The sequence below is a fragment of the Diadema antillarum genome, unplaced genomic scaffold, assembly GCF_040938485.1.
Source record: "Diadema antillarum isolate AM-2024a unplaced genomic scaffold, OU_Dant_1.0 scf00000198, whole genome shotgun sequence".
Classification (NCBI taxonomy): domain Eukaryota; kingdom Metazoa; phylum Echinodermata; class Echinoidea; order Diadematoida; family Diadematidae; genus Diadema; species Diadema antillarum.
Genome location: NW_027271087.1, coordinates 232355 through 341949, shown reverse-complemented (window position 1 = coordinate 341949; position 109595 = coordinate 232355). Strand labels below are relative to the sequence as shown.

Genomic DNA, 109595 nt, shown 5'->3' with positions numbered 1-109595 from the left:
GGTGCCATTGGAGACTCACATATTCCATTACATTGCAACCTGCTCTAGCAAATTCACATACTATATGGAGAATTTCTCCTTCTTGCATTCTTTTGTTCTGCCTCCATGAGCAACCAATCATGCATTCTTTATGTGAAGCTATTTTCCGTCATACTTATTCACTGTGATTTGCTATGTATTTTGAAACATTTCTTATTCATTTTCCCAATAACTATAATAAATGCCGTAACTCTGTAGGCCTACTCAGTAGGATAACAAACATAATATAGATGTTCAAATGTAAAAGTCTAAAGATCATCTGGAGGTCTCCTTTAAACAAACAGCCTGTTATATTCCGCGACATATTTCCGTGCACGTGAACTTGCGTATATTATAATTCTATTCTATAGAATAACATGGTACCTTTCGCGAACCAAAGCCGTAACCCTATAACAACACATTCGCGAAACGAAATACTGCATGACAAATAAATCAACACCACCGCACACAATTCCTGTGGCAGCTTACAGCTGTCGGACCAAAAACAGAGAAAAACAAGTCTTTTGTTGACAAAAAAAAAAAAAACAACCCAACAACAAGAAGTCTTTTGTTAACAAAGTGAAACCAATGCGCAATAAAATTGAACGGTTGAAGGGATAGCACACAAAGTAAAAAACAGACAAAGAGCTTGACAGCATTGTTAAAGCGATCGTATAGTCTTGGTTGAAACCTAATTTCAGGTTTCTAACATTTTTGTTTCTTTTTTGGTGAGATACTGAGAAACCTCTTTCGAAATGTGAAAGAACGTGTAATTCCATCCGGAATTCAACGTTTATTTGATGGAAATTAGTTTTGAAATGGTTGAGATAGCCAAACCGAGCGATCCTAAATCTAGAATGGTGGGGGACCCACCTTTTATTACAATCGCTTTCTTTTACTTTGTTTTTGGGATGCCTCTGCCATTCTAAAACAAATTTTCATCAAATAAACTTTGAATTCCTCTGAGATTGCAGTATATTGCAAAAAAGTTTAAAACCCAACGCTCATCTTCACCAATACTTTATATGCCATTCCTTTAATGATACCAAGCAAATTTTGTTAGGTGTGTGTGTGTGTGTGTGTGTATTTTAGACGTTCTTTGTGGTAATAATGCTTCGCGATCGTAAAGGCTGAGAGTTGGAATATAATTATGAAAAATTCTTTTGTAAACACGTTCTTAAAAACCCTCGGTCGTATGAACATAAAGTTGTTTTTTTCCTATTCAAGAACGGAAAGAATTAAAATGTGTTATGAAAGAAACTAACCATTATTGCAGGGAGATAGGAAGAGACGTCTCTTCCCACCTCTCTGATTATTGTGTGGAAATTGACACGTGGATGTAAAACGTCGAGCCTTTGTTTGTTAGTTGCAGCAGGTTTCTTTGTCGAGTTGATAATACATGGGTTAGTTGCAGTAGATTTCTTTGTCAAAAAGATGCTATAATGTCCTGTACGGCATAACGTTGTGTCTGTCTCCTTAATGTTAACTGTTTCAACATTATCATTTTATAGTCATGGCACGGGATTTAATTCTTTTAATTCCTCTTAGCTTAGTAAATGTGCCTGTGATTTTTACTCGCAAGGGGCAGGTTTCGGCTACATAGAAGATCGTTACTGCAAGATACATGTATATGGAATGATTTTGTAATGATCGAGTGTCTTTCTGTTCGTATGCTACACAATGTATATTCTGGTTAGTGATCCATCAAGCACATGGCGTTTGGTTTTGGAAATTGACACAATGTGCAATGACTGCAATGTGTTATATATAGAATAGAAACGAGGAGGTGTATTTCATCATTTCGATAAACGTGCAAAAGTTCCTTGATAATACACGTTGTACTTCGTCTCCTAATGTGCTTCCATTGAAAGACGTTATATCTGAGGATACATGCATGTGCATATTAATAGCCCCCCGTTTTTTATATGCAGCTTAGTGTACAGCAGGCCTAAATATGTTTTGCTGGTATATCCAGCAAGTGCAGCAGACAAGAAAGGCCCAAAATTTTCAGCCATGTGAAAATAATGTACCCCTCTTTTTCTCAGTTTTGTTTAAAGGGGGAGGGGGCATGTACGCTTGGTAGTGATCCTTTTGCCTTTTTATACGTCTTGTCATCTTAAGTAATCCCTAATTTTTTCCCCATAGATATGTTACCCTGTGACAGCATGTCTACTACTACTAGCCATGACACATAGTGTCTTAATCTTTTCTTATTATTTCGAAAGTGGAACACGTCCCGCCCCCTTCGTTGGGAGTTCCTTGGAATATCGATACAGGTTTATCCTGATGATGATTGCAAATATTTGTCAAACATGCTGATTTCAACCGCACGTGACATAATAATACCCTTTGAACGGGTCTAAGTGTCATTAATGCCGTCATTAATATACCAGTCACGCACCCGGACTGACAGTATGAATGCAGTAATTCCTGCAAATGCATACAAGCTGCGTAATGATACTGAAAGATGCACTCACACAACAAGCAAACGACAGTGGTGTCATAATATTATTACATCACCAGTTCATCACATTCACAGCATTGAATTGTACCATGATACCACTTACCACTTCGCTTCAGAGTCAGCTGCAGTTGCGTGCTGTATTTGTAAATACGAGGGGCCTCGATCTTGGAGCGTAGCAGTGAACTCGCCCTCGCACTCACCAGGGCAGAAGAAGAACACAACGGTTGCAATCAGCTGATCGTTCCCTATATAACCTGAATGGAGCAAACAGCTGAACAATGTACATCACCCGCGCTATTGTGCAGTATGTCGCAACGACAGTGGGCGAGTGTATGCAGCGAAACTGCGCGGCAACGGTTCGTCATACGCAACACTCACGTGCAAAATCGTGCGAAAACATTCTCACTTTCGTCTGCTGTAACAATGGCCGACTTACTCGGCCGCGGGATAATGTACAGTTGGTGGTACAGACATAGGTACGTAGGATATATATCACCTTTCCGTATGATTCACGCACGAAGCGGTAGCGACCGTGAGCTAGAAGAGCTGCAGGAAGGGCGTGCGACAAGTGAAGACAGAGTGATATATTTTCACGGCCAGATAAACTGTACCAGGCGAACTTATCCTCCTCTTATGTTGACAGCACTCGAGTCCGAGCATCAGGTCCATCAAATGCGTTTGAAACCAGGCCGAGATAGCGGGGAGATCGGAGTCATCGCGTGCGCGTGTTCACACCACATAATGAAGTTCAAGGTCTAGTCGCCATCGTTACAATATGAATTCATCAGCTGTCCGCAATAAGGCAGTTTGCACTTACAATCTGAGCATGTGCAAATAGACAAAGGCCATTGCAGATCTTCTCTTGAAAGTGACTCGTAACTGAAACATTAAAACCTATGATAATGAAAACTTTACTACACTTTAATAGCAGGGATCGAGGGGGATAATCTTATACCAGGCCCAATATATAATACTTACAGGTGCATATCGATATGTACAGGTGAACACGTGTTCTTTTCAACCACATTAATAACAGCCATTCATGCAAGAACTTACACATATAGATTACTTCTGTTTGCTTGGCTTCATTTATTTATCTGCCCCTCTTATACAAACCAGTCCATGTTTTGAAAAGTCAGACTTAGATGTCTTTGCAGACCATGCATGACAGCTAACTATGAACTCGGTACCTTCCAATCAGAAGTTCGCGATTGCGCACCTGTAATATAAAGTGGGTTAGGTGACGGGGAAAAAAGATAACTGACAGATCACGAAGATAGCCTAATTGACAAGGCTGAGCGTATCAATGTGTTCAGGCATCAGAACAAGCAAAGAGTGGAACTCCCCCTTTCTTTCTTCACTGTCAGTCTGTTTACCATTCTGTTTCACTTCATGCTAAAATCATGATATATGTTTACCATGCTATAATGAAATACAAACAAAGATTCACGCACAGTCAATCCTGCCTAAGCGGTCACCTAGCTGCCATACACGGCCACAAATATCTATACCGGTCACATGTCGTATACGGCCACTAAAAACAATTTAACCCCACATGTTGAAGACCCTGCCTTTAAAAAAAAACGCCACCTGTCTATAACGGCCACCTACTGTTTCGTCTCCCGTGTGTGGCCGCTATAGACAGGTTTGACTGGATAATGCAACCTCCCGAGTATTCCAAGAATAATACCTCATGAAGAATAGACAAAGGACCCCCAAAGATGCAGCTGTTGTATACGATTAGCGTGTTTATATACGGACGTATATATAGACGGGGGAATTGGGAACGACAGTAATACACGTTTGTAATAATAATGATGATGATGATGATGATAATAATGATAATAATAATAATAATAATAATAGTAATAATAATAATAATGATAATGATAATAATAATAATAATAATAGTAACAATAATAATGATAATGATGATAATAATAATAATGATAATAATAATAATGATAATAATTATAATAATAACAAATGTCAAGATAACACACATTTATAGCCGGGCAGCTTACCGGGGATAAAGGTAAGAAAGGATATGGGGATAGAAACAGTGGAATGAACTTATATCAGGGCAGGTGTAGAAGTCATGAGCCTGCATGAATGATTGCAATAATGGTTTCGTACCAGGGCAGAGCGGGCTCTGAAAAATTCGAAAGAGCCGTTAGTTTGACTCGACGCGGTACCGCGAGAATCAATATACACGTATTGTACGAAACCATTATTGCATGATTACTAAGACATGAGAGCACTTTGGGGCGAGTAAGTCTCACAGTGTTAGTTATATGAAAGGTACTTTAACCTGAGACACAAGCTACGACAAGGAAACTCGGGGAAACTTTTGAGGTACCAAAACTCTATATTATCTTTAACTGTTTTCATGAAGTGGGTTAGTGTATTCTTGCAATCTGATTGTTCAGTATCCATTTAGCCATTTCTCACTGACTGCGTACATGTATATCTTCCTTTCAGTCACCATTTCCCATAACCACGCGTCCGGTAATAAGTGGAAGCACGATTTTTCCTTGCATCCGGTATCGTATAGGCCTCCCGGACGCATGATTTTTAGCTCGCCTGAACCCAAGGCTCAAGTGAGATATTGCAATCGCTCTTCGTCCGGCGTCCGTCGTGTGTCGTGAGTCGTGCGTCGTGCGTAAACTTTTTACATTTTCATCTTCTTCTTGAGAACCCCTCGACCGATTTTCACCAAACTTGGCAGGTAGCATCTCTAGGGGGGTAAGATCTCAATTTGTGCCAAGTGGAAACCATACCCAACCTGGGGGGGGGGGGGGGGGGGGGGGGGTTGCAGAGGGGCCCAAACTCCCCAAAATTAAGGAATCTTTAAAAAAAAAATCTTCTCTAGAACCAGAAGTGATAGAGCTAAGTTAATACTATGAGTTAGTACATTGATTACTGTAGTTTCAAGTTTGTTCATGGCGGAATCAGGGGTGCCCCCCTTGGGACCCAGGGGATGAGGGTGGGGAGGGGTCCCAATGAGCCCCAAATTGTACATTTTCATCTTTTTCTTGAAAAAGCCATGATGGATTTTCACCAAACTTGGCAGGTAGCATCCCTAGGGGAAAAAAAAAAATCTCATTCCCATCAAAATGGGCACCATGCCCCACCAGGGTGTGTGTGTGTGTTGGGGGGGGGGGGGGGTTGGGGGCAGGGGGCCTAAATTGGGACCTATTTATTGTAAATTTTCATATTTTTCTTGAAAACCCCGTGATGAATTTTTCACCAAACTTGGCAGGTAGCATCCCTAGGGGGATAGAATCTCAATTCCATCACTGGGCACCATGCCCCACCTGGGGGGGGGGGGGGGGGCAGGGGTCCCCCCAGTAAGGAATCTTTAAACATTTTCTCTAGAACCAGAAGTAATATAGCTAAGTTAATACAATGAGTTAGTATATTGATGACTGTTGTTTCAAGCTTGTAAATGGCAGAATCGGGGTGCCCCCTCCCCCCTTGGGACCCAATGGAGTGGAGTGGGATGGGTCCAAATTGTGATGTAAATTGTGCATGTTCATATTCTTTGAAAACATAACATATGAGCAGTGTTTTTTTTTTTGTGCCTGTATTCTTTATAGTTTATATTCATCTGTTTGAATATAGCTCGTATAACTCCACTTTCAAACACATATAATTACACTGTGCATTTTATTCACACATGAGCATGCAGAGCTTACATGAATATCTCGAATATGGACAGCATTGTTGAGCGGATGAAACAGGTCTACAGCTGAGCCAAATTTGTCATACATATACAAGGGAATGAAGGAATGTAATCCAACATTTAAATATGGATGTGGAATACGAGAAATTAAGATGCATGGCCATTCCCTGTAAAAAAGCCTACATAAAATACAATTAGATTTAACTGATTAAATGAAACTTTGAAAATTACAATGAAATCATAAGCCAACCAGGGCGGTGAGTTGGCTCAGTCGGTAGCGCGTCTGCCTCACGATCACGCGGCCCGGGTTCGAACCCGAGTCTGGACTGAGCAATGTTGTGTGTAAACATACCGTCCCCTCTAGCAAGAGGCAAAACACTCTGTCCCTCGGATAGGACATAAAATGGAGGTCCCGTGTATGAGAGAGTCACAGCTCATGCACGTAAAAGATCCCGCTTCATTCATTCATCGCAAAGAGCAGGGTGTCTAACCCGGTGAAGTGGTCCCACCCCACATCCAACTGGACCCCATGGAAGACCAGCTTAGTGTAGCTGAATATGGGCTATCCAGCCATCTTCACAGATGGAAAATGGACAACAACAACAACAACAATATATCACAGGGAAATACAGGATTCGTAGAAACGCGTTGAAATTTACTGTATTAATTGAATTCGAACGTTCTAAGTGCGAAGTTATGTTCCTATAAATGAAATTGAAATTGGTACTTGGGACGAAATTGAACGTGTATCTAGCTGGCGTGAAATTTGATACCAGCTTTTAGTCGTTAAATTGAATGAATTCCTCTCTAAATTGAATGAAATAGAATCTAAAAAAGAATGGCATAACACGAAATTGAATGCTCAAAGAATGAAAATGAACCACGGGAGTAGATTAATGACCGAGAGCACTTGAATTTGAACGCCTTTTCCTTCAATTGAATGCAAATCTGATGAAATTGGGCGGGAAAAACCTATATTACCATGATTACTACTTGACGGAGGCATCCAAGATCGAGAACACAATGCATTGTTTAATATCTCTGTCCATCATCGTATGCTGTTTGCATGTCTGCTATTTCATGTCCAATATCTCGATAGTTCAAAGGTCTTCTTTCTCTGCATGCTCAGGGTATGGTCTCGAAGAAATTCAGATAATCAGATATGATTTTTTTATATATATCATATCTTTGATTAACAGTTGTTAAAGCACCAAATTTGACCTAGTTCGTTGTGGGGTTGGCGACTCAAATCAGACAGTGTCTGATCAGTTATCAATATCATTTGTGTCGTTGTGGTCGATTTTTTTTAAATCTCCTCAAGCATGAGAATAGCATCAGAAGAAGGTGAAATGCGTACAACGACTGCATTTGATGCAGTAAAGAGTTTTCATAAGGAGATAATGCCAAGGTTAGTGTTTACACGTGGCAGCACCTGCACCCCAAAGCATATCATTTCTTTTATCACACACACACACACACACATACACACACACACACACACACACACACACACAAGGGCATAGACTTCGAGATAATCGCAGGAGGTAACATACAAATGATAAGGACCCTGTAATGTTCATGGAACCGAAGAGTGTATAGAGTTTGTGCACTCCTGCGGTACATAAGTTGAATGCATGTGTTTACATAGAATTTACGCAAATATCGTCCGTCTGTATGTCGTCTGCAGGCTTGTCTGTGCAGCATCGGAGGAGGAGAGAGTTAGAAGATTGCACCATGGCGACGAAGCCGACCTGCCTACAGCGAGATCGATGTCGCCGTCGTCTGGTGCTGGCCGCCAGGTTCTTGGACGCCTTCATCCGTAAGGGAGTCATCAAGTCCTTCGGCGTGCTGGTGCCCGCCATGATTGTCCAGCTGGCGACGAACTACACGACCCTGGGGCTCGTCATGTCCCTCAACGCAGCATTCACGCAGCTTATGTGTAAGTAGGCTGAGAAAGTACGGCCAGTTGTCGACCCGCAAGGCTATCATGACGAGGGTTGCTTTCCACTCACCAGGCCACGTGAGCTGGGAGCAAGTTCCATGTAACTTGTCACTGCTTCCGTTACTTCCATAGCCGCTTTCACTCCTTCTCGTCTTGTTCCTGCTCCTCACTCTACATACGACAGCTGTTATACTTTAACTATTTAAATGCGCATGATATTACTATCTTCACAACTAATGATACTACTGATTGCCAACTAGTAGTAGTATAGTATAGTAACTATTACTGTCACTATAATCATAATCATTACTTTGTTACCATGATTATTAGGATACTGACTAGTTACCCATGTGCTAATTACTACACATGCGAGTACAGCTACAGCTATCTACTTCGTTTTCGCTTCTGCTCCACTACTTTTGCCTGTACTCGTACTCCTACTAATCCTACTACTACCAGTACTACGAGTATTACTACTCTACTGCACAACTACACTACTACTACTGCTTCTATTACTGCTACTACTACTACTACTGCTATTACTATTACTACGACTACTACACTGCAAAAAGTCCGGTGTGAAATAGTGAACACCGAGCTGGTGTTAAATTTTCGGTGCTCATTTATGGTGTTAAATTAACACCTACGGGTGTCATTTCCAAATTTTAAACTGTTTTTTGAAGAGTTTCTTAGTAACTGCACTTCTTGTTGATTTTTAATATAAACAAGACGATCAAGAATTTTACATTAAAATACTAGATTTTTGAAAAAATGTGAAAATAAATTTACACCGAAGTAACACCAGCTGGTGTGGTCTCTTATTGAAGCTGGACGGGTGTTAAACCATTGATATTAACACCAACAAATATCAAATCAACACCATGTGGTGTCATTTTTGAATTAACACCAGTACAGTGTCAAAATAACACCAGGTACAGTGTCAAATTAACACCACGAAGTGTCAGGTGAACACTTTTCAACACCATCACAGTGCATTTTTAACACCTGTGGGTGTGGTCCTTTATTGAAGTTTGATCGGTGTTAGATTTAACACCCGTGGTGTTAAATCTAACACCAATGTTTTTACAGTGTATTAATACTACTACTACTACTATTACTACTATCACTACTACTAGTACTACTAGTATTATTGCTGCTACTACTACTACTACTACTACTATTACTACTACTACTACTATGCTACTATTACTATTGTACTACTACTACTACTATTACTACTATGCTACTATTACTACTACTACTATGCTACTATTACTATAGTACTACTACTACTACCACTACTCAGACTACCACTACTATACTACTACTGCTACTACTACTACTGCTGCTGCTGCTGCTACTACTACTACTACTTCTACTACTACTACTACTACAACTACTTGCAACATCATAAAGTACTACTTTCAACACTGTTTTTACAACATAACCCTACTACCAGAGAGGTGGGAAGAGGTGTGTTGGGAAGAGAGCCACGTCTATGCTATCTACTCCTACTAGTACTGCAGTCTACTAATACTACTCCTTTTCTCCCCTTGGCTTGTACTGATATCACTGCGGTGATTGCTTCTACCAGCACTTTTACCAATTCTTCCACACTGGATCCTTAATTCCAATGTTGTTTTACTAAGGACTACATTGCCGCTTAACTTCCACTGCCGTTTCATATCATGCTTCTATTGTAACCTTAATGAGTATAACCTATATGTTTTCCCGGCCAATTTCATTGTTTTGTCATGCAGTTTTATATTAGAAGCACTTTCGTCATCAAAATGCCGTCATGCAAAATCGTTTTCCTTCGTTGAAATTGACAAATTCGGCAGTTAAGCACTAAAGATGGATTTTTGTTTCATCTGCAAATGGTAATTAATGCCTTTAAAAAGGTATCGATTAGCATTAGGAGTAGTGATTTAAAAAGTGTTCGAGTTATCACATTTGATGCATTAGGTCAGCTGCATCGCAATACATTCTACCATATTAAAAAAAAATCGCAATAAAGCGTAAAATATAAGAAGATATTACCGTGTTTTTTCAATAAACCATAACTGTAGACGGTTTGTTCTGGAAACAAGTTTACTATAACCATTGCTCTTATTTTTCTATATTTAACAATACTTAACATTGGTTATACTGATTAACATTTTCACATTGGTTGTTTCTATCCCTAACTCATATTTTAAAATTATTCAAACAAAAACGTAACCCTTTCTCCATCTGGTCTAGGTCTGGTGGTGAACCCCTTGGTAAAGAAGATGGAGACACGCCCAATCGCCATGGTAGGCGGCCTGGCGTCGGGTGTCTGCATCGTGTGCACAGCCTTCTGCCGGTCCCTCGCTGCCTCGTCATTCTTCTTCGTCTCAGCAGGTATGTTGATACATCACACATTATTACGTCACTGATAGCTTTCGAATCACGCAAAAAGAAAAGCGCTTTAATACATCAAGTTTAAGAAACCATGCACATAACTGTCGGTTTGTACTGTATATCAGTATTTTAATGCTTTCCTATTCATTGTCGGTGTTTCTTATTAACGAAAAGTGAGAACAGTCTATCATTTGAGTCCTTTGTTGCTCATTTGATTAGAATTGTTTGTTTCTGATGTGTAATTTTCAAAAGACTCTCAAATACTTGATGTATAATCAGTTTTCAAATTGGCAACACACTTCGGGAGATTGAATTCCTGCTTTTCTATATCATCTTTGCAGTATTTCTATATCCATTTATGTGTGATTTTTTTTTCAGATCTACTAGATTAAGCAATTCCATCCAATGAACTGATGAAAGACATGCAGTGATATTCAGAGGTACTTATTCAATGATGGCAAGATCATCATGTTATGTGCAGGACTCGATGGATGAACAGGTGCACCTGGAAATCAGGATCTGTAATTTAAGAACACTGCTGTTTGCAAAAAATTGCAATTATATTACTTCTCCTCAATCGAAAGCAGGAAAAAAAAAATGAGGACAGAACAGTCAAAATTACAGATACAAGGGAAATACTTATGTGTGCGCACAAATCCATAGAAGCAGGTTGCGTCTTCTCCTGCACAGGCTTGGTAGAGGGGAAGGGGGACTGTGGTTTGTTGTTCAGAACAGGAACAGAAAAGAATTTCGTAGGCTCTTAAAGGAGACCTCCGGATGATTTTCATATTTTTACATTTGAACAACAATAAATTAGTTATACTTAGTACAGAGTTTCAGAATGTATAGTGATTAGGATAAGGAAAAATAATGTTTTCAAAATTTATGACAAATTGCAATGAACAAGGATGGTGACATGGCAGCCTCACCATAAGAATGCATGACTTGGGGCTCAAGGAAGCAGAACATAAGAAGAAGGCATGCATACAGATTCTACACAGGCGAACTTAGCAAGCGGTATTGTAATGGAATTACACTGCTACATTTCTGAAATATGTGAGGCTTCTATGTCATCAACACTGTTCAGTGTAATTTGTTTTAGATCTTTTAGAGTATTGGTTTCTCTGCTCAAGGACGACAATAAATTCCACAAATCTATACATGGAGCTGTCTTTTTATGTACTACATGATGTGAATATGAAAATCGTGTGGAATGCCCCTTTAATGTTGCCTGCTAGTGAGCTTCGATATGGGTGTATTGTGTTCAAGTGTCGATGACGCGGGGCTGCACAAGAGGTATATAGTCTGTGCATGGATCTACCATAACATTTGTTCTTGAGGTAAGAGCCTGATCGGATGCTGACGGTGCTGTGTAATGCGTTGTGGTAATAATGTGTGCTGTTCATGTCCTTGCAATAATCGTCCAAGATAGGATCGCTTTAAAGTAAACCCCCTACAATGTTAAACCTATAAAACTGACAATATAAAGAGATAATGATTATCAGGATCACTGCTTTTCTCTCCTATGAAAACAAAAAGAAAAATATTTCAACTGATTGACAAATTGCCCTACATCGACGTAAATAAGCGCTGAATTGATCAGTATTTTGTAGTAGCCATGATAAAAAAATCATGGGCGTACATACTCAAGCAGTATCATGGCTACTACTAAAACACTGATCAATTCAGTGCTTATTTACGTCGATGTAGGGCAATTTGTCAATCAGTTGCAATGAAAACACCTCGACGGAAGAATTTCATGACTTTGAATAAGAAAAATATTGCTTATTCTTTGGCTCGATGGGATATTGCACGATACTCGCCAATGACACAACACAACAATATCAAAGTGAACACGGACTATGTACATGGCTTTGAATAAACTCCGCAATATAAGTTCTGCAATTAAAGTTTGATATATCATATTTCTCTTATACCCGCATTATCTGCTTTAAATATCATAAGAAAGCCTGATTAATTATCTTTAGAATGACACCTCACTTGCTATGAATTTAATTTATGATTTAATTAAGTGGATGAATACCCCTTACATCAGCTTTTACATAATTCTTTCTAGAGGTTTCGTAATGAGTGGAAATTCGATGGCATTGGATATTCCTTATCTCACACTTCCTACGTATTACAAAAGCACACATCATGAGCAGCTCGTCTGTGAGTCATTTATGTGCCCATGAGTGAAATGTGTTCAGATTTCACGCACAAGCCTATGGACTGGAAAGTCATGTGTCACGCGAAGGGTTAAATGTACACAATCTCATCGTCCTATGGGCGCGGTCAGTTGCGATCTCACGATTCAAATTCATGAGATTCCTCCGTCGAGATGTTTTCATTGCAACTGATTGACAAATTGCCCTACATCGACGTATCACCGATCAATTCAGTGCTTATTTACGTCGATGTAGAGCAATTTGTCAATCAGTTGCAACGATCTAACGATTGTTGGCTATTATGCTTCTCAGTGCCCAAACAATTCATGTTGTTACACATTCATTCCTTTGCACAGATATCATTGTCATTTTGAAGGTTATCAGCCACGATTGTGAGCATTGTGTCGAAATCTTCATTCGATGCACAAACTTTGGAAGTTATCAGACACTGAACGTTCGGAATGTTTCTTTTCCTCCCTGGAGGTACCAAGTTAATTCATTACATCTTTTGGTGTTAACATTCCAGCTATCTCTCATTCGAAATGTACCTGTAATTATGCCTGGACAAATCTCCTTGTAGATTTCTCTTCTCCTAATAAGTATAATGGCTAAGAGTAAATATCTACATCTCCGAACTTTGTCAATATAGTAATAAGATGTTTTAGCCACGACGTTAGTCTTGACGAAAGAATAAAGATGGCTACCTGACAACAATAGGAGTGAAAACGATAAAGGAACTGTCGTGGGGGAAATAGCACTATATTGAATTTCGACTTACTCGACAGAATTGATATAAATATCCATCCGGGATAGAATATTTTCTCGACTTAGGCAATTTTTTGACTTGTTCCAAGTCGACTTAGATGAGGTTGACTGAATATTCCTTTTCGGCGTCTTACAATGAAATGATACATGTTCACACCGTTGGTTACTCTGCTTCCATTCTTTTATTCCAGGTCTCTTCGCTGCTACCAGTAACTTGGGAACGGCGATCACGCTGCAGCAGCACTACCTGGAGAAGTTTGGTGCCATGAATTCCCTGGCTTTAATAGGCATCGCAGCCGGGTCCACCTTGCTGCCCTTGGTCACGGCGGAGCTCTACCAACAGTATGGTCTCCACGGAACCCTCCTACTGCTCGGCGGCCTCCTACTCAACGAGCTTCCCATCGGAGCCGTCCTGCGACCCCCACGTGTGGCACACCAAGCCAGAGCTGAGCGGAGGGACGCCAGTCTTGAGCGCACATATGAACTCACTGATGGTTCTGCCGTTACAAACTGCCACAGTCACACGTCAGACGGTTTCGTAAAGCCGGAGCACAATCGTCAAGAAGCGATATCAAAATGTTTGGAGGTGAATGAGACTGATAGTGTGACAGTCTCCCTGAATAATGGCGGGTTTGCAAAAGAGGAAGCGGTGAAGTCATCTTTGTCTGACTTCCTGAGTGTTTTCACCGACCAATTCGACTTAAGGGTTTTCCGCGAAGAGAAACATTTTACCTTTATTTTGCTACCCTTTCTAATTCTGTCTTCCATCACCAACTATGGCTGGGTTCTCTTTGTTACGTCGTACGCTATCTCCGTAGGCGTGGAATCTTTCGCGGCTGCCTACCTCGCTGCTGCAGGGGCCATGGGCGGTATAGTATCCTGCATGATACAGGGTCTCGTCTTTCAAAAGCGCCCTCTGTGGAGCCCCCACCTCATGGCTGCATTTAGTCTTTGTGGGTCTGTGACATTGTTCATTCAGACTCTGCATTCAACACTCCCTTACCTGCTTATATGTTCATTTTTCATTGGAGGGAGTCTCTACGGCACCTCCGTGGTCGTCGATGCGGTGGTAGCGGTCATCGTGTCCCCGGAGAACTTTCAAGGAGCCATTGCTTTCACCTTTGCCCTGGAAGGAATAGGAACACTCATTGCAGGCCCCTTTTCAGGTAATAATTACATTGTGGATCAGTACCGGAAGATATATACATACGTATACTTGGGGAACATTTCCCTTGGGGAACTCTCACCTCGATTGCTTGCCCAGAACGAAGTTATCTTGTAAGCTGTCCAAAATGTTCATTTTTATTGAAAGTACACATTCCCTGTACTTGCTGCTGACATAATTATGTTTGAAGTAATATCATTCCCCCTGCTTTCTGACGTTACATAGTGTCCTAGCCTTCTCATCCAGCGATGGCTGCACCAAAACTTTGAAAATTCATATCTTTTGAACAAATTGTCGGATTTTCCTCAAACTTTGCTGATGTATTCATCTAACTGCTGCATTTTCTCACTGAATTCACATTGTATTTGAGTTTCATTCAGCGTTGAACCCATCAATTTACACGTTAGGCCAAAAAGAGAAAATGTGTAAGTAACCTACTGTTGTCATTGTAGTTGTGCCATACTCGTATACCCAATGAGGTAGACACTGTCGCAACAAATCGTGTATAAATACAAGCGAAATACTAGTTTGACCATGTCTTTTGTGTAGTAGAAATAAGAGAATCCCGCCTTTGTCCGACTACACCTGTGAATAATTTCCGGACCAGCTGTAAAATGTTCTCACCCTCTTCCCCTTGACACACCCACAGGGTTCCTCTTCGACGTCACGCAGAGTTTTGAGACGGTCTTCATGGTTCTCGGTGGCATCATGCTGGTCACCCTCAGCCTGGCGTGTGGCCTCATTCTGGCCAGACGGCTGGACACCGGCAGACAACGGGCGAGTCCGGTCAACGGTGCTGTGGTCATTTCCGATCCAGACGATTCTCCGTGCTCCGTGTCTGCTGCAAAGCTGTGACCTTGCCGTAAAGACCCTGTACAGCGTGTGGATTCATGGGTGTACCAATTCTCTCACTGCGCACCGGGGTACATTCGAAAACCACGGACAACACCGGTCAGCGTATATGTGTATCGATGCCGTACGCTCATCGGTAATAATCGACTCCGGTCGGGATTCTTCGGCTGTGTGTGTACTCACATAGAGATCAGTGATAAAACTACATTGTGTATACACAAGTTGTAACGAGGATTCGATTAAATCCGAGCCGGACCAGCCTTCCCATTCCGAACAAGAAAAAAAAAATAATAGAGAGAAAAAGAAGGAAAGAAAAACAAAATCTCGCCACCTGAAATGATTATTGTATCACTATTCTGCAATGGTTGCAAATATCATTTTGAATCTCTTCCTGTATTGTTATGTTATCTCGTTGAAATCTTGCCTTAGAAGTTCAATTCAGTTCAGTTTTATAGTTTTAGTTTTAAGAAAACCATGATAATCTGTATTACCAACTTTACGGTACCTTTCTCCGTTTTATGGAGCAAAAATCCGACATGTCTCTTAACTGTCTGTCACTTGTGCGAGACATTGGGCCGAATGCATAAAACAAGCAATTGCTTGTAAGCAATTGCTTCAAGCAAAAGCACAAGCTCGTCTAGCAGAAGGTCTAGCTCAAGCAATTGCTTAAATCCATATGCATAAACTTTTGCTTGTGCTTATACCTTTTGCTTGACCCGCACAAGCAATTGCTTGCGTTTCCAACAAAAGGGACGTCACGCCTGTGCGAACACAAGAACGAAGGAGTGTGGCAACATGTATTTGAAAGGGCATGTGTGTGGGAAAACATTTCCTGACATAGCAGAAGAGCTATGAAATGACACTCATAAATGCACACACAGAAGCACACACACAAGAATACACACACATGATTCCCATCACTGTTTTACAGCAGCCCGGATCTTCCAGATCGCACGTGGAGCGGGTCTCTTTGCTCTCCACCGAAGTCAGACGTCTTACATCTTTTTCATCACATTTTGCGTGCTAACCACTAGACATTCCCGTTGTTGAAATAAAAAAGTTTTTTACTCTACTTATGAGTAATTTCTTGTAGATTTATACCACTCCTTCACAAGTGTGGTTTTTCTTTCATGAATATGAAAATGATACTTAAAAGGGAACGTCCCAGCTAAGCAAAAGCTCAAGCTCATTTTACAGAGCTTGGAAAATCGTAAGCAATTGCTAGCAAGAACTAGCAAAAGGTATGTTTTATGCATACGTTTTTAAGCAAATGCCTGGTCTCTAAGCAATTGCTTGAGGGCAGCAAGCAACTGCTTGTGCTTGCTAGCAAAAGCTTCTGCTCGCAAGCAATTGCTCGTTTTTATGCATACGCATTCGAGTAAAAGGCTAGCACAAGCAATTGCTAGCGTTTATGCATTCGGCCCATGGTTGGTGGAAGTATGTGTCTGAATTTGTCAGAGTTGTATATAATACTCCTTCCTGCCCAAACTTTCAAGTAGTGCCCTTCTGGAATTTTATGTTTATTACAAACACAATGAGCATAGTTATATCCTGTGAACTTTTTAACAATGGGTAATCATTCGAAGGGCGGAATTCAATGTTGTTTCTTTCGCTTAAAGTTCCTATATGGGAAGTTGTGCCAAATGCAACATATTCACGACATATTATGTCTCCGAACTCGTCTAGAACGATCGCTGACCGGTAATGCCAATGATAAAATAAGAGGCTTGCAGAACGCAATCATAATGGGGTACTGTATGAACTGTTATTTTCGCGTACAAGTATTTTCGCGAGTGAGGAGGTCAGAGACATTTTCGCGAGATGTTGCTTTCGCGAATTGACACAACGGTATCGTAATGCAGTATTACCTTAGTGTAACCGACATTTTCGCGTGTTGTTAAATTCGCGATCCGACTGTGGTTCGCGAAATGCGTGAAAATTAGACCCTCGCGAAAATAACAGCTTATACAGATGACTTTAAAACAAATAGGAAGCAACTGCAGAGTGCACCGTCTTGCAAAAATGCACATGGCAACTACGTATACAAAGCGCATAATATTGCATAATATATCGGTCAATTACAATGTATATGTATTGATATACTTACGTATATTTTTCCTCATATAATTCGTGTATCTGCGGATATACTTGTCTATTATTGATAGTTTATTTCCATCTGATGCTCGAGTGATAGATGATGCACAAAATGACAGATTATTTTAGAGTGTTTTATGGATTTTAGGTGTTTGAAGTGTTCTAAGGATGAGCAGAAAAAGAAAAGTATATTGTCTACTTGAACATGTCTAATCCTATAGACCAAGTCTGTTGATTTTCAACAACTCATAGAGAATGATTTAGCTTACCTCAGTATCCCGTTATTTTGTTCTTTCGGATTTGCGTCATTATGATCGATTAATTCTACAGCTGCGTCTGAATCTGATGGGAACGTGAAAATGTATATAGATAATTCTTGTTATAATGAAGTCCTCAGGACGCGGTTTTCTTTCATTATATCGAAATTTCTTTATAGCCGAACAAATAAGTTATAGAGCTGAATAAATGATCATTTTGGGACTTGAATTTCACTTTGTTGCATCCGACATGTCCGAGATTTGGCTATACAGAGTAACAGTATTCGATATAACGGGAATTCACAAGAAGTACATTCCTTTATTTCAGAGATTTCTCAAGGCTTGCTTGCAATAAAAAGATGTAGTAAATACCCATTGACTAGGGTTGCCAGACTATATACCAATAGGATGTTTTCTCTTTGACAAGGATTTTTGATGTTGTAAATTCATGTCGAATGTCAGGTGTTATCAATTTGTACTTTCACTTGCCGCAAGAGTACTTTGAGTGCTGTGACAAAAATCTAACATGTTCTTTGCTATAGAAATACAAACTACCTTTTCAGTGTTTAGTGTGCAGACGATGTAAAACACACACACACACACACAAAACAAACAAAGCACCTCGCTGAAAATATTTGTATGAAAGTGTTTGTATGCTGTAAATACTGAAAGAGAGGCTCATATCCTTAATCTAAACATATTATGAAGTATATCTATATCAAAGTTACAAAGGTGTGATGTATATGTGTTATAATTGTATGTGATTTTGATATGCAATTCACAAAATGTTTGCCCTTAAGCTATTTTTGTAGAGTTATCATACCTCGCGTAAGAGAAAATCTATTTTATCAACTTCATAATAAGCGAATGTCGACTTACGACATAGGTCGAAAATTGTTGACCTTTTTGATACAAGGGTTACACCCGCTTTAACAGCTTTCGATATTTTCAGTAACTTTTATTTATTGATGAACACGGTTGTAGGATGATATGGCATTGATTGATGACGTTAGGACCTCTTGAAGTGTAATGATATTTGAGCCTTTTTTCTCTCTTTCTCTCTTTACTGTATCAAAGGAAACCCAAACCCAAAGAGAAATGTGGATTGAGTGAAAGCAGCAACATTAGTAGAACATATCAGTGAAAGTTTGTGGAAAATCAATCGATGCAAAAGATATGAATTTTTAAATTTTGGTGTTGAAACCACTGGATGAGGAGACTACTAGAGGTTATGATGTCATGTGTGGACAACAGTATTTAAGAAAATATAAAGGGAATTCCACAAAAATTTACTTTTCTAGCATAATGAAAGAGGACTTGACTAAACGCTTTCAGAAAGCAGGGGGAATAATTGCTACCCTTAACATAATATCTCAGTACCTACTTGATGGACAGTGCAATTTTCATGAAAAATACATTTTTGTGGAATTTCCTTTATATTTTCTTTATATTGTTGTCCACACATACGTCATAACCTCTAGTAGTCTCCTCTTCCAGCAGATCCAACATCAAAACTTTCAAGATTCATAACTTTGCATCAATTGTCCGATTTTCCTCAAACTTTCACTGATATGTTCTACTAATGTTGCTGCTTTCACTCAATCCACATTTCTCTTTGGGTTTGGGTTTCCTTTAAATACGGATACCTTTGGGAGGGAACAGAGAGGCAAGCTTAGCCACCTGTCTCGTTAATATTGACCGGCTGAAGCGAATGATCAGCTCTGTTAACGTCCTTTTTCAATACCTTGGTCACACACCTAATGTGTGGAACAGATGCGTGTCGATTTTCTACTGAAAACCGGAACGAGATAACATTGATCCGGGAATGCATGAACAACGTGAATGACAGTGGATCCGAAGTGGCGTCGATATTCCCTTCGAAATCACCCCTCCCCTCGCCCAAGCGTTTAAAAGGGAACCGGTTCGTTTCTGTTACGATTTTCTCTAGTAAACCGTATGATTATACATCACCGTATACATAAGTCTAGTATGTGTGTATACATGTATAATGTAATTATAATCACACATCATGCTATTATGTCATTATATGATATATGTATATATAATACACCCAGACTCATATGAACTTTTTTTTTTTTTTTTGCAGGGAAGTTTAACAGGAAAATAGAATTGTGTGTGTGTGTGTGTTACGCGCGCATTTTTGCCAAACGGTATGACATTATTGGGTATTAAGAAAAATAAGATGATCCCTGTTTCTTTTAATGTATTTTGAACCAATGTCAAGAATATGAGAGATTATTTCTTACATTGTTTTAATGTTGATTATTCATGGTCCTCATTATTCTCCTACATATCAGTGAAACTTAAGTTTTGCCACCAGCAACCAAAGAAATTTACGTCTCTTGGATTATCTGTGACATGTGTTGATATAGGGCCCAAATTTATGCTCTATGAATCAAAGGGTGAAATGTACCTCCATTTGCAGTCAGGTGTACTTGAAAAGTTATTTAGAAGCAGATGATTATAAGTCCTGAATTTCGTCATTTGAAGAGAAATTATATGATTCTTCGCCAATCTCCTAAAGTCGTTGCGCGTCATTGAATAATGTATATGTACATGATAGGTATGCGTGATTTCCCAATCAAGTTTTGTGGTTGTGTGAAATGTGTATGCATAATTAATGAGTGCGTCTGCGATGAATGTCCATCATTAGATCATCATTAGATGAAAATCTTTCGGAATTTCAAGAGAGCGTGGTCGGATGTAACACAAATGAGCCAAAGAGAAAATATGAAAAAAAAATGTCCAAATTGGATTTTGCATTTAACTGTAAGGCAAGTTGTAAGATGAACAGCTTTCCTAGATGGGGAAAAAAAACACACTTAAATCCCCAAATAATATCAGTTTGTCTCTACAAAAGTTGGCCTCGATTAACCGAGATTAGCAATGGCATTAAACACGTAAAAGAGCAAAATGGAATGAATACTGAACTCTCCTAAAATCTCGCACGATGCTGTCACGGCCAAGCCGAAAGGTTTTTAGCGTAACAATGGTCACCACGATCTGCACCACAGTATCAATTGTGGCTTCCTAGGCGGTTATCCGACAACTTCCGTCGCACAACAGCTAAATGCAATTTCCATATGCCCTGCTGGGCTCAGTGTATCTCATCAAGCATAGACAATTTGAAACAGCTGACATGCTTTTTTTCATAAAACGACCCCCGCAAAAAAAAGAATAATAATAAAAAGAAGAAAAAAGTGATTGTGCCTTTATGACCATGATGACGTTGTATGAGGATTGATCTGGAACAGCTGACACGCAATTATTATTTGGAGCAGTTTAATGACGGCGTTGCCATGGAAACGGATGTTAGTCGAATTGAGGACACCTCTCTCCACCCCTTCCGTGTTTTCATTGTAAGACAGGTTGAATGTCATTACGTCACTGCCATCTTGGCATTAGATTAAAAGAGCAGCAACAACAACAAAAACACAGACGTATTTACGTTCTTCCAAAAGCACAGCCTGACGGAGGGGCCGATATGAAGTTTTAAAGTTACCGCCACTTCTGTTATACTCCATGCGCCCCTCCTCCACCCCAAACCAAACATTTGCCTCATTCACCTTCGCGAGCTCTTTCACTTGGTTAAACTTCAAGACAGCAGCTACAGTATCACAACAACTGTCAACAGTGATCAAAACGCAGTTTAAGTGTGACGAATGTACACTTATAATCAGTAATGCCGTGTGGTGGGAGAATGAGAATTTGTAGTATCTGTATGTGTTTATATGTGCGAGAGTCACTTATTGGATGTGATGAAGAGATGATTGTGTGTATGTGTTTATGAGTGTACCTGTGTTTGCGCGTGCGTGTGTGTTTGTTAGAGAGAGGGAGGGGAAAGATGTGAATACAATGTAAGAGAAGGAAGTAACCGCATGGGTCCCTTTTAATCAGTTTATGTTTATTCGTCACGTACAGTTTGTTGAATGTATAGTGAATGTAATATATTTTATAATGAATAATGTTGTAAATGATGTTAATTGTTATTCTTTAAATAGTGATGAATGATTTGAAAATTGTAAATACTTTCTTTTTTTAATCAACTATGTATTGTGTGAATAAATGTTTCAATTCAGCCTTTTGGCTGCGAGAACATTTCATTTGATAAACCATACCAAACCATACCAACAATGACTAAGCCCAAAGTCACATTAAAACAAGTATTCCACAACAATGAAAATTGTCACGTCATCGGAAACAGGATGAAATTTGTGAGTTCCTCCTCCCCACCCCCCCCCCCCCTCGTCATTTCCTATAATTATCCTCATCAATCGAATCCCCTTTCTTCCATATCGATGCCAGCTTACTGCAAGCTAATGTCGTCACGCTATCCACCGATCTCACTATCCATGCTCATGCTATAATCCTCACTTCTCATCCTCTTCACCCCTCCTCCCCATGACCTGCTGTTACTGTTGCAACAATGTCGGCAGATGGTAAGGCAGAGGTCACCTTGTTACCGCGGGACTAAAGCATGAGTTAAAGTCCCACAGAACAGCTGGGTGATAGTCCAATATTCCGAAGGTTCGTTAATCCGAAGATGGAATAAGGATCATTATTCCGACGGTTCGTTTTTCGAATTTTCGTTAATCCGGAAATGAAATAGGGATCGTTATTCTAAAGGCTCGGTGAACGGAAAATGAAATAAGGCTTGTAATTCCGTAAATACGACTAAAACGGGGTTTATAAACGCAAATTTAACCTGCTGCTTTTACATTATACACTTCATTCGAAGCAAAATTCCAATATCGCTCAGCTATGTCAGCTGTTCCAAGATAAACAAAATTAAATACCAAGATTAAGCACGTATGAGCGTCAATCACAATGTCATAAATGTTTTCACACTTGATAATAACAATTTAGCATATCCTGCAACTCTTACATTAGAATTTTGTTTGCTGTAGTTCAAAACTTTCAAGACTTTCACCCCCCCCCCCAAAAAAAAAATGCAAACAATCATTACAAGAAAAACCATCCCTTTCCAATCCATTATTCACATTCATTCACGAACACGCAAACAATGGGGATTATCGATACACCATTCTGAACAGGAATAAGAAATAAAAGTCCAACGTCGATTAATTCAGGCAAGTTCGACGTACGCGGAAGGAGAAGTTCGTATAAAATCGGACCCGTTTTATTTCACCTTCTGTATTTCCGTCCCCCCACTCGTTACATGATGATGAAGGCCAGGTTGACTGTACTTTTGATATTATGTGCTATAGTGAGAGGGTGGAGGAGGGTAAATGTTGGTCTAGATGTTTTTGTTTACCACTGTCACCATGACGTTAACGTATTTAATCATGGGTATCAACAAAGTACAGTGACCTATAATCCGGGAAACTTTTGACAAGCTTTCCAGTCATAATAGTTATTGGAAAGATTTTTTTTTTTCATTGTTATCATTGAAACATTTCACTCGTTTGCTGGAAACGTGGACGAATCGGCGACTTTCACAGTAACTGGACTGGAGTATATGGGCTGAACTTATTTTCGTGTTTTTGACGATGTGCTAAATAGCCACTGAACTTTTTCCGCAGCGTTAGTAGGGCTTGACCTTCAAAAAGAGCGGTTGTTTGGACTGATTTGTCAAAAAAAGGAAAAAAAAGAAAGAAATTATATTTGTAATTATCCGTACTGTACTCTTGACCCCCTTTTTGTGTCAGGGACTTTTGGACAATGAATACCGCGCTATGGGATTTTTATTGTCTATACACTCAAAACACCAAAAGGGTTACACAAAGTAGACACTGACTAGGAATGACTTCAGAGGTATTTTTATTACCTTCTCCTTTAACTTTAAAGCAATCGGAAGCTATATCGCCATGAGATTTTTTCTTTCATGTTTCCTTTATCTTCATCCTCATTCATTCATTCTCATACAAAACAATCAGTTCTATATAGATTCAAAGTAAAACATAGAAGTACCGTTGAAGACATAATAAGAATAATTTTTGCAGTAAGCATACACCACTCACACACACACGGACACGCACACATACACACACACACAGACACACATAATTTTATATATATATATATATGATATAATGTAATATAATATAATATAATATAATAAAATCGATAACGATTGGTAGCAATTTTCATTTCATATTTGCACAAAAATATGTTATTCAAATTATGTATCTCATCTGCTTTACACTGTGGGGATTGAAGAGAGAAAGATAGATAGATATCATATAGATGTATAGAGATAGTTCGATAAATACATTAATCTACTTCTAGGCACAGAATGGGCTGGCTCCGTTGGTCTCGATAAAGAAGGCTCCCGTTCCGCGACTCTTTTGGGCGTTGTAACCCATCTCCGGGCAGGAGCCGCAGCGGGCGCAATTCGGGTAGCTCGACCAACTGCTGCATTTGTGCGAGGGGGAGAAACTGCAGCTCGACGTGACGCTCTCGGTGAACAAGACTAGTGTGTCGCCCTCATGTGATCGCAGGCTTCAAGCACGCTCGTCCCCTCGCAGCCAGGCTGGTCCAGGCCCTCGTTGGGGTAGAAATCCTGGTGACCCAGCTGAAACGGTATGGAGCAAATGATGCCATGATAATTACAAGGTAGTTGTAATGATCGTTAGGAATTAAATAGTGATGGTGGTTGTAGATCTAATGATAGCAGCAATCTGAAGTATACTGTCATCAGGATTGTCGGCATCATTTTTAATGTTATCTTTGGCATCTTTACTGAGCATTTTATTTTATTTTTTTTCAACCAAGGTTAGCAGTTGCAGTGTGAGCACATATTTCATCCGGAGTCCATGAAATCGTTGTTTCAACAACAGCGATGGGGGTAAATTTGGATTTTTACATGGGGTTTTGAAAAACAAAGCGAAAGAAAATACAAACAGCAACAAAAATATATAAATCCCCTGAAATCTTATTGCAGTGGCACTATAATACACTCATTTTGATTAAGGAGGGAATTAACACTAATCCTTATGTCCACTTTCTCCAGCGAAAACATTTAATGACCTCTCCAAAACATTCAAAGTCACACAGCTCAACAGGTCACCTATTCATTACTGCAAACATTGTCGTTGGTAAAATATGTATTTCGTTGGCTTGGAGACTAGGTGGCGACCTGGTGGAGACTCGAGTCTCACTGGTCGCGCAGTGTTCGCGGAGTCTCCACGACGTCTCCTGAAGACTAGCCTCTCTTCGGAGACTTTTTCTAGTCTTCAAATGGTCTCGGAGATGTCTCCGCGACCTTGCGGAGACCCATTGGCCACCCAACGGAGACGTCACGGAGACGTCTTCGCGACTAAGAAGAAGATGTTTCTGACACACGGCGTCAACATCTCCGTGATTAAGTTGTCACCTCGTTTGCAGACGTTTCGGTCATCGCACAAGAGTCTCCTTCTTTGTGACCGCGCAATTCACTTCTTGGCCTTAATATATCATGCTTTACAGAGTAGAACTGGTCGCGACGAAGTCTCCCCTTGTGAGATAGGTCCTCAAGTTTAAGAATGTATAACGTTTCTTACAAAGTATAGTCTGCTTTTGATACAGTACCTGCTCCAATAGGCCAGCTCCTGTTGCATCTACGAAATTAGCATCAGAAGAGTCCAGTTTGCACTCATTTTCGTAGCCAGAAAACTCTGGTCCAGCTGGGTCCAGGCCTGTAAATCGAGAGAGCAGCCAGGTAATCGATGAAATAATAGTAATTATTTGATAGGTCTTTCCCGTTAGTCATGCAAACATATTAAAATAAAGTAAAGAAGAAGAAGAGGAGGAGGAAGACGAAGAAGAAGAAGAAGAAGAAGAAGAAGAAGAAGGAGGAGAAGAAGAAGAAATAGACGCCAAATTCTTATCCATTACTTGCTAAGTAATCAATGTAAGTATCTCCCATTTGTTTTTGTGATTCTATACTCTTAGAACCAAAGTTTTGATATTCTTGTGTCAAATGGCAACATCCACAAAACAAGACCCCATGGTCGACGTCCGTGCACTCTTTGGCTATGTCTACCCTAATATCCATGATTTGATGTTTCTATTCACCTTTATTTTTAGATGTGAAATGATCTATCGGTCACCGTGGATAATACTGCAGAGAAGCAAGTGGGATATTTGCAATGTTTTGTTTGAAGGTACTCTTAATGCTAAGTGCCTATCTGTTTCAGTGGCGGATCCAGAGGGGGCGTAACAGGCGCACGCTCCCCCCTTTATTCTTCGTTAAAAACAACAGAAATAAAAAGAAAAAAATGAAATGAAACCTGGAAGTGGCACCAGAAATATTAGTTGCGCCCCTCCCCCCTTTACAGAATTCCTGGATCCGCCCCTGTGTTTTCTTGTGTTTATTGGTGTGTTATGTGTCTATAATTAGCATTTTTTTCTTTTTAGTGCGTGTTTTGTTGTGTGTTTACGTGTGCTTGTATTCGGGTGTGTACGTGTGTTTGTGAGTAACCGGGGTGCAAGTTTACACTCCTGCACTTCTTCTATATATGTTGTCGCGTTCATCACTTACCAGTGAGTCGTCCAATTCCAGAGCGCGCCTCTCCCGCGTAGCCGGCCGTGTGCGCCCCGAGGCTGTGGCCAATGATATGCATGCTGCCGTAGGACGCGCCGATGGTCGACGCCAGGAGCTCGATGAGTTTGGCGATCTCGCGCCCGACTACGCGTGTGTTGGCCCGGCTAGTGGCGTAATTCAAGCGACCAGCGCACAGTGGGCCAGAGAGATACCAAAGTGCGCCAAAAGTCACTTTGGGCACTTGGGATTTTTAAATTTTTGACATGCGCTCCTGAGAGGTAATGCTTTGAAGAATATATCATTAAAATATTTGAATCAAGTATGTACATTAAAGGGGTATATTTCCCACCTGAAGTAGCAAAATACAATATTTTAAGAGTTTCAAAGCAAATTGTAACCTCTTTGATAAATAAGTAATTTCAACATGTAGTTTTTGAGATATCAACCTGTAATTTCTACCACATATTTCTCAGAGTTCATTTTACGTTATGAATGCCATAAAAATGCAAAGAAACTTAATGTTCATGAATATTTTACGCTAAATATCCTGGAAAAGAGACTAATTATTTGTCTTTTTAATATACCCTAATGAAAAGTTTAGATTGCCACGGATTTCCAACTAAATTCTATTACCACCACATTCCCTGATGTCTCAGCTTTAAGCTGATACCAGATTTGGCTGCCACCTTTTGCCACTTTTTGTGTTAGAGCCGATTTTCCGCGACACATTACGCCTATTTTGGACCTTGCAGCCGCTTAGGAATGGTGTTATATCATACGGGGCCGCATGAGGGCGGCATTTTTTTTAATTTATTATTTTTTTTCTCGCACGTTAAAGGCACAGAAACATGAATAACATTGAATAAGAGGCAAACAGAGTTATAAAATACATGTATAGGGCTAGTCCGGCACCTAAAAGACCCCTCCTCCGAAGATAAAAGAGTACATAATTGCACATAGCCAAGGCCATATAGCCATATTGTCTATAATTGTCATAGCCACTACTGTAAACATAGCTATTCCCACTGCGATACATATTGTATGGACACCTAAATACATGTACTTCGATCCCACTCTTGACATATGCAGATAGAACGTTAAACACCAAAGCACAGAGATTTTATTCTCATCGGCTACTCGTTGGAAGCAAAGTCTGTTGCTTTCCGGCCGCTCAGCAAAGTGTATAGGATCGCAGTTTGTGAATCCGATTGCAGGTCAATGTCAGACATTGCTCGCGTGATCCTCATCGGACGATCTTGCCTCATCGGATCATGCCTGACATGTCTGACATTGACCTGATAGGCGACCAATACAAGTCGGATTCATCAGACTGTGATCCCATACACTTTGTGGGTTGTTGGAAGCAAAAAAAAAACTTTGCTTCCGACGACTGATGAGAAAAATAAAATCACTGTGGAACGTGGATGAATTTATAATTTCATATGATAGTGATTTCGATAAATTTTTCATTATAAAAAAAAAGATCTTATTATTTTAGCTTTTCCAAGTAAACTTTCATACACGGCAGACTCATTCTTAGCTGCTAAGTCATAACCTTTCATTTTCCTGATTACTGACTTCACAATTTGTTATCTTTCCATTAAAATTAGACAAAATGGTTTTTGCGCTTGTATGAATTGATATGGCATAGGCCTAAGGTTATATATGAAATAGAGAGATAAGAACTATATCGGAGATTGATTTTATATCGCGCATTTATGTCCTGCTATAGAATAAAGTGAATAAATTCACCCAAACGTACAGCGTACATCATAAACTTATATTCTAACTAGTTTACACGGACAACAGTATCATTTTGCAGTACGTGTGTAACATGGAACTTTCAGCATAAATTCGATTCTTTTAACGAAACCCGAATGTTTATACACTTTCTATGACAATAAGCATCGTGTATTCAATGGTAGTAGATAAGCAGTGTCAGTGAAGGTGAAAAGATAAATTAATCTTTAAAGAAAAAAAAAATAACAGCCTAAGATTTGCATTGCTTTATTCGTCATTTACAGGCAGATTTTTGGTAGCCAATGAAAAAACAGCATCACAGTGACGTCATATGAGCTTGAAATTATGTTCAATCAATTCTACGCCCCCAATTACCCTTAGACACAAAATTTGGGTAAAAAGAAACCACGGAATATAATTTTGGCGCACTTTGAGCTCATTCTGGCCCACCGTGAGCGCCTTCCTGCCAGTCCACCATGATGACGTTTGTGTTCTTTGAGGCCAAATGATATCGGGAAAATGGTCAATAGTATCTTAATAGTCTATCACCGAGGGGCAAAAATTCCCTCACAGTATTGTTGACTAAGTTGAGTGGTAAGGGTACCATTAAAAGAATACAGATTAAAAAAAAAAACACAACCCAGAAAAATCTGAAAGAATCGACAGAAGGAACAGGGTAACCTCCTCTCTCGATCCAGTTTACCTTCAGTGCAAATTTTGTTAGACAATATTATGTGTAATGCTATGAATCATTCTGATTCCATTTTCTTTTCAAAATACTGCTGAAAACGCAGATTTCATCACTTTTTTTACCTTATGCCATTATTATAACTAATAGAAAGGGACAAAATGATGACCGCTTATGAGAAAGAAGGCCTAAGTATATTGTACCAAGGAGCCATCACACAATAGATCCTTGATTGTACCTTGGTCAGTAGAGCGTTCTTCATGTCCATAGCCCAGTCGCTTGTGTACTCGTCCGTGTAGCCGTGAATAATGAACTTGGTGTCTCTGCTTGCCGAGAAGTGCGAGGTCCTGATCGACTTCGACTATTTCCGTTCGAGCTCCTGCCCGGAGTTCGTGTTGCTACGAGTGAAGAGCCAGAAGAGAGTGTGTATGTCCTCGGGGCTCTCCGGCATGGCGTGGTGACAGATCGGGGCGCCGTTCCCGTAGCTGAAGCTGCCCAGGTCGTCGTACGTCACCGTGTCTGCTGCACCGTCTTGTGATTGAAGAGGGTATAGATATTGATCCGGAATGGGCAGTTAAAATCTTTTTCCCCATAACATACCTGTGTGTTTGCTGGCCATCATCCATTTCCATTGTTTTGGATAGTAGACTTGGCATGTAAGTAAGGAGAACCGTAGAGGAGGACAGGCAACAAGACTTGGTCCTAATCAACAGCAGGGTCTAACTCCTTGTGTCAGACGATTTTTTTTTGAATGAAGGTGACGAACTTGTCATTGAATACTCCCAATTCACGTGCATAATACGTTCAATGTAACTTGACGGTATTATTTTATTCTACACACAGTTGTAAACTTGTAAATGGTTGATCTCGTAATGTGTCATATCTGACCTAGGAAATAGAAATAAACGTCAGCAAGAACTCTGGAGACCCAAAACGATAACACAAAGAAGACATCTAGTTACAGCACATAATTGTGATCGCTAGTAAGGCTGATGCATTTCTATTTAAGAACAATCTTTCAGAGGTGACGTCTTGAGAAGAGCCTAACTGTTGCTTTTCCACGGCAATTGAGAAGTTTTTTTTTTTTCAAAGTGGCATTAAGATTACTCTTTCTTTATCAGCACCTTACACAATGTTACAGATTCTGCCAAGAGTCAATTCCGTCAATGACAATGACAAGGGAAGTGGTGAGGTAGAAATTTGAGTTGCAACTGACTGCAAATTGCCATTAATCGACGAAGATAAATACCGATTATTTTTTGCTTGAGTAATAGCCACGATAAAAAAAAATATATGGCCATACGTACTCGTAGGATTCGAATCCATGGCCTCATGATTGCTCTATAGGCGTCATATCCACTAGCGAGCTTTCGATGAAGCCCGTGATGTTTCTGATCCCTAGACGTAGAAGCGGGTACTGCGTATTTAGTCAAACTCCATCATGTCAATAACTTCTTAATCTTTGTCATTACTCAAACATTGAATAATCCAAAATTGACCTAAAGAAATTGTGAAGATGACTTGTGATTATGAACGAAAAAATAACACAAGACAAAACAAAACCCTACGAACTGAATGATAACAACAAGAAGCGTTTAGGTATTTGGTATGTTATGTTTGTGTACCTTGAAAACTGCATGCAGCTAGAACAAGGAAGGTGAGAAAATGAAAGAACCTCATCTTGGTGTCGTCTGACCTGGTAACTGATTTCCACGCGAATCTAAGCTGACGTCCAGCGTCGTCTGCTTTATAAAAACTTTGGCGCGCACGTGGCAGACGATATGATACATATGACTTTGGACCCTGAGTTTACTCATCATGTGTTGTTAGCGTAATCCTATTACAATGGCTCATCTGATCTACCTTGCTTCCGTGAGATGGAAAAAACCTCTTCAAGTATAATGCATGAGAGATAGTGTATCAAGATTATGTTTTTTCCTCTTTCCCCCCATCTTGTCTGCTTGAGAAAATGAAGCCATCAATAATATTGTCGTTCATAGTAACAGCCACGATTCAGGAGATGTGTGTAACTAGATCGAGTGCAAGACCAAGTAGAAGTGAGCTCGTTGCTTTTTCTCTACTGCCAAATTTGTTTATCGAAAAGGAAAGTGATCGGATGAGACATTCCAGTGTAGAAATCGCTTGGGTGTCTAACACGTTAGAGCTATACAAATGTCAGGGGTAAAAGTGATTGGGAATTGAACATAAATGTCGATACAAATATTGCATATTTATGTCATTGCACATGAGTATTGCTGTGCGCATTCGTTAACTTTGCACCCCCCAAAAAGTATAACCTTGTGCATCCATGAATTCAGAAATGTTAACCTCTGACATTTTCACTCTTGACATTTCTACCAATGTTCTTTTCACCTCGCACAGTCATTATCAAATGAAACGTACCATTTGCCTCTCGAAATTTCTCTCTTACTGTGAAGTTGTGTAACAGAGTCATATTTCTTTACAAGATATCTCTTGTGAAATTATGGAAAACCCTTTACAGTTCGTGAGAATTTACCTCAATCTCCTCTGTCAACAATATCTTGGGAGAAACAACATGTGTATATTCTTTATGTGTATCACAATCAAGGTTCATTGAAGAAATCGCATTTACAGTTACGTAATGCTTAATCTGCGTATCTGTCATTTCTTGCGCTTAAAACGTACGAGTCGAAACAAAGCGAATAATGGATGGAAGAGCCAAGAGCCTCAAGGGCATCTAACGAATAGAAAAAGAGATATTTCATGGTCGAATCATGCGTGCGTTATGTCTTGATGTGGTCAAGTATTGTGTACAAGAGTTTTATTCCTCAGAATGAAGGGTAATATCATTCAAAAGCATGAAACAATATTGTTTGAACTAACTGAAGAAATTCTGATGATTTTTCAGTGGAGATACCGACAAGATTATACTTGAACTCGACGTGCGATGCTGACAAGGTTATATTTCAATCAAAGGGAGCGTGATTTTCCATGAAAAACAAAGTACTGTATAACTAAACTTAAAGATAAATATGCACATCTAAACATTTTTTCTTTATCTTTTCTTAGAAACCTAATCCATTCTTCTCTCTTTAAGATAAATCTGTTCTCTAGGTCGACATAAGTGGGAAACGATTCTATAGGATATGGAAAGAGTATAATTAGGGTATTGATAGGCAAGCGTATACAGAATATAAAGGAGGATTGAACAAAACTGACAGAACTGCAAATTTCGCATTACAATGCATTGTATCTTTTCTAAGGATATGAACTGTTAACATATACACTTTTCTATTTTTTTTGCAATTACGTACGCTTAAAGAACGGATTATCCTTGTCACTGAATAAAGCTGAGATGAATGGAGCCCAGTGTCTTTGTCTTGAACAGGTGTGAATATGCAATTATGTCATCTGCATAACATGCTCCAGTCCTTGGTGAGTGAGGCAACTCATTCTATCTCATGGGATAAACTTTGATAATGCTTGTTCCTTGAAACATGCACTGAGACGTAAACGGTAAATAATCCCTTTGAAATTAAAAAAAAAGTATACTTATTTAGCAGCTGATCCTCAGGAAACCGAAAGCTGCGAAGAGGTATAAGCCTGAATACGCACGAAAAACCAAATGACAAAATGACAAATCATTTCATCGTCGTCGTCGTCGTCGCTGTTGTAGTAGTGATATTCTTGTTGGGTAGGGTATTGCTTGCATTAACCTACATGAGTACACCAAACATTGCCTGAGGATCTCATATTGTATAGTATTAAAACTTCTATATTAAAATTCTGGAAAGTGCTTCTTCTGTTATTGATTATTCCTACATTTTACACAGCCATATTACTGTGCAATATCATATTCGTATATAATTTATAATGTTAATGAAATAGCTGAAAACTGATGGAATTGCAAAGCACTATTATCATATGCCATACAGAAAAAATCAAGTCAAATCAAATCAAATCAGATCAAATCGAATCTAATCAATTCAAATCAAATATATCACGCCGTGTATATATTTGTACGTGTGGTTTGCAGTATCAATTCACACAGATTATCGCAGATGATTATAGGTAGATATTTTTTATGCCTCCGCCACGAAGTGGTGCCGGAGGCATTATGTTTTCGGGTTGTCCTTCCGTCCGTCCGCTTTCGTTTACGCGATAACTTGAGTAGTATTTAGTGGAATTTTACCAAATTTGGTCCAAGTATGAAGAATGATGAGGCAATTATTTGATTAGATTTTGGTTGAATTCGGTTAAAGGTCAAAGGTCAAAGGTCAAGGTCAAATCATGCAATTGTATCCGTTACGCGATAACTCAAGACTGGATGGAGCAAATTTCACCAAACCTTGTTGGAGGATGATGTATGATGAGACAATTACTTGATTAGTTTTTCAGTGAAATCGGACAGAGGTCAAAGGTCAAAGGTCAAGGTCAAATCCTAAAATTTATCTGTTTACGTGATACCTCAAAACTGGATGAAGCAGCTTTCACCAAACTTGGTCCAAGGATGATGTATGATGGGACAATTAGTTGAGTAGATTTTAGTGACATTGGCAAGAGGTCAAAGGTCAAAAGGTCAAGGTCAAATGCTACAAATGTTGCAATTTCCCCATATCTATGCAATGCCCGAAGGTATTTTCTTGAAACTTGGTGTGGACATGTACTACTGCGTAAAAATTCTCCAGAGAGAGTTTCATGTCATAAGGTCAAAGGTCAAAAGGTCAAAGGTTAGGTGAAAATGTTGCAATATCACTTTTCTCGCAAATGGTTCAATGTATCTTCGTGGAACTTGGTATATACGCATGTACTGTCTGGCAGGGATTATCTAGGGATTTTAGGGGTCATGGGTCAATAGTCAGGGGTCAAAGGTCAAGGTCAACTCCTCAAAATGTTACTATTTCCCTCATATACTAGATTATGCAATGCTTGCATTTTTAGTTTCAAAACGTAATACATGCATTACCTAATGGAGATTCCCCCCGGAAATTTCCAGCCTGAAGGCCAAAGGTCAAAGGTTAAGGGTCAATGGCCAGGTTTCAATACCCCCCCCCCCTCAAAAAAAAAAGAAAAAAATCTATTTTGTACCGTCATCACACTCTTTCTTCATACCTTGGGAATTAATTTGCTCAATGCATAAACTTCCCCAAAATTCCCCAAATATGTGTACCTGTACTCTTAGAAAATTATAGCAAACCAGGTTCAAGACATTTCTGACAAACCTGTCATTTCAATATTTTGCCAGTTATGTGAAACTGTCATGGATCACACATTGTGAAGACATTGTACTATACGCCTTATTGGGAGAATCATGCATTATGGCGGAGGCATCAGTCACCATAGCGACATTTCTAGTCTAAATTGAATTCACTTATCGTATTTCACAACAAAATATACCATATGTAACTAGTCAAAAACAAAACAAACATTACTAAAATACAGTTCGAGACATAGAAACTGCTTACAAGAGTATGATAACTATGCGATGGTGCATGAGAAGGTATATAACGTATATAACGCAATGCCTAATACCTTGTCTAATGAAATGACGGAAACAAAGCTTAAGTCGATAACGAATAAATCTGATTATCATCAATAACAAGCAACAAAAAGGGGAAATACAAAAAAAAGTTAAAGAGCACCATGGTTACTGGAGTAAGCACCTCTTTAATTCAGGGTTGAGGAACAAGAATATACAGACGTCTCAAACTGAATCTCAATGAGGCTTGAACGTCAAAGGATTATGAGACAATGCTAGTATTATTAACATGTAACAGATGAAATGGTTTCTTTGTCTTACCTTTCTATCGATAAAGATTTACTCTGCGTCAGAAAATGGGGAGGGAAAGGCTAATTGTGACGTCAACAGCGAGGTCATTCTAGACTTTAGGACTGTTACAGTACTTTATATGTCCCTTTCCAATTGCCTGCATCCTAAACCTCTGACACGAGCATAATAAAGTTTGGACCCTAAGATTTCGCTGTTAAAGGAGCATTCAAGACAATTTATACAGTTTCACATCATGAAGTACATTAATATTGATAGTGCCATGTATTTGCGGAATTTATCGTGGTTCTTGAGCTGAGAAACGAATACACTGAAAATCCTAAAACTTATACACTGAACGAGGATGATGACATAGGAGACTCAGATATTGTAGCAATGTAGCAATGTAATTCATTGTAATACCACCTACTTAACGACTTCACCTACGCAATGTGCAGAATTTATGAATGCTTTCTATTTTTTGTGTGCTTTCTTGAACATCCAATCATGCATTCTTATGTGAAGCTGTTGTGTCATCATCCTCGTTCATTGTGATTTGTAATGCATTTGAAAACATTCTTATTCCTCATCAAAACCACTATTTAATACTGAAACTTCGTACCCAGTATAACCAATTTACAGTTGTTCAAATGTAAACGTCTGAAAATAACCCGGAAATCTCTTTTAATCGTCTGCTAAATGCTCTCGAAATAACCAATGAGTGATTATCAGTTACGCTTCCGATAACATATTCTGTTCCAAAACGCTAGAATACAGTGGTTTTTCTCCATCTCCTAAAAGGAGACCACCCAGTAACTTATTTTCCATCCAAGAATTTTAAGGAAAGGACGTAAAGAAAGGCATTTTGCTTGTAATTACTTCCAGGATTTCTGTCTCCCTTCTTTAGTACTTGGACAGTATTAACTTTTGAGGAACATTACCAGCTGCTTTAGAAAGATTGGCTATATGTGAAAAGAGTTTTACAATTCGGGGATTATTTTTGTCATACACAGATTACTTCAACCGTCGTGACCTCTTGCAAGTATTCACTAAACACGGATAGGTAGTAAGCTGAGGGGGGAGGGGAATGTAACGAGTTGGGTAGGTCAGCTGGATATACAATTTGTCAGCTTGTCCACTTTACTACATACGATCTTCAAGATACTATAATAGATATACTACAAGATATACTATATAAAAGATATAATGGAGATTTAATTGTAAGACTGATATTCCGAGATAACTGCCAGACGCATTTAGTATACATATCGTTGTCTTTGGTGATAGACTCGAAAACACTGAACTCGAGTAACTTGAATACCACAAATCATAAGTACAGATTGCTCATAATTGTACATGCTAATTTAAGCCTGGCAGTGTAATTGCATTTGAAACTTAACGTGATGTCTATATCACATGATGCGAAGCTTGCATGGAACTTCTTTCTTTTTTGTTATTTTATACGACGTCGTCAAGCGTAAACCATTATAAAGTGATAAGAAGGTGAATTGTTATCTTAAAATATGTTGTCAATAGTCGCAAGTTGTAGGTTTAGGAGTGCATGGGTGGAAATATCAAACGGAACAGTAATTCTAAAGCCATAGTACGTCAAAGCAAATCTTTGCCTCAGGAAACTTGAGAGGAAAGCACGAAAATAAATGCTCAGATGAACAACAATTCACAATAACACCTCGAGATTCCGGAATACACGTCATTGTCGATTCCGTATTTTGTTCAAGCGAGCTCCCGGACAACGTAAAATATCGCCCCCAACGTTCGTTCTTTTCTCTTTTTTTATATTACTAATATTGTGTTTTTTTTCTTTTTGCAACGTGCAAACCCTCCACGTGCGATGGTACGGAATTGCCCTTTATAGCTAAACCTCGACCCAACTGCTCGATCTCTGTCTTTTCGATGGAATCAATTTACCCATTATGATACGCGCGATGGTTGGTATTATCCAAACTTTCCCCCCATAATGGAGCGTATTCTTTTGTGAGACAGTTATCGAAAACTGAGACTTTCGCGATGTTATTTTCATGAGAGTTCAGGACAGACGATGCGTTATGCCATGAAATATTCACAGCAACCGATGAAGAAGACCACAGTAGGTGGACATTTGTCAGTGTGATGAGAGTCTTAACCTTTGGCTTTTTTCTCACTTCTTTCCACTTTCGTCCTTTTATTTGTAAAACAAAATATGAAGAAAAAGAAAAAGAGAAAAGGTCACTCAGCCCCGCTGGTTCACAAAAACTCAGGCATCGAATTTCAAGATTGATTTGTTAGCCGGTACTCGCTGCCTCGTCGATACCCCTGAATTATGGATGCAATATCATGGCTTTGAGCTGGTAGGATGAGGTGTACATGGGTACTTTATTGGGTAGAAAATACTTTATGGTTTTAAGTATGATCCCTTTCCTCCTCAAAGACCGAAGGCAAAGAGATTTGATCGATCTCGCAGTAACGCCTTGATTGTGCACAGAGGCGTTATCGTGTGCATAAGATGAACGATAGCTGTGTAGCTTTGAGAAATAAGGAAAGACTATTTTCGTCACTTTGGTGTTGTTGTTTTTTCCTTCCATTGTCTACGCGCCTGCGCGAGCGTGTGCGAGTTCTTCATGCCGCGCTCACCACTTGCGGGCGTGCTGATGTACCTTTATAATCATTACATACATGTATTTCGATGTTATGAAATCTTAGATTCAATAGCCTTAAACCAAAAATGTGTTGTGATCGTGTTTTTTTTTCATAGGTTTTGCTTGGTATTTTTCACATCACTACTTTCGAATGCTATTCATCGCATGCATTTTACAGCTAAACCAGATGCACATTTACTATTAATAGTTTGATAACGATATTTTCGGCTCATATGGGACGATTCACATCACTCATTTGCATCTGCACTTTTCATATTGTTGTTGCACCTCAACTGTTTTCATCTTCTTTCATTTTTACAACGTAAATCTTTGGGCATGTTGAGTGATCATTCCGAAATACTGCCACAAGGTGAAAAGGATGGTGAGAACCCTGGAATTCTAAAAATATTGTTTTACTAAACGTGTTTCGTAGCTCCCTGGCGAAATTATGAATCAAGTTACGATTGGGAGAGGCTGTCCGGCTCAATGATGTATCGTGATTATATTTGGGTAGATAGAAAGAACAACATAATTTCCGAATATGCCATTCCCCCCTTTTTTTAAAGCAATTTTTGCTTTTAAAAGTTAAAAAAAACTCAGACATTTGCCATGGCGATGAACAATCATGCTGCCCTCTTCAGGATTCCACCAGTCACATCGTCATTTCCTCCTCCTCTTCCTCCTCCTCCCTCCTCCTTCTACCCCATCATGTTGACTAATCTTGACGTCGTCTACCATCATGCTTCTGGTCTTCATCGGCAGTCATTCATTACTCTCCTCCTTCTCCTCGTTGATGTTGTTTTTGTAATGCATTTTCCAGTTATTTATTCGGAGAATAGACCTTAAACATAGACAGAGAGAGAGAGAGAGAGAGAGAGAGAGAGAAGGGGGGGGGGGGGGGAAGAGAATCCAGTCTCCCTAAGTCCTTAGCAGGTTCAGTGCAGAGCATAACTTTTACTTCAAACTCTTTTTGAACATGTCGCAGCTACTGGATGGATTTCACATCGTGTTGCTCCTGTCAAAACAGATCAAGACAAAACAAAACAAAACGAAGCAAAATAAAACAGTAGAAACAAAATATAGAGAAACAAAAGAAACAAAAAGAGAAAGAAAAATCTTAACAAGTCACTTAAACAAGAGATATTTGAGGAACTCGTTCTGTATCCCTCACTCGGTTTCGCATACTTCGGCAGTGCGTGTTGACATATGCTCTTACATCACAACGTGCGATCTATATGTGAAGGAGCAGGACTGCCGCGCCGAGCTAACAACTCCCCGTGAACACGGTCCAGAACGCCATTACACGGTGCTGACCAGTATACAAAGTGCAACGCACTGTCTCTCATATCTTACATCTCTTCTTAAATTGGACTATTGGTCTTCCAGAGAAGCCCCCTTTTAGTTCTCATCTCGCGTAGCGTTTCCATCTTCCAGTTTGTTTCGTGAGCGATGATGATAGACCTGCTAGGAGATCACGTGAACTATCCACTTGGCGTCTGACGAGGTAGGCATCGTGGTCCCCGCCAATGCCAGCCATTCATAAAGAGAGAAGTGTGCTACCTAATGGTTGATCGTGTTGATCACCCTCTTAGTTGGCGACGCCTTCAATATCGCAACCTTTGCCTAGTCTCGTGTCCAAACCCCCTATTGTCTCTCTCAAACTCCATCCCACGATGTCGTCACCCTGTCACTTCTCTATTGTCTTCTTATCAATATAATCACCATGAGAATTACAATGGATCATCCAATATTAGTACTGACATGATTGTAATCATTGCTGTTGTTGTGTTATGATCAAAATCATAACGATAATTGCTATCGTCTATTCAATAAATTGCTTCTGTACCGGGTGATCTATGACAGTTCCTGGATGTCATACAGTCTTGTAACGAAGTATTTAATTCACCTGTTCCTTCCAATAAACTCCCTTAGACAGAAAATCCACTTAGTCGTTGCTAGGTAGGGCAAGAGCCAAGAAACCGTTATGGTTGATCTTAGATTTGAATACACTACCACTGTCTATAGCGTATTATTTTGTCATGGATCTGTCACCATTATCTATAGTTAGTGATTTTATTGCCAGCAGTAGCATTCCTATTACCTATATCTTTATGACCTTTTATGATTTCATAACCCCCTGTGTTTACTCTCATATATTTCATTTTCTTTTGTCTATTCAGCTACTAACGTGGAAGGCAAGCGGACGATTGAGGATAAGCTTGCTAAGGTGAACTGAATAGGCAAATATTTTTACAGGAAGAGAATGCAGCCAAGAGCCTGAAAGGAAGGTTAACCCTCGGCAGGAGAAGGATCGGAAGAAGACCCTGGCAAGGACAAGGTCGTGAGTAATGAAAGAGACATGACATTGGGGGCGCCCGTGTCTCCAGGATTGGAGGGATACGACATATCCTGTATCAATAACGACCAATGACCTCCCGGGGTGTTGCGATTGTCCCTGTTAACATGATGGAAAGCATCGTGATGACCAATTGTACTCGACGAACTTCGGAGCGGAGGCGGAGGAGGATGAGGATGAGGAAGAGGAAAAGGCGACAAAGGGCGGGAGAGAGATCGAAAGGGAGAGAAAGAGAGAGAGAGGGATTGCGAAGTATGATTGGAGGAAGCAGTGTCTCACAGCATCAGTTTGACTCCTCAGTGGAACTCTTTTGTTTTTCTTCAACGCCAAATGTTGCGAACACCCACAGATATCGATCGATACCACTCTGCTGACTGCCAGAGATTTCCCAGAGATGGTAAATCAAAATGATTAATAAGTTTTGCTGTAATGTTGTAATCTCATCTGTCGCTTGCTCTATTTGAAAGAGATTGCATTTCTTCGTGTCTCTACGTCTCTGTTTCTCTCTCTCTCTCTCTCCCTCTCTCTCTCTCTCTCTCTCTCTCTCTCTCTCTCTCTCTCTATTCATGAAAGAAGGTAATAACGTGTGCCGGATAGCAGCGTTATGCAGTGGATATGGGGTCATCTAGCTATACACACTCACAAGTCATATACAGCCCACGAGCTAGCTAGACATTGGTCCATGAGTAAAACACTCACCAGATAGACACCAAACTGAGCAAGAAAACCAGGCCTACGATTGCCTGGTGTCTTGCTCGTTGAACGTATGGGTAGATCGTGACCTATTTTATTTGCTTTGGAGCTCGTGGGCCATATCGTGGACACTTTAACTCGTGGGCTGTGTGACACATGGGCAGTATGATTCATACCTGCATGTATGACTCGTAGGTTGCATGACTCGAGGGTGGTATGTCTCGTGGGTTGTATGACTCGTGGTTTTCTAGCTCATGATGTGCACCCGTGGATACAACTCCACTATAAATGTCGAACAGACGGTATGGGTTCAAATCCAACCCCATGCTTTCAGGCCTTGGAAAAAAAAGTGTCTATCATTTTCCTCTTGACAGATGTTTCCAATGGACACCAGATGATTAATGCTATAGGGTACTGGGAATGGCAGGACCCTCTGGTAGAACACTGTAGAAGCTACTGTGAATAAATATGAATATCATACAAAATACCTTTTGATGATCACACAACGGAACGATTGCCACTGATAAACCAATTCGCTGGAGCCGGGAGGGGAAACACACACTCCAACCATTTCAACTGACATTATTATTAAAGGTGTTATTACCATTTGCAGATGAAACAAAAACCCAGCTTTAGTGCTTCAAAATAGTTCTAAAATGTGAGTAAGGGATAAAAACAACCTGTGTTAAAATGTCAACCAGTATGATCAATGTTAAGTATTATTAATACCAAATGTGAACAATAGTTATAATAAGATTGTTTTTGGAATGTTAATGGTCTACAGTTATGATATATTGAGAAAAGTGATATCTCCTTCTAATTTAGGCTTAATTGCAAAGTTTTCATATGGTAGGATGTCTTGTGATACAACTGACCTAATACATACGCATCATATGTGATGACTCGAACATTTTTTTTTTTAATATCACTCCTCCAATTGGTATACAATACCTTAAAACGTCTACACATACAAATATTGTATGTTTAGGCATGCAGCAAATGATATTACAAAGAATGTCTAACAAGGTGGATCTCGCGTAAGACTTGTTTAAACATTTTGATATGTTGTAGAACGTTGTTGTAATCATTGTTTAAATCGATTATCCAGGAACAGCTCTTTTAGTGGATGTAAGAGGTCATGATGTAAGTGTGGACTCGACACCAATGTAGGATGATCGACACTATAATTACTATAGACCTTCTTAACTGTTTGGTAACATGTGTATGCGCTTGTTTGTGACTGTTTTGGTCATTAAGTTTAAGGCAATTTTTTATTTTATTTTAATTGGCATAGAATGTGGATTACGACAGTTTCCAGATAGAAAATTTGTAAAAGATTTAGATTGGATTTAAAGAGAAGACTTATAAATGCATTTCAGCTTTTTGTAAGCATTTTCTATCTTCTGCAGAAATTCCCATATAGGGCTATAATGAGAGCCTGATGATGGTTATCGATATCTCTTTTTTATATAAAGTAGTACAGAGTTAAGTGTATCTTCTGCAGACAAATATGTCAATATTTCAAGTAAGAAGTAGTTTTCACGTTACTTCCGAGAAACTCCTTAACACACAGCTCTATAGGCGCTAATCCGTCTTCGAATGTGTAAGGCTGTACGCAACAAAAATGGTTGGGATGACTTCACTTTGCCATTTGAGAGGTGCATATATACGTGGTTGAGAGCTAGTTCTGTTTGAGAATACTCGAATGAAATTTCAGTGTTCCTTTAAACAGACAGATCCGCTGAGGTAGCTATCTGAGTACAGAAGTCGTGGTCATGAGAACAAACAAAGAAACACACACACACACACACACACCCGCAAACATAAACACACATTAAGAATCTCTGCGATTGTACAATTTTTTGAAATGTATTGAAATAACGTTTGTTACAGACTTCTAGCATAAATATCAATCATTGTCAGCCCTCTGGGGCGTTCAAGGTACCAATATGAAAAAAAAAACCAACAAAAAACAAGCCTACTTGCCACAACAAAAATAACATTTGATTATTCAAATGTTCACAATTTTCCAAATATTTCCGTTTTCTTGACGAGAGGATAGACACCAACTGCTTTGTAAGTGACTGCAAATGTCATCAATATGATATGTACAGTATTTTTTATGCCTCCGCCACGAAGTGTCGCCGGAGGCATTATGTTTTCGGGTTGCCGTTCTTCCGTCCATCCGTCCGTCCTTCCGTCCGTCCGTTCGTCCGTCCTTCCGTCCGTCCGTCCGTCAGTCCGTCCGCAATGAATTTTGTGGACAGCGTAACCCAAAAATCGTTTAAGGTATTCTAATGAAACTTGGTATGTATATAATATGCATGAGTGGACGAAGTTGTGCCTATCAACTTTTGGGGGCACATGCTCAAGGTCAAATGCTCAAAGTTCACTATTTCCCCCCATATCTATGCAATGCCGAGAGGTTTTTTTTTTAAAAAACTTGTTGTATTATTGTAATATTAAATAAAGAATCTCCAGAGAGAAAATTTCAAGTCATGAGGTCAAAGGTCAAAGGTCAGAGGTCAAGTGAAAATGTTAAAATTTCACTGTTTTCTCCATATTTTGGAAATAGTTCAAGCTATCTTCATGAAACTTACTACATATGCATGTACCGACTAGCAGTGATTATCTAGGGAATGTGGGGGTCATGGGTCAAAGGTCAAGGTCAACTCCTCATAATTTCACTTATCCCCTCATATTTAAATGCAATACTCGCCAGATTTTTCTGGAAACTTGATATATACATGTATAACCCAAAAGAGATTCTCTGGGAAGTTTCTTGCCCAAATGTCAAAGGTCAAGTGAAGTAACTATCCTCAAATCCCCAAATACCTGCGCTCTTTGGCAGTATACCATCCATCCAATTAAACCCAGTTCAAGGAAAGTGAACAATCAACACATTTGTGACAAACCTGTCATTTTAATATTTTGCCAATTATGTGAAACTCATCACACATTGTCAAGACATTGAACTATAGACCTATTAGGAGAACCATGTATAAGGCGGAGGTATACCAGTCGCCATAGCGACATTTCTAGTTTGTTTCCGTTTGTGTAACTTATCGCAGGTTGACGACCTGTAATGCCAGGTAGAAAAGATACGACAATAATCATGATTAGGTTCGCTGCAGTGAAGCGAAATTGATTTTAAAAAGGGTGGAGGTGGGGTTTCATTTGCTGTTTTGTGTCAAAATGAGAGGAAACAGTATGAACTCAGTGTGCACTCGTGAAGATAAAATTCTCCTCAACCGAAGTTAAATCGTCAGCTACAAGACAAAGAAAGAGCACTCGATACGTACATTCGTATTGGTAACACAGAGAACATTTCAGGTATACAATGTTGCTGCTTGAATAATGATGAGCTGCAATTTTCCACTATGGTTGACAACTTTCACATTCGTATTGAGTGACAACTAAAAATATAGCATAGAGCAGTGCTGTAATTTCAATTACTGTTAGTGTTGCACACGCCATGACCGGGGCTACAATCGTTCGCAGTACATTTTCTTTTTGGCAGAAGAACGTGTTAAACTTTCATTGAATACATGCGGAAACAAAATACGTCATGATTTTCATTGCCTGACTTCTTCATTTCAGTCATTTTATTGTATTGTTATTATGTCCCTATACTTTACGAACTTTACTAACCTTACTTTACTTCAAGAATTCGAGTGTTTGGTAGGCCCCTCTTGAACCATCAAACTATTTGCCTCCACGTCACGGAAACCTGGCTATATATTTTACTAAGTGCCCGAATAACGATTTCTGATATTGATGTGACAGGATATTAGAACTTAAAGCCTTCCAGTCGTTTATGATTTGTCCCAAGAAAAGCCACCGAAATATGAAAGCATAGTTTGAAAGCATGACGTGATTATTATGGGCTTTAAAGTTCAGATGCTGTCGAGAATGTCGCGATCCGGGATATACACACGGTACATGAACGATTTAAGTCGCAAAAAACAACAACCCCAAACACACATGCTCTATGTCTTTTTGGCATTTCAGATCATCTTAGACTGATATTCGTGCAGGGCAGATTGGTCACTAGTGTGTGTGTGTGTGTGTGTGTGTGTGTGTGTGTGTGTGCGTGTGTGTTTATATAATGAATAAAGTATTAACTTTCTCATTTTACAGCAGATTGTCTTTGTGTCCACTTTTCTCTTCCTTAATGTTTGCTTCTTCTTTTTTTTTCACATCAATGTTTTCCATTTTGCTTGTATCGTAGGTTGCTGCTCGTTACTGGTATTAAGTAACATAATTGGTATTTCATTAAAATCTGCTTGCAACTTTACTTAAATCTACATTTAGAACATTAGAGAGGTCTATTAAATTTCCGTACGATAATCTAATATTCATATCATGCAACCTTCGGTAAACATGACAAAAGAAACTAAAGCGAATTAATTCATCATGTTATTAATGTGAATTAAAAGTAGAAGTATGGATCCTTTCGAAGCCCCGTATCTTAATGTGCTGGTGAACTCGTATGATTATAAAAAACAAATTGATCTAACAAAGAAATTTTCAACCATAGCACGATAATGTTCTTGATCGATCATATAATTATGTAATGTATGAAATAAAACATTACAATTTAACAGTATAAAAAGCCTTTAACGTCGTTGTTCTGCTGTTGCGTCACGAACCGTTGTAATCTTCACATCCAGCGATGGCGGCACCGAAACTCTGAAATATCATAACATTTCATAACTTTTGAACAGACTGTCAGATTTCCCTCAAACTTCACCGATGTGCTTTACTGTGATCGCTGCATACAGTCAATCCACATATACATTTGGGGGTAATTTACTCTTTGAAATTAGGAACAGAGGAAACATTCTTTCAATTCAATCTGTGTTCGCTCAATTATGTGAGTGTTGGAACTGTGCATACGTGAAATCATACGCAATGCCAGATGCCAATAAACATGCGTGCTACAGTCAAAGGCACCGCCGGAGTGCAGAGAAACTGTGATGTGCATCTACAACCACGACAAATTTCAGTCCAATTAGTTCGAATCTTGTCGAGCATTTCATTAATGTGATTTCGTGGTTGATGTTCGTGGAGTGGGCAATGAACAGACGAGAAGGATGCTGAAATTTTAAAGATTCTGCGTTAGAATATCAAGACCGGATAAGATATATTACATATCATAATATATATGTGTCTGTGTGTGTGTTCCGAATAATATTAAGTGAGCTGTAGTGACTTCGAACGGAGAAAAAGAAACGCAAATGAACAAAGAAACGATGATAACATCACAATCAAGACATCTGTTTGTGTGATTTTCATGCGGTCAATCCTACATTTTTGACTGTTGGTGATGTATTCAGCAAGTTCTTAGGGCTTCATTTTTACACTACGTCAGACACACTGGACCATGTTGGACCATGCATCTCATGTATGCGTAGATATACGTATACATGTGTATAAATTGGAAGCATCTCATGTATGCGTAGATATACGTATACATGTGTATAAATTGGAAGCATTGTCACTGACCAGGGACGCTAACCTGGAAGCATTAAATTGCACATTACTTGAATATGAGACCATTCTGAAGCAAATCATTTTCACACAACAATAGATATACAATGAACTCTTGAATGAATCCCATAAGGATTGGAACAATCATCTCCCAGCATTTCCACTGACTCCCACTGATCAGTTTCTAGCCTTCCCCTTTAAAGGAGACCTCCGGTTGATTTTCAGATTTTTATACTTGAACAACTATAGATTACTTGATATACTGGGTACAGAGTTTCAGAATTTATATTGACTGGGATGAGGAATAAGAATGTTGTCAAAATTCATAACAAATTGCAATGAGCAAGGATGATGACATTGCAGCCTCACCATAAGAATGCATGAGTTGGGGCTCAAGGAAACAGAACAGAAGAAGACGGTATACATACATTCTACACAGGTGGACTTGTCAATCAAGTGGTATTGTAATGGAAATACACTGTTACATTTCTGAAATACGTGAGGCTGCTATAGCCCCCGTTCCACTATCACGATTTGGACCCCGATCTGTCCCGATCTAGCAGATCGGGAGAGAGCGGCAAAAGCGTACGGGGATAGGAAGCATCGTAGCAGCAGCGTATGGAGGTCGGGGTTGGAGCGGGCATTTTTTCAGATCGGGAAGAAATTTTGAACCGGTTCAAAATTTCTTCCCGATCTCCCCGACCAAAATTGACATTAATTTTAATCGTACAGCAAGCGAGGAGAACGTAGTGACAGCGTAAACGCAGCGGGGAGAGCGTAGTGACGGCGTAAACGCAGCGGGATGAGCGTAACAAGGTCTTTCTGAGCGTAGTACCATCGGCACAAGAACGGGAAGTAATTTTAGCTGTAATTTTCGAAGAAGAAGAAGAGATGAAGAAAAAGAAGAGAAGAAAGCAGCGAAGCAGCAAAGCAGCTACCCAAAAGGTGAAGAAAGAGAGACTGCACGTGGTGCTGAAAGAGGAGGAAGAGGACATAGCAGAATTTTGAAGAATATGAAATCATCTACAACTGGAGGAAGACGGACTATAAAAGCAAGGACATCAAGAAAAAGCCTTGGAAAAATCAGCACGTCTTTGTTTATACAATGCATTGCTGCAAAAGAACCGTGAGTCGAGGAGCCTAGCTCTTCGAGGTCCACAGTATATTTCTTCGGTTCTGCATGCTAATAAGTTGACTGACTGCAGACCGACAGTCGAATCGGGGTACATCGGGGCACATCGGGCACTTTTCAGCTCTCTGAACGGGGTAACAGCGTGATAAAATCGTATAGATCGTTCAGAGCGTAGATACAGCGTGCATCGATCGGATAACATCGGCAACATCGCACTGACAGCGTAGCTACATCGTTCTAAAGCGTACCGGCAGCGGCAGAGATCGTAATGTCTCATTCCCGATCATCGTAGTAAGAGCGTAGCAAGCACTTGGTAGTCGTAACTGCAGCGTACTTAGAGCGTTCTAACATCGTACTGTGTCCAGATCGGCTCAGGTTTTACCCGATCCTTCCCGACCTGAGAAAATTGTCAAATCGTAGCGAGAACGGCATAGTGGAACGGGGACTTATGTCATCAAGACTGCTTAGTGTAATTTGTTTAAGATTTTTCAGAGTATTGGTTTCTCTGCTCAAAGACCACAATAAATTCCACAAATCTATACATGGACCTGTCGATTTATGTACTACACGATGTGAAATTATGAAAATCGTCTGGAATGTCCCTTTAAAGGGACTCTATGATTTCATATAACGGCGACTTTGCGTGAAAACAGACAAGCTAGAGATGAAAGCGTACGTGGTCGGTGGTACCAGAGCGTAACACTGACGGACAATGCCACCTCCACGCTGCGAGATGCGGCAAGCTCCGGCGGGTTCCCAAGGCAACAGCATCCATGCTTTGAAGATGTCGTGGAGCGATCGCAATAATTCCCTCACACTTCAAGTTCTCTTCGATCTTTCTCTACCACGTGATATTTCCTTGCTCACAGCTATGCCTTTTCCTGTGATTCTTTGCTCTATACCTTAGTCGCAACTGTACGCTCTTGAATCCCATTTTCAAACCGCGGCCATTGTTTTCATCTAACACGCTTTCTCTTCGTCGTTTCACATTCATTCGTTCATGCTACCACGTTTTCCACTGCTGTTATTCGTTGTCGCGTTATGCTTATTGTCTGATTTATTCTTTTTTCTTTTTTAGTTTCTTTCCAGGAAAAAAACAAAACAACAACACACCACTCCCCATCGAGGGTCGGACATGATTATTCCATGTATCAAAATGCATCGTGCTATGAACAAAAAGGTGTTGTTTCTCGGTTTGTCTGTCTGTCTATTTCTCTCTGCTTTGCTCTCTACTTTTCTCAACTGCGTTTTTGTCCATTTGAACCCTTCATCCTCATTCCCCTTCCTTTCCAATGTACAAATTATGACCGGCTAGTTGTGCCGCTATTTCTTCAGTTTTTGACTATATCTTCGTCATGTCTTGAATGTTTTTGACACACATCGCACGTCATATTTCTCTATGACTACAGCCATCTTAATATTCTTTTGATGGAGGCAAACACCGTACAATATGCAAGCAACACTCATAATATCATCATTGTCCAGTGATATAGGATTAATAAGGGAGAGCAAGTTGTGTCGTGACCTTTAATTAGACGCTAGATCGTGAGAAATGAAAGATTTCTCGAATCAAAGGTGCGTGAAGAAAAAAAAAGTTCGCGGAGATGAACAAACGGTACAAATGGGGCGATTTAAATCTGTCTTGGGTCGACTATGTCACGCATTTTGAGCTGCTATCACGCACGTCATAATACAAGGGGACTTCTATGGCACGCTCTGTCACATCCGACAGGCATGCAATATTCTACTCCGAAAGGAATTGGTTCTCTTGATTTGAATCCCACAGGAGGAATTGTTCCTGACATACTTTTTTGTTTTGTTTTGCAGTGCCACAATTTGAATGTGGTTGTTTAGATTGAACATATTCCACTTAACTGCAAGACTCGTCTTTCAGTTGCAGATGAACCAAGACACCCTTGTTTTACACACACACGCACACACACACACACACACGCACACACACACACAAGCACACACACACATACACACACACACACATACACACACACATGCAAGAGGCAAAGTTTATTGTCCGAAAAACTCCTCGGTCTGAGAGGTAAAGTGCAGATCACAAGGTAATTTCCTTTGCTTGAATTGTATCTATAGTAAACTCATGCGGTACAATATCCGGGTCTCAGTAAGCTGTGTCTTTATCGGTCTCTCGATATCAAAACATGTTTAGAGGTGTCGTGGCCGAATGGATAAGAGCGCTGGTCACTGAATCACATTAACGTGGTACGGGTTCGATGGTTCGAGCCCCTGCCAAGCTCGACACGTTTCCCCTTCAGTACGCCACTTTATCTACATTGCTGGTCCCAATCGACGAGGATGAATGAGTGCCCGGTAGGATGAGAATGTTTGGTAGATCAACATCTGTATTCGCGCCTGCAAGATGACGACTGGCTGGAATACTCCTCTGGGAGTGGAGAGTGAACACTGTCAGTGCTGGTTGGAAATAATAGTAACCAGTGACCATGCAGGGTGCATGTGCCTGGAGTGGATATGACGCAAATGATTTGCATTTATTATCATCATTCCTATTAAAATATTAATACCGAGTAATCTTTTTGTAGAATAATTTTTTTAAAATATATAAATTACGTAAATAAAGGTATACTGCTTATGTTGTGCCTTGTACGTTTATGTTTTATTATTTCGATTGTAATTTGTTAATATGCCTTTGTGTTGATAGTGTGTGCGTTAAATGGACAAGAGTTATTGTAAAACGCATACAGGGAACATTGATTGGTTATATTCGCTATAGAAACTAAATTACCATTACTGATAATTGTAGTGGCAACTTACTACATCACATAAAATGGCTTTTATGACGCTTTGATTTACAGTGGGTGGGGGGGGGGGAGAGGAAAATCGCCCGTACAAGAAAATTAAAATGGACACACACACCCGCGCACACGCACAAATGATGTATATCGGAAAAACAATCTGTATCATTATGCCAAGTTGAATAAAATGTGTCTGTGGGGGGGGGGGGGGGGGGTCACGTGATCCAGTTGAATATAACAAACGTTGCACATGTGAGGTGAAGATTGTTCCATAGTTTTGGGCCAATAACAAATAAGGCACGATCTCTTTATGAGTGCGTCAATTAAAGAACGTATAAACTTTGACTTTCTATAGAGAGCAAAGATTATCACGTAGGCATGCCAATAGAAAGGCAGTCTTGCAGATAAAGTAGGGCATGTAAGTAGAGGATGTGAAATGAAAGACGTGGAATTTCAAAAGATGTTCTTTTTTCATCAGGAAGTGAATGATACAAGGACGATGTGATAACATTTTTGAGTAATTAACTGTTTAATCAAGTTAGTACTGTATAGGCTTGTAATGTGACTCCATCTTTCTGGGGAAGATTATTAAACAGAGCTTGAAATATTATGAGGTCATGAATCAACAATTCGGGTGCAGTTTTTAACAAAAATACTCAAAACATCAACTGTGAGATTGTAGAGAATGACATCTCACTGCTGTGTGTTATATGGAATGCATCATTCTTGCTAGCGAATTGCTATTCAAATTATAATGTTCCGGGGTCAGTTTCATGAAAGTGTTCTGAAAGACTTGTTACTCATAAGACACACTTGTGAGAGACTTCATGAAATACATTTTACTTCTCTTTCACAGTCTCTGATGGTGTTTATGAGCGACATTGGCCATTCTCAGATTTATGCAAAGAGTTTATTGCATTGAATTGAATTGAATTTATTTGTTCAGCATAAAAAACAACAGAGAAAGACAATGATGAACAATCATGACTGACAGAGTAAAAACAGAACTTTGGAATACATAAAGCTGAAGGGAAGTAGCCAACGAGGAATTGAAAATTTCCTTAAAACCTGGCCGACCCAGATAATCAATTAAAAAATGCATTGGTGGAAAATTATTTCATATTTATAAAAAACGAGATGAACAAATACTCAGTTGCAAGAACAAACAAAAAGCAATACAGCATGATACACAAAACGCTACGTGTACATTACAAAGACAGTACAAACAAAGTGAGTTACAATCATTTATAGAATAGATGTAATGCCAGCCAAACATGTCAAGAACTTAGGAATGATAATTTTGTATAAAATTCTCCTTAAGTTTACGTTTGAATACATTAAAAGAAGTAACTTTACGAATATCATCTGGTATTGAATTCCATATAAGCGGACCTTGATAAAACAGATTTCTGAAATAACGATGTTCTTACTTTTGGCATGTAAAATTTCTCAGCGTTTCTGGTATGATATGAATGAATATTGCAATTTAAGGTGAAATTATGCATCAGAGAATTGGGTAAAAGCTTTCTATGCCATAAAAACATAAGATTACCTGAAATATACTTATATCTATCATACAACGTTAAAATCTTTTGGGAATTAAAAATTAGTGAAGTGTGAGCTAAGTAAATTGAATGGTTAATAACCCTTATTGCACGTTTTTGTAGTTTAAAAAGTCTGTATGCAATAATTGCATTATATATCATTTTAAGAACAACAGTGGGTAAAGAGTTAAGTCGAAAAAGTATCCCAATATTTTTTGAAATGTTATTGCATATAATGTTTATGAGATCTTTCCAAATCAATTTATCATCAATTGTGATTCCCACAAATTGCAAAGACACCTCATGCTTAATTTCCGATTCTGCTAAATGTATACTTATATACTGTGATAGCTTCATAAAATGAACCCCCAGGTTACCGACAGTGTTTGTGGGTTTAACCGCAGCGCTTATTTTCCACATGAAATGCCACGTGTTGGATCAATTCTTCATAACAATGTCTATCCACTTAGAGCCAACTGGCAGAATAAAATCATCTGTGGAGCTTGTGGGCGTTTCACTACATCAAAGATCTGACTTCATCAATGCGCAGTTGAACTTGTCAATGTTATTAGAAAGTGATATTACAGCTTGCTGAATTTAAATGTATGATAAAATGTCACCTACACAGTGTTTATGATACTGGTGACCAACCATGCTTATATAAAAAGTTACGGAGGTGATGTCATTGATTTTAGTTAATCGTATTCCTTATTTGCCTGCACACAATTGGATGGGATGACAATGAAAGCGTAATCATGATATCAGAGCTTACGTATTCATTACTATGTAATATCTAGTCTCTTCAAAATTGTATTGAAGAATATTTTATATATATATATATATATATATATATATATATATATATATATACATATATATATACATATATATATACATATATATATATTTGTACTTCAATAAATTGATATATATATATATATATATATATATATATATATATATATCAGTGAGGCCCTCACAATAATTTCCACTCTGTCTGTAATCAAACTTGATCAAATAAATTGACAACGGAAGTACAGTGTCTCTCGCAAAGTCTGCGAGAGAAAGCTGATGGATAAATGTGTGGCATAGGCGCCATCAAATACGTCCGTTTGGAAATTTCATTTCCAGAATAAATACGATCAAGGATGACTTTAGTAGACCTTGCCTTCGGCAACTTGTCCATACTACCCGGATCGCAGTCTTCTTGTTCGCGCCTTCTTCCCCAAGTTTTTTTTTCTCCAAATTTGGTTGGGACTGCCGAAGAATTCGCCTGGCTACTCTGTAAATATATAAGAATTTCATTTCGAAAACTAAAACGGGTGAAATTTAATTTGTCGCTCTTTTATTCGCAGTCATCATGTTGTGTGTGTGTGTGGGGGGGGGGGGTGGGTGGTTGGAGGGGGAGATGAAGTGTTTGAAGAACGACGAAATCGGATGATGGCAGGTGATGACGAATCGTCAACTTGTTTCTAAAAGACGTTTTGATTACTTGCAATAGGGATTGATAAGACATCACTGAAAGCCCCCTTGGCTACATCGATATGGACATCCTCATCATGTATGTGGGTTGGAGCTATCTGTCATTTTCCTTTCGAAAAATCGCGTAACCCATAATTTTCCGCCATCGTTTCGCTGCAGATGTTATTTACATGTCGTCATTGAATTGGCAGCTCTGAACATATCCCATCTTGTTGGAGGAAGAAATTCTAAAGGTTGATATGGGGACTCGTGTTTTAACTTTTTGTGAGAATTAGAAACCACTTATATGAAATATTAACAAGCATACAATACTAAGACGAATTGAAGGTCTATTTGATGAAAGTCGGTTTTGAAATGGCTGAGATATCAAACAAACAAAATAATACCAAGTAGTTGTAATAAAAGGTGGGACCCCACCTTTTACATGTTTTATTAGGACAACTTTGTTTTGCTTTGTACTAGAATATCTCAGCCATTTCAAATTTTCATAAAATAAACTATGAATTACTCTTAGAATCGTATGCTCTTTAATATTTCATTTTTATGTGTGTTTTCTACTCATTTAGCAAAAAGTGAAAACCTGAATCTCCGTCTAAAACAAAACTATGCTCACCCTTTAAAGTCGTTAGATTCATTAAATCGGTAAAAAAAATACGGAAGTTGGCTCATTATTGAGACAGAAAAAAAGAACTTAAATCAAACTAACTTAATTTAAATTCAAATTTCGAATTCAAATTCAATTCAATTTTTCGACAATATCATGAGATTGAAGGATCCAATTATAACTTTAGAGACTCAGAGACTTTGAACGATTTTGCAATGGAGATAAACAATGATAATAATATCATCAGAAAAGGTCGTAATGAATTTTGTAAATTACCAGTCTGGTTTGATACAGATTATAATATTGAATGATACAGCGTCAGAGGCCCATGCGGTTTCCCGGACTTGCCGGAGTAACCACTGTCATCTAAATGAGCTTGTGTATTCTTGTTTGTTTTCAGTCTATATATATACGCCCTTACAAGAATTATGTTCCCTCCTCTTCGTATATCAGGCATTCATTGTTCAATCACGATGGGAACCCGAACGCAGTGCCAGAAAGTCATCGCATCTTACATTTTTGTATCATAGCGTCGCAGAACTTAAAGGTCCCGTTTACCTTTGGGAGCAGTGATTTAAAAATTTTTCAGGATATCACATTTGATGCATATGTGTAGGTCTGTTGTACCACAAAACATCCTATAATCATATAAGATTTTCGCGATAAAGCCTAAAATATAAGGAGATATCTGTATTTTTCTCAATAAACCGTAACTGTAGACGGCTTAATCTGGAAACATTTTTATTATAACTATTGTTCACATTTTGTATATTTAACAATACTTAACATCGATTATACCTATTCAAATTTTTACAGTGGTTGTTTCTATCCCTAACTCACATTTGTTTTTTGTTTCATCTGCAAATGGTAAATTATGCCTTTAAAGTGGCTGTATGGCCGCTTTTCACAAAAGTTTTTGCGTATGCATACGCATCCCTCGTGTTCCTTAAATTTCAAGACAGTACTTTTTTCCCTCTTTTTTCTTTTTTTCTCAACAGAGGGAGAGCTTGCTTGTCTGACGGTCTGTCCGTGTGTCCGCCTGTATTACGTGTGTTTCTTTGTTTGTGTGATTGTCTGTCCGTCCCTGTCCCCCTTCTCTCTCTTCCCCTCTCTGTTATTTTTTTTTTAAATTTGATTACTAAAACTGCACCAGTCTTTCACTCGAGACTCATTGGACAGTTTAGCACATTTATTTTTATATTTCACTTGACATTGAGGCAATATGTATGTCTAAAAAAAAGGTATATAGAAGAGACAATATGTATGTCTAAAAAAAAGGTATGTAGAAAAGACAATGTGTATGTCTAAAAAGGTATATAGAAAAGACAATATGTATATCTAAAAAAGGTATATAGAAAAGACAATATGTATATCTAAAAAAGGTATATAGAAAAGACAATATGTATATCTAAAAAAGGTATATAGAAAAGACAATATGTATATCTAAAAAAAAGGTGTATAGAAAAGACAATATTTATATCTACCCATAAAAGGTATATAGAAAAGGCAATATGTATATCTAAAAAAAGGTATATAGAAAAGACAATATGTATATCTAAAAAAAGGTATATAGAAAAGACAATATGTATATCTAAAAAAAGATATGTAGAAAAGACAATATGTATATCTAAAAAAGGTATATAGAAAAGACAATATGTATATCTAAAAAAGGTATAGAGAAAAGACAATATGTATATCTAAAAAAAGGTATATAGAAAAAACAAAATATACCGTGGATTATAACTAGAAAGACTATTTCCAACAAGATGTAAAATATGCAGATATCGCTAAAGCAAAACTTGTTACTGCAGGTTTCAGGGAACAAACAGCAATGTGAATACGACTCGTTACGGAGATGGGACACAAAGTAAGAACCTAGAACATAATCACTGATAATCTAGAATCTGAATTGACGTGCGATTTGAGAGTATCTGCAGCCTATTTTCCCCTTGCGATGTGCGCTCCTTGTAACACCCATATTTTGCTATCAGTATTTTTTTCTGTTTTATTGTTCTGTGCTCTTTCTTGAACGTCAACAAGAATCATGATCGTTTATAGACATGATAAAGCTTGCCGGAGCGACAGTCATAAGACCAAGAGGCGGCGAAAATTGATTTTCATCGAACAGCCCGATCAGTTAATTCACCTTTTTCACGAAGGACAGTTTGGGAGGTTCAAGGACAATTTTAATGGGTTGATGACGTCATTTAGGCAAACTCAAATCCTCACGTTCTTTAACTGGGCAGACTTCTAGTGGAAGACTCATCTAGCACCTAGGCAAACACAACGGATGGATGGGGAAAATGACTGCACTGTGCAGAATTCTGCAGAAAGGATGGGTGGCGGTGTAGTTGGGGGGGGGGGGTGGGGTGGTGTGGAAGGAAGGTTTAGTGGGAGGAAAATTTGCTCATTTCTTCATTGGAAGCGAAGCAGGAATATTCGTCACGGCAGGAGATTCTATAGATGAACATCATTAGGGAAGCGCGCAAGGGATCCGATTGCGTTTGCGTTGCAATAAGTAGCTGCGAATAAAGGAGACAAGTTACTGCATTTTGAAGCCCTATATTCCGAGGTTTCTCCCATACCCCCTTCCCATTCTTTTCTCCGAGTGTTTTAGAATTGATGCAGCGTGCCGTATTTTTAGCACAAAAATATCCGTCCCTATAAGGATAGATTTCTTCGAAATACGTTGCTCTGACTCTCACATATTATTATGATGATAACTATCAACCATTCATTTTTGTATACATCTAATTTACAGCTGTGCGTATGGCTATCCAACACCACCCCATCTCCTATTTCGTGCTATGAATTTAGAAAGTACATTGACTTAGTTAGCCCTCATCATCCGTGGACTCATTGTCGTTTTAGCTATAGAAGGCCTACAGACAAATTCTCACATATTTTCTTTTTGATTAAAGCCACGCACACCTATATCAGGGTTGATAAGCATTGATCAGTATTGACACCGTCATCGTCATCGTAATCGTCATCGTCATCGTAATCATCGTCATCATTCCTACAACCAGTCCTTCATTCTTCGTCAGCGGCCTCATTGATGCGAGCGTTGGTCGTCGTCATCATGGTGTATATTGGTCCCTTCTCCGAGTCTGATAACATCGTGGTCTTTCAAATGAAAGGAGAAAGAAAATGCTAATTACTGTGTCTCACGATATAATGATTACCAATCCTTTCAAGTCATTTCCTCGTCCAAAATTAGGTAAAATAACTTAAAATCTGGCTTTGGCTATTCATACACTAGACTTTCAGAATAGGCCTATATACTTGGATACTTGGCACAAATTAGCTCTTTCAAAACAACACAGTTGTGCAGACATGATACCGTTATAATGGTGCAATTACAATGATGTAATTTCATTTATTAGCATTTACGAAATTGACATGAATCCTAAAAGGGTGAATGAAATGGACATCAAAGCTGAAGAGTCAGTTGGTGCTTATAACTTCATTCTGACAGATCCTGAGCTGTTTTTCAAAGCAACATTAAATCAAATGTGTACATAATATGTTTTATGTCTTTGGCGTCAAAGGACAATGTATAAAATGCCCTCTATGAGTATCCGTGAACTTATGTGGAGAAGATATGTATCCGTACATGTAAACTAACGAAATAGAACCTACTTTGGGTTTTGTCAGCCAAGGAGAAATTTGAACTCTCGTAGGTCAAAATTCCCTGTTCAATTCTTTCCTTTGACATGTAGTTTTGAATTGAATCATCCTCAAAGAAGACCAGCCACTTTTCGGATCGCCATGGTTTAAAAAAAAAAGTCGGCCATCTTCCTCAATATTCGTCCTAAAATACTTGCATTTGGAGTGGATGCAGTATTCCTTGCAATAATCTTGGATGTTCTAATGGTGCATATTTGATAACGTCCACTTTGTCTCGTGTGTTTTAGCGAAAGCTTAGTTTATATTCAGACAAATTGTTTAATGGCTCACAGCTGCTTAGAGTGCTGAACTTTCTGGCTACGAGAGTGAAGCGTGGATGAATATGCCTCTAAGTCATAACATGGAGCTACTTCGAGAAACAGTATAAATGGATAAGGAACTAAAAAAGGGAAAAATGGGCGAATGTTTCCGAACAGAGTTAACATTCCGCGGACAAACTCTCTTGCAAATTTAGGCAAAATGAGAAGAAACTTCAAAAATTTAGCCAGGCTTTGATGTTAGAATTTCAGTACATGAGAGGAAGGGATGTGTATTCGTATTGGGAAAAGTAAGAGATATTGCGAATTCTCTAAAAGTCTGAGGTTTTTTTCGCCCTTCTGTCTCTCCCTCTCTCTCGCTCACAAGGAAGAGTGAAGTTATATCCTACATACGTGTCTCAAAACATGTTTACATTTCCTTTGAAGAACAATAATAACTTTACATGGTAAGAAATAAGCGATAAAAGACTGGTCACATGAACAGAAACGTGCAAATAATCACATTCACTTCAAATGAGAGATCACGCAACATGGAAAATCGAAATTATGGTGGGAGTGGCGTGGGTGACGTGCTCAATGATAGCGATATCAAAATCACTCAAATGTAGGGAGAGGAAAAATTATCGGCTTTTCTATCGTCTTTTACGATTGTTTCAGATGGCTGCTTTTTTCTAAATTCATTCTTAAAAATGTGTGTGGAAGACTCAACGCACATACGCACATGATACGCAGATGAACGAAGCAAATACATCACAGAAAACCAGTGTTGCCCTTTTTTTTCGTTAACACACACACATATATATATATTTATCTCTGCATTTCTACGCAATTTATGTTTTTGACACTTTTGCAGTAGATACTTACGAATGATCCAATTAAGGTGTTAATCATGCTCGTTTAGAGTGGTAACGAGAATACCTTTGGGACAAATGGCTTATTAGAAAGCTAAAACACACATGCACGCATGCAATACGGACGTATAAGCAAATAAACTACCGGAAGCAATGTTACGTCGCTTTTTGTTGATATCATTTTTTATTGCTAAATTAATGACGCCATTTATGTTTCAGACGATGTTGCACCAGATACTTGCGAATGATCCAATTTAGGTGTTAATCTGGCTCGTTTAGAGTGGTGAGGAGAATGCGTTTAGGACAGATGACGGATTACGCTGCCCACAGCAAGAGATGTCGTTACAACAACAAAAATGAAATAAAAAAGAAGAAAAAACCTTAATGTCAAACAGAACAAAACCAAATACAATCATTATTTATGACTCATTTAGAGTGTGCTGTGTACACCAGGCATATAGATGAAACACGCATTAATATCCGCGAAACCCCTATGATACCATCACTTAAAATCGGGTTTATAGCATTGGCTCCTAATCATACATTATGGCCAGAACGCATTTAGCGAGAAGTCCGTATTAGCCCATAGATCGCCGAAGGGAGTATGGTTGGACCTGCAAGAATCCACAAGTGATTGCAAAATCTATTGATAGTACTCAATAGTGTGAGTGTGTGGGTCTTTTTTTCTTTATTTTGTTTTCCCTCCCTTACCTATGTCCAGCTACCGTAAATCTGAATCAGTCACATCAGCCCGAACAGCGGTTATAATCTAATGCGCTGATTAGAAATAATCTCTTAAATTTCCAACGATAGTGCCACTCGAGCCGACAAAGCGTTTGCACAATTAAAGGTAATGTCGTATGTAGGAGGATTCCGGGGTCGAATGAGCCCTCATTGTTTTCTTCTATGATTATGACACCCGTTCACTTTCAGCAAAGACAAAATAAGATAGATAGCGCATGATTGCGTTGCGTTGGTAACTGTATACAGGAAAGTTAAATTTAGCAAATAAGTGATACAGATAAGTAATACAAATTATTTTTGGGAGCACTTATGACATTTGCATCTACTTTGCCCTTTCTCAGAGATTAAAGTCAGTTTTTTTATTATTATTTCTTTTTTTGCAATGAGTCACCCAGTTCATTTTGGTTTCCTTTCTAAAAGATGATTTATGAGCACCATTAATTTACTGTTTGTATTGGCAGATTACGACTCATCTGGCATTCTCGGTGAACACAGAATATGTTCCAATCCAAACAGACATTTAATAACTTTGATAGAAATTCAGCTTAAAGGACAATGAACGTTGGTTACCCTATTTTCTTTTCCCCCCGGGAACGATTTTTTTCCCCTCCACGAGCAATGGGATACACATCATCAACGTATTCCTAACATAATCATAATTGCTCGTTTGTTTGTTTATTTATTTTTTTTTCTTGAGAGAGATGGAAATTAAATTAAAGTAGATATATATATGAATTTTGTATGTGATTCAATTTGTTTATCTGGATCAATGATGTTATCATAGTCCTTTATATGTTATCCTAATATTTGGACGGGCTTAGACTTATGTATATATATAATAAAGAGGTGGTTTATTCGTATTCAGAGTTTCCCTAGATTCTCTATAGAATCCTTTAAAAAGCTTCTCCTGCCTATGATTTATCTATGACAATCCCTGTCTGACAATATGACAAATTCGTAAAATTATTTCTGAGTTTGAGTATATTTAGTTTGAGTTTGAGTTTATTTATAACAACAACATATGTACAGGAAAGTTTGAATACATGTTTATACATCAATATTAATACATACTACATGTAACAGTCTAAACGATCTAAACAAAACATATTGAATATAATCTATAATATAAAATTATAAATGATTATGTAATCTGAAACTATTAATCTAAAAAAAGAGCTACAATATGGCTATGTTGTACACAATGAGGTTGCTAAAAGAACCAAGAGGTAGCACAGAAGCTAGTAGGTGTTGGTCCTTTTAAACACTTATTACATAATGAACTATTGAAATACATTTAAAAATACTGTTATAACATTAAGGGGCATTCCAGACGATTTTCATAATTTCATCTTATGTAGTACATAAATCGACAGCTCCATAGATTTGTGGACTTTATTGTGGTCCTTCAGCAGAGAAACCAATACTCTGAAAAACAAATTACACTGAGCAGTGTCGATGACATAGAGAATTCCATTACAATACCTCCTGCTTAACAAGTTCACCTGTGTGAAGTCTATGCATGCTTTCTTCTTTTGTTCTGCTTCCTTGAGCCCCAAATCATGCATCCTTATGGTGCGGCTACCATGTCATCGTCCTTGTTCACTGCAATTTGTTATAAATTTTGAAAACATTCTTATTCCTCACCCCAATTATTATATGTTCTGAAATTATGTACTCAGTATGATTAATTCATAGTTGTTCAAATGTAAAAGTCTGAAAATCATCCGGATTTTTCCTTTAAATGAGGGTGTGTGTGTGTGTGTGTGTTTGTTAATGAGGAAAACCAAAAAGATGGTTACTTGTCATCAACTACACGGTCGTTTACATCATTCACATATTGTGAATCGGAGAACCTGTATACCTGACACAGAATTTTAAAAGTGCGGAAGCTGCTAGATCTTGTAATATAGGCATGCACGCACGTATTCAGCACTCTGCTGGTAGACAGTCCAAAATATCTCCACTGAAATATGACGCATATATTGCTCTAACTCTAAGTGCCATCGGGAAACGAAACTCGGTGAAAATGGGAACGGTCAGTCTAAAGTGACTACTTCTCCTCCTCCTCCCTCTCCTTCTTCCTCTCTTTATTCATCTTCGAGCATTTTTTTTTTCACCATAGCTCGGCGGGCAAACAGGTTGCTTCGCATGGGGTGTTCCGACAGCTTAACGCCTTCGATGAGATCATTTGAGGACCAGCCGATGAAAGACTGCGAGGGGAACCTGATATCGGAGCGATATCTGCCCACCAAGTTGATGCGTTGCGCAAATTGGTTAACATCGATTGCTACTTAAGGAATGGCTACTGGTATTCCTATCACCTGGGTACACAAATGGCAATAGCATAGTCAGAAAACATTCTACCTTTGCATCAATCGTGAAAAGAACATTTAAAACAAAATAGAAATAAAAGAATGATACGTGAATAAATCTAGATTTCCCTATATTCATTTGGTTTTGGTTGATCAGAAACTCACTATAGGTGAAACACATGTAAAAACTGTCTGTTGTAGAACACAAAATGAAGCAATGCTCAATTTGGATGAGATTGTCTTTGTCACCGATTCTCCATAGTCTTTCTTTGTAAAAACGACGATATAACTCACTTAAATCTTATCTTTTCAACAATAAGGTAGGACAGAGTTTGGAGCGCGAAGAAAATCCGTTTTTCTAAGCTAGTAAACGGAGCTGTTCTATTACATAAGAGACAAGTAAGCAACTTGGTCTTTAGCGGCGCCATTCCATCATCGAAAAACACTGCAAAAAGAATTGTGAACGAAATGTCAGTGCTGCTACCTGCGGTTATCTTTATGGAAAATACGGGAAGAACACGTTATCAGCTTTACCTGCTTTGCTTGCAGCTATGGCACTGAAACCTTGTAAGGGATGCTTGGTCATTTTAGCGCTATTGATTTGATTATGGCAGACTTGCAATTTTGTTTATGTCAATACCAATAAGATCAGATGTTAACAAGAGTTAAGACTTACTCGATTACAAATTGAACTGTTTATGAGTGGGCAGGAAAAAAAAGTATCTTCGTCTTAATTCGTCAGGGAATTTCTCAAATTTTTATTCAATTGAATTATCAATGATATTAATAGTTTGCACAATGCTACAGACGTGGAACACACACACACACACACACACACACACACACACACACACACACACACACACTCACACACACACGATAAGACACAGAGCAAAGCCGGAAACAGCGAGGAGTGAAGAAGGAAATAATCTGCTGTCTTTAATGCACTACGACGGTAATTTTGTTCATTTCTCTTACTTGAATGGATTGTAATTATAGGAATCAGAACGGTTTATCACCCCTTAATGTGACAAAAACAATAAATATGGTATCGACCCTAAATGCAATACATTTCAACCCTAAATGTAATAATCGAGTCAGCCCGAAATATGATACATTTTTGACCCGAAATATAATATCCGGAGACAGCCAAAAATGCAATACATTTTAAAGCTTTGGTAATATCGACCCCAAACGTAATATATTCTAATCCTAGATCCAATATTGACCCTAAATGCAATGCATTTCATCCCTAAATGTAATAATCGATTCAAAAAGAAATGTAATACAGTTTGACTTTAAATGTAATAACTGGAGACAACCGTTAATGTAAGTTAATGTAATACGTTGTAACCAATTAAGTAATATAGACCCTTAATAATTATAACGTCAACCCTTAATGTAATTCATTTTAAACCTAAATCCAACATAAATCTACCCTAAAAGTAATATTTTCTAACCTGAAATGTAATATCGACCTTAAATATAATAGGCCTACCCTAATTATAATACAAACCACGAATGTTATACATATCAACCCTTAATGTAATATCGACCGTTAGCATATAGATTCATTTAATCCTAAATGTAATATATTTCAACCCCTTACTGTATTACACTTAAAACCAACATGTAATATCGAGCATTGTAAAAGGTAACGAATGCTAACCCTATTAGATATGCATCTTAAACCATAATATGATATCGACCCTTAATGTAAAATATTTAACGTAAAGTATGATATCGACCCTAATCGAGTCAACCTTTAAAGGTAGGGAATCCCATTTGCATGCCTTGAATGAAGAGTTGTATAAACACAGTGGTATGTTGAAGAGGGTATCATTTTAGAAACTCCCATAAAGTATTGAAAGTGTAAGGTAACATTTAGTACATTTTTATTGACCGTTAGATTTTGAATTGAATTCTTTTCGGGGCTCACCGTAAATTCCAGTACATTACTAGGCTACCTTTGCAGACCCATGCACTGCATGTGTGTCCATCATGTATATTTTGTGAATAAAGTTCATCAAAACTTACAAACATTTCTATATACATTCTTGCCACACACTCTATATGTTATTACATCAGCTCTTATACTTTTAGATTTGTGTTTATAGATAAAAAAATACAGAGGACTGCGACAAAAAGGCTTAAGTGTGGCTGACACACAGAACTACTGAGTAGTTGAGTTTTGTGCATTATTCAAATTGTAGATAACTGTTGACTTCCAAATTTCTAAGCAGTGGCCTAAAGAAGTCCCCTGAGGTTCATATTTAATGTTTTGCTGCATTTTGGGAGTTCTGTAAAAGGTATCCCCTACCTTTAATGTACTACATTTTAACCCCAAAAGTATTACTTTCTTAATCCAACATGTAATCTCAACTATGAATACAATATATTTACCCTAGAATTATACTTCTTAACTTTCAATGTAATATAAATACATTTTAACCGTTAATGTATTATCGACCCTAAATAAGCACATTTTATCCCTAAATGTAATACATGATATAAACCCTAAATGCAATAAACTTTACCCTTTTAATCTAACACATTTCAAATCTGAATGTCATATTGATTTTAGACATTTAGATGTAATATATTTTTAACTTAAATGTAGTATATATCTACCTCTCAATGTAATGTCAACCGTTAATGAAATAAATTTCAACCCTAAATGTGATATCGATCCTAAATATATTACATTTCTACTCTCAAAGGGAGGGTACAGTATCGGTGGAGATGAGAATTGGGCTTTTAACTTTTTGCGAGATACCAAGAAAACACTTATGAAATAGTACAGAGCATACCATTTTAAGAGGAATTCAAAGTTTATTTGATGAAAATCGGGTTTGGAATGACCGAACATCCAAAAACAAAGTAAAACAAAGCTATCGTAATAAAATGTGGCTCCCACACTTTATTAGAATCGCTCTGTTTTGGATATCTCAGCCATTTCAAAACCAATTTTCCTCAAATTAATGTTGAATTCCTCAAGGAATTACATGCTCTTTCATATTTCATAAGAGATTTCTCATTATCTCACCAAACACGTTAGAAACCTGAAATTAGGTCTCAACCAAAACTATACGATCCCTGTAATATCACCAGTAAATGTAATTTATTTTAAGCCTATGTATACTAAATGCAATGTCAGCCCTGAATGTAATACATATTTACCTTAGATGAAATACAGTGATCAGCCCTATGTAGGCGTAATAGTTTTTAACCCTAAAGGTAATACCTTTTTACCCTAAGTTTAATATCCACCCTATATGTTATACATGCTAACACCATTAAAATGTAATATCAACCCTAGATTTAATATTAAAGGGATCATATAGTTTTGGTTGAGACCTAATTTCAGGTTTCTAACATTTTTTAGTAAGATAATGAGAAACCTCGTATAAAATGTGAAAGAGTATGTCATTCCATGAGGAATTCAACGTTTATTTGATGAAAATTGGTTTTGAAATGGCTGAGATATCCAAAACAGAGCGATTCTAATAAAGTGTGGGACCCACATTCTATTACAATCGCTTTGTTTTACTTTGTTTTTGGATGTTTCAGTAATTCCAAACCCGATTTTGATCAAATAATCTTTGAATTCCTCTTAAAATGGTATGCTCTATACTATTTCATAAGTGTTTTCTTAGTATCTCGCAAAAAGTTACAAGCCCAATATTTATCTCCACCAATACTGTACCATCCCTTTAACTCTAGCTGCAATACTTTTTAACCCATCAATGAAATATCGACCGTAAATGTTATGATCGAGTCAATCCAAAATGAAATCCATGTACATTTTAATCTTCAATGAACTTTATTTTGACCCTAAACACCGCTAAATGTAACATTTTCAACCCTATTTGGAATATCAACCTACTGTCAACTTATATATAAATACAATAGATTTTAGCCCTAAATGTAACATCAACTCAAAATGTTAAAAAAATCGGTTTAACCGCTTAAGAATAATATATTATAGTCCAGTAGACGATGTCATAGACCATGTACATGACCTGGAAAAGTTTTTAAGTACAAGGTTTTTTGTTGATTCGTGTTCTAGAGGAGTATTGATGTAAATCTAGCTTGGTTGCCACCTGGGCAACCTTGGGCAACTTTTTTTATCAGCCTAATTAGCATAATTACGTAATTAGCATACATAAAATATGTAATATATTACTCATTTTGATACAGAGAACCAGAAAACATGGGAAATAAAACTTTTTAAGAGTTTTCCATATCAAGAAATCAATTCATAACATCAATTTTCCATTTCAAATTATTTAAATGTCTTAAATACCGTAATTAGCATAATGAGCGTATTTGCATACGCATAATAGTGAAGTATATGGTAATATACACCATTGATATGACCGGAAAATGCTGTTAAGCCCAAGGTTTTGCTGGTGTTGTGGTTGATTCATTTTTAAGATGGGTACTGAAGTTATCTGAGCTTGCTTGGTACCTTAGCAACCTTGAACAATCATTTTTATTAGTCTCATTAGCATATTCAGCTAATTAGCCCAATATGTCATAATGTTCTTAATTCCACTGCAGAAAGCCCGTAAACACACGTATAATACGATTTTCAAGGGTTTTATAAGACCAGGAATTCATCTGTAACATTTGTTTGTATAAACACTTCTAAACAATGTAACTGTGGGGTAATTGTCTTAAATATCATAATTAGCATAATTACATAATTAGCATATGTACAGTGTAGAATAGTCCAGCAAATGGTGTCATATGCCATGTACTGTATATGACCTGGAAAAGTTGGTATGTATATACAAGGTCTTTGTAACTTAGATTGGTGTTTTAGATGGGTACTAACAAGGCAGTAAACTAATTAAGCTGGTTGCCATCCTCTCACCCATGGGTAAATATCTTTGGTTAGCCTAATCCAGCATGATAATTTATACCTAATTAGCGTAATATGTATCCTGCTAATCTTAATCCAGGACGCCTGGAAATTGAATTGTACACAGGAAGCCAGAAACACGCAAATTATAGCTTAATACTAGGAATCCATTTGTAACACCAGTTCCCAATTTCAAATGATAAAAGTGTCTTAAATATCATAATTAGCATATTAACCTAGTTTACATGTGTACAAAAGTAAAATAGTGTAAAGTAGATAAATAAATACACCATATTTAAACGATCTCGAAAAGTTGTTAAGTACAAGGCTTTTTATTTCTTTATTTGTTTTAGTCGAGTATTGAAGTAAGCGAAGCTTGGTAACCACCTTGGCAACCTAGTGCGATTATTATCTAATAGCCTAATTAGCATATTCAGCAAAAAGCTATAATGTTCAATGTGTAGTTATGCAGGAAGTCTAAAAACAAAAAAAAATGTTTTTCAAGGTTTTGAATGAAGAGGAATTCATTATTAGATAGGTTTTCACATATTTGTAAGTGGTGCAAGGTGTCTTAAATATCGTAATTGGGATAATGAGATTATTTGCATATTTCCGATAGTCGATTTTACAATACTTGATACCGTTTTATGTGACCTTGAGATGTTGTTAGATACGTATATATATATATATATATATATATATATATATATGTATATATATTATATTATATTATATATTAAATATTATATATCATACATTATATATTATATATTATATATTATATATTATATATTATATATTATATATTATATATTATATATTATATATTATATATTGTATATTATATATATGTATACATGATTATTGTCATGAATATGCATATGTACAAAGTGAGTGTGGCCTGTTCGGCCCACGTTGGAAAAAAGATAGATCGAGACTGGGACGATGCCGCTTGAGGCGAGGGAAGAATACAGGTTTTGTTACTTTAAGTCTGATGTCACTGGTGGTGGTGATTTGTTTTGTTGTCAGAATGTGTGACATGTTGTTGTGCCACCAGTATTTCCCTCCCTTCCGTAATAATGATAATAATAATAATAATAATAATAATAATGATAATAATGATTAATAGAGAGAGAGAGAGAGAGAGAGAGAGAGAGAGAGAGATATTTTTTTCTTTTTATCATACAACAATGAAAAACTATATTTTGTTTTATAGGGGGATGTCCTTGCCCTCCCAACCCAGCCATCTCCCATAAAAAAACTGGGGTCACAAATTGATTCCTGTTAATAGAAAACCTTTGAAAATGTGTTATTTTTTCAAGCTTTCTTCATTATAAAGCGTAAACAACATATTCTATTGTCAACCTAATTAGATCTTTATGCTATTAGGCTACTAGACTGTGATTGCCTGATGTTGCCAAAGTGGCAACGAAGTAGCATTTATCCTTAAATACAAATCTCAAAACCTCGAAAAGTCATACCTTATGAGTACTCAGATTCCTAGATAAAGATTAGCAACATGCTCATTGCATATTCTAATTAGCTAACATCATGCTATTTAGCCTAATCAAAGATAATTACCCAAGGTTGAGAGAGTGGCAACCAAGCTTAACTAGTTTACTGCTTTTTTAGTACCCATCTAACATATCTAAAACCCCAATCTACAATGACCTTGTACATACCAACTTTTCCAGGTCATTACTGAGCACAGCACATGGCATATGACACCATTTGCTGGATTATTGTACACTTGACAAACATAATATGCTAATTATGTAATTATGCTAATCATGATATTCATGACAGTTTCATAGTTTGGAAGTACAAACCAGTGTTACAGATGAATTCCTGGTTTTAAAAAACCTTGAAAATCGTATTATACGTGTGTTTTCGGGCTTTCTGCAGTGAATATGACATATTGCGCTAATGTATATGGCATATTATGACACCATTTGCTGGACTATTGTATACTGTACATACATAATATGCTAATTATGTAATTATGCTAATTATGATATTTAAGACAGTTACATAGTTTGGAAGTACAAACCAGTGTAACAGATGAATTCCTGGTCTTTAAAAAAAAAACTTGAAAATCGTATTATACGTGTGTTTTCAGGCTTTTTGCAGTGAAATTAAGAACATTTGACATATTGGGCTAATTAGCTGAATATGCTTATGAGACTAATAAAAATGATTGTTCAAGGTTGCCAAGGTACCAAGCAAGCTCAGATAACTTCAATGCCCATCTTAAAAATGAATCAACCACAACACCAACAAAACCTTGGGCTTAACAGCATTTCCAGGTCATATCAATGGCATATATTACCATATACTTCACTATTATACGTATACGCTCATTACGCTAATTACGGTATTTAAGACATTTGAATAATTTGAAATTGAAAATTAATGTTATGAATGGATTCCTCGATATGAAAACCCCTTAAAAAGTTTTATTTCCCATGTTTTCTGGTTCTCTGTATCAAAATGAGTAATGTATTACATATTTTATATATGCTAATTACGTAATTATGCTAATTAGGCTAATAAAAAAAGTTGCCCAAGGTTGCCCAGGTGGCAACCAAGCTAGATTTACTCCAATACCCTTCTAGAACACGAATCAACAAAAAAACCTTGTACTTAAAAACTTTTCCAGGTCTAAAAAGTTTCTACTCGACTATTACTAAAAAGCATTGATTCAACTATTTCATAATATATTACACAATTCCCAATGACGTGCTATATAGGCGAGCTCACCTTTTACATGTACCTCCTTGCACTTACTTGAAACGAGATGATATCTGTAAATATTCACACTCAATTACATGCACTGGCAGTACTCAAATGTGACTATTTCAATATTCTTAACAGGTAGTTGGTCTTCATCGCATACATCCTGTCGGTAAAATTCAAAGGTGCAAAAATGAAGCGATAAATGTGTTTGAAAAGACGGACTTTGATTACTGTCTTTTGCTTTTTGAATGCTAATCTGGTTATGTGTTACAGAATGATGCCCAAGACCCTCTTTTTCTACCCGTGACATTTTTTAAGGTGATTTACTGAATGCAGTGAGTACTGACTTACTAATAATGAGGATGAAATATCGGACATTTCGACATTTCTGCTCCTTTGTGGGCCAGGCACGTCGTTTCATCTTTCAATCCAGAAATTATGAGTCACTTAAAATGGGACAGTGCACTATTGAAATACGATATAGATGTGATGGTACAAAAGAAATGTTAGGACTTCTTTTCAAGCAAATTATTTTTCAATCTTCCTGCTCTACTAATCATACCACTTCTCAGCAATAGGCATTCTTTCCTCTGCAGGCTCAAAAAAGTATATTAGGCTCCAGACCGAAAAATCACTAAATTTATCGTCTGGGATGTGTTCCATGGAGACATATTGCGCTAATGTATATGGCATATTATGACACCATTTGCTGGACTATTGTATACTGTACATACATAATATGCTAATTATGTAATTATGCTAATTATGATATTTAAGACAGTTACATAGTTTGGAAGTACAAACCAGTGTAACAGATGAATTCCTGGTCTTTAAAAAAAAAACTTGAAAATCGTATTATACGTGTGTTTTCAGGCTTTTTGCAGTGAAATTAAGAACATTTGACATATTGGGCTAATTAGCTGAATATGCTTATGAGACTAATAAAAATGATTGTTCAAGGTTGCCAAGGTACCAAGCAAGCTCAGATAACTTCAATGCCCATCTTAAAAATGAATCAACCACAACACCAACAAAACCTTGGGCTTAACAGCATTTCCAGGTCATATCAATGGCATATATTACCATATACTTCACTATTATACGTATACGCTCATTACGCTAATTACGGTATTTAAGACATTTGAATAATTTGAAATTGAAAATTAATGTTATGAATGGATTCCTCGATATGAAAACCCCTTAAAAAGTTTTATTTCCCATGTTTCTGGTTCTCTGTATCAAAATGAGTAATGTATTACATATTTTATATATGCTAATTACGTAATTATGCTAATTAGGCTAATAAAAAAAGTTGCCCAAGGTTGCCCAGGTGGCAACCAAGCTAGATTTACTCCAATACCCTTCTAGAACACGAATCAACAAAAAACCTTGTACTTAAAAACTTTTCCAGGTCTAAAAAGTTTCTACTCGACTATTACTAAAAAGCATTGATTCAACTATTTCATAATATATTACACAATTCCCAATGACGTGCTATATAGGCGAGCTCAACTTTTACATGTACCTCCTTGCACTTACTTGAAACGAGATGATATCTGTAAATATTCACACTCAATTACATGCACTGGCAGTACTCAAATGTGACTATTTCAATATTCTTAACAGGTAGTTGGTCTTCATCGCATACATCCTGTCGGTAAAATTCAAAGGTGCAAAAATGAAGCGATAAATGTGTTTGAAAAGACGGACTTTGATTACTGTCTTTTGCTTTTTGAATGCTAATCTGGTTATGTGTTACAGAATGATGCCCAAGACCCTCTTTTTCTACCCGTGACATTTTTTAAGGTGATTTACTGAATGCAGTGAGTACTGACTTACTAATAATGAGGATGAAATATCGGACATTTCGACATTTCTGCTCCTTTGTGGGCCAGGCACGTCGTTTCATCTTTCAATCCAGAAATTATGAGTCACTTAAAATGGGACAGTGCACTATTGAAATACGATATAGATGTGATGGTACAAAAGAAATGTTAGGACTTCTTTTCAAGCAAATTATTTTTCAATCTTCCTGCTCTACTAATCATACCACTTCTCAGCAATAGGCATTCTTTTCTCTGCAGGCTCAAAAAAGTATATTAGGCTCCAGACCGAAAAATCACTAAATTTATCGTCTGGGATGTGTTCCATGGAGACGGAGAAGAACCGCCAAAGTGAAAAAAAAAATGATATAGAACTCCTCCGAACAGACCGATTTTTCTGTCTATTCAGGCTTGGCAAACAGTTCATGCCTTGGAAGTAAGCGCAGTACAATTTGCGCTAGCGAACATCTCCCAATTTTGCCAATGAACTGGGTTGTCTACGTCTATTCCTCCTCGTCAGGTACAGTCTCAACTAAATTTATAGAGCAGTTATACCAGTCGCGAGCGGACTACAGGCCGCTGGGACTGCCTCGGACGACGCGTTACAATTATTCTCTGGGGCAGTCTGCAATTAAGCGATGTAAAAAAAGATGAATAAAAAAAGAGAATTGATCTGTGTGGAGGAGAGTGCATGAGAAGTCATCGTAACAGACCTGTTTACTTACAAAATGTTAATATTATGCATGCTTCCGGAGGTTCCCCGGAGGTTGTGTGTGAGAAAAAGAAAATTCTGCCTGTAGTAATCAAGAGCAGCCCAGCAGGTTCTAATGCCTCTTTGATGTAGGAGATACCAAGGTGAATGAAATGACTCATAACTATGCAGCTAAAGGCATTATTTACCATTTGCAGGTGAAACAAAAACCCAGTTTTAGTGATTCAAAATAGTTCTAATATGTGAGTTGGAAAACAAACAACCGAAAATGTGAATAAGTATAATTAAAGTTAAGTATTGTTAAATATACAAAATATGAACAATAGTTATGATAAAAATATTTCGAAACTAAAGCGTCTACAGTCATTGTGTATTGAGAAAAATAATGATATCTCCTCATAATTTAGGCTTTATTGCAAAATTTTTACGTGGTAGGATGTTTTGTGATACAACTGACCTACACATAAATGTATCAAATGCGATATCTTGAATATCCTTTAAATTACTGCACTCAATCAATCGTAATCAGGCTAGGAACTGATCAGTGGGAATCAGTGGAAATGCTGAGGGATGATTGTTCCAATTTTTGTGGGATTCATTTAAGAGTACATTATATATATATATATTGTTGTGTGAAAATTATTTGGTTCAGAATGGTCTCATATTAAAGTAATGTGCAGCTTAATGTTTCCAGGGTAACATACCTGCACAGTAAATTTCACACAACAATAAATATATAATCTACTCTTAAATGAATCCCACAAGAATTGGAACAATCGTCCCCCAGCATTCCCACTGATTCCCACTGATCAGTTACTAGCCATCCCCGTTAAGGTCCAAGCATGCATGAATAAATGCATACGTACACAATACCTGGTATACATAAGGCACAATTAAAGTGTGAATGCAAAAACAGATAAACGTTCTCGTAATTGTTTATTTTAAGTAAGATCAGATTAAATATAGAGAAAATTTAAACCATGACATCTACTGCACTCGATACGTAATGTGGTTTCTTCATATCGACTTGCATACACTAAACCCCATATATACCTTTGATTATGTAAGGCAAAGGAAAGATACCCACTTTGAGTGTTTTTTAAGACTAGTTCTTTACTTTGTTACTTCCGAAGCGAAAAACTTTCATCATGGAGTAGTTGTAGCTCCATGCTCTTACCAAACAGGTAATTAACCCTCAGCAGCCATTGCCCCTTCGTAACCGTTTGAAACAAAGTTATTTTGGTTAATATACAATTTCAAAGGATGGATAGATTGAAGTTACCCTGACATTTCCCAGAAAGAGCCTTTATGAGTCATCCACACTCAGATGCAAGTGGTAACATTGAGAGCCTAAAGTGTTTACATATAGATAAATTTGACATTTATCACTACCTAGATATCATGGGGATAAATGGCTTGCATTTTTCAATACGGAGGCCGTTACGTTTTAATAATAAAAACATCTACTACATTAAGGGGTCGTCTCCAGTTTTAGCATCATGGGTAATGTGTATTACGTTCAGGGCTACAATGCTTTAAATATACGGTTTAAATGCAATATATTTAGGGTTGGTATTAAATTTAGGATCAAAATGAATAACATTTAGGGTAGATTTTACATTTGGGATTAAAATGTACTCTATTTAGGGTTGACAACACATTGAAGGTTAAAAATTAAATTCAGGTTTGACATTACACTGAGGATTAATATGTATTACATTTATAGTCAATGTTTTGCTAAAGAAGTTAAAATTTTTCACATTCAAGGCTGTCTCATGCCATTACATTTGAGGTTAAATGTATTAGATTTAATAATGATGTGATTATTAAAGTTAGGTTTGATATTACATTCAGGGTAAATATGTATTAAATTTAGGTTTATTACCAAATTCAAAAGATATTCAAAATAAGTATCTAAAGGACACTGAAAAATTATATGGACGCCGACTGATACCGTATAAGAGGAAAAACTCACACAAAATGCAAAAAAAAAAAAAAAGGGGGGGGGGGCAACGAACATCATCGCCTGTTATATATGAAGAGCTCAGTTGCAAAAGGTACTACATCCATTTTCCATCAAAATCCACTTTTTGGTCTTGATGTGCTCATTCTTAGGACCTCTTTACACCTATAATAACGAAAAGCTGAATTTCCAACCAGAAAGTGTTAAAAATTACATTTAAAAATCAGTTCGGTTGCAAAAGGTACTACATCCATTTTAGTTCGGTTGCAAAAGGTACTACATCCACTCCAATGACATTATCGGGAAATTGACCAATCAGTGTGCAGCATTGGCTTGACCCTTTACCATTGTCTACTGACTTCATCCGTAAACAAAAGAGGTTGGCTTTTGGCTTTTTGGTTTTCTGTTAAAATCACCACGCAAATCTGACCAACTGAAATCTTGAAAAACTCATTACATTTTTATCAAGCAATGTAGGAAAATGAAGGAGAACTCTTTGACAAAACAAACCATCCCAGGAGAAGGATCGTGAATTAAAAGCAGTCGTTAAGAGCAAAGGGAAAACTGGAGAAATTACGCGACTCTCATGTAGTCCCACATACTGCATCTACTGTTAGTTACCGGTACCGTGCGTTACTGCTAGCAGGGTGTTGAGTTTGAGCCATTAATTGTCCCCAAAATAAAGTACAGACACATTGCAGGTATGGTCTATTTCTTACAAAAATCGCTTAACAGCTAATAAGTGTTTGACAACTTGTCTAAAAGCAAAGTTACTTTGTTAGATGTATACAATGATATGGAATTCTGACATCCCTACCAACAGTGCTTTACCTGTGGGTATGCTGTGATATTCTATACGTGCATGATGTCAAGTACCAGGCCCCAGGGCTTGAAAGTACATTAGAAAAAAAATTAGAAAAAAGATACACTAGATTTATATTCATTCTTGTAAATAACATCTTTTACTTATACAATATCACAAAGGTAATACCAAATGTGCGTTTAGTATAGGTGGTCATATTACTCATCGACGGTCTTGATTTCTATCAGCTATTAGACTATCAGATTTGTCTTACCTGATAAAGAACATACAAGAATGAAATTCATGTAATGAATTTAATTACATCGTTGAGAAAATACAGCACATTCAGATGCTGCTTTTCCACCTTTTCCCTCAGAAGTTACATTGAAAAAAAATGAAGAAAAGATAATGAAAACAGTATTCTTGAGACACGTGAAGGGAGAAGTCACAGAGAGAAAAATAGCCAAAAATTTAATACAAAGAGGAAAACGATAAGAAATCTTGAGATAAAGCTCGTGAGGGAAAAACAAAAGGAGAAAACGGAAGAGAGAAATCACCTGGTGAAATATTGTGACACCTCCCCATCTATAACTGTTCACCCATAATGGATCCCCTCCCATGCTTATGACCAATGACAGTCATTCATTCAAAATATTAGTCATCAAGGGAGAAGTGGGGCATTAGCGATGCACATTGATTTGTTATTCTTGATGCTAAATAGGGCAGGGCATTGTCAATTACCTAGGCCCCCTTGATCTCGTATCCTATCCCCATCAACACCATTGCTGAAAAAAAAAATAATCCGCGAAACATATCATAACATCACACTAAATATATCTCTGGCATGTGAAATTTCGGTTTCAAAAGGTACTACATCCACTTTCGGTTGCAAAAGGTACTACGTCCACAAAAATATAAAAATATTTAATTCATGAAAAATAAATGAATGGACCTAGATTTTCTTAGAGAGTGGTTTTAGTGTTGTATCATCTAGCAGTATAATAGGGGGATATGCCATTCCAGTCTGAGCTTGGTAAATACACGTATGATAATTAAAAAATCGCGTTTTTCTCAGAACTTGAAATTATGTATGTAGTACCTTTTAAAACCGAACTCTTCATATATCATATGGATTATCTAATGTTCACAGCTTGGATATTAATCGGTGTTAGCCATATTTGCAGCATTACAATTAATCCCACAGCATGAAACAGCCGTGACCGAAAAGCCTTCATGAGTGCCATGCTCGTAAAGCCAAGGTAAACCGAACCCAATCCAATGTATGTGTGTGCGTGTTTCTTTATTTATTTGTCTGTGAGTGTTTGTGTGTGTATGTGCTGTGTTAAAAGCCTTACAACTTGAGGTCACCACATATCAAACAGTTATGTCGAAGCTCTCAGCTGAAGCATGTGTCTCGATCAATCTGAGAAATGCTATAGATGGAAATCCAAACGTGTGAATTTTTCAAAACGATCTCCGAAAGTGCATGGTCAAACTTTGAGATGCATGTATATCATCATCTATCACAATCGTTTGCTAGCTTGGCCTCGTATATCACGAGGGGTCGTGAAAGATAGTGACTTTTAAAAAAAAAACACATTTATCTACAGCAGCGGGCAGGGAGGTGCACATGGTCACTTACATCGTAATTTTTTGTTTGAGATTTTGAAATACATAGACGTGTTAAGAAGAAGAAGGAGGGAAAAAAAAAGATCGCCCCCCCCCCCTCCGCCGGGAAAAAGGGGGGGGGGGGGGAGGGGGAGATTAAGGACCAGGAAATGGAATAATAACATCATTTCACAGCATCATTTTATGATTATTCACCAAAAATCTAAAGATCAAGTGTGTTTGAATTTTTAGACTCATCACTTGGAAAAAATCGAGAAATAAAACAGGAAAGACGAATATATATATTATATGAATATGCATATAAATACAATCTCTCTCTTTGTGTATGTATACTTATATGTATACATACATACATATATATATATATATATATATATATACTTTGTATATGACGTAGTGCCTTTATCATATAACAATTCACTTACAGATGTTATTATTGGAAACATTCTGTATTCATGTAATCATAATGTGCTTACATTTGGAAATACTTTTGTTGGACATGAGAACTGATGTAATGGAATGAAATATAAAGTATTCATATAATCATGATGTGCTTACAATTGTATATATTTTTGTTGGACAAGAGAAATAAATGTAATGGAATGAACGATAGGATATTTATATTTCTGTGGAACCTGGGAAGAATAACCATCAAATATCTGTGAGACTTTGCAACCATTGTAACTTGAAAACTCACCCATACTATGACGTCGAATATCGCCTACATCAATGGTTATTGTTACGATTTTCTGTAGCGGCGTGATCGCAGAGTCTACAAAATGAATTCTATAACACACCTTCGACACCTGTTGCTACATATAGCACACCTTCAGCGAATCATTGTCCTACTATGTCATTTCATTTCATGAATTTCTTTTCCAACAAAATGCAATTGTAATAAAACCATATCAGTACAACAATCTTATCAAGAAAAAGACTGTGAACTGAAATACCATTATTACGTTGTAACTTTCATGACAAATACGGAATTAAGACTGGTGGAATTGGAGAGGATTGCTTTAAAGAAAACATGGCTTGTAGTGTGCAGTTTCCTTGTAAACAATAATGTCTTTGGGAATATTATGATTATACACTCCTTAATACAGAGACATTCTTCTCCGAAGATCTATATACATATTATTTGCATTCTATTTTATGTTGGGGTTTACCAAGAAGAAACTACAGAGTAGCCTTTGTCGAGTGGAGGAGTCTTTGAAGTGAAATCTTTTCGACAGGGATCTCCCTTCGTTTGTCAGTTTTTCTCCCCGAGGCGCGGGAAATCCCTTATATTACGTTGGCTGGCGCCCTACGGGAGATGACCCACTTTCAACTCTTCTCCTCGGTTCCGTTGTCCAGTTGCGTCGACGAAAAAAAATAGAGCTAGAGCCGAACAAAACGAATAATGATGATAATACATTCATATAAAAAAAAACAGCTTTCACGTCAGTTTGTAACTCCCAAGAGTGCAGCAAACAAATCAAACGACATATTCTGTCATTTGATGCTACAGCTTATTTCTTATGATGCATTGCTTTTTTCCCCACCGAAAAGCAAATGCCAAACTGAGGCGCTGATAATGCTGATTATTATGAAACTTTCTCCTTCCCCAGCAGCGACTGAACGCACTGGGCACTGGGGCCGAAAGCCTGCCTACTACTGAAATACGACAGGAACAATGGGAATCACATCCAAAGCTACTATCATTAAGACTGTGGTGCATGTAAAATGACTACATGAATGCACCTGGAATTAAGAGTCTTGTATACGCCACATCAAATCCACCGTGAACAATACAAAAAAAAAGAACAAACAAAGAAAAGAAAAAAAAAACCAGAAAAATGCGCCAGCAGCTATGCTGTATACTTCATGGTGAGTACATTCTTCATTTTATCAATATGTGCAACATTTACAGTGCTGACGACAGTGACATTATGTTATATACATCACTGCGAAGACAGAAAGAGGTGAACACATTCTAAAGCCAAAACAAAACGGAGGTCATAATTGAGGCATGATAAATCTTCTTGAAGAACATTGCTAACACCGAAAAGACTACCCTGCCTAAATAAGCCCAAAACATTGTTACTGCTATTCATCATAAAGGGAGATGGAGGAGGGGGGGGGGGGAGGGAGACTGCTACATTACTTAAAGTGAGAATATTGTATCGTTATAAAGCACAGGTGTTCCCGTAATGATTATAAACAGTATGGACCAGTATACGCACACCTGAATCTATACGTCAATGCCTTACCGTATGATAGCACGCCCAAACTTTCCCCCTATTCTCTCTCTGAATTTCCCAACTGAGTGACAGATCTGTGCTCTATTTATAACGTCCCAAATATCACCTTCAGCTGAAGAATCTTGAACTTTTTCTCGAGAGGTTTTCCCACCTCGATCTCGCTATGTGTCGTGAAAGAACCATATTTGCCGAAACTCTCCCCATCAGGGTTCAGTCACATTATTCCCCTCTCCTCAGATGGAAAAAAAAATAAAAGGAGAAGAAGAAAAATGAGAGGGAAAGCGAAAGACGGAAAGAACGAGAAAAAAAAAGATAACGAGAGAAAATGATTCGCAACCGTTAGAGGGACGACGGGTTTCATTTGTTCGGCCTTTACTTCTTTATGGAATGATGCGCTATACCATGGTGTGGATTAATTAGGAGAGGTGGGAACCCAAGGACGTTTCTGTTGTATTATTCATGGGAATAAAGAATTTAGAATCATGTGTTCACTTTCAGAAATTGGTGATACATAAATATCCATGACGATGGTGAGTTAAAGCGAGGATCTTTCAATGGGCTGTCAATCATTGCAATATTGAGATTAATTTGCGGCATGCTATACGGGAAACAGGGTTTGCGAGTCATGAATAGATTAATTCAAAAACTGGATCGTTCTCTGTTATCAACACTTTATCGAAATACTCGGCTGGTATGCATGAAGAGATTGAATGAATAATCCAAAACTATTGCTGGTGATGACTAATACACGGTTCACTCCCTTTTCAGAACAAAGGTCAAAGAACGGGAATACGTTATTAAATTTTTGCACTGTCGCTACAGAGAAAAAAAGGGAAAGAAAATAAAAATGATTAACCGCCCTATTCCAGAGATGATTGAGTTAGGTTGAATCACCTTGTGCAGAATTGCATTATTATTTCTTTTTCAACGATTTACACGCATTGGTAAAGGGCGAAAAAAATATCTTTGGCAAAGGAGAAGACACACACACAATATCATATATATGCATATAAATGTAAACATATACCTATCATACAAATTGTCATGTTGTTATATAAATCATTTTCATATTAACGAATCTTATTTCTTTTTTTATTCGGATTAAAGGGTATTAGAAATAATGAATATCAACTCAGATTGATATGGGTGCTCTATTTTTCATAGGATGTATGAATCATTCAACGGCGTTAAAGGACAATTATACGAGAAGTATAGTAATACAAACAGAACCATTATATTGACTATAACAGCTGGTGCATAACAGGGAAAGTCCTTCTTGCTCTTCCTGAAGGCTTTTTTTTTTAAAAGAGATGGATGAATGAATCCTGTACACATGTCTTCGAATTCTTATAAAATACGATACAACCTCGACAGTGTTTTAAAAAGAGCAGCGAAAGGGAAAACGGACGCACAAACACACACACACACACACACACACACACACACACACACACACACACACACACACACACATACACACGCAAACACACCCACATTCATCTGGCCTAAAACAAGATACAGTAAAAAATTGTATCCTTTACCTCCACCTTAATCCCATTTTTCTCCAGCCACGAACCAAATGTGGACTGATCAATGGAGGAGTAAGCTTTCGACTGCTTAAGGCCCATGGCGTGCAGGAGACAAGATTCAGTGGATTCAAAGTGGTCGCATGACTTTGATCGAACGCCTCATCACCCCGCGTTGCATCATGGGATAGATTTGGCTTGCTAGGCTGGGCGGACAAGTGACTATGACCCATTTCGTCTTCGACCAGCAACCCTTCTTCATACTGACCAGCGTGTAACTCTCGGGGCGAAACACGGATGAAGATTAAAAGGTGTGGAGCGGGAGAATTTGGTCTGATTATCAGGTGTTGTTTCAACACCTGTTGTACACTTATACATCGCAATATCGGCAAATATTTGAAGCCCCCAAAGCTTCCTGATATTGACGTAACTTTTGGTTTTGGGTTTTGGGTTTTTTGTTAACCATTGTGAGTCAGCTTTGCCTATCTGTATCATTTACGTTGAGGAGTTCACAATCATACCCACTATATGGCCCGAATTCACGAAGGTGGTACAAATGAAACCATGGTTTAAACCATGGACAAAAACAATGGATCGCCAAGTGTCGCATTGAATATTTCGTTACAAAATCAGTCATTAAACTTTCGTCGATGAAATTATCATTTTGTTACGAAATGGCAACATTTTGTAACTAAATGAACATTTTGTCCCCGAAATGATAATTTCGTTAACGAAACGGTCATTTTGTCAACGAAATAACCAATTTCGTAACGAAATATTCCGTGAGACACTTGGCGCTCCATGGTTTTTGTCCATGGTTTAAACCATGGTTTCATTTGTACCACCTTCGTGAATTCGGGCCAAAGAGTTTTTACTGAGTTGCATTTATTGGGATTTATTGAAGACGGCTTTTATGATATGGTTATGCTTGGACCGCTGTGATGTACCATCGCTTTTATTTTCACTAAATTTAAAGACACCTCAAACTTCCACGCACTTCAGGCGGAAGCTCGGTGGTATAGTGGAGATGACGCCTGTCCGGAGATTAGGAGGGCGTAGGTTCTAATTCTGCTCGAGTATGTACGCCCATGATTTCTTTTATCATGGCTACTACCAAAACACTGATCAATACAGTGCTTTATTTACGTCGATGTAGGGCAATTTGCTGCTAATCCCGTTATCAAAATAACTTAAGCGAGAAATGTCTCACTGTTCTACATCGATTAGTGACATCCAGATTGAAGTACGCTGCCAGCTATTTGTCTACCAAGAACCAACGATGTGTACCTCCTTGCATGAGTCTATACCCCAGCATCAGTTGTTGGAACGATTTGTGGACGATGTCGGGTAACTGAAGCACTTGAGTAAAAAAAAAAAAAAAAAAAAAAAAAAAAAAAAAAAAAAAAAAAATCAACGAAAACAAACAAATGACATTTAAAGTACGTTGTTTTGTTTGTACTTGCTATGAGTGACAAAATCCTTCCCTTTTTATTCCGTTTTTCTTCGTCCTTTCATTTCTTTGATAGGTCAATTTACAGATGTGCAGGATAGAAGCTTAAAGGGATGATAGGTTGAGATGGCGGAATGAGATTTTAAAGTTTTGCTAGAAAATTAGAGACCACCTATGATAATCAATTATACCAAAGAGCATACAATATTCTAAGAGGAATTCAAGGTTTATTTAATGAAAAATAGGTTTTGAAATGGCTGATATATCCAGAAACAGAGTAAAACAAAGTGGTCCTAATAAAAAGTGGGTCCCACCTTTTCTTCGAACCTCCGTGTATGTAGATATCTCAGCCATTTCAAAACTGATTTTCATCAAATAAACTTTGAATTCCTCTTAGAATTGTGTGCTCGTTCGTATTTCCTGAGAGGTTGGAAACCTGAAGCCCTATGTTAATCAAAACTATTCCATTCCTTTAACCTGTTGGCAATGGAGACAACAGAATGATTATTACTGAACTTATGGTAAGGCACATAAATAGAAAATCTATACAAGATGTTGAAAGTAGAGAGACAGACTATACCGAATATTGTTCTTTTATCTTATTGGTGTTAATTGGTATTCATCTAATCATTTGATGGTCATATCATATACTCTGACTCTCACACTGAAGCATTTTGAGAACCATCCAATAGTTATCTCCCCTGTTCTTCTCTACCTTCACTATTTTCCAAGATTTAAGATTTTAAGATTTAATGTCATGGAGACCCTAAAGAAATCATGATATTAAAGACAGGGAGAAACCAGACACAGGACATGGCTGCCCCGACTCGGATAAATTCTAGAATTGTTGGTATTTCTTCAATCTCGACCATTATTTCATTTGCTCTGATAAGTTATCGTATTTGAATATTGTATGGTTGTATTATGTACTGTTCATGCTGGTTATGTAAGAGCGCCACGAGCATCATTCTTGATGGACTTTAGCGCATTTTTAGAGGCCACTATTATTATTACTATTATCATTAAATCAATTCAATTTAAATCAATTCAAACTTTATTTTCACTCTTTAACAAAACATGCAACGTTGTGATTGATATTGGGCATACATTTGAATAATACGAATAAAAGTTACATTATGTTCATATCCATAAACTAAAAAGCCCACGCTTATATTTTCTATAAAATTCTGACCATCTATATTTCTATAAAGTCTGTCTGATTCATTCACATACGCCCTATAATATGTTCTTAATATCTGAGTGTTTCTGATTACTGGGTGTATTCTCCACAAGCCTGCGGGGCTTTATTATCGATTTATTGATTTGTCAGAACGCGATGATCGCTTTATCAATAACATCATCATCTGTTCTAAATAAAGAAGGTTGTATATTTAGACTTCGTATTACGTTATCTTTTCATTTACGTAAATTCGCAATCTGACTGTCTGTAGATCACGAAATTGCATTGCTATTCAGTCGCGATGCTTTCTGTAAACCGTGGAAGACATCGGGGATGCAAGGTATAGATTTGCTGAGGTTGCGCTTGAAAAAAAAAAGAACCAAAAAAAAAAAGTAGAAGTAAATCTCTTCAGATCGTAAACGTCAACACCATGATGTCCTTGGGCAAAAATGGAGTAGAGTATGTTGTCATGTTTGGCATTTATTTGCATCGTTAATATGTCATTGGAGCGCTCATAGATTGAGCAGGTTTGATGGACTCTTTTGACACAAACACACAAGGTGCCCAGGGATCCGTTTCTATTTTTGAGACGGAGTTGTGTGCGACTTTCACTAGCATAACAATGAATGGGCTCCGCCAGATATTTTCAACTCTAGCAAGAAAATGACCATGCTTACGTCAATATCAAAGATTACATGCAGCTAAAATTAGGCCACTTGAGTGTCGCCGAAATAAACATTTGCTGTGAGCAAAAATGAAATATACTATGGCAACGCTTACCCTATTCATTATGTTAAGAGCGCTGCTATATGGCGCTATTCAGTACTTTTACCAATCCTATAATGTACTTGTAATCTATATTTATCCTACACCACAACTGCGGCTAATACTCTACAATGCTGCGAGCACTACCACCATTACGATACCATTGCTGCAGTCGCTACTACTAATTCTTTCGGTGTAGAATTAAGGCTATACTCTTACAGTAATTACCTGACCTATACACAAAAACTCTTCCACATCAGTATTCATGCTTCGAATCGCATGAATATGCTGTCGTGACAGAACAAGCATGCAAGCAAGCAAGCAAGCATGCATAAAAAAAATAAGAAAAACGAATGACCACACCTAAACAAAACAAAAGGAAACACAATCATTATCAAGCCAAAGTTGAATGCGCGACCTTCCCTTATCGAGATGTGGGCACCGTTTTCCTGAGCTGCCCTCTGGATTGGTGAGATGGGAAGAGAGAGAGAAAAAAAAAGGGTAGGAAAAGAAAGAAAATCCCTTTGAGTACCAACGAGTGACCACTATAGAAGGCTGTACAAAGCTGTAGCCCACGATGCTGCAAAAACAAACAGACATCTTGACATGACAGACATCAATTTACAATGGACGTTAGAGACTTGTGGGAACAGGACGTGGGAGAAACAGACAAACAATCTACGCAAGGAAGGAGAGGAGAAGAAATATATGTTTCCCCACACACTCACACACACGTTGATTGTTCCATGAAAAACAATTGATATACCGAAGTTATTCACTTTAAAATCGTCTAAACTAATGGCTCACTGAATACAATGTCGTCTAAATTGCTTTGTTACAATATGCTCCGCGAAATATTTCTCCCAGATAGTCTATCGCTTAACTGATTTTGTTAGACCTTTCGCAGAATACGTGATTGTTGAAAATCGATGTGTGTTTCACGACAGAAAAATTTGTCAAGCAATTCAAATGTCGACGCATTTTATTGTTCAATTTGTGACCTTTTGCCGTCGGTGGCAATGACTGGAATGCCGACTGGATCATTGATCTGTTTCTCCCTCACACACATTTCGTCGAAAATGTCAAGATTTCACACAATAGGAACTCAACAAATAACATCAACCAAACAAGCATTGTTATTTAGTGAACAAAAGAGATGGGAAGAGCAATGGAAAATGTAAGAGATTCATCGAAATATCATACATACTATCATAATGTTCAATCCACCATCCGATTGTGAGAGACTCTTACCCTTTTCTCACAGAAGACCAGTGAGTAGCAAGTATGCGGGCATGTTTTCTTTCACCGCAATCTTTAGAAATCTTCTCTCCTCTTGACACTCAATACGGTCATTGTATCTGAAAAACCGGAAGACAGCCTTTAGCTGAATATCCTGAGAAAGTTCTGCAGTCGTACCCTTGGAATAGCTCCGTACTAGACCACAAGCTGGAGCAAACGCAGTGGCTAATGGAGATCCGCAAATAACCTGCTCGTAACTGTAGAAGATACGATCTTTTTGTATCCAGTAAGAGTTATGGATTAATACGATCCTTTAGGAAGCGATCAAAGACATCTGAAGCTTTCAACGAAAAAAAAAAATGAAAGAAGGGAAGGGAAAACCACAAATGCAAAGTAGACAAGAGCTGATATCCGCGTGTGCTTTTGTCAAATACCTTGACAAATACAGGTAAGATGTCCCAAATCATTTACGGATCTAGAGCTTTCAAAAAAAAAATGGAAGAAAGAAAGAAAAAAGAAGGACCAAAGCTCGATAAAGGCTGACATTCGCATGCGGTGCTTTTGTCGAATGCTTGACAAATACAGGTAAGATGTCCCAGATCTTTCACGGATGACATTTACAGCATACGAGGGGTATATCATTATGTATAACACTTGTTCATGGAATGTCATTTGTCAACATATATTGTAATCTCCCATCGGTTTGACATTGAGAAATGAAAACATTTTCTCAGCTTTGGCTTCGTGCATACACGGCCAGTTTCAGCCATCTTCAAGATCTATATTGACTATTGAAAGCGAAAACCAACCAAAATTCTGAATTTCAAATAGTTTGAATTACATTCCGATCTAGACCAGACGAAATCAATACCTCTGAGGTGACTATAGGCCCACGAAAATGACCGAAAGCTTCTCTTAAAATCATTTGCAAGATAATTTGCAATTTTAGACTTTTCTTTTCTCATGATAAACACCTTACCTATATCTGAACGCAAACTGAATTAATTATTCAAACATCATTCGTTTTTCCCCTTCAACATTCTATCAGCTCTTTGCAATTTCATTGCAGATTTTGCCTATCAACACAATGGGGAAATACATGGCCTTCATCTCCGTTCTGCATTATCACTCATGGAAAAGGTTGCTCCTGTTGAAACATTGATATTTTTAATACCTAAATTGTACTCGGGGCTCTTGTGGATTGCAGCAAAACAAAGGAAAGTCCAGAGTGGTCATCACCAAGTGATCTGTCTATCAATAAGGGAGAAAAAAAAGGACAAAACAAAACAAAACAAAGCAAAGCAAACCAAAACAAAACACAGAACTCATGTTCCAGCTCCGGATATCTGCTATATCCTTCAACAAAGTATACTGTTCAGCCTTGAAGGTGTATATAGCCTTTATTATAGCTTTTGACTTACAAATAAAAGGATTATCATCATTATCACTCTTTCCGATATAAGTAAAAGGATTCTGATGCTCTTCACGTGAAACGTCTTTGTTTATCTTCATTTCTAATAGTCCAGTCATCATTCTGCCGCCAACACCCCCACCCCCCCCCCCCAAAAAAAAGGGGGGGGGAGGGCGGGGCGGGGGAGAGAAATATATTTTCTCTGTCCTCTTTCTTTGAACTACTCGGAATGGTCTCATATCTTGTCATACGCCACATGCGATGAATAATGGTAGGACCTACGTCTGCCAAGTCTCCCCCTTGATGGATGCTTGACTTGATTTTTTACTCCTTAGCTGCGATTGTCGGAGTCAGGAACCAGTTTGTCACTGACACCTTGTCCCTTACACCCTGAGGGAAAATAATCCTATCTGCCTCCACTTTCCTCTTTCCATGCATGGAAATGAGAATACCGAGGGAAAACCTATATGATGCATTTTGAGTGGGTGAAAAAAGAAGCTGATGTCATCGGACAGCGAAGAATTTGCAAATGTATATGAAGATATCATAGTTTAAATGCTGTTAAAAGCGATTGGATGTACTGGGCTGAGAGGCATTTAAAATACATTTCGGTTTAATAACAATTAATAAAAAAAAAACGTTCAAATGGAACAGATTTATGTTGTCAATTCATTTAATTTGAATTTACGGTTGCTGTCATTGTTACATGAAAATATGTGAAATCTCCAATTGTTACATCATACAAGTGTATCTAAAGAAATCGCGTTTGTTTGCTTTAGTTCTATTCATAATAGTTTACTTGAACATGGTGTGAAATTCTGCTTTAAGACAGATAACGAAAGAAAATTACGAACATCATTGCTGTATGCAAAACATGCCTATATTTTTCAAAAAATTCATTATATTGAATTTTCATTTTGATGCTTTTTCTCGAGGACACAATTTAATGGTACAATTTTATTACGACATCAAATACCACATTTTGGCTTTGTGTTTAGTTCACCTAGGACAAAAAAAAAAAATCAGAGGTGTTCTTTTTATAAAAGCAAATAACTTATCCGATAAGTGTCCCGTTTTCAACTGTATTCACTGGGTTTAGACCGATTCTGTGACGCGCTATGTGTATTTTTGGCATGGGCAGCGCCATTAACGCGGTGTCTTAGCCGACCCCCCTCTCCTCTCCCCCACCCCCTTCCGCGCGCGGAATGAAAAACTGATGCATGGTTGTTTTGGGCAATGGGCGTGTCGTACTGAGTGCGCGAATGCTTGCTTAGTGCGCGAACCTTTGTTACAAGTGCGCGATAAACATGTTGCCCGTGGGGTGGGGGAGAGGGGGGGGGGGGGGTCGGCTAAGACACCTCATGGCTGCGCCCAGTGCCACAAAATGTCTTCTGCCCTCAACGAACCCGAATCGGTCAATATCAATAGACAATGATCTTGAGGTTGGCTGATTCCATTAAGAAATTAATCGCTGCCTTGTTGAACTTCTTGACGTGTTCGTAGTCTATGACACGACCTTGTACCTATGCGTCACGATTTACTAATACCCTCTTGTGAAAGCAATAAAGACCTTTTTTTTTTCTAAGAGGAGATAAGTATGTGGTATAAACTGTTCTAAAAAGTTCTTCTGCACAGCATTTATAGAGTTGCAATTTGGAAACATACAACAACATACTCGGAACCCCCCCCCCCCCCGGCCGTATATTTGCAAAGAAAGTTATATCGTATTTAAACTTTGCAAAGATTGATGGTTTTACATGATTCATGTTTGCTCCAGGAGGCATCTCCTGAGTTTCCATCATCGCGAATCATGTGGCGACACGAGTTCATTGACTGCAAAACATTCCATGTATATCTATTTGATATTGTAGCGCTCTTAGAATGACATAATATAACACCGTCTCTCTCCTGTTAAGATACGATGTCTTTCCTGTTTGATACGTAAACGTAGATGAGAATATAACTTTGCTGATAAGAGTTTCAGCATTTTCATCAGCTGTAAGTGGAGATGAAGTTTAAGTGTGATATGAAACACATATCATTTAAAGATGAACATGGAAATTTGTTGCTTCTCTGAGATCTTTCAATCCTTGCTATCTAACATCTAAATTACCTTCGAGAAAATACAATGATTGAGTTTCACTCCGGAGGAAAGAATAATTTGCTGTTGCAAGTGTGTTTTTCCATAATATGGCATCGAATCTGTCAAATGAAAATCATGTAGTTCACATTTCTTCTCAACAAACGGATGTGATATAAACAAAGAAAGTCGCTAGATTAGAAGTCCTTCCTTCACTCTTACAAGCAGAAAGCATGAATCTTCAATGATATCAAATCAAAGTTTTAAGGGTTATCAAGCACTCGCCGGTTACTCTGTTTAAAGGAGCAACTAAAGGGGAAAGGGTCGTCATGTTACATGTCATCATAGGCTACAATCCGATACTGAATACTAATTTAATGATTGTGATACCTACCCTCATAAATTTACGAGCTCCCTTTATTGAACCCAAAGTGTTGACACATATGCTGCAGCCTGTGAGTTAGAAAAAAAATAAGCATGGGATCTAATCATGTATCAAATGAATCACGGACACCGTTATTAACTGTACGCAGATATAGGTGCGCATGCAGTGCATGGCAGTTGATGATCAAGCAATTAACCAATATGTCGATTTAAAGAGTTTGATCGCAAAACGACATTACTCCATTCGTGGCAATTTGAGGTATTTGCGATAAAACCAGCTAAGTACCAGAGAAAAATGAAAAGAAAATAGGGCATGTATTATTTTCAATCATAGCCAAAATATTATTCCTTGTAATATGACAAGTAAGGTATCATTGCAGAAAGGTTTTATTTTGGTTTATCGGATGAAAGACTTTAAATATTTTAGTGTTTAGAGTAATACTCTACTAATATTACAAAATGGCACTTAACCCCTTTTTGCGATGAAACTCTACTTGTAGAAATTCGAATCACATTGCACATATATACTTCAACATGTTAAGGACAGAGTGACAACGAGTTTCAAGTGAAAAACAATTCCTAAAGTAATAAAAGCCTTGTTAGGGAAATATTGTGAAAAAAGGTCACTCAGTTGCATTGCAATCATTTCAAAGCATTTTTTTTTTCGAAATGGACAATATACGTCGACTCAAACAAGCTTTTCTGACCGCACCATGAATATACGCTTTTGTGGCGTTATGATTTCGGCCTTGATGTCGATGCTACTGTCGTTGTTGCTAGAAATTTACAGGAGCTGGAAAACAGTCGTTCGATAAAACCATGGTGTTGAATCCTGAAAGTGTTATATAGCGACATACATTCACAAGTCATCGTAACGCGTATACTGTCGCGTTGCGGCAGCGCCCTCGGAACAAGTGACCGGAAATAACGCCTAACGTCTTCGTAGCAACGATGCAGCGGAGATCAAAGAAAAATGGTGTAAAGGGGAGATGGGTATAATACTACACGTATTTTCTCAAGGCTTCGACCTTTTGCTTTCTCCCACCTGTGCAAATTATCGAACTTCCAGGGTACGCGTTTAGCATATTTGTACATGCATGCCGAGGAGCACGGAAGAACTCCAATGGGTATGCTCCCATGGTCTGATGGCAAACAGAGGTAATGACCACGGGTCATGAAGTAGATGGAAGGTACTAGTAAATTGGGGGAAGCGGAATGGTGTAATCAGGATATCACTGACTTGATTTTCTTTTGTTTTTACAGGGCCCTTTACAAGTGACGGCATAATGAATGTACGATATTCAGTTATCGTGTTATATGAATCATTCATACACGGTTTTATATCGTTTTTCATTATAACATGTAACAAGTTGATGGATCTATGAGGAAAATGAATAGAGAAAGAGCGACCAAAAAAAAAAAAAAGATGAAAAATGAGTAGAAACCACCGGAAATAATAATAGGGAGCTTTAGGTTTTAGACGCGCGGACGTTCAAAGGGAAAAAAAAAATGATCTGAGCGTGCGCAGTAGCGCGGGTCATTATACTGCGCACGCTCAGATCATGTTTTTTTTCCCTTTGAACGTCCGCGCGTCTAAAATCTAAAGCTCCCTAATAGCTATCGCAAATGGCTTATTACCAAAGAAGGGGAAAAAAGAATGCGGTAAACTTTGTGCAAATTCAGTCGTGAATAGATCAAAATCTCCGACTCATTTAGGCATCGATTATGGATTAAAAAAATTAATAAACGATAAGCAGTCTTAGAATGACTGGATTGACTTGATTTTACTATCAATGTAACCCTTTCCTGATGCACAACGGTGTAAGTGTCACTAGGTTGTCAAGGAAGGTAAAAATGAGATGTTGTTTTAGTCCTTAAAAAGTATAGTTGGACTTTCGCAATTAAATGGATTTTAAAACATTCGAAACTTCGTCCTTATGTATTAGAAAATATAACTACAACATGAAGGAATGACTAGTCAAAAAAACTGATCTTTCAAACTAAACGCATAATCAATGTCAGTGCATGTGGTCGGACTAAAGTAGAGTCTCTTTAATTCCATCATGTCCATAATATGAGGCTTTCAAGGGCAAGCCTACACGACACCTTGTTGTTTGTTTCTTTGTAATGTTTCGGATCGATTTTAGAAATCAATGAAAAATGAAATTCACACATAACGAAATGTTGATACTATCATGGTTTCGTTGTGTAAGTTTGAGTCCGACGGGTCCATCAAATTGGTGACACAGCCGTGACGACATTCGCTCCAGTGACAATTGCTCCGGTCTCATTTTCTCCAAGGACTTAGGGTTAGAATTAGGAATGTGATAGGGTTTTAAGCTTAGTTTGATGTGAAGATTAGGATTAGGGTTATATTTGCGAGTAGAATCAATGTTTTGCTTAGCGTATAGATATTTTGATTGGAACAATTGTAGCAGGAACAAATGTCATGGAACCACCGAGTGACTATTTATATATTTTCCTTTTTGATTGCCGTTAGGATCCTATTACATGACATGAATTTCACCGCTATACCTGGAAGCTTAAAGTCATTATACTTGAATAGGCTATAAACAAATATCCTCTCATTTAAAAGTAGATTTAGTAAAACTAAAGAAAAATACAAATTCAGGCAAGAAGAGAAAGAACGAAAACAAAACCCCAAACAAACAATGAAAAGAAAATAACATATTTTCAATATGTCACAAATGTTGCTATGTGTGTGTCGGGAAGGATTGTGGAGGCAACTCATCGAACGTAGTAGCTTAGATCTTCGTGTAAGACATACGCATATAATTATAATATACAGAATGATATACTTCTGCACTACGTTGATAATTATGAACACACATGCGAGCTCCTTCTTTCTGTCGCTTGAGCAGCACGGAAGGCCATGGACGATAGTGCGATCTGTTGATTTTTTTAAAGGTACTTACAGCATGACTCTACCACGTTCATTACCATCTGACAAACGAGCACTTTCTCCCGCTGATAATCACATTTGTAAGAGTGTCTAGGAGTACCCTGTGAGTTGCCGCAGCGGGCGATGAAAAGGAAACGGAGTGTGGGAGCGTGTGTCTGGCAAGGAAACCTTCTGGCGTGCATGCCATGAATACCGGCAACATTGGCAGCGATTTTCTCATCTTTCGATCCTCTATTGTTGTCGCCCTCGTTGCGAGTATCACGGGAACCGGTCGATCGGTTATACCCTCGCGATCCATTTCTTGGCGTTAAAGGGATGGTATAATTTTAGTTGAGATGGAGGTTCAGGTTTCCAACTTTTTTGTGTGAGATAGTGAGAAACCTCTGACGAAATATGAAACAGAATATAATTCTAAGAGATTCAGAGTTTACATATTTGATGAAAATTGATTTTGAAATGGCTCAGATATTCAAAAACGAAGAGGTCTCGATAAAGTTTGGGACCCACATTTTATTAGGACCATTTTGCTTTACTTTGTTTTTGAATATCTCAGCAATTCCCAAACCAATTTTCATCAAATAAACTTTGAAGTCCTCATAAAATTGTATGTTCTTTTACGTGGTTTCTAATCATCTCGTAAAAAAGTTAAAATTTGAATCCCCCTCTCAACCAAAACAATACAATCCCTTAAAACTTCGTTGGTGTGTGTATGTGTGTGTGTGTGTGTGTGTGTGTGTGTGTGTGTTTGTGTGCGTGTGTGTGTGCGTGCCTGCGTGTGCGTGTGTGTCTATGTGTGTGCGTGTGAAGGCCCCTATATGTGTTGCATTGTCTCTTGTAATTACTACAACTGACTGCATAATTTTCTTTTTGCAAGTCGGATGGGCTAGAGATGCTTCATATTCTTAATTATCACAGAATTTTTGATGCCAATATCATTTTGAATTGAGCGACTTAACTTTGAGAGCTGTTCTGTCGACTGAAGCAGATGACGAATGATAACTTTGCATCGACATGTGGTGGCATAACTACGAAGGGGATTGACATAGTGAGAATGAAATGATAAGAAATTAGTTGGTCATGATGATATGAGGTCCACATTCGTAAGATCCTTGGTGTATTTAATCAAAATGAACGTATTGTCTTTTTTTTTTCAAGAAGCAAAAGAAATAAGAAGAAAATAAACCAAAGTCATTTTTTTTAACATTATGCTGCGGTCATCAGAAGATGTAATATTCCTATGACGTGTATGACATAATGCAGTTTGCTTGAAAATTATTTTCTGACAAAGTCTGAAGTACAATTTTGTTTTATATTGTTTTGTTAAAATCCCACTAGGCATGGAATTCACCGGCAGATTGACGCTGAAAAGATATGTAGCGACAAGGACATTTTCCGAGACAGTAATGATAGCTGATGTTATTATTATGACGTCTTTACAATGTTTCATGTTTCCCCTCTCATAGGTAGACCTATGAAGGTTTTTATTATTACTATTGTTATTGGAAATGCACTTTACGGCTCCTCGGGGCTTTAACTTGCCGTAACCTCATGCCAGTTAAATAAGAAGAATAAGAAGATAAAGAAACTAAAAACCCAGGTTGAGGTTCGTAGCAGCTTGATTAGTCGGGACATTTATTCTCTTGCTCCTAGTTTGTGAGAAGCGAAGCCAAGGCTGAAGAGATCTCCCCAATAACCAGCAAAAACACAAAGACAAAAACTATTGCCTTTGGATGGATAAATACTTCGGGGAAAATCGGGGGAAATTAGACATTTTGTTGATGTTCTCTTGAGCGCTGTATTGGCTAGCGCCCCATATCCAGAAATCGCTTTTGACGTTGCGTACATCCAACTCCACTTTTCATGGGCATAACAATCCATTGACGCATGTTATGATCGCTACTGAGAATCAGGCCGTGCAACAGGGAGTTGTTTTTTTTTCCCGTCACCCGGTAGTTTATTTATCAAACAAACTTTTTCCGAATGGGATGCGACATGTTACGTACCTACCCTCATGCCTGCATCCAGTTTAGAGATGTGGAACGTGCAAGCAGCAAGTCACAGAAATGGAGAGTGATTCGACGAGAGATCAGTCTCATCCCCTTGTGCTAGTGATGTCATTCCCCAAGCTCTATTTTGCCCTATTTCCTCTCACAACCGAAGGATAGAAGTCAGTTTCAGAAAAATAAAAGCACATTCCCGACGAAAGTAGTATTCCTAATAGTGATAATAGTGATAACTGCGCTGACGACACCGATGATTAAAACCCTAACCGGAACTTAGATGGCAAATAAACTCTAAGCCCCATAATACCAGAACTGCCCCATATTATACAAATATCGACTGCTGCAGAGGGAGATGGTAAAACTATTTGCACCGAGGTGATTTCTCAACAGTGCTATGTCCCGAGACGAAGTCGAGGGACATGGCACTGTTGAGAAATCACCGAGGTCAAATAGTTTTACCATGGCCCGAAAGAAAGCAGTCGATATTTGTTTTATATCCCTCTCGAGCATTTTACTAGAGTAATGACGGTTCCCTTTTAGAAAAATGTGCAGGTTTCCTGAACGATAAATCTAACGTTAGGCCGTAGCAGTACAGCAGCAGTGCGTGCAGAGCATAGCGAACGAGACGTACCGCTGCGCTGTTACCGGTTGTTGATTCCTACACACGAGCTACACTACAGCGTGCAAAACTCCGAAAGATCGAGGAGGTCCAGGACTACGTTAGAAGTAGGCCTAAAGCGGCTTCGTTACCCAGATCATCATCAAAATCGGTTTTAGTTTATTCCTAATTCGTACCTGATATGGTGTCCTCCTGCGATCATTCCTCCGTTACTTGAACCAGTCACTTTGTCAATTGAGCTGAATGCATTGATCACACTAATAACGTTACACCGTACACACACACGCCATCGCACCACAGATTTCTGTAATGTCGCTACGCGCTGTCGCGCTGCTAGCGCTAGCTCGCTACAAGCTACAGGACTGTCGCTCAAAAGTATCGCTACTACGCGCACTGCGTACATTCTTAAGTGAGAAATGTAGATATCGATCACATGATCACGATTGGGTGCAAATCGTGGATTCCCAAAAGTACTATATCACGCTGGCTAGTAACCAATTGCACCGCATCCAGCTGCTCGTAGCTAGCTAGTAAAACTACACCATGTTCGTGCTCTGTGTAATCCTATGGAAAGAGACTTTACATGAGGGATATAATACAAAATATATATCGGTTACAGCTCGTTATTCCGAAGATTTGTTATTCCGAAGGTTCGTTTTTCCGAATTTCATTTTCGGATTAACGAATCTCTAGGTATAGGGAATAACGAACCTTCGGAATAGTGAACCTTCGGAATAACGAACAGCACCCTATATGGTTATACCCAAACTGCCCCATAGTATTAACATTATTAAGCCCAAGCTATTTTGACCCCTCGCAGGCCCCAGGGGGGCACAATGTGCCCCCCTATATAACTTTTTTATTATTTGATGTATCATCGTCATATTTGGCACGTGGGTAGAGTAACTCATACTCTACATGACCGTACATTTGAATTTTCACAAAGTCATCCATGGAGGGCGCTATTTACCAAAATATAAAGAAATACATATGAAATATGCTAAAAACATTATTTTCTGTATAATTTCTCTATCCCCATTATATATGTCTTATTATAGACCAATCATTTTCATATTTGCCACAAGTGATAAGCAATTGGAATTTTGTTATTTGTTACGGTTTAAATTTCTCAAGGTCACCACATGGGGGCGCTATTCATATCAACATAGTGATACATTATGAGACCTGAGATGAAATGTTTGGGATGGGTACATGACATTTCATATTTGCATAATACTGGAATTTTGAGATTGCAAATTGATAGTATGATAAACTAATAATATAAGAGGCATAACTTGGGTGAAGGAATCAAAATAACTCTAAATATAAGGGCAATCTTTAGAAAATATTATTTTTTTTCAATTATCTCTATTATATCTATTGTTTTATGTCTTTGTCACATAAAAACAAAGGAAATAATAAGAAAAACTTTCCAGGACCATAATTACTTCAAATTTTGCTCCTTCAACAAATTTCAGCCAAGAAACACCCATTTCATACACTGTAATGCTGTTAAATGAAATGGGAACAGAAAAAAGATCCAAAATCTGACTGATATGGTTGTCACTTTATGGTTGCCATGGCATATATTAAAATGTTCGCAATAAGATTTTAGGAAAAGTCACCAAATTTGGTTGAAATCGGATTAAGGGCGAAGGAGTGGCAATCTGGTAGGGGGGGGGGGCACAATGTGCCCCCTTGGGCTTTATAGGGTTAAACCGCCCTCATTTGGTTCGTAGCAGTACGTATTATTATGTGCGTGACATGTCGAATGTATGTTTGGCTTCCACAGGGTGAGATAATGACCCGCAATACAATGCAAACGTCTATAGTAGCGCAGATCGCGATCGACCAAGTATTAGATTTAATTTGATGTAGACCTAATTCGGTATATAAAACAGATATTGACAGCTTTCATTCAGGGCTTAATTGATATCATTGCCCCGAAAAGCATTCCATATATTGTATACTACTGCATATGCAAATTGTGTGCTTGTACCATTCTTTGTGTGTGTGTGTGTGTGTGTGTGTGCGCGCGCGCGCGCGCCCTGATACAAGTGCATGTTTGGGGACGAGTGTGCATTTTTACGATGGATGCTAGCTAAGCTGCTTAGACGTGTTACAGAATTCCTTTAGTCACTGACCACGAAATAGTTTTCATGGACCTCCGTTGGTTTCTGCCTTTCAAAGCATCTTCTTCCCGGCTATGAAACCTTGTTTACTGCTCAGTGGAGAACATGCGAAGTTATATCATAATACAGGCTACATTCCACCTCCTTACACTTTCACTTTATGGTTATGAGAAGGGAAAAGTGTTTCCTCATTGCAGGTGCTCGATGCAAATTAAGAACAGCTGCCCCCCTTTTGTTATCCCTTCTCGTTTCCACCTGACGGAGCTTCAATTCACTGGGCTAGGCTCCGGCAGCAGTATTTGTTGACATCAGACAGCGAGAGAATGATCCTCAATCGGTCGAAAGCCAGGGTATATCACGCTGATGACGTAGGCGCAACAGAATCGGCGCGCCACAATGAAGAGAGAGTTGCTAATGGATGGATATCTGAATGTACTTCACAAGTAAGGTCACGGCTGAAATTATTCGCAAAATCATGTTGTTTTTTTTTTCTTCAACAGAAAAAAGAGGAAAATTAGTTACGCCTTTCTGAGAAGCCCTCCATCAATTACCGGGTCGTCAACGTGTCAGCACGGTGTGTTTATTTACGGCTAAATATGACACGATGTTATCGGGGTCTAGAGTTTAATGGACGAAAATGATGTACTTGGGTAAATAGGGAAGCTCCTCAACATTTTACGGAAACGATGATAGTTTGGGGGTTCTTGCAACTGACCCCCTATTCTGTATACCAAGAGGCCAAGAAGCAGCCAGCGCAGCCTTATTTCATCAATAGCAAACATTTATTCATTCGCCAAAATGCATGAAAGAAAAGAAAAACGGGTTACCTTCCCCTTATCACTAATATCTATCATGTCTATACCGACGGACATCGATGCCGTGGTTGAAAATCACTGTCAAATATGCAGGGGCGGATCCAGGAATTTCGTAAAAGGGCGGCGCAAAGAATATTTCTGATGCTGCTTCCGGGTTTCATTTCATTTTTTCTTTATATTTCTTTTATTTCGCGCGCTTTCGCGCGCCCGGTGCGCCCCCCCCCCCCCCTCTGGATCTGCCACTGAATATTGTACATGGGTACACATCTGCCTCTATGCACCATGTGTACATACAGTATAGGAGCGATGAGGTTCTGGCTTTTTGAATGGACAAGATTTTCTTAGGCTATGATGCGGTCTTTAAAAGATTTTTTTTTTTTACACCATATGATATCATTATGGTCAATATCACAGCATTTCACTGACAAATAATCTTGAAATTGCATCGATATTTTTCTTTGTTACGCTATCGCTACGCAATGACAATTGGGGTTAAATGCTGAATATAAGATGGCTAAATTTAAAAAAAAAAAACCTCTCCTTTCTTCATCCATATTCAAGAGGTGGATTTATGAGTGGAGTTTGGCATTTGGGTGTGCGTGCGCGTCTGTGTTTTGTTTGTATGCATGTGTTTATACATCTTCATGGTTTCGTTGAATTACATTATTATCTTTTAAATAAAGAATAGGATAGAACGCATTCCTCTTATACTAAAGTAAAAGAACTCAATAGTGTCTTCCCCCAAAACAGAGCGAAGTTCAACATTATGAACACTTCGAAAGACATGGACTTTTCTTCTTTTTATATGGCGAAGATTGGCATGCACTTGAGCGAATGTATTGATTTATTTTTTAATAAATTGCCCATGAGGTTTCAAATAATTCCAATCGTATACCTAGTTAGCACATACTTCATTTTTCTAATGATTGCTTTGAAATGTCACACACATGAGACGTAATTGTAGTGAAACAAAACGTGTTCTCCATTGCGTTCAGACGAATGGAGTTGCACCGGCGCCAGTCACGCAGAAACTATTGTTTCCTTGTTCGTGAGCACGTGGCGAAGTAATTTTCTTCCGCGGTGGATATTCGGGCGAGCAGACCATTCTCAAGATGTTACACCCCGAGAAAACATACACTATGGCTCTGCAAAACCTGCTCATTAATTTTTCTGTTTTTGCTTTTATGTGTTCGGTGCAGTGCGCATGACAATATGTATCGTTAATTCCCTTCCTTTTTTGCCTGAATTCTATTAACAAATCTTCTCAAAATTACAACACTTAAAGAGAATAATAGCTACTTTGGATTGAAAAAAAAATAATATAAAGGAAAAGTGATTGGTTCTTGCTGCAACCTTCCTAGGTCTTGAAAATATTCCTAGGAATATGACCATCATAATGTACATTATTCTTTTCTTTAAAAATTGATTGATAGAAAATACATAATTACACATTGGGGACTTATACTTCTGTCCATAAACCCACTGATAAGAGACGTCTACCAATATTACCAATATCACATCCCATGTCGCTTTATCACGAGTAATGTGACATGTCTTCGTTCTTCAATGTTCCCTACGTCCGTTCATCTGAATCAATGAAGTCCTGGGGGAATTTTGCTACAGGAATTATCAACTTGTCATCTTTGAATCAGCACCTCTTTTCCCTGCATACTTTACAGTGAAATGGGAGGAGACAAAGCAGGCTAAATACATTTAATCGACACAAACTCATGCATACGGTGACAAAAAAGAAGAAGACAATTTGAAGGCAAACCGGGACTTTCCTAATTCTAAATTGTGTTGGTGACATAAGATTTATTCGATTCAACAATAAATAGCAAAAGTTCATCACTCCAAAAGATATACGAAATCTTGCCTGAAGTACAGACTTTAGAAAGAGCCTCGACGAAATGTTAAATAATCAACACTCAAATAAGAAAGGCATAATACAAAACCACCGTCTACAAATGATTTCAGACGGAGCTGATCATTACCGCTTTTCCTTGTCCTTTTCCGGCCAATTATCTTTCACCCATTACCAGGTGAGTTGCGTACGTAGCAAACATAAATGAATACCAGCCATTCCAGTCTACCGCTATTCCGTGTGCAAATCACATTTGTCGGTAAAAAAAAATGGGGCAATTCGCATTCTGATGGGAGATCCGCCGAATTATGGCGTCATGTGAAGGCCGACACAAACAGTCAAGATCGCTGAAAGGAATTCGCGATGTTCGATCTCCATTCATTAGATGGCGTTTTGTTTTGCAAAATAGCAGACATTATGAAGAGTATTTCCCAACTCAAGTTCACTGTCATCTAGGAGTCATTAAAGATAGCTATATGTGACATCTATTGTTTCTCAAGACATGATTATTCACAAGAATGTAGAGGACTGTTAGTGTTATAAAAAGAAATGTTTGTCAAGGAGAATAAAACTATCACACACACACAAACACCTCACAAATGCCTCACTTACAAGGATATACATGTAATGGGGAAGTGCTACAGTTCTTAATCGCTTTCGACCAAACAAACTAACTTAACCTCAGTAAAGGTTAATGGTGCATGTCTGACTTCACATGTACAGTATTCTTATCCATCTTTCATGAGAATATGTCTTGTAATTCTTTCGAAATATGTCTTTGAATTCCTGGCACTTAAGTTCCAAATAAATTTGAAATTCAAATAGTAATATGAGCTATGGCTTACTTTCGAAACAGTGATCAATTATGCTCTCTGGTTCTGTCATTCAAAAGACATCAAATCTTGTGACAGTACACGTGTTTACAATAGTCGTTGTTAACGGTTGTGATAGAGCCGCCATGTGTAATTGTGAGTTAAGCTGCAATATGGTGATACCCGATCTGGACTTTTAGAATTAATGGCAACCGGCTTGTGTTTCTGTCTCAACTAATGGTCAATTCCCTGAACAGATATCATACACTTTCCACTGAATTATTGATCAAAATAAAATAATAAAAAAAAATGAGTCGAAGCAACTAATGAGGGCTCCTCAGTACGGCTGATGCTCGTTATTCCGAAAGTTTGTTAATCCGAAAATGATATTAGGTTCGATCTTTCGATGGTTCGTTATTCCAAAACATACATTGTACCTACATGTTCTTCAATCCGAAAATGAAAAAACGGTTCGTTGATCCGAGCATTTGTGGCGTTATTCGGAAGGTTCGTTATTCCTGAGGTTCGTTAGTCTGAAAATGAAATAAGGTTCGTTATTCCAAAGGTTCTTAATCACTGCTATCAGAAAATGAAAAGGATTCAATACTCCGAAAGTTCGGTAATTCGAAAAAGGAATAACATTTGTTGATTCGAAAATGAAAAAGAAAAAAGAGAGAAAGTGGTTACCAACGAACCGTCGATATGACGAACTTTACTAAGTATTTCATTTTCGGAATAATGAACCTCTGGAATAACGAGCCTTATTTCATTTTTTTTTTTTTTTTGATAACGAACCTTATTTCATTTACGGATTAAAGAACCTTGGGAATAACGAACCTTGTTTCATTTACGGATCAACGAGCCCACCGAATAACGAACCTTATTTAATTTACGGATGAATGAAGCTTCGGAATAACGAACTGTAACCCATTATGACCTCATTTACTACAATATTATACCTGTTGGTGAAAACCTACTACCGTTATTATCATCCAATGCCATTTTTATCGGTTTATTGAACTTGGTCTAATATCAGATGGTCTAATAACTTCCCAGTTCGTCTAACACCACTACGGCTAAACTCACTTGGTCTACTATCAATTTTGTCTAATGCCCGTTTGGTCTAATCCTTACTTGGTATAATATCCAGTTTGGCTAATTATCATTTCGTCTAATGACCAGATGGTCTAACTACAACTTTAAATCCTTGGATTTTTTCTCCATTTTGTCTAATAAACTGTGGGTATTAGACGAAATGGACATAGCCCACCTTGAAGTAGACCAACTGGTAATGAGGCTAAGTGGTAATTGGACTAAATGGTCATTAGACAAACTGGTTGTAGACGAAACGGGATTAGACCATGAGGGCTGAGACTACATTGATATTAGACGAAGTGGGAGTAGTCTAAGTGGTAGATCACCTTTATGTATCTGTTTCCACATCTGGGCGTGGCGAAATATTTCGTGAAAATTCCCTAAACAACAAGACCGTGTCATGAATCAGACTCGAGAACTTCAGTCTAAGCATCTATTACACATTCTTTCGTTCATAAACATTAATGGCTTTGTGTAATTCTTGTTCTCCGTGTGACAGTTCTTCACTCTTCTTCACTTTACTTTTCAGACTCAAAACTTCCTATTTATTTAGTGTAATGATAATTATCACTTCTAGATCCATGCAGAAATCATGAGATCAAAAGGCAATTAATCTATGCTGATTACTGCCCAAAAAGCTGATTTGTTTTGAAATTGTACATAACTCTACGTAATGGTCAGACTCCTCAAAAATAAAGGGGGGGGGGGTTGAGGGATAAAAAGAAATCAACCTTCGCGCAACTCCCTTGTGAGTTGAATAATGTAATGGCTTCCAATCGAACAACATCAATTTGCAGATTATCAATTTGTTTCTTTCTTCACTTCACCTACATTTTGGATTTTTTCCCTGCTGTTGAGGACTAACATCACAAAAGAAGGAGTCCCACAGGATTTCCCCTCCTGTACGAGAGAGGGCGAGCGGCTCGCGTCTACTCCGTTTATCGATTTTCCTCCCCAAAGGCGGTTAATTATTGCAATCGGAGCATTTTCGCGACGACATCTAATCGGTTTAGCCGCGTAAGATGACGAGGGGTATCATTGGTGACGAAGATCCCCTGGGGGTACGCTTTCAAACACGTGAACTCTACCCCAACGTTGTTGCGGAACACGCCTACAGCGTCCTAGACTGACACAATTTCCACGCTTACGTGACATTCATGTGACCGTGGGTATTGGTGTACACTTAGCAGTCCTCTCTCGAGATCGCGTTTTAAGATACAGTTTCAATATACGCTGTCATGTTCCTAATGGAGGAGGAATATGTAAACGTTTTGATTGACGTCTCATCGTCTCACTTCAACGCTGATATTCCGTCAAGGATACATTCCGTTTTCGTTTTTTGTCATTACCAATTCACCGTCATTTTTTAAATCAGTTCTGAGAACTGAGAATGATAATCAGAATGAAAACGTTTAAAATTTAGGATTAAAAAGGTGTAGGGAAATAGATAAGTCTTAATTATAATCAATTTGCAATTCAAGGTTGTATCTGAAATGAAGTCGGAGTACTGGAAGTAGATCATTCTGATAGACTTACGTAGACAAGAAGCGATATCCTCACGTTAATACCTCTTAGAAAGAGAGAGAGAGGAAAAAGAACGTGAAAAAACTTGGGGGAGCTGTGGCATAGTGCTATAATACTCTCGACTCCCAGTCGGAGGACCCGAGTTCGATTCCCGCCCAGTGCTTACGTCCTTGAACAAGATATTTTTACCCACCATATCCCTCTAGACCCAGGTATATAAATGAGTATCTGGCAACGTAAGGGTAATAATAATGTCTGTGCCCTCTGGCAGAGCAGTGGCAACACTGAAGAGGCTATAACCTGGATAAAGAAGACCATATCCATTGTCTTGTTTGTTTTTGTTTTTGTTTTCATGAATTCTTATTGCCATTACTATATTTGTAGACAAACAGAGACAAAACAAGATTTTTTTTTTTGCTATTCATAAACAGTAAAACTGCGTTATCCAAGAAAGGAGCATCCATCCACCTAAGAGATAGACAGAAAAAAATTAGGAGAAATGAATGAAATGGATATGTCTACTTATATTGATTGTTTTCAAAATTCTAAACCTGCTGTCATCATTTTTTTCCTTCCAAAGAGGAAGATGATCCTCTAGTTTCCATGACAACAGCACTGTGCATCCTCGAGCGTAAAACAAGCATCGCTCTGCATGATGAGATTATATGTGCAGAAAAGTCTCTTTCGCCTCCTCCCCCTCCCCTAGATTAGTCTCCTTACTGAGATAGAAATAAGACGCTAAAATGAGTAATGGTGACACCGCATAGACATCCCTCACTAATATATTAACTCTAACATGATGAGATTATGTGTGCAGAAAAGTCTCTTTCGCCTACCCCCTCCCGATAAGCCTCCTTAAAATGAGCAATGATGACATCACATAGACAACTCCCCCATTGACATCATGACTAGCTAACTCTATCTCTCTTTATTCTTCTCAGATATATATGCAATATCTTTCAATATGTTTAAATGCAAAAATCAATATATCAATTTCTCATGAGTTTGAGATTTTTGAAAATTAATCAGCTGGAAAAAGCAGAACATGTAATTACAAAATGTACGATAATTTTAGTACCATCTTCAAAAATGTTTGGAGTTATGTAACGAGTGCAGTAACGCTTTAAAACTCTTCATATACATAATACTCTAGTGCCAGAAGTCTTGCAACATCTTGTACATTCGTTCTATTTTTATGATTTTTATTTACTGAAATGGATGTTTTGGCGTTTTCATAAACATTTAAGAGTGACCGATATCGAAGAAGGTGCACATTGTTCACTTTCTCATTCAAGGCTACCGAGTTTCTCGAGCACACACTGCGGGTAAGACAGCTAAAGTTATCTAGCGAGACAGAGACGCCGACAAATTGTCGCCCTCAGGGATCAGAGTGTTTCGGTGGCTCAGACTGCTGAGCGCATTCGGATATGCCGTCAAACGGCGTGCAGAGGGTGTAAACGCCACGGGGAAACGGATAACTGTGTCAAGCGACCAAGACCTGGCAGAGGCAGAAAGACCACTCTTTGAGAAGATTGGTAGGCCTGCCCCCTGCGTCAGGCTCGTATGACCCGATTCGAATCTACACATGCTCTGGGGCATGTCATCACGATTCTATGGAGTCGGCGAGCTTGTTGTCGAGGACGGGAAAATTGATAACGTCAATGTACATCGAAAGATTCTGGACTCTCACTCATTTTCATTCGTTACTAGCATCTTTTGCGAACACCTCAAAGTGCTCATTTTCCAAGATGACAACGAAACGGCGCACACCGCTAAGCTGCCCAGATGGACCAGTAGTGTGACGAAAATGGCGTCAGTAGGGTGTAATGGCCAGTGCAATCACCAAAATGATGCTAACCCCTATAAAGAATCCGTGGGATGACATCAAGAGAGCCCTCACCAACGACCAACATACCGCCAGCATGACCAGCGAGGGTTTCATCCGCTATGTCTTCACGGCCTGGGGCAGCATCGTCCAACAAAGACTGCATGGCTTTTACACGACTCCTGCGAAGAGGATTCGCGCCATCATCAGAAGCTTCGGGTATCCTTCAAAATACTCATGATACCCGGGCCCTGTTTAATAAAGCTGGTCGTAAAGTTACGTACGACTTTACGAACGACTGGAATATGAAGTGCCAATATGTGTGCCCATTTTTTCCCTTACGTTTTAACAAAGTACGACTGTATGCCAATATTTCATCTACATTGTGGGAAAAATACACTTTTAATCAAAAACGTGTGTTAAAAGGTAAGAATGATCATTACCATCTACAAATTTCAACTCTAGCTATTGAAATTAACAATGATTAAGGAACTCACTTGGCTTGCCATATTTAAGTCGTTCGTAAAGTCGTGCGTAACTTTACGAACAGCTTCATAAAACAGGGCCCATAACTTTAAGACCTTTACATGACAAATGACTTTTGACATGTACTGCGCATGATAATAACATCTTAAATCATTTACTACAAAGCCATTAAACACAACGCTTATTTTGATGTCATTAATTCTCCTATACATTTTTAGAGGTCATTACACGTCAAGAAAAGGGATTCGCTTAGATAAAGGAATTGCATTTGTTTATGATTACAGCGTTTCATATGCTGTGTACCATCTGTTTAAATGACAACGTCTGAGACTATTTTCATATGTCATGAAGCATAGTGGTATAGGTTACAGTTTTTGTGTCTTCTTTATCTGGTTACCTGCTTTCCGGTCGCTTCTGTACAAGGTATTTAGAAATAAGATACAATGAATCATGAATCATTTGGCTGTTCATAGAAAGTAGGGAATGTTACTCTCTCTTAAATTCAGTTACAAAGTTATACAGGCTATATGAGCTTATTATCATTACAGTGAAAGAGATGGAAATGAAATGAAAAGGGAAACAGAAAGAAGAGAGAGAGAGAGAGAGAGAGAGAAAGAGAAGAAGAGAGGAAGATAGAGAGGAAGAGAGAGAGAGAGAGAGACAGAAAGGGAGGGGGAAGGGGGGGGGGGCAGACAGAGCATATAAAATTAATCCATACTTGCGCAGACAATTGTCGTCCCCTTATATCTGCTCCGGTCTCGCGGGGCAAGGTTAAACCTATAATCACATCACCACGATTACTCCGGACAATACGCCGGACCGATCGATCGGGTGGAATAGAGATCTAACACCAAAGGAGCTCGCCCGTTCAAACCCTGTGGTTCATACGCCAATTCAACTGGGTGGAAGTGTTGTCATGGCAACCGGAGATGTACATGTGGAGAAGGCGGGTATCCACGCATAACACTGCTACTGTTAGAGTATACAAGACATCTGTTTGGAATATGTATGTTGCGATAGATTTAGACTCCATCAATTCATATGCCTAAAAGGAAAAAAAAATATGGTTTTGCAGGGAAAGAATGTCTTTTGTTGGTAGAAGAGTATTTTTTGAAATTGGTGCGGAGTGTAAATTGTGATGAAATAAATGTCAATGATTTCATTTCATCACTGGCAAGGATCTTACGTAGGTTTTCTCTCATTTAATACCCACCTTCTTTATTACAGGTGATTAATTTCTTTTTCCTGAAAGCAAGAAGGCAATAGAAACAGTCAAAGAGGTTAATGAAGTGACACCTTTCAGTGTAGATGAGGTCCCATCTCTATTAGGGCGCTTTTGCAAAGGGTTGCGTATCTGTCTTTAGCATTATTTTTCTTCCAGTTTCCACCATTATGTCTGGAGGGAGAAAGGACATTGAGTCAATCGGTGGATGTTTGCAGAAAAGACGCCAGGAGCGCGTCACGTACACCATGTTGTTGAGTAACTCGAGCAGCGTACAAAGAGAAAGATATAGACATAGTGGGAGTTCTAGACAAAAGGAGGCTGGTAGTATGCTCTTTGATGCAATGAAATCAAAATCGCTTAAAAGCTTACAGCGTCTTTTTGTCTTTTGCTAATTCGCCCATGGCACCTGACTGGATGATTGTGTAAACTTCCACATGTACATATTATTTTTGTCGGCATTCGAGAAGCCCAGAGGGTGTAGGTTACTATTTTTCATCATAATTTGTGTCTGTCACTATTTCTTTATATCATGTTACTGCTATTTCTTTTGGGTGTCATTTAACACTTTCTAGTTTCCTGAATAATCAATAATGTTGCAAGAACGATCGATACTTATACAACGATTTAATGGAGATATATGAAACGATATCTAAGTGATATGAACAAGCAGGGCGATATGTGGAGGAATAAGTAGAATTTCTTGATTTTTCCTAAAAACACACATGAATTGTAAAGAATAAATGTAAAGTTATATGGTTCACCTCTTCAAAGTCCTCATGAATTCTATTGAATATAACAAAGCGTCGGTAACTTTTCATTTTTTTCCCTTCGTTGATGGACAAGTTTGATCACAACAGTCAAAGCAAAGATGTATACACGCTTACGCACGTATGTCTCTGTGTTTTTTGTTTGTATGTTTTTTTTTTTCATGCGTTGTTGTTGAGCAAAAGGTCAGTTATTATTATCTTAAACCTTGTCCGCATATTCCATAGGACATGATGCACGGGTCCGGCATAGAGCGCGACAAAATGGAATATAACGCGAACGTAATACATGGTAACATATCATTGTTACACCTGCATGATCGATCTGGAGATATTGTGTATTTTTGACTCAGTTTCGAAAGGTGATTGTCATTTTAGCCTCACAAATGTAACACAGGATCTGAAAACTGAAATTATTGAAAGCGGAGGAAATAGAGGCAAACAACCTTTTCAGGCTAGATAATATTTTGTTTAACCTTTTTTTTTATTCGACTTTGGCGACAATGAGAACAAATGATGATATCGCTTTTTGTGTACAACGTTCAGGATAATCTCACCCTATTCGCCTGTTCTCTTTTCCTACCTTCAAGGTTGCAACAAAGGATGTTTCTCGAACTGGGATATATGACTCAGAAAGAAAAATAAATAGGACAAAAGCTGCCACATTCTGTTCTAGTCGGGAATAATTAATTCCACTTCCGATGGTACTACATCAATAGCTGCCTTGGAGGTTGGCAGTGTACTTTAGCGTCTATCGCATAACTCTATCGGCACAAGAATAAAATCATTCATAGCAAAACAAGCAAGGATGCTAGTTTGGTGATGCTTCCATAACAGACCAAGACATCTGAGCTGGAAATGCAGACGGCGAAGTTGCTATATGTTTCTCTGTCAACTTCTGATCCATATGATTGTAAAAGTTTGAAATTCATCAAATTTTGCCGGTTTAGCATGATGTATAATTTATCTCCCAACTCTGAAAAAGAAAACAGACAATTAGAAAAACACAGTTTTGGGGAAATTCAGTCTGAAATTATATGTCCACTCGAATATCAGGCATTTTATATATATACATATATATATTGAAAACTTTCTTTGTTTCAATATTCATAATATATATATATATGTATATATATATATATATATATATATATATATATATATATATATATATATATATAAAACATGTTGCGAATTCACGTATTGGCTCCAATTTACCGGTTTATTCTTCGTTTTATATATATATATATATATATATATATATATATATATATATATATATATGAATGTACACGTCTGCTTCACAAACTTTGAAACTCGAAATGGGGTAGAGTTAAGATATAAAAACTGTGTAGCATAGATGTCTCCATTTTTTACTTTTCAACCATATCATCCTACCCTCCCTTCCCCCATCCATTTTATTTTCGTCTTTGACAATCGGGTCCACTCTCCACGTTTTGTAAACTGTTCCTTGTGCTTGTTTCATTCCGGTGCTCATCTTGGTCGTAAAAGCAAGAACCCAAGAACTGGGCAGGTTGTGAAGATGAGTGACTTTTTCAATGAATTCAAGCCCCTTTTACACTTTCACGGATCGCATCACGGATGACCACGGATCGTCGATCCGGGATCATCCGTACTGTTTCCGGCATGACCGTGCTGACTCCGTGAAGTCATCCGGCATTGTCCTTGACCACCCGGCATGTCCGCGGGGAAAATTAAGCTTGCTTAATTTTTCATCCCGGACATCACGGATGAAAATCAATACGAACTCTTCCTTGTTGGCACCGTCTACTCCGTGTTGCCTCCGAATTCCTTCCTTGTAGGCACCGGCTATTCCGTGTTGCCTCCGTACTCATTCCGGGACAATCCGTGAAGACATCGGGACTTCCGTATTAGCATCGGCTCCATCTGGGATGAGAAATTCGTGTGTTTTGCCAATACAAGTTCATAAAGTCCACGAAATTTGCTCACATACCTTCCCCCATCTGTACAGCCAGCAACCCCTCATACTCTTCGAATAATTGTAGCCTGAGAAGCTTCAGTGACCCACACACATTTCCTTGATGGTTTTGTGTGTGTGTGTGTGTGTGTGTGCGTGTGTGTTTTGAATTGTTTTGTTTTGTTTTGTTTTGCTTTGTTTATGTCATGATGTTCCCGCAAAATCAGAGTTTGCAAGAAGAGATTTGCCTGATGTCTACAAGCCCAGGCGTATGTAGGCTGCTGTAGATTTTCTGACGGTGTGCTTGTTATTAGCTCTGGAGGCATGTTGCCCGAGAATGATAAAGTATCAAGCGCAAAAGTAAATGTCATCTGTCATCATTTTAGAGAAGTCCGTGTAAAGAGCGCGAAGGGACCCAGTTGCATCCGTGCTCTTCCTTGATATCCGTGTTAGCTCCGCTTTGGTCCACGTTCGTTCCTTGCCTGTCCGTGTAGGCACCGTACTTGTCCGTGCAGCCTCCGTACTTGTCCGTGTAGACACCTAGTTGGGATCGTATTCACACCGGCATTGAGAGGAAAATTGATATTTTGCATGCCGGAAGACCACGGATGACGATCCGTGGTCATCCGTGAAGCAATCCGTGAAAGTGTAAAAGAGGCTTGCCCCCATGAGACCGCGGCGTCAGGAAATTTCATAACGTCCCAGTGGTCAGGACGTCACTTTTTCACAGATATTTTTTTTTTTTTGTGATACTCCTATGGTACGTAACCCATGAGTAGAGAGTCGAACATAAGTGTAACTCATTTATAATGTTATGAGGTCGCAGAATTCTAGTATCTCTGCAGGTAGAAAGAGTAGTCATCATGTGTGATCTTCATGCATTCTTTAATGGCCTTTGAGAGTTAACTTCATTAAACGCAACATGAAATCCTATTATTTCGGACGATAAAGGAATATTCTGTTCGAAAAGCATCCCGCTGCCTGCATTATTCGTCGATATCCAAGCAACATGTGAGGAGAGACATAAGTCACTCAGCCATGGGAGTCTTTTTGTCTTGGGAATAAACTTAGCCTATATGAAATATCAGAAGATCTAACAAACCAATCTACAGTGTCTTGTCTTCATCTTATTTCACATCTGATAGGCACTGGAATTAATAGGATGTTCAATTGTCAGCTTAAGACGAGGTAATCTATGCTGAGCAGTCCTAGGTAAGAAAAAAAAAAGAAACACGACAGCGCTTCACACATGCTACAACGCACTTCTCACTCATTCTTCTCTCTTCCTCTGTTCTGAGCAGTGTTTTAAGAGCCATGACTACTCAAGTTGAAGTTCTTCAACCAATAAAAGGAACCTTATGGCAACATGGATTCGCAGGAAAAAGAAAAAAAAAAAACAAACACCAAAATCCATTCAGTTCTATTCAGCAGGTGATTCTTTCTCTCCGTTTTTTTGTTTTTGTTTCCATTCTCGGAAGTTGATGCCCAGAGCGCTGTTTCCGAGACGGTGAGAAGCGGCACGGAGCTGTAGATCAAAGCATATTGCCTGTTCTTCCGTTGAGTTAAGCCTTCGTTACCTGTGATTATGACACCCTAACTGATGGTACCATCCTACTCGTGTGTCTCATTTACACAAATTGGCGGTTTAACACTTTCTCTCTGTGAGGACCACATTCTCTACCAATGTATCCATTCACTCCCCAA

General features: G+C 38.2%; 1 protein-coding gene and 1 pseudogene across 1 annotated transcript; one reads left to right on the top strand and one right to left on the bottom strand.

Annotated features, from left to right (window-relative positions):
• The first annotated feature begins 7901 nt into the window (after nucleotides 1-7901).
• On the top strand, nucleotides 7902-15664 carry LOC139723729 (monocarboxylate transporter 1-like). The gene is made up of 4 exons (XM_071634945.1): nucleotides 7902-8106; nucleotides 10351-10491; nucleotides 13616-14590; nucleotides 15239-15664. The coding sequence occupies exons 1-4, from the start codon at nucleotides 7902-7904 to the stop codon at nucleotides 15442-15444; spliced, it is 1527 nt and encodes a 508-aa protein (XP_071491046.1). The 3' UTR covers nucleotides 15445-15664.
• Nucleotides 15665-24058: 8394 nt separating this feature from the next.
• Nucleotides 24059-61641, bottom strand: LOC139723722 (pancreatic triacylglycerol lipase-like; annotated as a pseudogene).
• Nucleotides 61642-109595: the final 47954 nt, after the last annotated feature.

What these genes read in the sequence shown, in the direction of transcription:
- LOC139723729 (XM_071634945.1), top strand. Translation starts at nt 7,902, where the DNA reads ATGGCGACGAAGCCGACCTGCCTACAGCGAGATCGATGTCGCCGTCGT. An exon ending in ATTCTTCTTCGTCTCAGCAG is followed by an intron (nt 10,492 to 13,615) that starts GTATGTTGATAC and finishes CTTTTATTCCAG; the next exon opens with GTCTCTTCGCTGCTACCAGT. An exon ending in CATTGCAGGCCCCTTTTCAG is followed by an intron (nt 14,591 to 15,238) that starts GTAATAATTACA and finishes ACACACCCACAG; the next exon opens with GGTTCCTCTTCGACGTCACG.